The sequence below is a fragment of the Phyllostomus hastatus genome, unplaced genomic scaffold, assembly GCF_019186645.2.
Source record: "Phyllostomus hastatus isolate PE091 unplaced genomic scaffold, TTU_PhHast_1.1 phas_contig_58, whole genome shotgun sequence".
Classification (NCBI taxonomy): domain Eukaryota; kingdom Metazoa; phylum Chordata; class Mammalia; order Chiroptera; family Phyllostomidae; genus Phyllostomus; species Phyllostomus hastatus.
In genome coordinates, this window is record NW_025333916.1 from 51,235,703 (window position 1) to 51,379,881 (window position 144,179).

The following is a 144,179-nucleotide window of genomic DNA, read 5'->3' on the forward strand; positions in this document are numbered from 1 at the left end:
ATAAATTCCTATACCACATAGTTTTAGAAAATACAACATTTGGGGGATTGTGGACAATATTATATTCATCTCCTAAACTCAAAGACACATACAAGATTGACGAGTAGACTATTTGCTTATTTTTTATTAAAATAAAAATAGCTTTCTTCAGTTAATAATATTTCCTGTGAAAAATTAATTTTTTGACTGGTGCTGGTGGACAATTTCTAATGTGATGTGTGCATCTGGAGAGATTCTATAATACATGTGTGAATGGTAATAATCTATTATAGGTGGTTTCCAAATGATCAGAAAAACAGTAAAATTATAATTTAATTCCAAAATATCATTTGTTTTGGTACATTTAAATTGCATAATCTATGCTTCATTTTATGCAATGCCAACAGCAGCTTCCACTAAACTATGTAATCATTTTCTCTGAGATATTCACCTTTTGAACTACTAAATTTTATAGGGGGACATTTGAGGAATGTTGGGAGATATGTTAGGAAAAAGGTTAGGAAGATATTAAAACATAACTCTTATATTTATATAGCTATGAATTGATATTCAAAGATCATAGTACCAGGTTTATTATCTTTGAAACACAAATTCATCATTTGTAACATTAGAAAAATATGTAACATAGAAGTCATTGGAATACAAAGCTGAAACTATTCTTGCTGGCGGATTTCTAGTTTCATTAAATCATAGAAAATGAGTTTTATGAACAATCCTCCAGATGGGCAAATGTTCACATGCCACACAACATTTCACAGATTTATGTGAAAAGCAATCTGTAACCAGATGCATACCAGGGACAAGAAAATGAATCTGCAGATACACACGGATTGCCATTAGGTGTACAGCTGTACGAATTTGATGTCTTCCTTCCAGTGGGTTTACCTGCTGCCTCCTTACATTTTGTCAGCTAGGTGATTAATAGTAATTAACTTTTACAAGAAATTAAACTGCTAAACATAAACAGGTGTTTTTTTAGGGTTTTTTTTTGCATTGTCAATATGTGAGCATAACTTGTGCATTTATAGTTTTACTCAAAGCAAAATATTAATTTTACATTTCCCACAATTCTCACACCCAGAAATATAAGGTATTCCAGACTCACATACAGTTTCATACAGTGTCACATGATTCCTTTACTTATTCTTTTGTACAGCGATGCAAGTGTAATTAATATAAAAATGATTATCAAAAGTATTTTGGTCAAGATTAAAATGTTTTTGTCTCTTACCTAAGCAGAGATAATTTACTATTAATGTGTTTTCAAATATCTATTCCTTAATCTTTTAATGATGCCATACATACATAAATACAACCTAGAATTTCCCCTCTCCCTCACCCCTTTTCCTGTACTGCTCACCTGGGCACACACCCTACCTCCCCTTTCTTTCAGAATTCACTAACCTAATTTCCCCATGCATATGGTTAATTGCTGGAATGCAAAAATGTATAAAAGGTACCACATATTTTTTCTTCTTTCCTTTTAGAATAAAATAAAATTCTGTTAGGATATGTCTACTCTCTATAACAATTTCAAAGGCTTGACCTTAATTTTCTCAAGAGGAGAAAATATCTTGTTTGATCCAGTGTCCACAGGACTTGAGTTCTGCCTGGCATATCATGAACTGTCAAAACCTTCTAAAGTAAAACTGAACCCAGTTGAGTCCGTCTGGGTTCTGTGGCAGATCTTGAGAAAATCAATTACCATTAAAATGTAAAATATATTATTTGCTTGTAAACTGCCTTTCATATTTTCACCATAGAAAATATATTCAATGAAGTGCTATGTTCTACACATGAAATTATATCACAAGAAGTAAAAGTAATAATCTTTTTTTTAGTAAATCTTGCAATGGATAGTCCATCATCCCTTTTAATGCAGTTTACATTTTAAATTCTCAGAATCATTCTGAGCTACCCTTGGATTTTCTGAAATTTATTCTATAAGCACACAGACAATCTATTTTTCCAACAACTTAAGTCATTAATGTATTTTCCCTGCTTAGTAACCCCTTCAACACATTCTTGAACACAATGAAATCACACCAGACTGTTCTCACTGACCTACAAGTTAAATATTGGAAGTTTGAAATTTGGCAGTTGTAACAATGCTATATTCTCAAAAATGGAGGAGGTTTTTTTTGCAATAAATATGCAACTTGTATAATGAATTTGTATAATGAGCTTTTAATTAGGAAATCAAGCAAATTAATGTTGGTAAAAAAGAATGACAGGGTATAAATCATTACAATTATCTGAATGTTCTAACTAAAGACATGCATAACCCAGATAGTTTACTATTAGTGTGAATCTTTGTATGGAATTGCTGTTTCTTCAACAATTGCCGGAGTACAGAATAATGTGACAAATATGTAGTGTAACCACACATTCCTGGCATGCAGTGATATATTTATTAAAAATAAAATAATGACTTAGAAATAGTATTGATTTTAAAGTTGTGGTTCAGTTTTTATGTTCCCCCAGAGCTGAGCTTTATTCCTGAGCTCTTCCCCCACTTTGCCTTGCCCCCCTCCAGAAGTAACTAAAGTTCAATACACACCTGTTGCCTTTCCAAACCCTTAAGTTTTTGTTTCATGCCTGAAATGACTGAACCGGGTAACCATGTCTGGAAACTTGTTCTGCATGCTTACCTGGAGCTAACAATATCACACAATAGAAAATGCATACAACTGGGAACTTATGTATAACCTTCATTTTATATTGTAACTTTAACATTTGCTCTGACAAACTCATTTAATTTGGCCATGCCTCAGTTACTCTGCTGGTGATGAAATATTTTCAGGTTGCTTAAAAAAGTACAGCATTCTTATATAATAGCTAATGCAAACATTTGCTGAAAAATCTTTCTTCTTTGAAACCTATTTAGAAAGATTCCTTTATATCTTCTTATTTTTTCCAACCCTTCTGAAAGAGCATCAGTTCGCTGGCGGGAAGGACCCGCCTGTCTATAATCACACGAGCCATTTAACTCTCAACAGATGACTGTGATAACTGAGGAGAATGTCTACACATTTCTAAATCTAGCCTCAAAATAGAGAAGGAAAACATCTTCTATATTTTATAAGCTATTAAATGCTTTACGACAAATTACAATCACACAACAGCCAACCTCTACCAACTCATTCCAACTGGATTATTCCAGTTTCTGCAGTCTAATTATAAGTACATATCACCATGAATTACTTAATGATTTCTTGCCAATAAGATCTTTAAAAAAGGGCAAATAACGTGTATTAATAAGCCACTTACATGTAATTTGTTGTTTCAAAAAGCAACTTTCCTCTGAAGTAAATTAAACATCCTTCTTATAATTCTGGTTTAAAAAACTAACTTATTTATTTTTCATATTTAGAGTAAAATGAGACTTTAGATTTTTTTCAAATACTAGTTATTTTAAATGAGACTCATCTAGATCAACTATTTTCCATAGTAAATTCAAACATTGCTTATTTACTGTTTCAAAATGTAAAAATAAAACCAACATCCAATATGTTCCTTAACCATCTCAATATGAAAGTAAACTGTGCCAGGTATCATCATATCAAATAATTTTTCACTGCTACTTTTATTAAATTAAACCTACAAATTCTTCTGAGTCCAAGGTTTGTAACTCCTCACCCTCCCCCAAAGGAAGAACAGTCTCAACCCTGCTTCCTTAAGAGTAGGATGTATAAAATATTATTTTTTTTTAATTTGCTAAAGCCATATGATTCTTACAAAGTCACAGGTAGTCAAGGTAGGCAAATTTATCATGCTTATTTTTACATTAAAAAATACATTTGCTCAGAGGGACAGCTGCTTTAGGAGACACATCTGCCCAAAAATTTATTGGCACTTCCCTAAAAAATCTGAAATCTGAGCACCTTTAACAGCTATGATTTGACAAGGCTGTGCTGTTTCATTATCTGTATACACTGCATCTCCACATGCGACTTCAATCTTTATTGACCGAGGGAGGAGGGGATTATTATTATTTACCTTGTGTATTCCTACATCCAGTTTTGAATGTTAGGAAGTGTTTGATATTTAACAAAGCTTTTTTTCTCTACCACTTAGGTTGGATAATTTCTATTGACCTGACTTTAAGATCATCTGTCTTTTTCCTCTCACTTTTTTGGCTGTTGAGGCAAACCAGGGAAAATTTTATTTCTTTGTTCTAAAATTTCAGTTTTTAAATATTTACCACTTCCCTGTTAAGACTTTTTTTAATCTTTCCATTTCTATATTCCACACAGTTCCCCACACGTATATGTTCTATAGAAGCACCTCAATGTTTTGTTTTTGTTTTCTATGACATCGAACCTCATGACCCACACCTATTCTACTTTTTTCCTCTCCAGTAAGAGATTAAATCTTTAGTCACAGAGTTTGTTACATGGATTCCGGCTAAGTCAATTCTATTTGTCATCCCTGCCTACAGCAATTGTTTAGGAAACACCTATACAATCTTAATCCAAATCAATGGGAAACCTTTTTCAGATATTTTGCTCCTACATTTTTTCTGTTTTCTAGGAATGTCATATAAAGAAGTCACCATTATTTTTTCCTTTCTTAACAAAGATTTATTTATTTATTTTTAGAGAGAAGAGAAGGGGGAGATTGAGAGGGAGAGGTTCATCAATGTGTGGTTGCCTCTTGTGGGTGTGCCCCCATCTGGGGACCTGGCCTGCTACCCAGGCATGTGCCCTGACTGGGAATTGAACTGGAGACTCTTCGGTTCACAGGACGGCACTCAGTCCACTGACCCACACAACCCAGGGCTATTTTTTCTTCTTTTTTCATGACACATATCTCTGATTGCACTCATGGTTCCAGCTTTGTGGAAGGAGTTGGCTTGTGAGAATGGAGTAGAAACACAACAATCAGATAGGAGAGTGGAGATCAGAGAAGAGGGATGGTCTCAACTCTATAATTCTGTTTATTTCTTAGGCCAGAAGCATTCCTGCTTTGTCTGCTGACCCTTTACAAAGCTACCGAATTACATATTTTTCTGTCAAAGCTAGTTGGAATTTACTTGCTAACAAGTAAATGCTAGTGCTTTGATGCTTAAGTAAAGAAAATGTTATGACAAATACTAGGGTTATGAACTTTCAGAATTTTAAGGTGCCCCCAAATTTGTACCATTTCATAGGCAAGTTCTGAATCCAATGAAGAAAATACAAAAGCAGCTAGAGAAATAACCACCTTACTGATATTGCTGCTATCAAAAAATATTGGAAATCAACACAGCTTTGATACCACACCCCAGAATCACTATTATTTTCTGGACATGTGGTAAGAAAGGACATACATCAAACCTACTGTAAACCTTAACTCTTCCACTGAATAATAGATTTTTAAAAAAAAACAAATTACACATTCGATTCCCAATCAGGGTACCTGCCTGGGTTGCAGGCCAGGACCCTCAGCAACTGCACATTGATGTTTCTCTCTCTATCTCTCTCTATATCCCTCCTTTCCCTCTCTAGAAATATATAAATAAAATATTTTTAAAAAAACAAATTAAACAATTTATCATAAATAAAAATGATTAAAATATGATTTTAAGGTAAGAGTTTCATGTCATGTGCATTTTAATTACTGTTACCATTTGCAATACCAGGCAACTTAGTCCAATGATATGTATAAATACAGGGAAAAACAGGGCATGGAGTGAACTTAAAAGGCCTACAGACTAACTACAACTCAGAACTAGGCAAAGTTAAGGCAGTCATCATTTCTGTCCTTGTTCATTAATCACTTCGGGCATTCATGTTTTCTGAGAATGTCAGTGTTTTGTCACTCAAAACATTAATATATATTCTCGTTATGACAACTATGGTGAGAAGAAACACTAATTATTTCATATATGATAATAATAATTATAACAATAATATATATGCACATACATATAAGATATATATACACACACATAGATGCACATATGCATATTTCTGTTTCATCACTAAAAGTTCTATACTTTCATTTAGAAACAGTCATTTTATATTTTAGCTAGCACCCTTACTAAAAGTCAGATTAAGTGCTTCCCTGATTTGCTCTTCATTAAGATATAGATTGATTATTAAAACAAGTTAAAAGAATGGTATTTCTCACCAAGCTTTAAAATATTAGTTTCCCCTTTGCCTCAGAATAAGATGTTTTATTCATTGGCAAAATTCCCAGTTCAATAATATAAAGGGAATAAATTTTGTGCATTTGGATGGCACTTTAGTGGATTTTTAATTAAGAAATGGTAACCATCATCTAAGGGGACACATTTTATTTAGCAAGTAAAAGAACAGATCCATTAACCCCCCATAAGTTCAATACTTAGCAGTAGGGATGCATTTAAAATTACTGTTAATTTTTTCTTATGTAAAATAATATGAGCTTAGATTATTGATTAAGAATGAAGAATGAATGAAATTTTCTTGCTATGTAGATATAACAAATATTTTGTATATTTAAATATGAAATGTGAGCATGATCAGTACTTAGCATGTTTTGTGATTAAAGAAATAGTGGATTTGCAGCATTGTAAAGTAACTGAACACACTGTAGTATGTAACAGAAATGGCTAGTGAACACTCAAGAATTTTCTTAAGGACACATGCATCTTTGTAATTTTAAACCAGTTACTTGACTGAGTATTCTCTGATGATAAAGAAGCCCCCTAAAATCATTAGAGTATATTAAACAGTTACCCCAAACATTTTAAATGATACTTATGGTTTTGAACAGAAAGACAGCAAAACCAGAAGATATGTTCCTGAATAGGGAAAGGAGTAAGTACAATGTTTTATATGTTATGTATCAAGATGGAATTAAAACTACGGGAAAATTTGATATTTTACTAAAACAGTCACAAATGAAACGATTTATGTGTGAAACACATATATACAAAAGCTTAAAAGTAATGGTAAGAATATCTGAAACTTTTAGAAAAAATATTTTTACAAGTAATATTTTCAAAATGAAAAGTATCTAAAAGTTCAAGTCAATATTTAAAATACATATTGATTTGTGGAAATTCTTGTATAAGTGATTGTTTGTATTTGTAAGAGTCCATTAGTCTTTCAACATGTTTCCAAAGACGTGATCCTTATTTATTCAATAAATGGATGCTTTTGGGACAAGTGGCATGGCATATTTAATAAACACTGGCCTGTGATCTATAAGTAGAGATGGCCACTTGCTGATGATCTAATAATAGTACTAGCTAACACTATCATGGCAAAAGGTAAGAAAAGGTCAGTAGACTCAACTTCATATATTTCTTTATTAACAATGGATGCATTTACTTACAGAAAAGGAGTAAATGCATTTGGAGGTATGTAAACATATACCTACAAAGGTCTGTCCAGAAAAAGTCGAGCCATTATTAACATAAAGAAAATAGTTTGCATGACATCAGTGTAACCTGGTAGCCAGAGAGTGGACTGGAATGTGTATGCATGAACATTGACAACATCACTGTACTAGTCAGTGGGGGCGGTAGGTGCCACTGAGTGAGCATATGCACTGTGTGACTGTGGCATTCGAAATGCCTGAGCAAGTAGGGAAATGAATCTGCATCAAATTTGGCATTATACTTGAATATTACTCTGCAGAAACTATTCGGATGATTCAGAAGGCTTTTGGGAATGATGCAATGAGTGTGGCACAAATAAGATGTGGCACAAATGCTTCAAAGAAGGTCAAGAATCTGTTGAAAGGGAACCACATTCTGGAAGGCGGGCAACAAACAGAACACCTGAGATGCTGAATGTGTGCGGGCTGCAGTCAACAAAGGCTGGCAACTGACAGCGTGAGAACGGGGAGCTAATCTGGGGATTCCAAGCACTACTGTGTCTGAGATTTTGATGCAGGATCTTGGTATGACATGTGCCATGGCAAAATTCGTTCTGCAGCTTCTGCTGCCAGAGTAGAAGAATCATCTTGCTGTAGTTGCTAATAACTTAATTCAAACTGCTACCAATGAGGTTCCAAGGTGCCCACTTAGAAGGGGACTGAGGTGTCATTGCTCAATGTTCAATGTTTTTTTCTAACCTCTATCTTCAATAAATGCGTTTTTCATATTACATGACTAGATACTTTCTGCACAGAGCTGGTATAGTTGAAAAATATTTAAATTGTATTCAAATAATTTAAATCCTATTTAAACAATTTAGTATATGTGCAAATATATGGCATATGTATTTGGCTAGTGGCAATATTGAGTGAGAAAGGGATTGGTTCCAATTAGGCTGCTCTGTATTTGCCACATGATGATTTCTTTATCTCTCAGAAATCATGTTTACTCAACTAGTACCTTCATATACATTTAAAAATGTCTTCCCAATTACATTAAAAAGAATATTCTCTTCATTATAAGGTTATATTCTAGAAATAATTGAAGTAGTTTTTTTAATAATGTAGAACTTTTGAAGCTATTAGGAGATGCATATCCCTGCTTTCCCTTCTGTAGGGACACCTAAGTCTCTGACTGCAAATACAGAAGGTTCCTCTCTCTCCCTCTCCTTTTTCCTCCCTTTTGACTCCCCGGATACCCCACTTTAGTTGATTTTGTGATTACTTCACACAAATATGAAGACCCAAAATACATCACAGCTCAGATAGTCATGCCTCTGCCACCCCTCACAATGTTGACTTTTGCGTATTGCACATCTACCTGGTTTAGAGGCAGCGTTCACTGTGAGGCTGGGGTACTTCCCCTCCGTCCCCCACTCTATAGTCCTAACAGAAACTATAGTCTCACAGAGGATGCACAGGTAAGACAACCTGGTCTCCTCCCAGATTTTAAAAGTTTAAAATTTAAGGAACATGTATGTATAAAGGACCCACAGACAAAAACACCAGGGGCAGATTGAATGTGGGAGGTGCGGGGTAGGTAGGGCAGGGAAGAGTAATGGGAGGGAATGGGACAACTGTAAAAAAACAATAATAACATTTTTTTAAAAAAAGAAAGGCATGCTGATATATAAATCTGCAGATATAAAGCTCTGTATCTTTACCTAGATAAAGATATAGATTAAATATTAAATTATTGCAAATTTTTTAAAAATTAAAAAGTTCTTTGTTTCTAGCTAGATTAGTGATGCCCCTCAATTATTTTTCAGATATGAAATCCATTGTAATCAGCCTGACAATTTTACTTTGAGTTTATTGCTTTCTAGTTTATAGAGATACTAACCTACTGTTTTTAATTGTCTTGTATAGCATGTAAGTCTTTTGCTGTGTGTTTGAAGTATTATAGAGAGTTTAAAAAAGGATGGCTGGAGTCTTCCATATTGCAAGATCACCTTTTTATAAGTATATTTGTTTGTAATATATTTTGTAAATTATATTTGTTCATGTACTTTTCCACTTAATTGTAGATATTCTACTATTTTTACCTCTATCATTTTATAATCTCTATATTTTTAAGATCTTAAATGTTTCATTTTTGATGTGAATATTTCTATTTTGTTTGGTGCCTCCAATTATTTTAATGTTTACATGGAAAAACGTAGACAAAAAGCATGTCATTACCAACTGCATTTTTACCTGATGCATTTTATTTTTGAATTTTTAAAAGATTTTACTTATTTATTTTTAGACAGAAGGGAAGGGAAAAAGAAAGTAAGAGAAACATCACTGTGTGGTTGCCTCTTGCATACCCCACACTAGGGACCTGCCCTGCAACTTAGGTGTGTGCCCTGACTGGAAATCCTTTGGTTCGAGCAGGCCAGTGCTCAATCCACTCAGCCACTCCAGCCGGAGCCCTGATGCATTTTATGAGAGCTCCACATACCCTTATATTTTCTTTTCTTATTTTCTAAGTGTGAATACAGCCAACATTCCCCATACTGTTTACAATCTGGGAGTTTTGTCATTAAGTCCATAAGGTTGGAAATGAGGGAACTATCAAAACTTTAGAACTGGCACAGGAAGTATGACTCATATAAAAATTACATGATTATTACAATTGTAACCTCCAGATATTTTGGAGTGAAGCAGATCTTATCCTTTACAAACAAAGTTAAAGCAATCGTAGCATTTCCTTAGAGTCGAGGAGTTTGCACCATAGTTAGGAAATTGATCTATGGTTCCTTTGTTTCTCTGAGCCAGGGAGTCACAGAACTTACTCTCGCCTAAGGGATAGATTTGTGCTCTTTTCTCCTTCCTCTTAAAACACTGTGAGTGATAATGACAGACATTGTTCCCATGGCTCCCACTAAAATGTCTTTAAGGTGTATTTCAAGAAAAAATACTTTTTCCCCATCTTGATTTAAACTTCGTGTCACCCAGTGATTTCAAGTCAGTTGGGAAATTTAGGAAGTTTCTTTTTTCTTCAGTTTAAGGTTAAAATTGTAAGAAAATAAAGGTTGTTAAATAAATGAAACAGTAACAACTCTATTCTAACAAAACAATTTTGGCTTTTGTATGTACTCTTCACATATTTGCATCATTGTTAAATGAGTATGAGTGAAAAGATCACTCCCTATCACAAACTCCCTCCACAATATAACTCTCTTAAGTATCATCGATTCTTAATTTCTATCAAGCATGTTTTATGGGATGGAGACGTTCAGACTTCACAGTTCCATAGAAGGTTGCATTTAGCTGTATTTTCATACAAATCACTGATTCTCAATCAATCTTTCACCACTTCGATATACTCCAAAACCTTCCTTTGTTTTTGTGAAAAATTAAAGTCAAATACCTACTGCTGAAATAAGTACAAATTGAAGAATGCTTTTGTTTCTAACTCACACTATTCTTCAAATTCTCCAAAGAGAACAAGTAGTATCAATTTAACTTGTCATACTCAGGAAGCACATATATTTTTCCTACAGAATAAAAGTAAGTATATATTCCAAGTCTCCAAATATGTAGACTTGTAAATAATGTAAAAAATTATATATATAATTTATATATACTAGTTGTCTGAGTTGAATAGGGAAATAGGATTAGTAGTTGATATATCTACTTAATGTTTAGGTAATTTTTATTGATCTAATGTAGTGTTATTTAAAATATTTAGATTATCTGCTTCAAACCACAAAGATTCTTGTTAACCAAATGAAATTTCTTTTTCTAAAGATTTCATTTGTTTATTTTTAGAGGGGGGGGAAGGGAGAAAGAAAGAGAGGGAAAGAAACATCAATGTGAAGAGAAACATTAATTGGTTGCCTCTCCCCCATGCCTGGACTGGGAACCCAGCCCACAATCCAAGCATGTGCCCTGACTGGGAATCGAACTGGTGACCTTTCAATTTGCTAGATGATGCTCGACCCATGGAGCAACACCAGTCAGGGTTATAATCAAATTTCAGTAATTTTAAAAAATCACCCATTATTATATATTCTAATGTGTATAATGAAATGAGGTATTATTTTGGTGATTAGATACATACTATTTACTTGTCTAACAGAAAAACAAACATTGTAGGCATTATGACATTTCTTCCTTTTCTATAGATTAACAATTCCATGAACAACTTGACATTTATTTATTTTGCTGTATTTGGGGATCTGCTGAGAGATTAGAATGAGGAAGAAATTCTCATTCTTTAGGGCTGATGGTCTCTGAAAATCAAAGTACTAGAATAAACCTAAATTGGTAAAAGCTATTTGAAATCTTAAATTACCCTGAGCAAGAGTAAAAGCTCCTCAAATCAAAAGTGGTTTGAGGGCTTTTAATCTAAACATACTTTAAAAAATTCTTAATCTCTATCAAGTGTACTTTATGGAATGGAGACTTTCAGACTTACAGTTCCATAGAAGGTTGCATTTAGCTGTATTTTCACACAAGCCACTGATTCTCAATCAATCTTTTACCACTTCAATATATTCCAAACATTCTTTTGTTTTTGTGAAAAATTAAAGTCAAATACTTATTGCCGAAATAAGTACAAATTGAAGAATGCTTTTGTTTCCAACTCCTGAAATTCTTCAAATTCTCCAAATGGAATAGGGACTAGAGTTCTGCAAATATAGCCTTCTGGTCTACTCTTTGCAGAGAAGAAAACCAGTGGCAGACAAAGTGCATGTGAACACTGGGAGAATCCTTAGGTGCTTTATCCAGTTTCGGTAGAGCTGTCCATCTTACAGATTAGTAAGACAGAATGATTGACAGGGAAAAATTAACTGATGAATTATAAAAGGAAGGTAAAGAGGAAATCATAATTACCAAAGTTTAAAAACAAAGTCCACACACGTACATTTTACTCTTGGGATAATTAAAAAAATTATTACCAGTAAAAATAAGTTACTGGTAAAAATATAAAATGCCATGCTGACATAAACAAATACTTCAGAACTAAATTAGCTCAGGGCAGAAGAAAAACTATTACAGAAACAAGCATGAGTAAGAAAAAATACAGTAGCAGAATTACTTTATATTGGTACACATATCAACAAACTCAAAAACATACTTGGGATAATCACTGAGAAATCAGAGGGAAATTAGATAACATTAGTTTGAAAGAAGTTAATAAATATGAAGTAAATATTGCAAGTCTATGATCTCTCTCAGTATGTGTGAGGGATCGATCCAAGAACCCTCCAGATCCCAAAATCCTGGATGCTCAAGTCCCTTATATAAACTAGTATTGTATTTGCATGTAACTTACACCCACCCTTTCATACACTTTCATTCATTTCTAGATGACTTATAATACCTATATAATGTAAATGCTATGTAAATAGTTGTTATCCTGTATCGTTTAGATACCAACCTTCTGGATTTTCATTTTTTGAATATTTGTGTTCTGCACTTGGTTGGATGTGCATATGTGGAAACTTTGGATAGTAAAAACCATTTGTTAATAATTAATTGATTAAGGTGCAATAAATACTTTATATTATTATATTATGGCTATTTGAAGCACCCACATGTAGTGAGTAAAGTTAAAGAGGTGAAATCAATATGGTTTCAGATTACTTCCCAGGAGCATTCAGTGGCGGAAAGCCCTTATGAATAATTTCTACAGGGCAATGGTGGAAATCTAGCCAAGCTGTCATACAACTATATCAGAATTACAGTAATCAATGTTCTACTTTACCTGAGTTAACTGCTCACATGGTCACACTCCAAAGACTGCCAGCACTATAATGCCTTTTCTCTGAAATGCATATTTTAAGGATCCTGTCACTTGAATATCGTATATCCCTCCTACCCCAGAGCTCACCTATTCTAAGTGCTGCAATGCAAAGGTCATTTATTCAATCAAGAACTCCAATCCGTTGATGCTGCAAGGTTTTCACTATGAGTCAATTATTTGTTTCTTCACTTCCTTTCTTAACAGTACCACTCACTAAGGTTTTATGCTATTCACTCTATCTGTCATATACAACTCGACAAACCTCATCCCTGTTATTGATCTATTCAGGGTTCATACCTAAGTGTCTAAAAATCACTAAAAAATAATAGAACAATTTTATATGGTTCTAACTGTTTTTGTACACATGAATCTCACACAAGCACTCTCCATTTAACTATTAACCACACATTCCTATTCTCTGATGTAAATCTTTACATCCAATATTTCTGTTTAACACTTTATCCTTTCTACCTGTCCCCATTTGCTGAGCAGAAAACTTATTCTAACATTTCCTTTGAAAGACAGCAATAAGGAAAAACAAACCCACCAACTTCAGACTGGTACTCTCTGGTCTAGTAATGGTTCTTTATCCGAATACCTATGTTCTGACTTGGCTCATATTACAGATTTAGAAATGCCCCTACTTCTATTCAAGGTCTTTCTTTCATTTATGATTTGAACGCCATACCCCTCTATCAACTCAAGGATTTCAATAGTATGGTTTTCTTCTCTCACCATTTACATTTTTCTTCTATACCATATAGCTTTATTTATTTTATTTTAGATTTATTTAAAAAATCTAAATATAAAAACTTCCTTGACCCAACATTTCCTTCCAGAAATTTCCTAATCCTTTGCTGCCAGATGCAAAATATAGTAAACTAATATAAGTTCCTTTTTACTTCCTCATACATTCTTTTCAAGTCATTTCATATGCATTTTTATATCCACCTAGTTAAAAATAATTTTAAAAGGACTATACATGGATGAATATTAACATACATTTGCACAACTGATATTTAGGTGGTATATATATATATATATTGCACTATGTTATGAGGGTAATTACAAGTGTTCTACTCTGTTAAAGAATTAGGTTAGATTCTTGATAAAAAATGAGAAAAATAAAATTTGTAATTGAATGTCATTACTTTTTATTTTCATAGATATAAATAGCGAGGAATAACACATTCAAAAAGTGTATTAGTAATCAAGAGCTTATGCATGAGGTTTTCCTACCAGTGCACTTCTGCCTTCCCATTCAAGTATGTAGAATTCTGAGATCTTCTATTTCCAGTCAAACATTAAAAGAGATGAACTAGAGACTTGTATCCAATCTCCAGAGACATACAGCCAATAAGATGTATATACACACATCTAGAAGAGATGTATTATAAAGCATTGACTGACATGGTTATGAAGGTCAAAAAATTGCATAATGCCTCTGCAAGCTGGAGATCAAAGACTGCCAGGGATTGAGTTCTAAGGCTGTAGAACGAGAGATCTGAAAGTATAGATTCTAGTCCCAATCTGAAAGCCTAAGTGAGAACAAGTATCACCAAAGGCAAGAAAAAATCATCACTCCAGGTAAGTTAGGTAGAGATAGAGATTGAGCTACAGATAGAGAGAGGGAGAGATGGGAGAGTGCAATTTCTCCCTCTTCAAATTGTTGTTCTATTCAGGCTCGTAGGGGCTTGGATGATGCCTGCCCACACAGTGGACGCAATCTGCTTAACTCAGTCCACCTATTCACATGCTAATCTTTTTTGGAAACACCTTCAGAGACACACCCATAAATAATGTTTAACCAGATATCTGGGCAACTCATAATTCAGTCAACTTGCAACATAAAATTAATTGTCATAAGGTCTTATGTTCAAAAGGCTGAGAAAGCTAAGAAGATATTAGATAATATCTGAGAAGCCATGCAGGTATCAGGTATCACTTGTTTTGATATAATATATTCGTATATTTATGTGATATACACTGTAGCACATAAAAAGACTATAGTTTAAAACCAGAAACTTCTGATGTCAGCATTTGAAGTTTGACCCTTTTATTCATTAAAAATGAAATGAATGAATAGATCTATTAATTATGGATTAGCACCAGAGTGTTTATCTCCTGATATTTGACCAATAATTGTCCTAAATCTAGAATTTCATATAATCACCACATAGCATACAGCCAAACCCTTTGAAAATAAATTTCACTAAGTTGTACACCTGAAACCAAGTTAATAAAAAAATAAATAAATCTCAAAGCCAATAATAAATATTTTATTTCAATTATACATGTATATATGATGTATAAATATGTATATGTATATGTATATTTGTATGCATATGTGTATATGTATATATACATATAACACCAATGTATAATATTATGTAAGAAGATATACATTAAAAAAACAAAATAGATAATAAATGTAGAATTATACCCCTTATGAAAGAAACCTGGCTCAATAAGGTTCATAGGCATATTTTTCAAATATTTTTAAAGCAGGAATTATTCTCATCTACATTATAGAATAAAACCAAGACAGAGAGAGACAGGGGAAAGTATTTTTTTCTTATTTTTTAAAATAAGGAGAAAGTTTTTAGTTATTCTCTCTTTTTTACCTTGTACTGCTTGGGGGAAAGGAGGCAGCTGGAGAGAAGAAAATTAGGAATCTGAACAGATTGAGGTCTACACGGTAGATTTTATTATTGACACTATTTTTTTTACCCTTACAGATATGCATGCTTCTTCTCATGTAATTTTTTAGACTCTTTCACTAACAGCCCCTATACAAACCTGAACCTTAACTTTGGGCTTGGCCAACTGACCTACATTGAGCAGTCATATATAGATGAAAGTGACAGTGTTCTGATTTTGACCTGAGACCTAAATGCTACCTCATCTATTCCTGTTGCCCTTCGGCAGCTCTCCCATCTCTGTAGGAGTATGTCCCCTCTGGTCTGTGATCCAGCACAAGACAGATCACTTGGCCTCTGGCTGTCTGGTAGATTCATGAGCAGGTCTGCCCAAGATCGACAGACGTTAAGCTTAGCCCAGTGTAGATCAGCTGATACCAAGCTGACCTACAGACGTGCAAGCAATTTTCTGGGCATTTCTGTGAAGGGTTAAAATCTAGGCAGACTTATAATGATTGACTTGAACACCTGCTCCTAGTTTGGGAGATCTAAAGACACAAGAGATCATTACATGACAGTAGAGTACACATCTAGTAAAGGGTAGAAAGGATATTTAACAACAACACGAGAAGATTCATTTTACCAGAGTGTGCCAAAGTTGCATGCATTCCCCTTTGATCTGCACTTGCATCATTCCTGAAAGAATAAAATTAAATATGAAGTTCTTTATCTGCAGAATCTTCTAGCAGAAGACAAACAGTGCTCACATTGTCTGGAAAATATGCTAGAAAATTCACCAAGCTCACTGGCTCAATGTTGATTTTCTTATACATATGTCATACTTGGAACATTACTTTTCTTGTACTTGGAACATTCTCGGAGTGATCATTAAAACAGGTACAGTTAAAAATGTGAGAATCAACATCATGTATTTTCTTACATCAAAGTTACCAGGCTTGATACAGATTTTTCAGTAACAGGTATTTCACCCTTTGCCCAAGGGGTAGAGAAGATACTACTTTATTGACTGACAACTGCACCCTCCAAAATGCTCTGTTCCAAAAACCTAGCTGTTACAATTTTTGTTTCAAAAAATGCATATAGGGTGAATTCAGGATGAAGACTGAAAATTTTGTATTTTCATCATGAGCTTCACCAAAACACAGGTTGAATCCATAAAAGATGCTCTTGTGAGTCTAGAACTATGGATGCTAAAAGTATCAACAAACTATTGCTGGGGAGAACCCTTCAACGTACTAACATTACTAAAAATAATTGGTATGCAGACTGGGATATTATATTAAATAAGCAGTATGTATAGAGATGAGGTGTTTTACAACTCAAACACTTGGCCTTCTGGAGGTTTATATGTCATATACCACTGGATAAAACATTATTCTGTCCTAACCATGTCTTCACTGTCTACCAACAACTATTCAACTTATTCAATTCTGAAATACCACAGTTTTTGCACATCATTCACCCAACTCCTAAATCACTAGGCTGTCATGTTTTCTCTTCTCAGATATGAAAATTAAGCAAATCAAAGTGATATCATGAAATATATTAAACTTATAAAGATTTCTCAGTGTTTTTAGTTACAGTTAAATATGCTTGCATACATTAATGTTTTTTTTCTCATATTTCAACTTCACATAAACTCAAATATTTAATATCCTAACTGTGATCCACATGGGATTAAAAAAAAATCTAACTCTGTGTATTTCACAAGCAATCAACACTTGTAATGCAATGAATGAGGAGAGAAATACATATAAAGACCATTTCCTTTGTTGATCTATTGCCATGTTAACATGCTAGTGGATTTTCATAGCATGTGATCACTTAAAAACTTTCAATCAATTTGTAAAGGAAATAGTCCAATATTTATAAGGTTTTTTTTTCCTGAACAGATTAAATGAGTGCCTTTTAAAACTGTAACCTTCAAGTACATGAAGGAGTGCTATAACTAGCTGCTCCTCATTTTCATGAGGATGAAAAGCATGGAAAAATGTTTAAATTATAGCAGGAGTGATTTAGGTTGGACGACAGGAAGATACACTTGATGGAAAATCATACTAGACCCTAAAAAAGATTACCAAGGGAAATGTGTAAACTTCTCTTCCACACAACACTTTGCAAATAGATTCTACAACTACTGTGATGACCATGAATTCTTGCAAGCAGGTCAAAGAGGTGAACAATGGAATGTTAAAGTAACAAACATTTTTTATCACTCTATACTAAATAGTAGTATAGAAGTTATCTTGTCTTACTCATTGCCTTTCTCACATGACTTCTTTTTTCTTCCCTTACTTAGTGTGAATCGACTGTGTGTAAGTCAGTATAAATGGGCCATATGTCTGTACCCACCTTGGTGCTTTGTTATTAGCAATAAAGACCTCTACAATAAACATATTTGCCAATGATACCTCAGACTAGGTTTTGATCTCCACAATATATAAAGAACTCACACAACTACACTCTAAGAAGACAAACAACCCGATTAAAAAATGGGCAAAGGACTTGAAGAGACACTTCTCCAAGGGGGAAATACAGAGGGTCCAGAGACATATGAAAAGATGCTCAGTATCACTAGCCATCAGAGAGATGAAAATTAAAACCACAATGAGACACCACTTCATACTAGTCAGAGTGACCATCATAACCAAGTTAACAAACAGCAACTGCTGGAGAGGATGTGGAGAAAAGGGAACCCTTAGTGCACTGTTGGTGGCATTGCAGACTGGTGCAGCCACTGTGGAAAACAGTAGTATGGAATTTCCTGAAAAAACTAAAAATGGAACTACCTTTTGACTCAGAAATTCCACTGCTAGGACTATATGCTAAGAACCCTGAAATACCAGTGCAAAAGAACCTATGCACCCCAATGTTCATAGCAGCGCAATTTACAATAGCCAAGTGCTGGAAGCAACCTAAGTGTCCATCAGTAAATGAATGGATCAAAAACTATGATACATTTACACAATGGAATTCTATGCAGCAGAAAGAAAGAAGGAGCTCCTTTCTACCCTTTGCAACAGCATGGATGGAACTGGAGAGCATTATGCTGAGTGAAATAAGCCAGGCAGTGAAAGACAAATATCAAATTATCTCACCTTTAACAGGAACCTAGTTAACAAAACAAACAAGCAAGCAAAATATATCCAAAGATATTAAAATTGAGAACAGGCTGACAGTGACCAGAAGGGAGAGGGGAGGGGTTTGCAGGAACAACTATAAAGGACAGATGGACAATAACAATGGGAGGTGAAAACAGGGGAGGGAGGTAGGGAAGGCTGGGGTAGTGAGGAGGGGTGGGGGGAAAAGGCAGAAAACTGTACTACTTAAACAACAATAAAAAATGTTTAAAAAAAGACTTCTATAATAATAGAAGACACAGAAGTTGCCAAATTGATGTCCCTTTTATTGAATTAATTTATCTCATATTTCTATCTTAACACTAAAAGATACCATATATTTTCTATTGCAAATGTTGTATTTTATTGAAATCATTTATTAATGCCTTAACATTGTGTGGAGGATACTGGCCAGCAGTATCCATCCCTGCTGCGGATGCTCGTTGAAACACAAGAAAAACATACACAGAGACAACCAGGTCCTGTGGGGAAATAGGGACAGAATGGCCACTCTCTCTAGTGGAGAGCATCTTGTCTTCCCACCCAAGCAGGTTTTTATTAAGAATACAGACACAGTTTGTGGATTACAGTCTGTCAGGGAAGATCAAAAGGGATAGGTAATTCTCAAAGGGTCTGACAGAACTCCTGCTGGGATTCTGGGCAGAGTTTGGGGTTTTATCACTACAGGACCTAAAAGGCTAGTGTTGTTTACTGCTCGTGCCTTCATATTCTAATTCAATAGCATCCTCCAGCAAGCAGATCTCACAGGATCTTGCATATTCTATCTCCCAGGCCTGATTACCCCTGGGGTCCGCCATTTCTGGTCTGGGCTGCACTACCCCTGTTATTTCTGCAAGCCTGAGTCAGGCGGAGGAGAAAAAGGCAGCCAGGAGACTTGGATTTCTCACAACTAAGAACAAGGACTTAGGCTTTCACAAAGCCAAGGGGTCAGGATCGATGTCCATCACCCCTTCATTTCCACAGCCCCGAATCTCTTTCCTAAGGCCTCCTCATGATCATGCCTGTCTTAGGCAATTCCCTCTGTGGGAAATCTTACCCGTCATTGGCTAACTGATCAAGCATTGGAGGCCAGGCACAGAACAGGAAGCGTTCATGTCAGGGAAATAAGTTTTGTCTCCTTAGTGGCTCCTGGTCTAGAGGTCTCTCACTCAGCCTTTCACAGAGGGTTACAGCTTCCTGAGACCAGACAGGGTGGGCCGCAACAATATTGCTTTCTATCTCTGCATTTGCACTGAGAAAATAATGGAATCAAAAGACCCTTTGAATTTAGAAAACATTCTCCTCTAATTTTGCAAATATATTTTAACAAGTCAGTAATAAGATGTTAAAAAAGCAAGAACAGTCAAAAGTGCACTCTTTCTTTATTGCTATATTATCTCAGTTATGTTTTCCCACCTCATGTATGCTTAATAGAATAAAATAAAATGTTCTCTCTATAGCTAACTTGGCCATCTATATTCTTTTTGTGTTAGGAACCAGGATTGAATTTTTAAGTTGCCTCAATAATTCCTCCTATCCCTGTGTACCTGTTCTTTAGCAATACTGTGCTCTTCCTCCTATCAAGAAGATCCATTTACTCATCCATTGAATCTGTGCTGGAGATATAACTTCTTGACCAACGGAATGGTCAGAGGTTATTTTGAGAGTATAATCAAATTCTTTTTCTTCTTAAGACATTACCATGAGACCACTACGTAAAGTCATGTCACTGGGAGAGGAGAAACCACATATAGGAGAATTAAGAAACCACACTGCACGCGCAGTGCCCAGTGGCCATATATGTAAGTGAAGACATTGGGGATGATTCAACCTCTGTCAAGTTATTTTGTTTTTGGGGACCACCCTGCCTGGTATCAGAAGCTGTATGTAACCCCTGCCAAGGCTAAGGCTGAGGGAGTGACCTTGGACCATAAGCCAGCAAGGAGACAAAAGCTTATCTCCCTGGCAGGAGCGCTGCTTCTGCTGCTTCATTCATAACTGAGCCCCAAAGCTTGGTCAGTTAGCCAAAGATGGGTAAGATTCCCCAAGGGGGGAACCACCTAAGACAGGCACAATCATGTGGGAGGGCCCCAAGGAAGGACTTTGGGGGCTACAGCAAAAGGGGGTGATGGACCCTCGCTCCTCAGCTTTGACATAGCCTGAGTCCTCATCATCTGGGAGAAAATCTCCTTATCTCTTGGTTGCCTTAGTTCCCTTGTTCCACCTAAGCCTGAAACAATGACAGTGTGGTGCAGCTCTGTTCTGAAAAGGGAGGATTTCCCCGGGTGATCAGGCCTAAGAAAGAATATGTAAAATCCTGTGAAACCTGCTTTGTTTAGAATGCTCTCAGTTGAATGAGAAGGGTCCAAGGAGGAAGTTAGTTTGTTCCTTAAAAGTCTTACAGCTCTTTGATCCTGACTCAAAATAGGCCTTCAGACTTCCTTGTTATCTATTGTTTGATCCTTACTTCCTGGCAATGTTTAATAAGCTTTATCTGAATTCCTATAGAAACAAAACCAATAAAAAGCCTCTCTGGAGGGGGAACAGGGTGCTCTCCCCACCAGAGAGGGTGGCCACTCCATTCCTACTTCTCCATGGGACCTGGTTGTCTCAGTGTATGTTTTTCTCGAGTGTTGACGAGCCATCCACAGTGTTCCATGCTCACTGCAGGCAGATCAGCATGTGTCATTTTGTGACTGCAGCCCCATGAGCACCCTGAGGGCAAATGCTCACAAAACCCCCTCAGTTAAGCCCTGCTTAAGTTTCTGACCTATCCTCTCATGAGCAATGAAAACAGTGTTATCTGAAGTCACTCCGTTTAGGTATGTGTTTTGTTGGGGTGCACCCATTCCATGCTCAATTCATACTTTACAGATGAAATAAATTACAACATGCAACGTGTGACAATAATATTTTATGCTACATACTATATAGTAATAAAACAATTATGGGTCTATGAAAACTATCATAACATGAGATAAAAGAAAAAAGACATATTTAAAGAAAAGAAGATGGAAAAGGAAAACAGAACCATACAATGGATTTGATAAAGATTTCAAAGGGTCATGGAATATTTAATACATGGAATTTGAATGACTAAGGAGATGATGGTTTTCGTTTATTTCTTTAGACACTGTTGACATAAATTCTCTCTTAATCTCTCATTTTAGTTTTCCAATATGACACTCTTGCCATGTCCTCACTGTACTACTTTAATTGTCCTTTCCTCATCTTCCTCATTGGTTCTTATTTATTTTCACATCTTTCTAAAATGAATGTAAATATTATTCAGTGAGATGCAGTGGGGCCAGGCCAGGAAAGCAAACTAACCAAAAATGGGATAGTGGAGCTGCCTGGCAGCCAGAGTCTGCAGTGTGAGCCTGAAGGGTGGTTAACAGCGAGGGCAGCAACGCTGCTTTAAATGACTGTCCCTGTAGAAAGACTCTTTGCCCTGTCATTCTTAATTCTTGTCCAGGTCTCATGCTTCTGCATGTGATGCCTTTGCACTGATTCTACAGATTCTTTGATATACTTGTCTACCCCAAGGAAAAGTGCATTTAATTATTTTAATTAGAGATTAGACATTCAAAATATGGAATCTGCTCTCCGTTCTGTTATAGTTTCTGTGCTATGGTATGTTCATTCTTTCTTTACCTCAACACATTTGAAAATAATTACACATCTAAGTCAAAAAAGTATTTTAGAATCTTTAGTTGTTGGTTTCAAATTTAGGAAACACAAATTAAATTATTCATTGTAAATTCCCAGTTTTATCAGATATAGACAAGAAAGATATTTTCTAATATAAATTCTGCTTTCAGCTACATAAATCTTTGACAGCATGATTGAGTGGTTTTCTTGACGCATCTCCTACCTTGAAAAATAACCTTTATAATCTTGTTGAGTTTTGAGATAACAAGATCTTTCTGCAAAACATATACTGAGGAAATAATCACGGGGCTCACTCTGCCCCTTCTCCCCCCATTTTATCAGCTCTCTGCTCTGGCTGTCCTTGTTGACCTCCAGAGTCAAAGCTGAAGAGCATCTTAAGGCTTTTTTCAGCAATTGATTAAAAAATAAGCAAAAGATTAGCACAAAAATTAAATCCTAAATGCACACTTTCATTTTCATATATATATTTAGAGTATACATATTAATTGAATTTAATAACAAGTATGAATGCAATTATAAGCAATATACTTGACATTTGTGTCCTCACAGCATTTAAACTAAGAAAACAAAAAGTCAACATAAGGAAGGAATGTTATTAAGACATAAGGGTAGCTATGGAGAAGTTCACTCGGTGATTCATAGAATGTATACATTTTTAGCTTAATAGACACTAACAGATGTGGTATTTTAAAAATAACAAGCTTATAACATGTGAGGCCTTATCAATTTTGATCTCAAAATATGCTGTTTATAAATTATTGTTTTAATTCCAAAACTTGATTATTTTATAATCACTTGGTATGCAGGAATAAAGGTAAAAAGGGGGATTGACAAGTCATTTAATCATAAGTCTAAGATTTTAAAATTTACATATAAATTATTTTAACTGATCAATATTTATTTTGATTTATCAATAAGTCCTTTCAAGTGGGTAAGGCAATTATGAGTCTGATAGACACTCAAAGCAGAATCAAATGCAATAATGCACATGAATACACATAAAAGCACACATACATATATAATTATGATTATGAATATTCCTTTAATAACTACTGAAACTGACAAACTGCAAAAAGTCATTTGTAAAATTACTGTTTTATTTTTTTAAATAAATTTAAAATATCTGGCAACATTTTTAAATTAAAATAACTCTTAAGATGTTAATAATGATAACAGAGGAAGGGTATTAAAAAGTTGTAATTCAGAAACAACATCTGATATGGAATTACAAGAATGAAGACAGTAATACATATAAACCTCCTAAGCCAACTCCCTTTCAATCTTCTTTACCTCAATCCAGGTCTATTTCTCTCTTCTAATTGCCTAAGACAAAGCCTATTCAGGCTCATTCTTCTTTGTATCACATCCCTTACCTACATTTTAAGACATCCTACGTGTTATACTTTTGAAATCCAACCCTTAATCTCTAACTCCTGCCGGCGCCATCACCCTGACCCAAGAGTTAATGCAGAGCCAGCTCCGTGGAAGAGCCACCTCAGCAGTCGGTCCATGTAAATGGAAGGGCCCGGCTCCTGGTTTAATGCTCAGTTCTCAGCTTCCTGAAATTCTTAATTATGTTTCAACCGCAGCCCAACTTTTCATTTTTCTCTAGGCCTTCATAATTACGTAGCCAGATTGAATGGTGGACGTTGCCTGACATGGTTTGCTTGTTTCTGCTCCAGACTCGCCAGAATTGCCAAGGTGATATGCCAGAAACTTATGTTAGATCATACAGGATAGGGCAAAAGAAAGTTTATAGTTGTTTTATGGAAAATAATATACTAATTAATAAATAATAAAAGAATAGATTGTGTTATATACTCACAACTGTATACTTATTTTTGCCCCACCCTGTATTACTCCTTTGCTTCCAGTCTTCCATGTCAAAAGTTAAGGTTTTGACTAATTATCGTGTTTGATTTCTCTACACTCTTGTCTCTGTTATTCTCTTGCTGTTTTCTCACTATTTCTTTATGACTAAGGCACTAAACTTTTCACTACTCCCATATATACACTACTTTTATATAAGGACTTTTGAATTTTTGTAGTTGTTGTTTGTAAGTCTAAAAACACAGTCTAACCTGGTTGGTGTTGCCCCAAAGAAAAAAAGATGGATATTTCTTTCTTTTTTTTTACATATTACAAATTAAAATTGGTTCTACTCCTCCAATGTTCAACCCTATTGGTCAAAATCTTATTTTCAGTATTGAATTTCAGGTAAAGGAGAAATCAAGAAAGTCTAAAAAGCCTCCCAAATGGGTAGATAATAATATAAAAACATGTTGAGAAACATCAGTCTAGAATATTCTTCCATGACATATCTTAAGATGTGTTATGTCACTTTTTAGTCAGAATCGCTTCTTTGATGGTGTCTTCACTGACCACTCTAGCTCATTTCAAAACTTGCTCCCCTCTCCCCCTCCCACCTTCCAAAAATTAAATTTTCTTTCCCTAACATACACACACACAAACACACCCATCAAGATGTAGTCTGCTTTATATTTCACTTACAATGTTTTGTGTCGGTTTTGTCTGCTACAATACAAGCTCTATTAGAGGAAATTTTTTGTCCATTTTGGTTACTACTATACTCCAGGGCTTAGAACAGAATGTTTCACACAGTGGAAACTCAGGACATGTCTGTAAATGAATGATTCAAACAACTTTAGGGAAGTAAATAAACTGTGCAATGTATTTGTTGAAAACAGATAAAACACAGTATCAACACATTTTATCTGTCATCCTTTCAGTATCTAAAAATATAAAAAATGTATAATAAACAGAAAAAAGCTTTAGTCTGGTAAAATTCAAGTAGAAGAGCATATTTAGAGTTCAAGCTCTGGATTTCAGATAAATGACAGAGAATAAAAATATTTTTGTAAAGAAACAGAGGAAACATCATTTTGGTAGCACTATCTTTTTTATTAACAATACATGCTATCATCTTGTATCTCAAATTCCAATGCACACTAATAAAATTTTAATGTTTCATTTCACATGAAAGTGATACTGAATGTCTAAGCCTTTCATAATAGACTTGCAGAAACACAATTGGCCCATAGGCATGCTCAGTTTTACTTCTAACATATTTTAAATTTCAGCATATGATATAAAAAATCTATTGAAAAATTAAAATAACAGCAATATAGCTATTACTCGCACACAGCAGCGATAACATGAAGCTGAGTGGCTGCTTTAACATCTAGAAGAATGTACATGTTCCCCACTTTCCCGCAGTGTTGGATGCCCTCTAGAATCTCTCCTGCCTCGGGGCAACTGTTTAAACTCTGTCACTCTCTCTCTGACGTTTTCATCACCAAGTTTAGTTTCCTCCTCTTCTCCCTCACAACCAGACCTCTTCCATCATTCTGTCTTTTTTGTTTTTGTTTTGCTACACAATGAAATGCCTACATTAGACCAGCTTAGAGCCTGAGCTTCCACTCCTGATGGTTCTAAAATGAGCCCTGGCTGGGACTCATCAAAATGTGTCTCAAGCATGGCACTTCCCACCTTTTTAAAAACTTCAGTCAATCATGTTGCATTAACAAAGTCCTATATTAACAAAAATGATGCTGAACCTATTGGCTCAGTCCCTCAATAGCAACATTTATTATTAAAATTTGGAAGTTTCATCACCTAGTCAAGAGCAAAAACAAATTTAAAGATATGTTGGAGCTTCAGATTTCATGTTGACCTTGACTTTCCAATTATTTAGATAAATTCAAAACCTTATATTGATAAAATAAAATAAATGTATTTATATTTATAACATACAAAAAATAAGCAGCCAGTCCCTTAAGGACCCATTTACAACATAAAATCTATGAGCTGCTGATATGATTATTCATATTTCACTGGGAATAACAGTTTTCTGTTGCATAAAATAGATTATACATGTGGGCGCATAAAGCCAGTAAGACTTGCTTTAAGTTTTTTGAGTTTTGGCTCACTTAGAATTATCTAGAGTTCACTGAAGCATCTGCTGCTTTCAGCAGATCTGGTAAGACCACACATCCCAGGCTTCAAAACTCATAAAATCTGATTTAGTTAGTGGTCACTTCATCCTTGGATATTTTTTGTGTGATACTATGTGGTAACTCATGAATTCTGTAGGTGCACCTGTGGAGATGCTGATGAGGCCCTACCAGCATATGGAGGCAGAACTATACTCCTTCCCAAAGATGCTGTGTCCTAATCCTCAAAACATATAAATATTTCTTACATTGGCAAACAGAACTTGGCTGCTGTGATTCAGGACTTGAGATGGAGATATTATCCCAGGTTAATTGATTTCTCTTTTTAAAAGTATATGTTATTGATTATGCTATTATAGTTGCCCCATTTTTCTCTCCCTTTTATTCCTCTCTGCCCTGCATGCCCCTCACCAGCATTCCCCATCTTAGTTCATGTCCATGGGTTGTACATATAAGTTCTTTGGCTTCACCATTTCCTATATTATTCTTAACCTTCCCCTTTCTGTTTTGTACCTACCATTTTTGGTCCTTATTCCCTATACTTTTTTCCACCTTCTCCCTCCTCCCCCTCCCTGCTGATAACCCTCCATGTGATCTTCATTTCTGTGAATCTGTTCTTATTCTAATTGTTTGCTTAGTTCACTTTTCTTTTTGTTGTTGTTTTAGGTTCAGTTGTTGATAGTTGTGAGTTTGTTGTCATTTTACTATTAATGGTTTGATCTTCTTCTTTTTCTTAGATAAATCCCTTTAACATTTTATATAATAAGGGCTTGGTGATGGTGAATGCTTTTAACTTGCCCTTATTTGGGAAGTACTTTATCTGCCCTCCCATTCTAAATGACCGCTTTGCTGGCTAGAGTAATCTTGGATGTAGGTCCTTGCCCTTCTTGACTTGGAATACTGCTTTCCAGCCCCTTCTTGCCTGCAAGCTTTCTTTTCAGAAATCAGTGATAATCTTACGGGCATTCCTTTGTAGATAACTGCCTCTTTCTATCTTGCTGATTTTAAGATGCTCTCCTTATCTCTAATCTTGAGTAATGTAATTATGATGCACCTTGGTACGTGTTTCCTTAGGTCCAACTTCTTAAAAATGGAAAATCTTTCCTGACTTGGTCAGAGAGATAAGACAGAAATAGAAGGAATAGACATTCAAAGCTCAATAAGGACTTGACCTATGGTTGTTGGCTCTGAAGAGAGAGAGTACATGTAGGAATGCAATTGGTCACATGTGGAGGATACCGGCCAGCAGTATCCATCTCGACTGCGGATGTTCGTCGAAACATGCTAAAAACATACACAGAAACAACCAGGTCCTGTGGGGGAATAGGAACAGCAGGGCCACTCCTCATGTGGGGAACGCCTTGGCCACCCTCTCTCCTGGACTGTGCCATGGCCACTCCTCTCATGGGGAGCATCTCGTTCCCCCTCCGGAGAGGCTTTTTATTGGTTTCGTTTGCATAAGAATTCAGGTAAAAGCTCATTACTCATTGCGAGGAAGTAAGGATCAAACAATGGATAACAAGGAAGTCTGAGGGCCTATTTTGAGTCAGGGTCAAAGAGCTGTAAGGCTTTTAAGGAACAAACTAACTTCCTCCTTGGACCCTTCTCATTCAACTGAGAGCATTCTAAACAAAGCAGGTTTCACAAGAATTTACATGTTCTTTCTTAGGCCTGATCACCCGGGGAATCCGCCCTTTTCAGCACAGGGCTGCACCACCCTGTCATTGTTTCAGGTTTAGGTGGAGCGAGGGAACTGAGGCAACCAGGAAATAAGGAGGTTTTCTCCAGATGTTGAAGACTCAGGCTGTGTCAAAGCCGAGGAGTGAGGGTCCATCACCCCTTTTGCTGTAGACCCCAAAGTCCTTCTTTTGGGGGCATCCCATGTGATCGTGCCTGTCTTAGGTCGTTCCCACCTTGGGGAATCTTAAAGGTCTTTGGCTAACTGACCAAGCTTTGGGGTTCAGTTATGAATGAAGCAGCAGAAGCAGTGCTCCTGCCAGGGAGATAAGCTTTTGTCTCCTTGCTGGCTTATGGTCCAAGGTCACTCCCTCAGCCTTAGCCTTGGCAGGGGTTACATACAGCTTCTGATACCAGGCAGGGCAGTTCCCAACAGTCACAGCCAGCAAGGAAACAGAGATGTGGACCCGACAGGCACAAAGAACAGGATTCTGCCAGCAACCTGAATAACCAAAGAACTAGACCCTTCTCTAGAGGCCACAGGAAGGCACGCAGCCCTGCCACACCTTGATTTTAACCTAGTACAGACTAAACTACTGCATCATACCTGAGCTACGGAACTTTATGATGATAAACTGTGCTCTTTTAAACCAGTAGTTTGTTGACAAATTGTTAAAGCAGTACTAAAAAACTAATCCAAGGAGGAAAGGCAAACCATACACAGATTATGCATTGTTTCTCAGAAAGATCAAGTTATTTCTGTCTCTGGGATAATGGAGGCTGCCAGGCACAGTGATGATCTCCCTGAGAAATGCTGTCCTACTGAGTGTTCAACATCGGTCCATGTCCTTGGAAGCTGGATGGTTGAGCAATGGTAGCAAACTGATTAGAATTGGAGAGGGCAATTTGTGCCTTCCCACTGACACCGCCACTCTGTTTACGGAATCATTGGGAAAGCAAACATTGCTATGGCCTTGAGGAAGCCTCACTGACATTCATAAAACAGTATGATGTTTTGAGAGCCTTTTTTAAATTGGATGTAATAGAGTGAAAAAAAGATAGCACATCTGGTACTCACAATTTTAGCCATTTTCATTTATGTCTTCGTTATGTTGACAAATAAAGTGAACGTTAAACAGCAAAGACCTACATCAGATCTTCATGAATTTGTCAATGACTTTTTTAGTGAACTGGATAATTTTTGAATTTTTGAGGTATATTTCCTTAGTTGTTTTTGTGCTGTTTACAATGTAACAGATATAGACACTTTTCTAATCTCTATTATTAATATTCTCTTCACCACTTATATCTAGAAATTTGGCAATAATAACAAAGCCATCCATTATCTCTGCCATTTGCCAATTTCCCCTGTGGTATCCTCCCATCCGGGCTGATTTTGAGCTACCAAGGTCATATCACTGGTGATGCACTGGGGCTGGGGTTGGGGTAAGGTGAGACTCCCTTACACAGTCCAGGGCTTACATTATTTGAATTTTTCTCCAGTGCAAAAGAAGTGAGCACCCAGATAGTTTTTGTTTTTGTGTGTGTGTTTTAATCAGCTTACCCAGATGTGTGGCAAAGAAAGGTGGCTGGTGAGGCTAAAAGCTGTCAGAAGTGAAATATCAAAATAATGTCAGACTCTTGACAGTCAGCTTTCACGGGCCATTATGAGCCCGGTCTGGCACACCAGTGCTTGCATATGAATGGGCAAGGTTATGCAGATGATCCCAGATCAAATGTGGGCTTTGCAAATGTTCAAATATCTTTAAAGCCTTAGTCCCACAGGCTGAATTTCATACTACTTTTTCCACTACATAAAATTCACTTAATTACTTAGTTTCTTTTTGCAACCAAAATGTCCTCAACATGTGAGGCTAGGGCCAGAAGACAGCTGTCTGTGAATGAGGGAGCAAGACCTCACCAGACACTGAGTCTGCTGGTGCTTCCATGTGGGGGTGCGTGTCAAGCTCAGACGTCGTGAGAAATACGTGGTGTTGTTTCAGCCACCCGGTCCATTCCGTTTTTATTATAGTAGCCCACACATACCAAGACAATGTGTTTGTTAGCCTTATAAATGGCTTTGAGTTTTATTTTATTTAAGTATTTTCCTAGTTGGCGTAGCTCAGTGGGTTGAATGCGGACTGTGAACCAAAGCATCGCAGGTTTGATTCCCAGTCAGGGCACTTGCCTGGGTTGCAGGCCACGGCACCCAGCAACTGCACATTGATGTTTATCTTTCTCTCTCTTTCTCCCTCCCTTCCCTCTCTAAAAATAAATAAATAAAATCTTTTTAAAAAAGTATTTTAAGCATGCTGCTTAGTTTATGTATAGTAATCATAAAATATAAATTAAACTTGAATCTGAAAATGAAAATTTTGATGTAAGTGATATTTGAATTATGTGTTCTCAATCAATTTTAAAATGACCTAAAAATTATTACAGTATATTTTCCAGAAGGTATTGATTATGTCCAACCTATCTTAACCTGATCTTTATGACACATTTGGTTAACTGAACTGTTTTTCAGAACACAGATCAGGTAAACAACATTTCTAAAGAGCAATATATAATATTAAATACAATTTGGATTATGGTAATTAAAATTTAAAAACTAAGCTGATCATAATCAATGTCATTTATTATAAAAATAAAGTAGTGAAAATATGACAAGCAGGAAGAATTACACTAAAATTGTTTACTGAATAAGTTGTTTATAAATAAGACATTGTTTATTGCAACCCTGAAGAAATATAAAGAATAGAGTTTAGAGCACTTAACAACATGATGATTTTTTTCTAGAGACAAATGTTTTGTCACAAAATTTTTAATATCTATCAAAGTTTTTAATATATATCTTTGAAAAGTACCAGTTAGTAAAAGAATTTTCTTTTAAAACATTACTCATAAAAAAAAATTAGAATCATATGGGAGGTAAAACATTTGGGGGCAAGGGTTAGAATAAAAAGCTTTCCCAACATTTAATTTAGAAAAAGCTCTACCCCCCCCCCGCCAGAATCTATGCCTATTTCACAGTTAGCAGTATTTCCAAAAATGGTAGTATATTCATTGTTTTCTACTAATAATTTATCTTAAACACACCTTTAAGATAATACCTAAGATCTTAGTCAATTTTCGGTCTTTGGGATATTTTTAACAACTATTTAAAAATCACTTGTTAATAACAACTGTTTTTCTATTCCCTTTTAAATCACATTTAGATGCTTATATTACTTTTCCCTATCATTATTATTTGTGAATCAATAATATCCTGAAAGTTAATTAAAGTCATATTATTGCCTGGATGTCAGCACAGGCCATGCGTTCTCCAGAAACGTAATATGTGCATTGCTTTAAAAACTGTAATGGCGTATTATCTTAGTTCACATTATTGGCAAAAGCAAATATGTAGGACATATCTGCTGATCTTTAATAAACAGTTGAATTTATGGTCATAAAAATCTAATAATCTAATTTTTTTATTTTCAGAATAATACTGGTAAAAGTCACACAATATTACCCAGATAATATATAAATATGTCTTGTTTCCCATAAATTCTATACACCCAGAATATAATTAGGATTTAAGCCCTATCATGTTTGGTCGCTAGAATATGTTTGATTTGTTTTTTATTTGCAATTGGACATTAGGGTACTTGAATACTATTGTCTCATTAAAATACATGGCAAATATAAAAATATTACTTTGGTGAGTAGGCCCATGAACTGTAATAAATACAACAACTCATGTAACCTAACCAGGTATCTATAAACCAAAAATATTCACTTTGAAGTTATTGGAAATTGGAGCAATTTGAAAAAAAAAGTCTATAAGCAAAAAGAAAAAAGCCTTTACTTTTGTGGAAAATCATCTTTTTTGCTGCCAATTAAAATTACCAAGTGCGAAGAGTAACAATATTACATTTTAATATGCCAAAAATATTCTAATAGACAAAATAAAATTATATGATTTTTATATATGTGTAAATTATTGTTAAGATTCAATATATAAATACAGTTTCACTGAGAAACATTTCTCCTGTGAGAAAAAAAGAAGTTACTTCTTTGAGTAGTTGTTTCATTTCACTTCTGTGCTAGTTTCCTCTTACCTGAGGTTTTGCTTTCTGTGCTTTCAGTTACCTGCGGCCAACCATGGTCTAAAAAGATTACACAGAAAATTCCAGAAGTAAACAAGTTACAAGTTTTAAGTAGTGCACAGCATGATGAAATCTCGCGAGTTCCGTGGTGAATCCTCCCTTTGTCCAGCATCTCCACGCTATCTGCACTCCCACCCGTGGGTCGCTTGGTAACCATCTAAGCTATCAGACGGACTGCGGTGGCATCACAGAGTGGGTGTTCAAGTAATCCTTTCCTTACGGCCCCAAAGTGCAAGGACAGTAATGCTGGTGATTCGGATTTGCCAAAGGAAGCCATAAATTGCTTCCTTTAAGTGAAAGTTCTTGACATAATAAAGCATTTTGTCTTACATCATCACTAAAAGAAGGGTGAGTACACTATAAGATACTTTGAAAGAGAGAAACCACATTCGCCTAGCTTCAGGAACCAACAGAAGTAAGGTTTGCCTGAGTGTAGCTGGAAGGGTAATAATATGGGTGTAATAATTTATAGTTTTAATTTGAATATCTTCCCTAAGATGTCATACGGTGTGCTTGAATGTGATATTGTTATGTTCCAGAATTACATGCCTATGATTTTGTAAGAAAATAGTTTGCAATAAAAATGGCATTATTTGCGCCGGACCCTCTCATTGTTCTATTTTACTCTTGTTATTGTTTATCTCTCACTGTGACAATTCAATATTAAACTTTATCATATGTATGTATGTATAATAAAAATGTAGCGTACCCAGGATTCGGCAGTATCTGCAGTTTGAAGTTTCCGCTGGGCATATTGGAACATACTCCCCATGGATGAGGGGAGGGGGAAAATTGCCTTAGATTAAAGGACAGTTTCAAACCAAACATGTATAAATGTGTAACCAAATCTCTTTTAACTCCCCATGGGCCATGGAATTCCAAGTGATTTAATCAGGAATTGGCTAAGTGACAGATGTTAGCATCAGTGTTAACACCATATGGTGTTTTTTAGCATCTACAAAGAGACAATAGAATAATAAAATCCTATACTGAATGCCAATCCTTCAAATGCTACATTTATAATCATTGGCTATCAAAGTAAAATCTTATTTTAAAACTCACTTTACAAAAAAAAGCTCCCTATATAAAAAGTGTGTTTTTATATAGCATGCTTATTTTAAAACTGGCATTATTAGCAGTCATGATATAAAGTGTGGAGATTTAATCCCAAGAGGATATAATCATATCAGTTATATAAAATTTAATCCAATAATTTAAAACCATACACAGACACACACACGCATATAAAATACCTTGGTGTTTCCTTAATGCACTTAAAAAAGACCTTTAATACAATCAGCTATATTTAGAACTATAATTGGGACATACAACACGTGATATTAGCATCAGTACCTTGGTGTGGAGAACAGCAACCCTAAGGATATTATCAGGGCATAAAGATACATCAGTAGTTTATTCTCTCACTTATCATTCCTGCTGCAACAGTAATCACTGTGCTCCAAATAGGAAAATATTTTTGGAGAAGATTTCCTCATGTACATGACCTAATTTATAAGTACGAATGGTTCAATAAACGACAGTATGTAATTTATTTTTTCCCTCAAGCAAAATGTCCCTTAAATTTTTTATAGATTTTAAACTTCCACAAATATAAGCCTATGTCTTAGAGCACAATCAGCCTCCTAAACATTGCCACAAATCAAATTTAATAAATCATATTTTCTTTTCCCACCAAATTGAAAGAAATTGGAGACATGAATAACTTGATTTTCTTTCTAGTGATCTTTAAAAGTAAAGTGAGGTAAACAAAATGTTCTTTGCTCTTTTTCCGGAACTGAAATTTTTTCTATGTGAAGGTTATACTCCATCTCTCCATATGAGTTTTAGTAACCATCCAAATCCTTTGTTTGAAAGGTGCTTTACAATAACTGTTCATTTCTGGCTCTGATACATTGTAATACTTCTTGGGTATTTAAAGATCTGTGGGGGTTATTGAAGAAAGTAATCAGCAACCAAAAATAGATAAAACTTTCAACTGAGGAAATAGCAAGAAGCATGACCGAAATCGACATTCTAAACTCATGAGCAAGAATGAAATGGGGTCAAAGCAGTGGGATTAAATTAAAATCTATATGTACACCAACGGTAATCATTGTCCCAAATATCCTTCCTCAACCATCCCTTTCATTGTTACTTAAATTAAGAAATACAACTCTTATTCTATCAATTAAAGAATAAAATTAAACAGAAGCTATTTAAAGTAAATAAAATAAAATAAAATAATAAAATGAAGTACTGTTAGAAACTTAGGGACTTTAGTGTGAATTTTTTTTGTAACAGTGCGTTCTTTCTTTCCTGTAACTTCAAAGAAAGGGGTTTATTTTCAATGGCCATTCTTGAAGATTATAAATTCTTTCAAAATACATATTTATAATTCAAAATATTTTTTCAAGCTCTAAATATCATCTTCTATCATTCCTTAAATCCAGCTCCTGTTCATTTTTCTAACATATATACAGTCATACCTCAGAGATATTGCTGGGGTAAGTTCAAGACTACCACAGTAAAATGAACATTGCAATAAAGCAAATCACAAAGTTTTGATTTCCCAGGACATATGAAAGTAATATTTACAATATACTGTAGTCTATTAAGTATGCAATAGCATTTTGTCTAAAAATTAAGACACATGTCTTAATTAAAAGTTCTTTATTGCTAAATATGCTAAGCATCATTTGAGCCGTTAGCAAATAATAATTTATTTTGCTAAAATAAATTATCTTATTTATGTACGGTGCTGCTTTGATATCACTGGCCATGGACTCATCAGGGTGGTTGTAAAGGTTGTAGTAGCTGTGTCAGCTTCTTATAATAAGAAAGCAGTGAAGTTTACTGCACTGGTCGACTCTTCCTTTCACGAATGATTTCTCTGTAGCATGTAATGTTGTTTGACAGCATTTTGCTCACAGCAGAACTTCATTCAGAATTGGAGTTGTTCCTCTCAAACCTGATTGCTGTTTTATCAATTAAGTTTATCTAGTATTCTAAATATTCTCTTGTCATTTCAACAATCTGCACAGAGCCTTCACTAGGAGTAAATCCCAGCTAGAGAAACCATTTTCCTTGCTCATGCATAAGAAGCAATTCCTCATCCTTTAAAGTTTTATCATGAGATTATAACAACTCAGCCACACCTTCAAGCTCCGCTTTTAATTCTAGTTATCTCGCTGTTTCCACCACATCTGCAGCTACTTCATCCATGGAAGTCTTGAACCTCTTAAAGTCATCCTTGAGGGTTGGAATCAACTTCTTCCAAACTCCTGTTCATGTTGGTATTTTGACCTTTTTCCATGAATCACAAATGCTCATCTTTTCCAGAAGGTTTTCAATTTTCTTTGCCCAAATCCTTCTAAGGAATCTCTATTTATGGCAGCCACAGACACACAAAATGTATTTCTGAAATAACAAGACTTGAAAGTCAAAACTACTTCTTGGCTGCGGAATAGCAGCCAAGGAATGTTGTGTTAGCTGGTATGAAACAACATTAATCTTGTACATCTCCAACAGAGCTGTTGGGTGACCAGGTGCGTTGTTGTTGAGCAATAAAACTTTGAAAGGGATATTTTTTTTTCCCTGAGCAGTAGGTCTCAACGGTATGCTTAAGGCATTCAGTAAATCATGTTTTAAACAGATGTGCCATCACCCAGGCCTTGTTGTTCCTATAGGACAGAAGCAGAGTGGATTTAGCAGAAGTCTTAAGGCCTCTAGGGTTTTCAGAACGAGCATTGGATCCAACCTGAAGTCACCAGCTATATTAGCCATAACAAGAGGGTCAGCCTGTCCAGTTGTAAAGCTTGGAAGCAAGGCATTCAATTCTTCTATTAAAGTCCTAGGTGGGATCTTTTGCCAATATAAGGCTTTTTCATCTACACTGAAAAATTGTGGTTTAATATAGTTACCTGCATTAATTATCTTAGCTAGATCTTCTGAATAACTTACTGCCATTTCTACCTCAGCACTTGCTGTTTTACCTGGCACTTGTATGCTACTAAGACAACTTTTGTTAAGCCCCCTGAACCACCCTCGTCTAGCTTCAAAGTTTTCTTCTGCAGTTTCCTCACCTCTCTCAGACTCCATATAATTGAAAAGAGTTAGGGCCTTGCTCTGGACTAGTCTTTGGTTTAAAGAAATGTTGTGGCTGTTTGATCTTCTATCCAGGCTACTAAAACCTTCTCCTTATAAGCAATAAGGCTGTATTGCTTTCTTATCATGTGTGTGTTCACTGGAGTAGCACTTTTAATTTCCTCCAGGAACTTTCCCTTTGCATTCACAACCTGACTATCTGTTTGGCTCTTGGCCTATCTTGTTTTTCAATGTGCCTTCCTCACTGAGCTTAATCATTTCTCGTTTTTGCTTAAAGTGAAAGATGTGCAATTCTTCCTTTCACTTGATACCTAGAGGCTGCTGTAGGGATATTAATAGGCCTAATTTAAATATTGTTGTTTCTCCGGGAATAGGAAGGCATCCTCCTGAGGAGGAGGAGAGAGATGGGAAACAGCCAGTCTATGGAGCAGTCAGAACACATTCATTTATTAAATTCGATGTCTTATGAGGGTGCAGTTCATGGCGCCCCAGCACAATTGCAATAGTAATGTCAAAGGTTACTGATCACAGACCACCATCATATAACGTCATTATATTAACAAATATAATAATGATAAGAAAAAGTTTGAAATATTCTGAAAATTACCAAAATGTAACACAGGGACATGAAGTGAACAAATGCTGCTGGAAAAATGGCACCAACAGATTTGCTTGTCACAGGGACCCATAGACCTTCAAGTTATAAAAAAGGCCGTTCCTGCAAAGCCCAATGAAGCAAAGGGTAATACAACAAGGTATGCCTATATTAAGGACACATTATTGTGTGGCATCTATATTATATACTCTGGTTTATGTCTATTTATTTTCTCAAATCTAAGATGGCTTCTCATATTTGCCATGTACATTAGTGCATTTTTTGTATTATATTTAAATTATCTTCTATATTGTTTACAGTATTATTTTATTTTTGCCCTTTTTATGTAATGCTTTTCAAACTACTCATCTCTAATGAATTTTGTTGTTCTTGTTGTTGTTTTCATTTCATTTATTTTGTGTTCACTAATTTTTACTCATGTATCACAGAAGCCTTCCTTACAAAATTTTTTCCTTAGATTATATAGTGCACATTTTGGGGGCTAAGGTCTTCTGAATCTTCAGGTTGTTACTTTATTTGTACTTATGTGCAATATTTTTTTATGTTCCTTCCTCTCTCTGCATCCTTCCAACCACTCCTTCCTTCCTTCCTTCCTCTTTCCTTCCTTCCTTCATTTTTCCTTGTATCTTTCCTTCTTTCCCTTCTTCATTCCAAAATTTGTCTGAATCAGTGTATTAATGGTCATTGGCATTCAAGTTATTCTTGGTCCTTAGGAATAAGTCAATTGTTTCCTCAATACCTGTTGCTAGAGGGCAGTGTGAATATAGTACTTTTCGAGCAATTTTGGTGCATAACACTGTTTCATCCACTGAGCCTCAAAGGACATGAAATAAAATTACATTCTGTTCAGGTGCAACACTTGAATACTGGTCCCACAATGCCCTCTGCTAGTGGGAATGTTAAGTCTCTGCTTTAGAGCCTGTGGGCCTTATACATCTTCAAGTGCAGACTCAATAGTAAAAAAAAATATTTTTGCCCCTTGATTTTCAGGAAACTTCAACGATAGCATTAGTTTTCTAGCTGGTGAAAATTCTTGTGGAATTAGAAAACAGTCAATCACGATGAAAGACAAGTAGGCTTTTTCTCCCTAGGCAGATGACCAAGAACAGGCCTGGGAGTTTATCAATTCAATTTTATCAGCTCGTGTAGGTCTTGAATCATCTTAGTTTCACTATTTGCTGGGTGAATGTTTTGAAAGTTAACATAAGTATTTTCATATAATATGTATAAACTAGCCTATGCAAGAAGTCATTTTCAAATGTCATAAAACAGAATATTTGAATACTGATTTAGTAATATAATTTAGGAATGAATCTGCCAAAATATTTAAATTAATTGGTTAACACATGATTTTCCCAGGGTAATATGCATTGGAATCTAAGTAAAGATCAGATAATTAGTCATGAGAAATATAGAATTCTTGGTACATTAGAGTCTATTCAAACCCCTGCACTAAGACTTGACTAAACTTCAGCACGGCTTCCACCCTTTTAAAGCCATATCTTCAAATAATGTAGTCTTGATAAAATGTTTACCTGAGAAACACCAGGGGAATTGCCTTCTCAGCCAAATCATGGTGGTAACAGATAGGCCCCTTAATTCCTTCTGAGAGCAGTTACTTTAGATAGTTTGCAATTACAAATAATTTTGTTACTATATATAGTTAACTAATTTTAATTAGGAAGGAAGCAAAGGGAATAAGACATTGCTGAGCATAATCAACCAGGGAACATAAGCCTATTTGTTTCACCAGGAAGCTAGAACTTCACACACTCCAAGGTGTTACAGCATTGCCCTGCCGAGGATTAAGGCACTTCCTTTCCCTCCTCTGGTACTGGGTTACTGGGGGGAACAGAGGGAGGTAAGCACAGGCACAATAAAACTCAAAACGGTTCCTGGGGTGGTGCTTGACCAGAGAGGCCTGTCAGTCTGACCTGGGAAAGGGATCAATTGGCTAGTTTGTGGGCCCATCAGAAGCCCTCAGAAGCTTGGAAAGTCTACTGGGTATTTTGAAAAGTCCCTGGTCCTTTCCAAGCCGCAAATAATATAATTCCAGGAAACAAAGAAGAGGTTTCTCTCTCTCTCTCTCTCTCTCTCTCTCTCTCTCTCTCTCTCTCTCTCTCTCTCTCTCTTTCTCTCCCTCTCCCTCTCCCTCTCCCCCCCTCTCTCTCTCTCTTTCTTTCTCTCCCTCTCTCTCTCTCTCCCCCTCTTCTCTGAACCACACTTGCCCCATGTGCTTGCATGTTCTCTCTTCACAACCATGTGGCCCTAGCCCATGGTTAGGCCCCGTGGCCCTGCAGACTCCATACACAGACTTCAAGCAGGAGCCTGAATATCACAACACAGCAACAGATTGCAGCTGGGAACAAAAGCTAAGCTAGCTGTATGTCGAGAAAGACTGAACTAGACCAAGCTTTAATGTGAAACAGAACCTCTGGACAGTGGCCTGTGTTCTCACCCTGCAGAAGACATGGTTGTACTTTTTCCATGGCTGGACTGATGCAGATGGACACAGAGGTAACCTTCTGCCTGAATAAATCTTGCCACACGGCAATCTCCCTACGGGGTCAGTGAAATGCTTCTCTCTGGATCCTCTGAAAGAGTCCCTCTTTCATGAGCAACCCTTGGACCTTTGAGATGTAAATCTATCATCCAGAACCATGTCCTCAATGACTTGTGAGCCATCTTTTTAAAATGCAAATATTCAGGTAGGTAATTTTCACTCTGCTGGCCCTGTGGAAGGCTCCAGGCCTAACCTGGGGATGCTGTGCTCCAATGTACACACCCTCAAGGTTATTCCTCCTCCAGATAAGTGCCGATTTGCAAACCCAGATGACCTGGCCGCCTGAACCAAACCCCTGTTTTTACCCTAATGCATTTCTCCCGCACACCCTAACCTTTAGTAGTTTTGCTTGAGGATTTTATTTTTATTTATTTTTATATGTTAATTAAGTTTTTAGGTTGATATACGAGTTTCAAGTGTGCAACTCAACCAAACACCATCTGCACAGGGCACCTGCTCTCACTGCTCCAAACGGTCTCTTTTCATCCCCATTCTGCCCCGCCTGCCTCGCCCCCCTGTCCCTCTGGCTATCACCACACTCGTCCAGGTCTCTGTGTTATGTCCCCTGCCTTCCTTGTTGGTGTAGTTTGCGTTCAGTTCTCTCTGGTCTGCCTTTCCTGTTGCAGTGGTTATTAACTGAATAAAATCTGACCCAATGCTTTAACTATGTTTATTTTTGACAGTGAACATATTTTTAGTTATAGGAACACAAGTGATATTAGTAAAGTTATAGGCATTTATCCAAAAGTAACCATTATAAAGAATGGTCAAGAGATACATTGACTACATGTTTTATCTGCTTCCCTTTTACTAAGAACTACAGTCAACAATTTAGCCACATCTTTTGTTTTCAATGGGTTAATAAGAGTACTGTCACAGTTATAGATATGTTAATAAAATTTTATTTCTATATAGGTTGCATAAACCAAAGATAGCTTGTTCACATGACAGCCATACACTTATAGTTCATTTCTCAGGTTGAAAAATTACAGAGAGACTGATTCACAGTGTTTTGATTTATTTAATCAATCTTAAGAGTTCTAGAGTGACTTGGTATGTTGTTTCAAATCTCCTGTTAATGATTAGAACACCTGAATTATATAAATTGAAATGATAGCTATAATTTGCCTTGTTAATTCCTCATCCTTAATGCAGCCATGTACAGGCTAATATTATGAGGTTGCCCTCATTAAACAAGACCACCCCTGTAAACATGTACAAGAAAGAATAAAATGTGGTGTGTTGGCATAGAGAGACAATGCAATCACATTCTGCTATGATGTACATAGCAATGATGTACACATATACATGTACACAAACATGCCAAGTTTATCAAAATTGCATTATTCCAGATTCATTTCTGTAGATATTATAGTCATTATTTTTAAACATAGTACTTATATTTAAAACACCACACCTAAAGTAACATCTAAATGTGGGGGAAACATTTGCATTCTAGGAAGCCAATCAGAAACTGGAAAAAGTATACCATAACAACATTTGGAAAAAGTAATATATCAATTTTTAGGTGGAGGTACGGGGATAGAAAATGAGAAGACATTATATCTCTTTATATAAAGTTCAATGATCAAAAAAAATTGGAAAGTTGTTACACCAGGAAATGTTAGGTAGCTTAAAATGTATTAAGCAAAGGAATGGACACTTGCTCTTGTTATTCTATATCTTAAATTGTAATAAAGATGCTTTCAAGACTACCTTGCAAGTTAGTTTCAATGCTTACTTAGAACATAGACATAAACATGAAAACTGTCTCTTGTCACAAGTAAATGGCAAACATCATCAATGCATCAATGCTACTTTTAGCAAAGAACTGTTTTAGAATTACATATTAAATATATTTCATCTACTACTAAGAACATGGGAAAAGTATATGGAGAAGAAATTATTACTATAAATTTTTACCAATTAACCTATTTTAAAATTTTTATGAGATGATTTTATAGAAATGTGTTTGGGCATTATCAAACTTCTCCAGTTATTATGGTGATTGAAAGTTCCAATTTGTGGAGTTCCATAACATTATTAAGCACTAAATAAGGAAACCAAATATTATGCTATAATAATAATTCCAATAAGCCACAGCTCCACTTAGAATTTTGTTCCTATTGATATTTTAATTGTTTTACTAACAAGTATTAGGAGCATTTACAAATAGTACTTTTGCTTCTGTCTTATAATTAATGGTAAATAATAGAGAAATTTGTCATCTTTTATGCCTTCACACTTTGGCCAATTTTATTAGCATATTTGATATTTTTGTCATTTCTATGGTGCTATAAACATGTATAGTGGCCTTGCTTGGTGTGGCTCAGTGGACTGAGCATGAACCTGCCAGCCAAAGCGTCACCAGTTCAATTCCCAGTCAGGGCCCATGCCTGGGTTGTGGGTCAGGTTGCTGGTAGGGGACGTATGAGAGGCAACCACACACTGATGTTTCTCTCTGTCTCTCCTTCTTCTTCCTTTGCCCTCTCTCTGAAAATAAATAAATAGAATCTTTTAAAAATGTATCAGTGAATATGCATTAATTGGTATACAGATAAGAAATCTGTATATTAATAACAATGATAAAGATAATACTTCTAAAGCAAAATAGCACATATTTATATTCTCTGAGTCTACTACATCTATGCTAAAATAACCTTATTTCTTTGTCTTTTTTATTACTTCTAAAAAACACCCCAAAAGAGAAACTGAGGACATAATGCTATGTATATTCATCAAGTTTCTCTTCAAAATCACTTTTCAGACTTTCTTTTGCCTACAATGCTTTTCACTCAGCTTAGGTTACCATTCAGCAGATAAAGGCCACTGAGAGAAAGTCGTGGATAGTATGCAATGGTATGGTGCACACAGTTAACTAAATCTGTGTGTATCTTGGTTGCAACCTTTGACTTCTAATAGATACCTTTATTTCTCATTTAGTTGAAACTTCTTTCTGAGTTAACAGGGGAGAGAGAGTAAGACAATGGAAGAAAGATGAACTTAAGGGCAAAAGTTAGAAATAATAACTGTGCACATTAATTTTTTAATGTGCACAGAACAGGTGAGTCTCTGTTCTAGCTCAGTCTGTGGAATAGCAATATAAGAACTCTTGAAATATTGTGTTAGGTCAAGCCATAAAAATTATTTTGCCATAGCTTATACAATTAAGGCTTGGTTTCAATTCATCTCAATGCAGGGAAAGAAAAATATATAGCTGAAGTTGTTTCACCCTCATCTACATCATTCAGAGGAAGCTAACTTTCAAAATGATTGATAGTGACCTAGTTTGAAAGAACAGTGGAAGGCTGAAGATGCTCCTTATGTGAAATTAGCTAGCGAAAGTTCTCCAATGTAACTGCAGTACAGGAAGTGAGGTCATCCTCCAGAGAATGAAGGAGAAAATCGCTGTACTGGCACTTTGAGATCAAAAGAAGCTGCCATCTGCAGAGCCAGGCAGGGGAGTGTAATGACTTTAAAGCTGAGTAACTTGAGAAAACCTTAGATGCCTCAAGGTGTCTCATTCTACTGGCAGAGGCAGCATTGGAGAACATAAATATCACTGAACAAAGCCAGCCCTCCTGGACCCTCTCTTGAGAGCTCAGTATTACTATATTTAGGGCAAAGTCCTTTGGTATCCTCTTGGCTTTTCAGTTTCAGACAGTGAGAGATATGTTAGATGCAGAATTAAATTTAACAAACTTCATATCACTGTCTAATATGGAATTTTCTCCTCCTCAGAGAACACAATTAGTTGTTTCAAAAAAAGGAAGGATGTGGGTGGAATAACATTTGCTCTTTTTCTCCTTCTAATTTCTTTTTCTCTTGATTTTGGAAAATAGTACAGCATTTTTGCTACCTTAATCAAAGCAGTACATCATTTAGGGTGTTGAGAAGAGGACAACAGGTGATTTTCTTTTATGGAAAATAAAGGTAAAAAATGGAGACATGGCTAGATTAGACTGGAACAGGAAAAAGGTGAAGTTATTCGTCCTGCCTGACTCTCAGGTGTAAAATCCAAGAATCAAGGGGAAACGGTGTTAGCCAGGGAAGAGATGCTGACAGGTAAGCTTACAACCTGCTGCTTCTGTGGGGCCAGCTCAGCCCACAACAAAACCTCCAGCTGCAGCTCATCCTTGCTCAGGGCATGTCCCCCTCCATCACCGAAGGACGTGGCTCAGAGCAGATTCCCTGTCTGTGCTTTATAAATAGAGACGACAGACTTTGTTCCAACATTCGCATTGCCCTGTGAGAGCAAATATTGTCTGTAACCTTTTAAGCCTTTGATATTCCTCTCAGAGCCATACATTTGTTTTCTCTGGACTGTAAATTTCTTTGCAGGCATTGCAAAACAACAATACATCAAGACAAAATCTCTCTCTAAAAACAAAACGTCGCAGCACCGAACAAAGGAAAACAAAACAAAATACCCCACAAAATCTACCAGTCTTTTGAAGACGCTTCTGGGGGCCATATGAAGGTGGTCATAATCAAAAGCCGTTTTCCTGCTTAATTGTGTGGGATACCCCATGAACAGTCCAAAGGTGATGCACGTCGCGCACAGGGTCAGGAGGAGGGAGTATGATCCTGCCTCCCTTCTGTCTTGTGCCTCCTACGTATTTCATCATACCTCCTTGCATTTTCCCCACTTCCTCTCTTTTATAAGATAACCCTGAAATAAATGTCGACATATGTAAGCATTTAAAATGCATCTTGAATGTTCCTTTTCTGTTAATCTAAGGATAAAACATTTTAAAAATGGAAATCAATATCAGCTACAGAAATATTTTTCAATAAAGTTCACACACAACTATATAGATGAAAAATTATGAAACTGTCCTCTGGTTGTGAGTACATAGGTCACTAATACTGTAATATTAACTACAAATTTGTGTTAGTGAGCAGTCATGTTATAAAATAGGTACCTCTTAGTTTGAATACATCATCATAAAATTAGTAACCTATGTATTTGCACTTCATAAAAAAACAGAAATGAACCTTATATTTTAGTTAATGTGCTTGAAATTCGATAAGTCATACAGTGAACTATAGATTGTACAGTTGCAATAATAGATATTTCTGAAAGGTCATGGTCTTTCTGTGATAATTTTCTATATTCAGTTTTTAAAAATCACTTGGGTGTCCTTTATGGACAGTACATTTTTTTCTGAGTCGAAGTTGAGGGAGTCTGGGGACAATAGAGAAGAATGTATAATGTAATTTGTATGTAAAGGTAATGGCAGTGGTGGTGTTTCAAAAAGGGAATGCAGAGAAAAGCCCAAGGAGGAGAGTTCAGAGAGGTGACCGCCAGGGGCTCGAGTGTTCAGTGGTGACTCACGGGGCTGTCACACAAGATAAAACTTGCCCTGGTGGCTTCAGCTGGGGGCGGGCGTCTGTTGTCTTCCCCTATAGATGGCAACAATTAGAAAGTTCTCACTCAGTTTGGTGATATGTAACAGCGTCTGCCTAAGGATATAATGAAATGTTTGGATGACACAAAACCATTTGTTAAAGGGCTTCCTAGGTGTCTTTTTCCGTAATGCATGTCAGTTTTTAAGTGAAAACAAAAAGTTCCCCAGAAATTTATAATTAAGACTAAAAAGAAACAAAATATTGCCCCGGAAGCATGTTTCGACACTGGTTTCTGTCAGGTTTTATATTTCCTAAATCTCATTATGGTGATTGCAGTTTGCAGATAACAGCAATAACTGAGCAAGCTTCTGAGTCAGAATCAACTGAAATAAATCAGAGTAATTTGATGACAGTGAGGAGGAAAATGCACTCAGAAGAGATTCAAATGAATGTACGTCAGTGCTTTCACACACACACCTTACAAATAAAATGTCTCTGAAAGTTATTTTTGTGCTCTTATCGGTGGACCTGTACACTTAAACATTTTTAATGCAGGTAGACGTGTGGCAAGTTTTATGTATTGCATAGGAAAGGAAACACAGAGACCTTGGCATTACTTCTTAATTGGACAATAGTAATCAACTTAAGCATTTACTTCATATTATATTACCAAGAGGGGCAATATTGGAAGCAACTAATCTCAGATTTAGATAATGATTTTGCAAAAAATCTTAGAACGTAATATAATATTGTTATATTTTATTGATGTTTTAAATATATCATTACTTTAATAGATTGAGAATTTACCAACCTTTTCCACAAACAAACTGCATTAGTTGTTTGTTTTTAATTGGCATGTTGCTGTCCACTAGTGAGGTGTAACATTATGTGTGTGTGTGTGTGTGTGTGTGTGTGTGTGTGTGTGTGTGTATGAATTATATAATCTTTGGAGGGAGGGCCCCTTGTAGTACAGGTTTCCCACCTAGGTGAGTGTTGTAGGAACCCATCTGTATTGGTGTACCAGATAGCGTTGTTGGGAGAGGCTGTGTTTGGCTTCATTGATTTCTTTTTTGGAAGACTCTTTCGGCGTGTTTGCCCATTTCAAGATGGGCGAGTTACTAACTCCCCTGCCCACACTGCGCCAAGTGTTTGGCAGTTTTGATTAAAAATGGCATGACCCTTGGGCCCCACCTTACCTATTCAGTTGATCTTATTCAAAGCAAATATCTTGTTTTCCCAAGATGAAAAAATTTCTCAAGGGGAAACATTTTACCAATGTGGAAGAGGTGAAACAAAAAACAGCAGAAACACTAAAAGGCATGAAAATTGACCAGGTTAAAAACTGTTTTGAGCAGTGGAAAAAAGTCTTGTTAAGTATATTGCATCAGATCAAGAGTACTTTAAAGATGACTGAAGTTTAAACATGTAACAAAAAATATATACAATTTTTAATAAATAAATTAGTTTTCATGATCCTGCCATATATATACACATATATATATTAGCTATTCAGATTTTTCTTCCCACCAATTGTCAATACATACCTTTTGCTCAAATTTTATTGTATTTATTTTATTTCTTATTGATTTAAAGTTATTAGTACTTATTAGGTAGCATTACCTTGTTGATATTAGATAATGCAAATTGCTTTTCTCAGTCTGTGACCTAATATGCTTATTTTGTCTACAAGTATCAATAGAAAATGAAAAAAGCAATCCTCTTTCACTGATTTATAATAACATTTTAGTGATACAATAATATTAAAATAGTAATAAAACAACAAAATTTAAATTTACAAATTTTTATTGGTAAAATTTTAAAATATACCATAGCCAAGCATGGGTGAGGATGAGTGAAAACAGAAACAAATTTTGTATTTGTTTGGGGACTTTTAACTTGCTAAGACAGTCTAGAAAACACTGTGGTAATTTTTATAGAAATTAAAAATGCAAATGTTCTATAACTAAAAAATGGATAGAGTAGTTATTTTGCATTTATTTGAGTGCTTATTGTCATGCAAGGGTTCAAAAAAGGGACAGGCAATAGATATTTTTACAGGATGTTAGGTGTAGCATGGTAGGTAATTATCAATAAGAAAATGAATGAGTATGACGTGCACATATGATAAGTCACTACAGAGCACTTGGAAGTAATATGCTATATTTAAATATAAGCCATTATGAAAAATATAAATAGTAATTATAGAAATTCTGCAACATGAAGGATCAGATGGAGACAGTGAAATGAAATAAAGAATAGGGGAAATGTGTTTGTTAAGATGATACTAATAATATGCTAAGAATTCTTTGCATCAGAATTTCCCTAAAATACCAATTCAAAAGAACCAATGCACCCCAATGTTCATAGCAGCATTATTTACAATAACCAAGTGCTGGAAACAGCCTAAGTCCCCATCAGTAAATTTGTGGATCAAAAAACTGTGGCATATTTACACAATGGACTATTACAAAACAGAATGAAAGAAGGAACTCCGACCCTTTGTGACAGCATGGATGGAACTGGAGAGCATTATGCCAAGTGAAATAGGCCAGGCACTAAAAGACAAATACCATGTAATCTTACCTATAAGTGGAATCTAATAAACAAAATAAACTAATGAACAAAATAGAACCACAGGCATGGAACCATGGAACAGACTGAGAGTGAGGAGGGAGGCTGGCTGTGGTGGAAAAGAGGGGAAAGGACTAGAGGAAGAACATGTATGAATGACCCATGGACATGGACAACAGTGTGGGAATTGACTGTGGAGTCAGGGTTGCGATGGGAGGAGGAAGGCAAAGGGAAAAAACTGAGACAACTGTAATAAAATAACAATAAAAATGATTTTAAAAAGAAACAATAAAGATCTATTCTCTGTGCAATTTCAAAAAAAATGTAAACTGAACCACTTTTTAGTTTGTCAAGAAAATGTAAATATTTTAAAATGCTCAAAAATACAAAAAGTAAATAAATAAATAAATTAGAAACATATTCATAATCCTATGTAAGAATATAAGTATGTATAGTCCTATTCAAGATTTTAATTCTCTGAAATTTCTTTTCATGATCATCAAAAAACAAAACATTTAAAAAGTTTATCTATGAAGAGCTTTGTACTTTAATTGAGGTATTTTGAGTTAGTAGACTTTAAAAAAATTATTGAATTTATCAGTGTTAAATTGATTAGTAAAATTACATAGATTTCAAGTAAAAAAACAATGAATGGCTTTAAAAATCAGCTTCTGCGCAGACTTGGTCACATTCCTTAAGTAGTGCTTGTAAGAGAAACATAAATATGTTGAAATAACTTTTAATAACTATTTAATAGCTATCAATAACTTTTCATAACTAATAACTATTTAATAACTATTTTGATAAATATGTTGAAATATCTTTTAATAAATTTCTTGAATCATGAGTTGTCACACTGCTTTACACATTGTGCTGCAACAGTTAAGACAAAAACTAAAATTTACACATGCTCATGACTTTGCAGTTTGCATATTTTGTGAGCTCAAACTGCCATTGCAACATGTTTGCAAAGTCAATGAAAGTGGAAAGAAACTTTCTGTATTTTAAGATGCATTTAATTATCAAGTGGGGGAACTTCCATATGACCTTTAATTGTAAGTGATTATTGGCAATGTAATGGCATGATAAAAAGCAAATATTAAGAAAATGATCTAATGTGCTTTTATAAATAGACTGAATTAAAAACACATGCTTGTGGACTGATACTGATAGTTGGCATTACCTATTTCCACAAGAAAAGATTTTCATAGAGCAAATAAATAAATTCTCATCACAGATCAACATTAATAGATGAATACTTGCAAAACATTTTGATGGGATGGTCACAAACTTCAAATCCCAATTAAACAAAAAGAAAGAAAAATGTTAAATATTGTATTATTTCCAACAATAGATATTTATTAGAAAAATTGTACTTAGTAGTTTGTGGGAACTTGTTTTCTCTTTTACATAAAAGTATATGTACATTAAACATAAACTGTTCTCTTTTACATAAAGGTATATGTACATTAAATCTTCACCTTGTCCCTTTGTCTTTACTTTAAAACATCTACTGTCTGGTCATTTGTCAGAAAATGCTGACTTCTCAATTAGAAGACTACATACATTTTCGGAAGATTTTAAACATTACATGTCACAATTATGACAATCCACTTCTTCTGGAAATTAATAAAGCTGTATGGGGTTGGCCAAAAAATCCATATGTGACAAATAAAAGACAAGTGTTTCGTTTTTATCAATAACTTTATTGACTTTGATATTTTGAGTATGTTGGCTATCTCCTGCTATTAGCTTCTAGTAGGCAGAGGGCAGGGGAGCTGCTCAACACCTTCCAGTGCATTAAGACAGCCCCACAGCAAAGGATTATTTGGCCAAATGTCAACAGTATCAAGGAACTTTGAAAACCACTTTTGACCTGCTCCATCACAGCAACTTCTCCATACACTGCACAAGTCTTTTTTTTTGCTTTTCAGCTTTGTTTCTACCTTTCTTGAAATAATAAAGCATAAGATGTTGCATTCTTTCTTCCTTCTTCAATATTAAAATGGCTGCACAAAAATTCATGAATTCTGATGTTTTTTTTAAATGCACACTGATATGACAGCTGACACAATACCATCTATGAAAATTGTTTTGACTGAAGTTAAAGACAACAATTCATTACTAGCACTGGAAAAACTAAACAACTTTTTGGCCAACCCAGTAATTTTTTTACAGTATTCATAAACACTAAAGAAAAACTCTCAGAAACATTTGAAACTGATATAGATATATGAAGATAGAATAATGTTAACATGAAATTATATTTGTTCTCATATCTGTATTAAATTTTAATATATGTGTTAAATTGTATTTACAATATATTCCTATGCACATTCTGTCTTTCTCAATTTTCTGGAGGAGGCTTTTTGATATTGGAATTAGCTATTTCTTGAATATTATGTAAAACTGTCTTGTAAAATTCCCTAAGCATGATCTTATTTCTGTGGTTAAATATATAATAGAAAGTTCTACTAAAGGTTAATGTTCAAGTCAGATATTCTACTTACATTATTAAACATTGCTGATCTTTTGAGAAATGAAAGTTGCACAAAACATAAACATGTACCTCAGCGAATTTGTACATAGTAAACACTCATCTAAGAGCTACACCCAAGTCACAGAACAGCCCCCCGAAAACTCTTTGTACTACTTTCCAGTCATACTACATTTCGTCTTTCCAAAGGTTAGTCCTACATTGACTATTAACATGCAGTTAAGCTTTGCCTATGTCTAAAAATGTATAGACAGTTGAAATAAATCAGTATATATTATTTTGCATCATATTTTTTTACCTAATTTTATACCTATGAGTTTAGGCATACACTGTGTAGATCATACACTGCTTTCATCCAGGTTGCTAAATAGTTGTATTTCATTCGTTTTCTTCACTTTTTGATAGTTTGTTTTGTGACTACAACACAAGTTGTTAACTCACTTGGGTGGTAATAAATGGAAAGTAAGGAGTTAAGCATTAAGTTTGTGATCTGTTGTCTCCCTTTCCTCTGGAAAGGAGACAGGTGTCTCAGCCTAATCTTGTAAATGTAAAAATAGCAGATCTCCTGGGGAAATTTTTTTTTTTTTCTGGCAAGAGAGTTCTTATCTGTGAAATAGTTTTAACAGATTGCCTGCTTATCTACGATTTCTTACTGTTAACACACATGGGGTCTATGGATTTATAGGGCATGGCTTCCTTTCGCAATGTCACATAAGCTGCGTAACTATGTGAGTATAAAATGTCAATGTTTTAGACCCTAAATGGCTACATTTGTGTGAGTTTACCTCTTATTTTATTTAGACACTTCATCTGCTTTCAAAAGCCTGAGTATGTTCAATATTGGAAATCAGGACCTAGGAAGTCTTGCAAGAGCCCTTGGATCTCTGCCTTCTTTGCCTGTGCATTTTGTTTATCTGTATTCTTAAAGTAATTATAAACTTGAAAACGGGTAAGGTCTGTAGTTTGTTGGAGTCTAACATGGCAATCTGCTCCTCTGTATTATCAAAATGAACATCCAAGTTGTTTTCAGTTGGCTGCTTAAGTTGAGTGCTATGTTGTGGAAACAGAGCCTGAGCTGAAGATGTGCCTGCAGAAGTTCATTGTGCCCTGGGAGAATGCCTATAAAGAAGCGAGGATGTAGGACTGGGCAGAGATACAATTTTATCTGCAGAGAAATTACATAGGACATCCCAGAGGAAGCTCTGAAGCTGGATGGGCTTTCAGCAGTCACCCTAATTCAGGAAGGAGAGCTGAGAATTTCTACCTCTCATTGACTAGTCCTTGGAGGGGAAATTTTTTTCAGGACAAGGCTTAAACATCTTGCCTTGGCTTCTTCCACCTGACACATTAAGATAGATGACAGCCCACTCCACATCTGCTTTAGCTATGGGCACTGCTTGGTTTCTGTCACCTGGGAAACCTTGAGATAGAACTTCTCATATGAACCCTGCCTATAAATAAACTAAATCCTGGTATATTTATATAAACACATAAATACAACTGTTATTTTAAGATACTGGCCAAGATTTAGAGCTACTGGTTCTTTGAGGAATAATTACAGGAGCAGAATAAGAAAGACGAATAAAGAAAATATCAGAACTCATTCTTCATTTGTACCCCTAAATATAGAGTATACAAATCCTTTATAGATTCTTACTTCTCCCCAAGATAGAGCACAGAGCACCATACATATTCTTAATCTTCAGAATCATTATGATCATCGAGAGGTATGTGTTTATACTTCTCAAAATATGGTCCTGAAACTTATCTTATCTTGAAGAAAAGCCAACATTAAATGTATAATGTGTGAGATATTTTTATTTATGGCATTTTCTATATCACTTTCTATTTATGACAAAGTTATTTTTCAAGTGATGAAATACTTTTTGAAGACATTAACAGTGTAATATAATAACCATACTAGAGTGAAAGTTTTTAAAGCTTTCTTTTTGCTAGCATTACTAGCAACTAGCTAACATATAGATCATTGTTTTTCAAATGTCAATTATTTAGGTCATATACTGCTTTAAGCAATATTTCCAAAAACTCTGCAAACCCAGGATTTCATATGAACAAATAGGGATTGGAGAATAATTGAATTTACTCTGTGAAATAAGCCACATACCCTTTAGTAATTAGCAATTTTAACATAAATTAAACCATTTAAACCATCCAGGCCTAAATAGAAATGTGTTATATTTAACATTTAATTCTGGTTAATAGACCACTGGGGAATCTCCTAGCCATAAATTGTCTTCTTACTTTTTGGTCATCATGGATTTGTGCCTCATAAATAACATTTTATTTACAATTTTAAATGGTTCTCCTGGTCTCATGGTAGTTCATTTGTGGCTATAATAGATTATATATAATGTCTGCATTCGGTTTTAAGTGTCTCTCCCTCACCTTTCTGAAACCCATGAAATGCATCTGCACTACTGTTTGTCTCCTTTCATGTTTACTAATGGACATCCCCTAACAGTGCCAGGAATTGTACATGATAAATGCCTCCAATAGTAATTATTAGCTTTTACTGTTATTATGGTTCTATTCTTCTTTTTACAATATAAATAAAATAACCAATATGCCTATTTTTAAGAGTACTTTGTTTTTTTTTAAGAAAAGAACTAAGCTATTTATAGAGGAAAAAAAGGTCTTATTTTTTTTCTTTGTCTCTTGATATATTGATTTACATGGAATAGTTACTTAAATTTTCCTGAGATTCACTGAGACTTTTTTCTTACTATTAAATATTAACTGCTCATTGTCACTGGCACTGCATTTGGGAATTGTCCACTTGCAAAAAAAAAAAGGCTATCAAATGGGGCACTGTTATTGCTTTAAAAATGTATTAATTTATAAAATGACAGAAACTGGGTTCCTGATTTATGAATAACCCCCCAACACACACCATAACTCACACAGGTTTAGGTCTGTGTGGCATTTTTTGAGTTTATCTGTTCCATGGATTTGTTCATCTGTCACAATGTACACTAAAACAGAACTACAGTCTCTCTGCAAGGTGTTTCAGCATGCCGGGCAACACAGGAAAAAAGATGCTCTGTTCCTTGAGGGGGCGGAGAGATTTACGCAGGGCTCTTGGCCAGTCTGGGTTATGGCAGATCAGAGGTGGTTTCAGATATCAATACAAGATTAAATGTATGGTATAATGTATCCTGCTGGGGACAAGGAGAAGTCAGCGGCAGATCAAAGTAGGATATGGCCTTTGGGGGGAAAGGTAAGTTACATCCTGGTTCTAAGAGAGAGAGTAAAAAAATACTGGACATGGGGCATTGGCCAGGAGCATGACAATGGTTTAATGATTCATCTTCATTAGTTACTTGCTATGCCACTTATCAACAAATTTGTAACTAAAAATATGTTAACATGAAAACTCAAACAAATTTATTACTACGCTCACATTTCATGAATTCTAGCAATGTAGTCTCACACACAATATGTTTAAATACTACATGTTATTTGTGTAAAAGCAATCAAGTCATTTTTCATCAAGATATACTTTTTTAGTACTTATAATGGGAAACACCATTATCCAATTCACAATTACCATATAGTCTCAATTCAGTTGCATTACAAATGATAAATAATTTCACAAAGAAGATAAAATAATTGTATAAAATACATGTAGTATTATATATGTTTTATTGTCCTTGCTATAAAATTATATCTATTAAAGTAGCTAAATACAAATTAAAAATACAAAACAAAATAAGTATGGTATTTGCTGGTCATGTAACTATGTGGATCATGAAGAACCAGTGTAATTCATTAAAATTAAGAAATGATGTTTGGCCTTTTGCATTTGACTTTCCTGTTGAATGAATTTATACTGGATTAAGGTAGATCCTAAATCCAGTGACTGTTATCCTTTCAAGAAGGCCCAAACCACAATGAGATACCTCCTTACACCTGTTCGAATGGCCTGTATCAACAAGAAATTAGTGTTGGAGAAGTTGTGGAGAAGAAGGAACCCTCATGCACAATTGATAGGAATGTAAACTGGTACAACCACTACATAATACAGTGTGGAGGTGTCTCATAAAATTAATTCTATTAAAAATAGAATTACCATATGACCCGGCAATCCCTCTTCAGGGTATCTGCCTCAAAATTTTGAAAAAATTTATTTGTGTTGTCAACACATCAGGAGTGTATTCTTTTATAATTTTGGAGGCTAGAAGTCTAGTATCAAAGTGTTGGCAGGGACATGCTCCCTCCAAAACCTCTAGGAAAGATCTTTTCCATGCTCACCTCCCAGCACTGGGGGTTACAGCACTCTTTGATGTTCTTTGGGTCATCACTCTAATCTGTGCCTCTAATATTTACCTGGAGTCCTCCCCTCTGTGTCTGTGTCTTCATCTGGTCTTTTCTTTTATGATGTTAGTCATTTATTTTGTTTTAACTAATTAAATTTATTAGGATGACATTGATAAATAAAATTATATATATATATATATATATATATATATATATATATATATATATGCTAAACCTATATAAGGTATAGGTTCCAAGTGTAAAATTCTATAATATATCATCTGAATATTGTATTGTGTGTTCACCACCCAAAGTCAAGTCTCCTCCATTGCTATGTATTTGACCCCTTTTAATACCTCTACCCCAGACCCCCTCCTCTCTGGTAACCACCAAACTCTTTTGTTGACTATAAGTTTTTGTTTGTCTTGTTTGTTTGTTGCTTTCAGTTTTATATCCCACAGATCAGTACAATCATATGGTTCGTGATTCTTTTATTTGACTTGTTTTGCTTAGCATTATACTTTCAAGACCCTTTCATGTTGTCATAAATGACAGTATTTCATCTTTTCATATGGCTGAGTAGTAGTCCGTTGTATGTATGTACCACAGCTTTTTTATCTAATCAATCTAAGGACACTTGAGTTTTTTCCATATCTTGGCCACCATGAATAATTCTACAATGAACATAGGTGTAGTATTTTGTTACCTCTGCCTTCAGAAACGAATATACAAGCATTATACTAATCATCACTGGAAATTCAATAGAAGGCAACTTCTGCATTCTAAATTCTATTGAGAATGATAGGCAATTAAGCAGACGACTATAAGGCATTGTAATATGTGTTATTATAGGATGTTTTGCAGTGCTAAATGGCACAACTATGACTATCAGAAGTCAAATAAGTCTTCTTGAGGTAGTATATGTTTGAATAGAGACCATAATGATGTAAGTAGACTTTAGACGTAAAGGGGATGGGGAGTAATTCCTGCACAGGAGTGTGTGCAAAGACATGGCGATAGCTACAGCAGGAATACTCTTAGATACTTGGAATGTAAGTTAAATAGTAAAGAAAATGGTGTTGGGAGAGCTGGACAGTTACATACAACAAAATGAAACTTGATCATCAACTTACACCATATACAAAAATAAATTCAAGGTAGATAAAAGACTTAGATATAAGTTGTGACACCATAAAAATCCTTCAGGAGAACATAGGCAGGAAAATATCAGATATTCCATGCAGCAACCCTAGAATATGGGACATAAAGAAAAGAATAAACAAATGGGATCTCATCAAAATAAAAAGCATCTGCACAGCTAAAGGAAATAAAATACTTTTTACAAGGGAGAGGGTGTGAAGGAAAAAGAAGCAGGAGAAATAAACAAGTTTTATTAGACATTTAAGACATATACATACATACTAAAATTAGGGGAAAGCTACTGAAAAGCAAACTGAAGAATGTTATCAGATTTACATTAGTGAAATGAAATGGTGTAACTAATTTGCATATTAGTCTAATATGTTTTATTACGGCTGTCCAATGAGTTGATTGTTCACCCATTCTAAGACAGAAAAGACTAGTTTTAAACAATTATCCACTAAGACAGACTTTGCACTAATAGGTTTGTTTGTAAAGTTATTGATGAGATATATTTCCTCTTCTTCCTGATCATGCAGTTAGAATATATTTTTTGCTTCCTTTGCAATTATGCATGATCATATGACTAGGTTTCAAGTGAAATAATGTGAAGAGAAGTGATTTGTAATGCCTGTAGGCCTAGCCCATTAAATATGTCCACATCTAACCCCTCACTCTTGATGCCCTTCTTGGCAAACTTGGGTGCAATGTAATAAAGACAGACAGCCATAAAACATAAAAAGTCTGATTCCTTGATTTATGTACAATTGCCCCAGTGAGGCACAATGGTTTAGATGTATGTGGGATTTTGGTTTTATCTTTTACAGAAAATAGAGTAACTCCAAATAATAATAGTATATGGAGAAACAGAGAGGAAAAACACTCAGAACCATAGGGAAAGTGTTTATGAGAAAGAGAGAGAAAAAGTTGGATTACTTGTTGCCTATAACCATTTTCTATGGAGGTTGGGAAGAAGAAAAAAAAGTATTTCTAAAACTCAAGAGTTTAGAATAGAAGAGAGATATCAGGTAAAAGGGAACATCTATTTTCTTCAAAATTTATTTCTTTTAGTTGAAGACTGTGTGTCTTCCTCCCTACAGAAACAGTGGGATAATGACTAATCCCCCCTTTCTCAAAAATATGACTTAGCATCATACACTATTAATAGTTGTAATAAAAAGTCACTTATATTGGAAAATGGATTTGTTTCTGGTGTCAATGGGGTTCTTGCAGTGTGGCAGGAAAAGCATTCTCAGTGACCCACAAAAAAAATCTCATAGTAAGATTTATTTGGGAAGTAAAATCAAAATTACTCTCAAATGTTGCATCTCTGTCCATCCAGCCATGGACAATGAGGGCCAGAAATAGATCAATGTCCAGAAATCTTTTGCCATGTTAAAGTTTGGTCCAGTCCACCATCCAGCTATTTTAGCTGAAGTTCCCGGGTCCAATTTATCGCTGTGCTAAGGTATTCAGGCTCTTGCCTAGAGCCTGAGTGCAAAGTGCACAGCCATCTACAGTGCATCTGCTAGGGCCACATGGCTATGGAGAGAGGTCAAGAAAGTGTATGAGGGCAGTGCAGGTGATTAGCAAGAGAGAGAGCTATTTGTTCCCCTGGGTTTTAACTAAGAGCATTTTCAAAATAACCAATCAACTTCCCAAGATTTTGTGGACTTCTTGATGAGTCCACCCTCTCGTTATACTGAAAGGCCTCTATGGTCCAGTCCTTCCCTTTGCACCCCCCAACAATCCAACAGAGGAGTGGCAAAGGGGACAGTGGTAATTCCCTTGGTGTAGCAATGGACTGTGAAGCCCTAGCTTCCTGGTGATGCAGAGGCTCAGGCTCCTGATTTTATTAAGTTCAGTATCTAACTCCCTTTGTTCTCTTTCCTTATTAATAATTAGCTACCTACCTATGGTAACATTTCCCTCTGAAAATCTTGATCTTTATAATCTTACAAGGGTAAATGGATGAACATCTTATCTTCTGTATGTGTTCTATAGTGTCAAAGGGGTGCAATCTTGCCAATCCTCAAGCACAGATGATCTTCCAATCTGTGAAAGGAAGAAAGGAGAAAAGGAGGCATGGAGTCTTCATGTAGAGAAGGGATTTTGAAAAGTCCAGATCAGTTGGCTGTCCCTGAGAAGTGGTACACGTGATATTTAGAAGATGGCCTTGTCTAGAGGATGGCGATGTTGGACGAGCTGGCATCCTTGTTGTGTTCTAGAGGTGATAAATCTAACAAAGAGATTTAAAAAGCATAGTCCACAAATAAGGAGAATTATAACAACTAAAGGTCTAGTAAGAGGTCAGAACTAAATGACAGAGGGAGCAGCTAACTCTACAGTGCCTCTACAGTTGGAGGCATGGATTCCCTAGACAAAGATGTGTCACACCTATGTGAAGTTCCATTGTTCACGACACTTAACTGAAATCATGCTAAGGGAAACATTCTAAGATCCTCTCCCTGAAGAACTATGAGCTTCTTCTGTCTAAACCATTTTGACAGGAAAAGGAGAGCAGTTTCAAGCCAAGTCAACAGGTTGCCCCATACATCACTGACTCAAATATCTAATCCTGACAAGCAATCCAGCCAAACCACTGAGTCTCGTTTCAGGAGGTGGTGATCTAGAAGGGTTTTTAAGTGAGGTCTCTTCTCTTCAGAAGCAACCAGGTAAATGAAGTCATAGCCACACCCCCTGTGAAAATAGAAGGAAGTACACAAAGGTTAATTAGCACACCAAATCATAGACCAGTTTGAATTTGAAAGATTGTCAGTTGAGAAAACCTAAAAATATAAAGCTTTTGCCGGAATAAAATTAAACAGTGTCAGTGTGACAGATCCTTCTTGTCTGTCAGGTGAAAATCTTCAGTGATGTCATCAGGTGCTAAGACAAATTCTGTATGGCTTATAATGAAACAGCCTTAGGAAAAAGTTTAGTTCTTAGTAATTCCTAGTCCAGGGACAAAAGAAAATGAAACATTAGCTTAGAAAGTTGAAAAAAGCTAGAAGAATTTACGAACCAGTTCAGCTTATAACTGAAAACAAAACTTCAAAGGCAGTAACTGCACTAGAGTACAACATCTACAATTGGGCATTGTGATTTCCATCGGCACTAAATTTCTCTCCTTAAAATCACCCTCACTGTCCTCAAAAAGACTGCATTAAGTCCAGTTTTAATTTCGACTCATTATTTGCATAAATGCAACATGAATAGCAATTGACCACAGAAGCATTTTAACATTGATCGCACAAATGCCTTTTAAAATCTGCTTTGCATGAGTTTCACAAGGAATCTTCAGATTGGGTTTTAGTCAGCCCCTCAGGGCATAAAGGCCAAGCCACACAGTTGCCATTAGTAAATTCCTCAGGTTCTTGAGGTCCCAAAAATGTCTTGAAGTTTCTTTCTTGCTACCTCTCAGGAACGCAACCTCTGTTTCTTACCTGGAAAGATTGCCGTGAACCACATAACAAAGCAAAGCATGAGGCTATTTCTGCAGTGGACTTTTTGTTAGCTTCAAAACTCAATCTCAGTTCCTTAAGCCTTTCTGGTGACATCCAGAGTCCAGGCATGTCTTCCTTAGACATGACTTTCCAGTCAAAGTCTTGGTTAGTAAAACTATAATTAGAAACTGATCTTACTTGATTTATGCAAAGACATGTATTATCATGATTCATTCATTATAAATTACCAAATTCTTGGTGAATCACTTAAGGAGAAAAATATAAAACAAAAGGAAAAGCATTGTCTCTTCTAGGGGACCAAACTACAGCTCAGCATTAGGAACCAATTAGCATTCTTAGATTAAAAACATATTCCATAGTCTTCAGAGACATAGGCTCCTCTACTAGCAAACACACTTACACATTTGAGAGCCACACTTTCATGAGACAGGACAAGTATTATACAGTAGGACTCACTGATTTAGAAAGTCACAGCTGGATTAAGTCAAACTGACTTGCTCAGCTGGCTAAGGTTTTTCTCTCTTGATAAGATCTGTCTGCCAGAAATTTGCCTTTTAAAATATGGCTCAGATAAGAATTCTTGGAGACCAGGTATCTGAATTTCAAAGGTAGACTTATGCCCTTTTTTGAGAATTCCCAAGTTAAATTTCTGCCTGTTGACAAATATGCACCCTGAAAGGGGACTCTTGAGACACTGGGGATGAAGAATGTATGTCTTCAGGGAGAAAAAAGTGTCATCCTCATAAAAGAGGGAGAAAAACTTTCATCGTTGTAAAAAAGAGAGATGGTGGGTAGTTGAGAGAGGCATGAGCATCCTCCTTGGTCCCTAGCTCTGCTGTCATGTCACCAGAGCCTAGGATCAGTACCTGAGCCTGACTGCTGTCCTCAGTGTCTTGAGGCTTGGTGTCTCACCCCACCCAAGCCAAAGTGTGAGGCCTTCCAAAAATAGAAATAAAATTGTCCAGGTGTGGAGCCTTACCAACAGTCAGTGGCGATGAGGCACTGTGCTTTTGGGGTTTATTTAACTCCACATGGGCAATGCTCATAGCCTCTGGCCTTTAGTAGTGGGGAAGGAACATGTTACCATTCCTTTCATATTCCCAAAAGCCTTGGTCTTTCAAGAAGCCTAGTAAAGTGAGGCAGCCCTCCCCTAGGAAGGGAGAGGGTGTTCCCTATTAACCTCCCCAGGCAGAGATTTAACACCCTGGGCCCTTGGAATAAATCCTATTGGCTTTCTCTAGGGAGAGATTAATCAACATTTAGTCTCCAAGATCAGTGAGCACTTACCTCTGAGGCTTTTCAGTTATTGAATACCCATAGTGAGAGTGGTGAGTCTGCTGCCCTAGATGCATAGACCAGCAGCTGTGATTGCAGGACAAGCTGGGATTTCCCAGGCTCCTGCATGTGTAGCGGGAGCTGTAAAACCCAGGTGGACATTCTGGCTGTGGTTGGGGCTCCCACCTATGCAAAACCAGCCTCTGGACATCACATTATGCCACCACCCATCAAAAGTCGACTGACCCAGTCCTTGCAAAATCACTCTTCCCTGCATGAAAGTCCTATTTCCTTTTTGCTCCTTTTCCCCTTTAGCAGATAGGAGGTCCCTCTGAGCCTGGGGATGCAGGACTGTGTCTTTTGACAGCAAGAAGCAGCTACAGAAGATGAGAACTTCATGCATTTACCCTTGTAAGATGATAAGGTTCAAATTCCTCAGGGGGTAAATTATCATAGTAACTTGTTATTAATAAAGAAAAGAAGAAAAAGGAAATTAGACATTGAGCTTAATAAACTGAGGAGCATAAGCCTGTTTACTTTACCAGGGAGCTACAGCTTCACAATCCAGGGGATCATAGATTGTCTGTCAAGGGGATTAACACTCCTCCTTTCCATACTCCAATACCAGATTGTTGCGGGGCACAGAGAGAGGTGCTTGACTGCAGAGTCCTGTCACTCTAACTGCAGAGTGTGGATCTATCAAGGGCCTGCAAAGGCTTGGGGAGTTGATTGGTTATTTTGAAAAAGCACTCGGTCTTTCCAAACCCAAGCTAATGTAATTTCAGGGTCACAAAAAAGCTGACTAGTTCTCTATTTTTCTCTCTCTCTCTCCTCTCTCTCTCTCCCCCCTTCTATCTATCCCTATCATCTCTCTCTCTGTCTCCGTCTTTATCTATCTCTCTCTTTCCCTCTCTTTCCCTCTCAACGACCTACACTCGTCCTGTTATTTCATGCATTCTCTCTCTCCTGGCAGCATGCAACTATTGAGTCTAACAGCTACCTGGGCTTGAGGCCAACTATGTGAGCTCCCAAAAACTAAGCTTTACTATGAAACCGAAACTCTAAACACTGGCTTCTGTTTTGGCCTTACTGAAGCCATGGTTTGATATCCTCCATAGTGGGATAAAGGGAGATGGGAAATTGAAACCTGGGACAGATTTTCACCTGAATAAATCTCGCTACATTACAATCTCTTGTGTCGGGGTCCTTGGAATGCTTTCCTTGTGATCCCATGGAAGATCCTACTTTCTACTGGTATCAGATTGAAGTTTATGTTACTAAGTACTAGAAAACATTGAAAATGTGATAAGGGTAATTGAAGTCGTGCCTTTGGTGTATTGTAGTGCAGATAGAACATGTGCTAACTCAACATGTACAAAGGCAACATTCAAAGAAATGGTAATCATTTGTAAATATAGGACTGAAAGAGTCATTCACTGATATGTTAAAAGGATGAAAAAAAGATAGGTGGGAGGTTGGTTCTGGACTCTTATAAATAGTATTATCATTCTATAGAATGTTGTGTGCTTTAGATTACCATAGTGCATCAAAAAGAAAATGCCTTAGAGACTGTGTGTGTGTGTGTGTGTGTGTGTGTGTGTGTGTGTGTCTACAGTGGAAGTACTTGTTCAGAGAGAGAGAGAGTAAATACAGTGAGAAGAGAAAAAGTTAAAAATAAAATCCTAGGTAAATGTGAGACAAAGAAGAAGAAAGCCCACTTAAGAAGAAGAGAACTCAAGGCCTCTGTATAGCTGGTCCATCTGACTGTAGTGATTACCTATTTTCCATCATTTCAACGTGACTCAATGCATGTTTCAGAAATCTGCTTAAAAGTTATTTCACAAAGTCTGTTTTCCACCTAAACCCCCTCTGCTTATTCCAGGCTGTATTATTAAACATATAATTGAAGAAGAAAGTCATTTTTAAAAAACCAAGGGCACATGCTAGCATTCTTTATTTGAATTTTAGCTTAGTAGGAAATGTTTCACTTGAGGAAACTGAAACATTACGGTCCTAGATTTGATTTGTTGTGAATATATCTTACCTTTCTTATTAGATTACTAAACACTCTCTACCCTTCTCTATAGAGTTTGCAGGTACTAAGTGTAATCCATCAGGTAAAGTAGCCAATGCCAGAAACAAGATTATATAGAGTCCCTGATAATACTATAGTCACTCCAAATGAAAAACAGTGTACTAATCATAACAATATGGCCTTGAAGTTCAACAATCTGAGAATAATTCACTTCTGTGCCAACAAATTCAATCTGTGATACAGAAATGCCCCAGGTTAGGAAGGAAAGATGTATGTAAACATTGTGGTCTGTAAACATGCATAAATGTCTCGATGTTGGAACCGGTATGAACTTTCCTTTCCAATTTTATTGAAATTGAGTTGATATTAATTGAAAGAAAGGGGAGATCCCCCATTTTATTGTGTGACTTTGCTCTTGTGTGTCACCCTTTACACCAGCATCCTTTAAAGTTTCACCTCGCTACAGAGGTAGTAACATCTAATAAAATAAAGGAGTGAGAGTGATTTGTATTACATGCCACACACAGACCAGCTTAGAGTAACCTGTCTTGTATAAATACTGGCACGAATAGAATATATGTAAGAGCAAAGTTAATAGACTCAGCCTATGTTGCTTTACTTTGTCTTTCAAATTTAGTTAGTATGCTGCATTGTATTTATATGCTTTCAAACTTTTTCTATTATTCTACATGTTATCACATGAGAAACCATAAGCAAGACATTTTCTAGTATACACGTGATGAACTAAACTGAAATGGGCATTTCAAATTACACTGTCTACAGATAAGTGAGAGCCCCTTTCCACGTAGCTCCAATGGTGATTGGATCACTAACCCTTGGGGAAATGCATGTTCTACAATGCCCTCTGGTGTTATTTTCTGTTCCTCATGACTCAGATGCATCTGTGTTTTTAAGAGCCTGTTGAGAGGTCATTAAGTCTTTCTGGGCTGTGTAGAGGCTTTCAGAGCGTTGTCTTCTTTGTGCACGTTATTTACAGTTTATAGGAGTGGTGAACAACCTCAAAAAAACTTTTGCCTGAAGTAAACATATTTTCGGGTGCCCAACTAGTTGTGAAGCAATTCCTTGACCTTTCCTCTCATTCACTGAAGCAAATCAAAGTGTATTTCAAGTAGTGCCGCCTCGAGTCATCCTGAGAGCAAAGTTACAGCATAAAAGTAGTTCACCCCTGAACGTCGTAGGCTAGTGATTCTATTCTTGACTCAAAAGAGCAAATAGGAAAAAAAAATGAAAGAAGTGCTGTGGATGGCAGTATTCTTTAATAACGTCCAAAGGCTTTGCCAAGATAGTTTGTTCCATTTCATGTGTATGAAGTGACAGCTTTTCAAGGGACATGATTGAGACAACAAAATAACTCCAGAACATACCATATACTGAGATGACAAAAACTTCATGTTGTTTTGACTATAGCTCATTAAGAATTGCTTAAGTGAAGGGAGTATCAAATATAAAGAGAATAACATATAAAATAAGTAAGAGAGCATTTTCTGCTCGGACCTATATATAGCTTTATCTCTAACTACACCTAGGACATATCAATATAATTTCCTTTACCATAGACTTTGATTAAATAAGGACCAAAGTTATGCAAATTATACCCAACGAAAATTGTCCAACTACAAAACAAATAATGAAACTGCTTCCTGTTGAATTCCTGAAAGCTGAAAATTATCAATTAAAATCACTGTAAAATTTCAATGACTTAGAGAATCAGCTCTATTTTAGGAGAGATAATTTATTCAACTGGAAGTATATTTTTATTTATTTTTTAAAGATTTTATTTATTTATTTTTAGAAAGGGGAAGAGAGGGAGAAAGAGAGAGAGAGAAACATCAGTGTGTGGTTGCCTCTCACGTGGCCCCCATTGGAGACGTGGCCTGCAACCCAGGCATGTGCCCTGACTGGGAATCGAACCTGCAATGCTTTGGTTCACAGCCCGCGCTCAATCCACTGAGCTACGCCAGCCAGGGCAGAAGTATATTTTTATATAAAAACACAAATGTCTTAATATATCTATGATACAGATTTCCATAGACTAACCCTGTGGGTGGTCACACTATTGGACCTGATTACTCACCCATCAATATACAACTTTTCATTCCTTCCACTAAAGAAGTGTGTATGGGGGGAGTTGAGGGGAGTAAATAATATTTTCCCACTTCTTAAATTTGGGTTGTACTATGTGACTTGCTTTGGCCAATTGAATGAGGCAAAAGTATAAAATACGACTTCTGAACAAAGGCATAACAAGTGACTGAGTTTTCTGTAGGTTTTTTACCTCTACCACTACCATGCAGTGAATGTCTCTAAACTAGCTCACTGATCTGACAGAAAAGATGTGGCGACAAGTGCAGCACAGCCACCCGAGTTCAGCTGATTTAGAGAAGCCACATTCAGCCAATACACAGGAGATAAGCAAGTCCAGTCTCAAGTCCAGTCTGTATGTAGTTTATCTGTAAGATAAATTTCACATAAATTATGTATCATGTCAAAAGTCACAAAGGTGATAACTCTGGATTCAATAATGGATTACATTTTTATTCAATCTTCATTATATTTTGTCATTACCAGTTAGTTCCCTAAACCCACCTCTCTGTTAGCAATCATCACACTATTGTCCATGTCCCTGAGTCCTTTTTCCTTTTTACTCAATCCCTTCCACCCTCCTCACCACTAGCTGTCATCTGCTGTCCATCTATGAGTCCATCTCTGTTTTATGTGTTAGATCAGTTTACCATTAGATTCTACGTGTAAGTGAAATCATACGGCATTTATTTTTCTCTGACTGGCTTATTTCACTTAGCATGCTGTTCTCCAGGTCTATTCACACTGCTGCAAAGGTAAAATTTTCTTTTTTATCCAAGTAGAATCCCATTGTGTGAATGTCCCTTAGATCTTTTATCTACTTATTTATTGATGGGCACTTGGGCTGTTTCCATATCTTGGTGATTGTCAATAATGCTACAATGAACATAGGGTGATTATGTTCTTTCAAATTAGTGTTTTGGGTTCCTTCAGATATTTTCCCAGAAGCGGGACCACTGGGTCAAAAGGCAGATTCATTTTTAATTTTTTGAGTCATCCGCATACTGCTTTCCACAGTGGTTGCACAGGTCTGCATTCCCACCAACAGTGCAAAAGGGTCCCCCTTTCTCCACATCCTCACCAGCACCTCTTTGCTGATTTACTAATGACAGCCATTCTGAAAGGTGGGAGATGTAATCTTATTGTGGTTTTAATTTGCATTTCCCTGGTGATTAGTAATGTTGAGCCTCTTTCCATATGTCTATTGGCCACCTGTATGTTCTCTTTGAAGAAGTATTTATTCAGGCCCTTTACAAACATTTTTTAATTGGTTGTTTGGTTTTGGTTTTGAGTTTTGTAAGTACTTTATCTTTTTAGGATACTAAGCCCTTATCAGATGTACCAGCGAATATGTTCTCCCATTCTGTGGGTTGTCTTTTTATTTTGTTGATGATTTCCTTTACTGTGCAAAAACTTTTTAGTTTGTTGATTACATTTTTTGACCTAAACTCAGTTTATTATAATCTTAACTCATATTCTTTATTTGTTTAGTGAATCTAGTCACAAAATATAACATATTGAAATTAATACCATATTAATAATTATGATATTATTATTGAGATTTTATCATGTTAAGCAATTGCATAAAGTGATTTAAAGTTTCTGCAAATTATATATTTACTCTGGAATTATATTTTCATAGATAAAAGAACCAAGGATGAACATTCTTCAGAAAACCTACAGTTGGTAAGAAGTAGAATTTTCTGAACTCTAAAATAAGTAGTTTTTGTTCTATTTCACATTAATTTTCTAGTGATTATCATAGTATTTTCTTCAGAAAAGAGAAACAGTTTTTTCAGTTTTTCTGAAATAATCAAAATGAGTTTCTATTAACACTGTTTTTCTTTATGTTACTATTTATAATTCAGTGTGCATTCTCCCTATGTAAATTTGCTATCTAGCACAGAAAATCTCTTGTAGGTTTGTGCATTTCTAGTTTCCTTACTCTTTCCAATTGTTTTGTCTTTCCAATTTCTTTTCTGCCCTTTCTGTCTCTCTCAGCCTAATATTCACTGTCCTTCCCCCATCCTTGCTCTCACCTTTGGTCTCCCCTTTATTCTGTCTGTTTTGCCTGGATATATAGGTTAAACATTTATACTTTTACATGAGTATATCCTTTCTAATGTGGGCAAGTTAATTTACTGCAATGCATTACAACAAGCAGTCATGAGACATAGAAACTCGATGTGATCTCGACATTATGGTCTTATTTCTCTTATGTCTCAGCTTTCACATCTGAATGTACATCTAGCAAAGAGTGTTTTTACAATTAGCAGTAATAGTAGCCTTGTAGGTCTCTCACCCTCCAGTCCAAAATCCGGAAAACTTTCAGGGACTAGGAGGCCTGAATGTGAACTGAAATGCAAACGTAAACAGTCTGGAGCAGGGATGAGGAGTTAGAGATCTGGCCAGGAAGGAAAAAGACCTTATTCTGCAAGAACTCTGAGTACTAGTGAATTAATGGACAGTGCAGAGAAAAATTTGTTGCGGGGCAACTAATGTCTGGATCATTTCTATTCTGTAGGCAAATTCCTCAAGGTTTCCTAATACATGACAGCCCACTCTGAATGCTGGACATACGACTCATCGCCATTGATCAAAGCTGACTTTGAGGGTGTCCGTCCTTCGAGTGCCTGGGAGACCGATTTGAAACAAGTGCCACTTCCTGGTTCTCCTAGGCTTCTTATGGCTGCTAGTGCACATCAATAACATGAATTCCATTTTATTTTTTTTTGTAAGGGATCTTATTTATAGGGCAATTTCCAGTGCCGTGTCTTGTCTCTATGAAATGATTGCCAACTCAGGCAGCCATTAAAGTTTACTGCTTAGGCCTTTCTTCAAGGTACAATATGGATATTACTTTCACAAGTAATTTGGAATACGAAGCAAGAAGAGCATGTTAACTCCTTGCAAACATCCAAACTTAGACAAGAAAATCCTTGCCTTCTGAACTGATGTTGTGTGCTCTTCTAAGAGAACATAAAATCCAGCATTAAAACTTACTGTTTTACGGCCTTTATTTATAAATTAAAGATGTCTCCCTTTCAAGAGAGCATTACCTCACAGAATTTTAGTTAATTGAAGGAAATGATCATTTTATTTCATTTTAGCTTTCATGCCAGTACCATAACCCTCCTCACACGCTGAGATAAACTACAAAAGCTGTCACATTTTTATGTGTTCTCTCTTCCTGAGGAAAAGCATATTTCCACTCAGCAGCCTATCTCCACACTCCTACACACAATTAAATAATGGCATTCCCTAGCCACCGCCTAGTTAGGAAATGGTTCTATTCAGAATGTAATCAGATCTTTCAAAGTTCATATCTGCTCATCTAAAGCTTCGGGGAACACATTGCTGTATTGAAATATTCCCTAAACATGATTTTACACTGTAAGTTATATTACTGTCTATTCATGCCTCTTTTTTAAAAATTCCTTTGCAAATATGTGCCAGATGGAAACACGATCTTAGGGTGGCCCAGGAATTCGACTTTGGCTCATTTCTAGATGCAGAAAGGACTTCTCTGACCACTTGGCCTCAGAACGGACGAAACCCCGCTGGGAGGCCAGCTTTGGTGTCGGTGTCGGACAGCACAGCGCTCCAGTGTTCGTTTCATTGGACTGAATCCTCCTTCCTGCCCACTTCACATACTGTGGTGCTTGTTCTGACCTCCTGAGTTGCAGACACATATGAAATTTTCATTTTAAATCATAGCTCTTAAAAAGATGCCTAGAATATCACACCACCTCCTCTTAATTATCTCTGGACCAGGTGAGTCATTTGTTCAAGCATTCCTCGTGTGCATTGGGATTCCTCCCAGTGTGTTTGTCCTCCTCTGGATAGTTTATTTAGTCAAACATTTATTCTAAGATTCTTTGTCCTTGTTGTGGAAAGGTATCCTCAGTGTGGTGAGTTCGTCATTATGTCTGATAATGTTATTGTCAGTAGCTGACACAAAAATTTGTATTAATGGAAAGACTCCATTTCATCTTTAAAATATGTTTCCTCAATTGTATATATTCAGGTTTGCCTTATTATTCCCTTCATCTCCAAGTTTTGCTTTTTTTTAAATTCATCCTTGTTAAATTGAATCCTGTCAGAGTCAAGATAATCTTCCAATTGTATGCCTACTTGATTATTTTTATAATTTATTATGTTTAAATATATTCTAATTAGCTGTCATCTGGATGTTTTGTAACTAAATATTTTTATATGTTTTCAAAGAATGGAAAGTGATTTAGCATATGACAAAAATGATCTTTACATACCTGCTCAGAGTCACTCAGGGTGCTAAGAAAACAAGTGCCCAACTAGCACATTTGTTATCCAGGTCTCATGTTCCCATCTAAAATAAAAGGCTAATATAGTGCATTTAATTCTGATTGTTAGTAGAAAATGTGGAATCAACACAAATGACCTGAGAAACAGAAAGGGTAGTATTGTGAAGAAGCACAATGTTGGTATTAAATCAAGGCAGAGAACATGGTGGGGGCAGATCATACGGGGAATGTGTACAACAGATGCAGTAAGAAGTTAGAAAGTTTTAGTTTGTTTGGGAGGGGGAGTTTTAGATAGGGCAACAACTTGGTGTTTTTGAGCCTGTGAAAGATCACCCTGGCTACTGTGCAGTAGTTCATTTGCGGGGTAGCAAGATGAGAGGCAAGGGAACCTGACAGGATGCTGTGTCTGGAGTCTGCATGTCGGTGGCTTGAAGAAGGTTTATAGTGGTGTAAGTTACCAGGTTTAGATATTTTGAAATAGATTTAGAAGACTTTCTTTTGAACTGGTGTACAGTGTAAGGGCAAGATGTATCACAGATACATCTAACATTTTTCATCTAAGTAACTGTATTATGAGCTGTTTACTGATAAGTAGTTTTAGGAAGGGGTGGAATCTTTAATAATTATATAATGATATTGTTATTATTTTGGCTATAAGGCATCAAAAACCTTGTCATATTTGGGTCTTAAACAATGCAATACATGGTACCCATCATAACGTACACAATGACAATCAATTTCCCTGGCTAACTTGCACCGATTGCATGGGCACAGAAGTAACATTTTGCAACTAGGAACACTCACCCTTAATTTCAGTTTAAGAGATTATGATCAAAAGAATCAACAGCAATGGCAGATTATCCTCTATGGCAGCAGAGGCAGCTGTACTGAGTTTGAGTTTCTTAAGCAACAGTAGAAGCCGTGCTAGCAGCAGCTTTCACAGCAAAGGGCCGACTGCGCTTATATCGCGCTGACCGTGCTGCCTACTGCAATATCCAGACTGCTGACCTGGGGGCCCCAGTTTGCCTGCGAAACCAGTTTTGTAGAGGGATTTTGGGGATAATCCCAGGTTGTTTATCTTCTAAAAATGATTCTTTAGTTATCCCCCAAATTTTGTGATTTACCCAGTATCTTTTTTTTATTGTGCGTCAGTTCAATAGAATTTCAGGGCTTAAAATTAAAAAACAAAAAAAACGTACTAATACAAAAATTGGAATCAGAAGTAGAACATCTTAAGGCAAGTGAAAGGAATCTGCAATTCATCATCTGCTTGTGGTGGCACCGAAGGCAGGGATAGCCAGCTAGTCCAGTAAGGAACTGATCTGCGTAGTACAACACTATTGACCTAAACAGACTCTTTGTGAGGTTGTAAACTGAACTGATGGTGTGATTAATACATTTGCAGAATAAATTTGTTTAGGTTGTTATTAACTTTGTGGAATCAACAGATAGTACACATTTTAGTGAACTCCTAGGAAGCACCCTGTATATGTGTATATGTAGTACATGCACACATATGTATTACATAGAGCATACATACTTATGTTCAGAACGTAAGCACCCAATTGTGGAGGATACTGGGTCAGCAGTAATCCATCGAGGCTGCGAGTGCTTGTCAAAACATGAGAAAAACATACACGGAGACAACCAGGTCCTGTGGGGAAATAGGGACAGAACCGCCACTCTCTCTAGTGGATAAGCGCCTTGGCCACCCTCACTAGGGGAGAGCGCCCCATTCTCCCACCCGGGCAGGCTTTTATTGGGTTTGTTTACACAGGAATTCAGGTAAAGCTCATTAAACATTGCCAGGAAGTAAGGATCAAACAATAGATAACAAGGAACTCTGAGGGCCTATTTTGAGTCAGGGTCAGATAGCTAAAGAGCTGTAAAACTTTGAGGGACAAACTTACTTCTTGCTTGGACCCTTATCATTCAACTGAGAGCATTCTAAACAAAGCAAGTTTCATAGGATTTTACATATTCTTTCTTAGGCCTGATCACCCGGGGAACCCGCCCTTTCCAGCACAGGGCTGTACCACCCTGTCATTGTTTCAGGCTTAGGTGGAGCGAGGGAAGTAAGGCAGCCAAGAGATTAGGAGATTTTCTCGCAGACAATGAGGACTCAGGCTATGTCAAAGCCAAGGGGTGAGCATCCATCACCCCTTTTTGCTATAGCCCCCAAAGTCCTTTCTTGGGGGCCTCCCACGTGATTGTGCCTGTCTTAGGTCGTTCCCTTCTTGGGGAATCTTACCTGTCATTGGCTAACCGACCAAGCATTGGGGGCCAGGCAGGGTAAAGTAAAAGGAGCAGCAAGGGGTGCTCCTGCCAAGGAAATAAGCTTTTGTCCCCTTACTGGCTTTCAGTCCAAGGCCATTCCCTCAGCCTTAGCCTTGGCAGGGGTTACAGCTTCTTATACCAGGTAGGGCAGCTCCCAACACCCAATATCATTAACAACCCAGTTTTTGATTTTTAAAATTAATTATCTATCTTTATCATGCAAATAACCATCTCCTCTCCAAATTATGTTTCACTGGGCATTTTAACATATGAGTTTTGGAGGAACACAATTCAGCCTACAGTAGTATCCTAAAATTGCTTATAGTCATTGATTAAATTTTCTGTAAACTAAGATAAAAAACAGAACTTTATTAAACACAGACTTTTAAGATTCTGAATTCCATTGTGTTCTATTTTTTAAAATGGGTGGTTTGGGCGGTAAAGTAATATTTATAGTTTTGATGTGAGTTTTCTTCATGGAGTTTCTGCTAGAATAAGAACATGTTCTATTATTGTTTCAAAATACACTTGCAGTTCTACTAAGAAACTTTCCTAATATCCATTTCAGCTTATTGGCTTATATTATATTGGTATTTTGAATAGAAGCAATGAAGGAGAAACCATCTAAAGCTATGTCTTTTATAAAATGACAAACCCAATGCAATACTAGATCTAACACATTTAATACATCTAATACATTTTAATGTCAAGAACTTCAAATATGCTGAAGAGAATTCCTTTATTTCCCCTTTTAGTATATTTGCTTGGCCAGAGCAGAAAGCAATAAAATCTTAGATCATGGTAAACTATGGCCTGTAACCAAATTCTGTCATCCAGTTTTTTGTTACTTTTAATAAATTTCTATTGGAACATAGCAAGTGTATGTAGATTACATATTGCCTGTGGCTGGTTTCAGACTACAGTGGCAGAGTTGAGTACTTGTGATAGATTCTCTGTGGCTTGCAAAGCCTAAAATATTTACTATCTGGCCTAATGTAGAAAAGGTTCACCAACCTCTGCCTATGAGTAATCAACTGAAGATTTTAATTTCTGACACATAAATGAACAATTCTTATTAGCATCAGTTCATGGATTGTTAGGGTTATCAGGGCTTACAAGAAATAATTTTGAGTAATTAAGACAAAAAAGTTTTGGGAAAGTGATGTGGCAATTATCCCCTAGACTGGGTCAAAAGCATGAGTCTTCTGAGATATAAGCTTACTAAAAGTTCAGTGGAGCAGGATCCTGGTAATCAAGTAGATTTTGTCACTATCAGATAAGCTCATTTCTATGATTGTCCACTGGTTGTTTCTTTGATTAGGAATGTAGTAGGATCTTCTCCTTATCAAAGCTGACCTAAAGTAAGTATGATCTAACCTTCCAGAAGTAGACTTCTGTTGATTCCATTAAAAAAAAAAAAAAAAACAACCTATGACCATGTATTGGCTATTTTAAATAGATGACATTGGGATTTCAACATGGTTTTGACAACACACATTTTCTTTACAGTTTGTATTTGTTTTCTCTGTAGCCATTGCATCTTTCAGAAAGAACCTTCTTTGTTTGATTATGGAAATTATTCAATCACCAATATTTTATAAAGCGCAATATTGTGTCAGACAAGAGAATTCACTGTGCAACAAAAACAGAAGGCAATGAGCTAAACTTCATGAATTTATTTGCATTACCGAACTAACATTCTTGAAAGTTTAACCTAGGTGTGGCAGGAGGAAAAATACCTCTGAGTTTGAAGTTTCATCCATATCACTCTCTTTATCATTGGTGTAATACATGGTGTGAGAACTGGAGTATGAAAAAGGGGAGGTGGGTGCTGATCATCACATAGAAAGATTTCATTGTATTTTTCTTGGGAATCACACTTCCTGAGGAAAAAAGCTCCCATCTGCAGACTTAGTGTGGGGCCTAGTGAAGGGGAAGCCAAGGCTACCACTTTCAATTTCATCTATTTTCTTTGTGAGTCATTGAGCATGGTCAGTCATTGGCTAAAAAAGAAGAGATAATAGGAGATATCAAATATATTAAGAAAGAAATGTATTTGAAAAACATATTTCTGGCTGAAAAACATTTTAACAGAAAATTAATTTACTAGGAAGTAAAGTAAGACTATTTTACATATTTCTTGTTTTAGTCTAAATGTCCTGTATTCTTTGTGTGTGTGTGTGTGTGTGTGTGTTTTTTTTCCAAATAAAGCACCCACTACTCATGAAAGCATCTTCAATTATCTTGAGGGAACTCCCCTGGAATCGAGGCATTCTTTCTTTTTGACTTAAAAAATGAGCTAATTTATTACCATATGAGTGTTGTATCATCTCCCACTTAATGAAATATTTATTGAACTAGTATGGTACTACTATACAAGGCAACATGCAAGATAATAAAATTTAAAAATCCATATTTATATATAAATATTTGTTTATATATAAATATATAATAAAATGTATATAAATACAAATATATAACACATATATTAGGTGTGCAAAAGAGAACATTCAGAAAAATCATGAGTTTACCCATGTGTTTCTAAAATCTGAACTTTTGAAATAAGAGTATTTTGAATAAAAGGAGCACAGGACAAAAGGAATTGTAAATGGTTGTAGATCTTGAATACCGTATCTTCACTACCTTTTCACACTGCACCTTTTTTGTCAGGTTTTAATACATTTTCACTACCATAATGACAATAACTAGTTATTAAAAAAACAATTTAATAGGATTTATATAGATAACTTTTGACTGTAAATAATAATAAACATATTTATTGATATAGTAAACCAGGAGTTCTTTATGAATAAATATAACTATTTCACCCCCAATGCCAATTACTATATTTAGTCTAAAATTTAACTTTCCCCAACCTTATAATACAGAAATAAAAGTATTCAACACGTTCCTGTTAAATGTCTTGGTTTAACGAATACATTGTTCTCTGGCAATGCATTTTGTGCAGGAATCATTTCCTGATTAGAGTACATCAGAGAACCCTATCTCTGCTCCCCTAATGGTGATGCGAAGAGGGAGAGAGTCCCCTCTTATCCCAACACGCCAGGGCTGTTTGGAGTCGCTTCTGACAGTTTTTCACTGGACAGGGTAAAGCACTTTTATCTTTTTCAAAATCATGCTGCTCCTCACTGAGAAGTGAAATAACATAAAATTGGCTAGTATATTCGCAGCCTACAATTGAGGAGGCACTTGGCTCTTCAGAAGATCTTGTTATCTGCAAATGACTTCTAACAGGGCTCTCCAGATTTTCTTTCAATGGATGAGGACCACAAATTTGGGTACTTTCTGTTGCAAATACATACAATTTTCTCAGAATCAAAATAGGAAAAAAAAAAGATACAAGCCAAAGCAAACTGCAAAAGAACCCTGGTTTAGGGACATTGCAAAAATTTTCAGTTGCATTTATTTTTATTAAATATTGAACAAGATATAGTACCATACAGTAAATATTATGAAGCAAAAGTAAATCCATACTTAACTAATTGAAGAGGACTCGGGGTACTCTCAAAGTCTGAATGATATTGCAAATGCATTTTGAAAAAAAGAAAAAGAAAATGGTAAACCCAGTGACTTTTGGATTAGGGAAACAATCCCAAAAGTAAGCAGTATAGGCTGTGTTAGACTGACATCTATAAAAACGTATGCACTATTCCAAATCAATCAACTTTTAAACCTAAGGTTACATCTACATGACAAAACTTTAAAATCTATTAAGTAATAGGTGAAATTAAGTTAAATTAGTAATTTTATTTATACATATTATATATTCATATTAGATATGAATATATCTTTGTGTATATGTATGTATATATGTAACAGGGTGCAGCCAAGAGGGGAGCCCCAAATAGGGATTTGTAATGGGGTCCAGAAGAGCCTGGAGATAATTGGCTCCACACCACAGGGCCACACCTGCCCAGAATGCTGGCAGCTGCGGCCAATTGTGGAAGGAGCCGGAAATGGGGCAGCAGAGGAAGACTGGCACTGGGATTTAAATGGAGGCACAGCAGCCATTGGGCATCTCTCTTTTTGGGACCACAAATCTGTGTAGGACCATGCGGCTTTGGTGTCTTGGTTGGACCATGAGGCTTGGGTGAGAGTCAGGACCACGAGGCTTTGGAAGTGCTCCCTTTTGCCACGTGGAGGGTGCTGGGAGGAATGTGTGCATTTGTGGGGAACTTTAGTTTGTGTTATTTCAAATGAATAATAAAATCCTTCCCTTTTCACTGATCTCTGGTATTAAGAGACATCTTTCCTCAGGCGGCAGGCAAAACGAACCCAGATAGGTGGGGAGGAACCCCCCTGTAGACTGTAACATATATACGATGTTTAATTCAATGATGTATTTGCTATTATTCAATTTCTTCAAAATTAAATGTGTGGCAGGCATTCTTAATTTAATCTGTTGACAATCTCTGACATACTTTTAAATTTTGGAATTAAAAAATAATTCTTCACATTTCTCAGTGATTTGTTACTCCTTGCAGTCACAGGCAAGCCATTTTGTCTTATCTTACATCCTGAAAAAATAAAAATAAAAACAAAAAGCCATTTTCAACGCACTTTCTTTCCTGTAATATTCCATTCTTTGGCTTCCACTAAAATCCAAACCAAATTGTTTATATTTGCCACCTCTAAATCACTCCTACTTTTCTTTGAACTGCATCATCCTGTCCAAATGCTGCATCGCTGTCATCATCCGTGCCAACCAGGGCACCCAGTACTTTTTACCTCTGCTCTTGGAACTCCATTTCCCCAGATCTCCACACTTCCAGGCTGCCCTAGATCCCACGTCCCTTACTGACTGCTTCACATCGGGTCCCATTGCTGGTTGTTACCAAAAACATGGTGCTTATTATTTTATATTTTTTCATAGTTCGAATATTAAGAGGCTTCTTTCCCCTTTTTTGTTGTTTTACAATTAAAGTTGACCCCATTTCTCCCCCATTACTGTCTCCTGCCCTCCCCAGCCCCACATCCCACATTCAGTTCCCCACTCACCCACTGGTTGTCTTTGTCCTTGGGTTCTGTATATATGGTCCTTGACCACCCGTCCTTTCTATGTGTTACCAACTTTTCTTCTTTCTTTTGTTTCCAAGATACTTCAGTTATCTACTTATCTGAAAAATGTTTTATTTTAAACTTTTACCTACACCACCCCAGCTCTGAGCTGTTATATCTTCATGGACATATTTGAAAATATATTTATTGATGAATTTTGCAGTCTGCTTAAATGATACCATGTTGTTAATATTTTTGTATCTCAGCTTTTGCCCAGTCTTTTCAAGATTTATATATATTTTCATGAAAATATCAAAACAATTTAATATTTTAAAATAACTTAATAACATGCATCCTTCAGAGTAATAAGAACTCATATTTCCCCTTCATATCATGTGGGCAAAGAAAATATAGCTAAACTCACCACTCACCACTGATACTAGAACTGGCATTAGTTTACAGTCTTGAACCTATTTTCAATTACCAAAGGCTTAATATATTTTGTCATGTTTTTCTTAAATTATTATTACCTTTAAGCTGTTATATAGCTTTCTTTTTATACAATGTAATTATAGACTTGAAGAATTTGTTTTATTCTATTTTTAGTCTGTAACAATATGTAAATTGGATGTATATTTTTACTAACATTCATGTGCAAGAAGAGCCTCATCGACATATTTTCAGAATTACATTTAATTAAATATATCTTTAGCGGTTTCTCAGAGATAGCATACCATCAAGGTTAATTCAGTTCCGTTTAGAAAAACCACTCCTTTTCCCTCAAGCCTTTAAAGAAACTTGGTGCCAGGTAATTAAAGATGACCATATTAATAGGACATCTGTATTGTAATTCTATCTGTTCAAAACAAAGCAAAGCAACACAGCGGTAATAACAAAAATATTTTTGAGACATCTATTATTTACAGTCTAAATTACACAATCCACTCCAATGTGTGAAGGCCATGGGCTACTAACCTAAAAAGGTTTTGGCCTCCACACTCTGACAGCTCCAAGCTCGGGGAAACTAATTTTTGACCTGCTGTATATATTCTATTCCAAGTAAGTTAAGTTTCTAAGCAGAACCCTGGGATGAGTCAAACATCCCGGCATTTACTTCCTCATGTAATCAAATTCAAGTGATTCTCTTTCAGTATACGTGCCATAAAAATGGTATATGGGGTCATAAAAGCCTTGCTGCATTGGCCTAAATCTTTTGTTTTGGGCTTTTTTTTTTTTTTAATACTGCCTACCAGGAAATAGTTACTATGCCTCGGTAAAATCAAAATACATGCAGAAGTCAGAAGTAGATTATTTGGTAAATAGCCCAAATGAGTTCCCAGCCAAAAGTCAGCCCCTGTCAGCCATGTGACTTAGCCACCTTGATCCAGCCAGGTGGAGCTTCAGGATGAGTATAGTCCAGCTGCCATTCAAACAAACATGTGAAAAACCTCAGGTGAGAACCATTTAGCTGAGTCTAGTCAAGTAATAATACTCGTTTACTTCCATGTTTTAGCTTCTTCTGAATTATTATAATATATGCCATGATTCATGTTTCTATTTTTTCACCTTGTGTAAATGATCCTTTATTAAAATTTGTACAGCATAAATAGTAATATAAATATTATGAAATAGAGAATAAAGATAATGTATATGACTTATGAATAAGGTATATAACTTAAAAAATAACAGGATGTAATGTGAATATAAATGGTTATATAAAACAAATGCAGAAATTAACCATTTGCAGAAGGATGTTAATAATACAGATGTGATCGTAAGAAGATGCATTTATTATTCTTTTATTGTATTCAAGCTGATTATTATAAAAATTCACATAGATTGCTTTTGGCTTAAAATGCTTTGCATATATACTTTGCAGAGTGAAACATAAAATTTATTATATTAGTACATGATTCTAAATAATGCCCTTAAGATCATCAAGGTAAAAAAAAAAAAAAACCATAAGCAACACAGTAAATAACTGTTAAGGAATGTAGTTAAACAATTTAAGATGAAATAGGTTAATTATAACATGTTAATTTCATTCATTTTAATTTGAAGAAAATATAATCGTGTTTCAGATTAGTTCATCTATTTATTTGTTTTTTTTACTCAGAGGGAACTTATCTGATAATTTAAGACCTTGATCTCTTCTTTATCATGGGTTCGTAACCAGTTCATAAGCATGCAGTACTACAATTGTAATTTACCTGAAAAAGGAACTCTCCATAATTTCAGTTTTTTAAGTACTGAGAGGACATAGCAGAAATAATGTTCCAGTGTTTTCCAGTGTTTGCTAATAGGCATTACTTATCTTTCTAAAGTTTTTCACTCTGTAGTGTGTTGATTTTATATAAGACATTTTATTTTTATTTTGCTTAAGTATGTAGCTGATTTTAATTTAGTTAAAAATAAGAAGGATTAACAAAACACTGACTTTAAAATCTTTGACTTCCTGGAAAAGATATATATGAGGTAGCTTTGATGCATAATATAAAAATGATCTTTGTTTTGTGATTATGAGTAATGTTTCTATGAGCAATTTCATTCCACATTTTCATTTAAAAATAACTGTGCCCTATTAACCTTGAAAAGTGGATTAAATTAAGATGAATATTTCTTAATCACTTTACATTTGACTAAAATTAGATAGGCTCTAGTCAAAATCAATAAATTTTAGATATAAATCTTAAATATTTGGTTAATTTTTGGCTGGCAAATAACTCTATATATGTTAAATATAAAATACATTTATAACTATCAATGTACATATAAAATGATTTCTTAAAAACAGTACTCTTCTATGCAATAGTTTCATTTGTTACTGTATGAGTATTTAAGTATGCTCTTACTACTTCTATTTGATAAGACAAATGATGTTAGTTATATGATAAAGGCATAAACTTTGAAATAAGAATACTGCAATGAAAAATATTCATAATATATGTTATTATAACAAGGTCTATGTAATCATATATCTAGAGATTAAGACATAAAATTTAATATTTAAAAATGATTATTTGTAGATTATGTAGAGTCTTAATAGGAGTACATAAAATTGTATCAGGTAGGAAATATCAAATATCATTTTGAGGTATAATTTAAAGGATAGAAATGAAAGGCCTGGATATTAATACTTTATCCACTTTCAGCATTAGTCTTGCATGAATTATATTTCTTATGATCAAACTGCCAAACATCCTGATAAAATGTGGTCCAATTTAGTTATCATCATGAAAGTTGAAAGGAATTTGATTTAGGTATAAAATTGGAATGGAATACCACCCAATAGTAGAAACAAAATTAAGTTTCTCAGAAACAAGGATATTTAGCAAAAAATATGTAAAGAATAAGCTAAACTTCATAAGATAGAAAGACATTCAAAGGATAAGAAATGTAATGTAAGAAAATATTGGTAATTTCTATTCCAAAAAATCGTCTTAAGTCAATTTAGAAAGTTTATTTCAGGATACTCTTCTTTCACTAGCCAAACTAGAACTTGTTTAATTTTGTCCTGTGCTACATTAGTGCCTATTTCATAGTTTTTAATATGTACTGCTGATAATTCTTTGTCCACAAGCAATTGCTTAAAATTAACACTTTATTATATTTAAAATCAAAGAATGAATTGAGAAATAATTACATAAACATAAAAATAGATATTTTCTCCCTAGCTGGTGTGGCTCAATGAATTGAACACCAGCCTGCAAACCAAATGTTGGTGGTTTGATTCCCAGTGAGAGCACATGACTGGGTTGTGCACCATGTCCCCAGTAGGGGACATATGGGAGACAACCACCACTGATGTTTCTCTCCCTTTTTTCTCCCCTTCTTCCCCTCTATCTAAAAATAAATAAATAAAGTCTTTAAAAATATTTTCTAATATCATTGCATTTCTATTTACATACTTGTTCAATTTTTTAACCATATGAAGTTAAAAAATATTTTTCAAACTATTTCAATCACTGTAATTTTTAGAGTTACATGATTTTTAAATATTTTCACAGTTTTAACAAAATATATTAAAAACATTTATTATGTAAATATTTTATTTTTTAAGGTTTTATTTATTGATTTATTTTTAGAGAGAGGGAAAGGGAGGAAGAAAAAGAGGGAGAGAAACATCAATATGTCGTTGTCTCCTGAGCACCCCTTATTAGGGAACTGGTCCATAACACAAATATGTGTCCTAGACAAAGAATTGAACTAGCAATGCTTTGGTGTAGGCCGACACTCAATTCACTGAGCCATAGCAGTCAAGGCTGAGGTACGTAAACATTTTAACATCATCCAGCTTCAGCAGAGTTCTCAAATTTATGATGTAATGCTTAATACTTAGCAGGATTTTTCCTTTATGTAAATGCATTTAGAACATACCCTTCCAGAATCATTTCTACTGCTTCCTAACATATGCAAATTTTAATTAAGGGGAAATTATTTGTTGTTTTTTTAGTCTCTGGATCATGCACCTTGTATTATACAATACAAAACATCACGTAATGAAAGTAACCTTTGTGTGGCAGATGAATGTAAATGTCAATAAATATATTTTTACAACCTTTAAAATTTAAAATGTAAGTGGCATATGGTTGGAAACATTATGTTAGTGTAAAAGGATGAATTTGTTTTGCTGAGTTTTGATTTGTTGAATCAATCTTAGTTGGCTTCTAAGAAATCATTAATTAACTCTTAATCTTATGAGTCATAAATCCAGTTACTTTTTTTAAAGGGCTGCACATTTGGTTTCTATAGCTCTTGACATTTTGCTAATGCATAAGCACTTGGAAAATCAAGTTATGTCAGTTGTAAAAATTTACCCTTCCACATTTCCACAGTTACCTTTAACATATTTTTAAACTGTATAAATGAGATAATGTATTTATATTACCATTAGTTTAAGTATTAAACCCAAGGTCAACTCCCTAAATTGATTTTTCAAAATCCAACATCTATGTAAGTTCTGAGCCAAAACACATTTTATGGGAAAATTTGACATAAACATGAATAAAAGTGTAATTTTTGTATCACTTGGTATTAATATTTACATATTTCCCTAAGGAAATCTTTAAGCAATTATTTTTAATTGAGTGTGCTTCCACAGGTTCCCAGTGAAGGTTACTTGTTATAAAGTATTCATTATCTTCCAAAACCTAAATCATTCTGAAACCCATAGCATATTCATCTATAAGGATCACAAGATACTGTACACCCATATTAAAATAAAATAGCAAAGGTATATAGTGAATAGACTTTACACATTGCATTAGTTAACATGATGTATACTTCTATAACAAATAACTGTTTAAATTCAGTAGTTTAAAAAGAACTTTATCTCTATCCACATAGCATTGCTAGGCTGTTGTACCTAAGCAAACGCCTTTCTATCATAGCGAGCTTCTGGAGTCCTGGTTGCTTATGATGGATTGGTCAACCCTCCAGGTCTCTTTATTACCAGTTAGTGCAACGGAGCACAGTGTGTGAAATAGGAACACTGATCTCTAAAGGTTAATCCTGGAAGTGATGCTCATCATTTTTTGTTTTCTATGGCTGAAAAATAACTGCCTGACCACCATAAGAAAATGGGAATATATTCTATGATTGGACAACCTCCTTTGAGAAACATGTCTCTCTTATGAAATATTGAACAAAAACCAGACAATTCTATAAAGAGAGAAATTAAGTTAATGTTTGTCAGGGTCTTGAGGAACGGGGGAGGGGAATATAGGAGATAACATACAATGGATAAGACCTTATAATTTGTTATATAAATTTATTGTGATGAGGTAAATATCCTAGAATTACACTAAAAATCACTAAGTAGTTAACTTCAAAATGATGGACTTTATGATCTATGAATTATATTTTAATAAACTGATATTCTTTATAAAAGTACTCTGCAAGTTTATTGAAAAATTATCATATTTATTTCCTATATTACCAATTAGTACATAAAAATTTATTTTGCATATAAAAATGATAATCATTTAAAAATGAGTGAATAAAATATGTCCAAAAAAGAAAATTTGTTTATATTTTTACATGACTTTTGTAAATATTTTTCAGTGTATGTTAGAATTCTTATGCCTGTGTATATCCCTGAATATTTCTTTTTACTTGTCCTGTATCAATATCATCACTGTGATGATCTTACTACCATAGCTCCAAAGTTTTGAATTTTACAAGGTTTCATAAGTCTACTATACTCTCCATATGAATTACTCAATTCATTCTTGAGAAACTCTTTTGGACATAGATTGCCTTATTATATGAACATTTTAGATCGGAAAACTGTAGCTTTGAGTTTTTAAACAAGTTACCCAAGGTCAGCCAGAGAGTTAATTAAGGAACCATTGCTCAAAAGTCTATTTGATACCAGAACATGTGCTCTGAAAACTCTTCCTCTATTGCCTACATCATAAGTAAAGTAACATAGAACATGTGAAACATATAGTAGACACATGCAGACATCTGTGTAGTCTATGAATTTTGCAACATATAATTCTTTAAATTTTATTTATTCCTTTGTTTATCTTAGAAAGCATTGCTTTATTAATTTCTGCTGATTTGTTGTTACAAAATTTTAATTGTTCAGTTCAAGTTGTCCCATTTTGTCCCCATTGTTCACCCCTACCCCATCCTGCCCACTGCCACAGTCAATTCCCCCACTGTCCACACCCATGAGTCTTCTATTTGTGTTCCTTTATTCACTCCTTCCCCCTTCTTTCCCTTGTTATACCCCTTCCCTCCTCCCTTCTGGTCACTGTCAGTTTGTTCTTTATTTCCAAGTTTCTGGCTCTATTTTGCTTGCTTGCTTGTTTTGTTGATTAGGTTCCACTTACAGGTGAGATCATACAGTATTTGTCTTTCACCATCTGGCTTATTTCACTTAGCATACTGCTCTCCAGTTGCATCCATGCTGTCATGAAGGGTAGCAGTTCCTTTTTCTTTCTGCTGTGTCGTATTCCATTGTGCAAATATATCACAGGTTTTGAACCACTCATTTAGTGATGGGCACTTAGGTTGCTTCCAGCACTTGGCTATTGTAAATACTACTGCTATGAACATTAGGGTGCATAGGTTCTTTTGAATTGGTGACTCAAGATTCTTAGCCTACAATCCCAGCAGTGGAATCTCTGGATCAAAAGGCAGTTCCACCATGCTTGTCTTTTAATTTAAATGCATTTTTTCTTCAGAAACATAATATTAGTTATCTTGCTAGATTATCTTTTGCCCATTCATTAAATATATTTTTAGAAACTGTTATTACTAAAAAAAATAGTTATTTTTACAAATACTAGATTGCTTAAACAGCATGTCCCCAATATTTCAACCAATTTCAAACTATCAGTCCAAAATAAGTTAAAGTCATACACAAGTGTTTCTGAGTTACAGAAATAAATAATGTGTATTCTTTCTGGATTCAATCACCAGTGTCTTTGACAGCATTAAAAGTAAAGCTTCTAATTGAGTCAAAAGTTATCATTAGATACCTTGCAGGGAGCAAAAAGGAGAAAAAGCAATTAAAGATTGCTAAAAACAGTTTTCAGAAGATTTTGCTAATTCACTTCTGTAAGATAAGGGATGCACTTTACACTGGTTTTTTCTTAATGTAGAAACAAATTATTATAGAAAGCATAGTTTTAAGAGAAAAGTCAAGAAGTAAGTGATCTCCCATGAATAACCAGTCAATTTTCCTAAGTTCTTTTGTATTGTTTTTAATTTTATTTTTATTGTTTATGTTGTTACAGTCATTCCCACTTTTTCTCCTTTACCCCACCTCCAACCAGCCCCTAAGTTCTTTTGGAATGTGAAATAATTTTCTCCTCAAATTTAATATCCAGTAAAGAGTTATTTCTAAAATATAGAATACATACACTTGATTCCCAGAACTAGTAAAGTTTGGTGATTTTCTTGGCAGCCAAGGAAGAAAGGCAGTGTTACCTCCTCAATTCAAAAACAAGTTTTGCTCAGATATAGTCACATGACCACAAATCAGGCAACTTGGAAAGCTGCCATGACTCATACTTAAATATAAAACTGGATTTACTCCCTATGGGATCCAAATGCCATAATATCAACTGATTGACTAAGTATTCTTACCTTCATTTTATTTGTTCAATCCTGGTTTTATGTTATTGCAATGCAGTTATTGGTGCATCTGCGCAAACTTGGTCATATACCTTTCTGATTATTCCATAAATCAAACTCCTCAAACAAAGTATAGGATTGTTAGATCAAATAACATGAAATACTTTAAGGCCGTTAAGAAAAATTGTTAAGTTGTTCCAAAAATTTAATGCTATTCTTTATTTTGCTCTTCAGTGTACGAGAATTTCTGTTTTATCACAATATTGCTAAAATTTGTTGTTAAGGTTAGCCACTTTGAAAAGTGCCAGATAATCCTGTATTATTCTTTTCATAGCTATTCATTTGAATTTACAGGACTGTAACCTTTGTTTGTATTTATTAAACATCTATATTTTCTTTTGTGTGAGTTTGTATTGCTTCTACAATTTCATTAATAGGTTGATACGTAAATGTTTCTTTCTTGTTTGTTTATTTGGTGACAGGCTAGAGCAGGAGGCATTGGCTTTGGCAATAGAGAGGTATCAGTTCAGATCCCAATTCAGCTAATTAATAAGTGTCTTTGAACATGAAAACTCATGTCACTGGAACTCCAATAGCATATCAGATACTGGGATGAGTAAGGGGAAAATCAGGATACTAATATAAATAAGAAGTACAAACTTTTATTACAAAATAAATAAATAATCAGGATGAAATGTGCAGCACAGAGAAAACATTCAATAATGTTGGAATAACTTGGTGTGGTGACAGAATGTTACTAGATTTATTTTGGTGATCAACATCATAATGTATATAAATGCTCATTTTGAATTTATTCTTGTTTGTGGTGTAAGAATGTGGTCTGGTTTCACTTTTCTGCATGCATTGTTCCAGTTTTCACAACACTATTTATTGAATAAACTATCTTTAGCCCATTCTATGTGCTTGCTTTCTCTCAAATATTGATTATAAAGGTGTGGGTTTATTTCTGTGTTCTCTATTCTGTTCCACTGATCAAATGTCTGTTTTTCTTCTAGTACCAAGCTGTTTTGATTACTATGACTTTATAGTATAGTTTGATATTAGGTAGTGTGATTCCTCCAACTTTGTTCTTCTTTCCCAGGATCATTGATGGAGGCCTCACTATGCAAGACTTTTTATTATTTCATATACATTTTTATAATATTTGTTCTAGTTCTGTGAAATATGTCACTGGGATCTTGAAAGGAATGGAGTTAAATCTATAAATTGCTTTGGGATGTATGGACATTTTAATGATGTTAATTCTTCCTCTCCGTGAGCACAGTGTATGTTTCCACTTATTTGTATCTTCTATTTCTTTCTTCAGTGTCTTATAATTTTTTCAGCCCAGGTATTTTACATCCTTGGTTAGGTTTATTCTTAGGTATTTTATCTTTTTGAAGCAATTGTGAATGGGATTGTTTTCTTATTTCCCTTTTTCTTAGTTTGTTATTGGCATATAAAAATGCAACTTATTTCTGGATATTAATTTTGTATCCTGCTACTTTGCTGGATTCACTTATCAGTTCTATGTCCCCAGGCAGGAGAAACAATGGAAAAAGTAAACAAATGGAACTACATTAAACTAAAAAGTTTTTGCAGAGCAAGAAAATCATCAACAAAATAAAAAGACAACTTACAGAATGGGAGTACATATTTGCCAATACATCTCATGAGGGGTTAATATCCAAAATTTATGAACAAAATATAAAACTCAATACCCCCAAAAAACCCAAACCACTCAATTAGGAAATGGTCAAAGGACCTGAATGGACACTTCTCCAAAGGGGATGTACAGATGGCCAATAGATATATGAAAAGATGCTCAATGTCACTAATCACCAGCAAAATGCAAATTAAATCACAATGAGATATCACCTCACACCTATCAAAATGTCTAACATCAATAAATCAACAAAAAACATGTTCTGGAAAAGATGTGGAGAAAGGAGAATCCTTTTGCACTGCTGATGAGAATACAGATTGGTGCAGCCACCAATCTGAAAAGTAGAATGCAGATATCTCAAAAAATTAAAAATGGAATTGCCATTTGACCCAGTGATACCACTTTTGGGAATATATCCAAAGAAACCCAAAATACTAATTGAAAAGAACATAAGTACCCCTATGTTCATTACAGCTTTATTTACTATCACGAAGATACGGAAGCAGCCCAAGTGTCCATCAGTAGATCAGTGAATAAAGCAACTATGGGATAGTTTTACAATGGAATACTACTCAGCTGTAAAAAAAAAAAAAAAGAAGAAGAAGAAAGTTTTACCCTTTATGGCTGGATGGATGAACCTAGAGAACATTGTGCTGAGTGAAATAAGGCAGTCAGAGAAAGCCAAATACCATATGATTTTACTCATATGTGGAATCTAATGAACAAACTGAGATAACAAGGAAAACAGAGACAGATTCACAGAGAGCAGGCTGACAGCTCTGGGGGTTGTTTAGGAGCTGGAGGGAATCAAGCAAGAATGAAAAGGACTTAGGGACATGGACAACAGGGTGGTAGTTGGAGGGGCTGTATAAGGATGACAAATGGTAATGGAAAAATACAATTAAAAAAGAATCATTTGCAAACAAAACAAAGTATAAAAATGTTGTCACCTGAAACTAATATAATATTGTATGCAAAGCATACTTTAATGAAAATAATTAAAAAATAACAAAAACATTATATCCAGGTGTTTATAAATGCCTCCTAAATTTTAGAAGCAAACAATTTACATGTTCAAATATGTTTGCCTTAATAAACAAGGACTGTTCTCTACCTCTCTATTTATATTTAGAACTGGGAGATGAGAAGTGCTCTGCAATAGTTCAAGCTAAAAAGAAAATAAGAATGGAGGGTTTTAAATGACTCTTTTTGCCCACACAAATCCTCTTAGACTGATGTGTAGCATCCATAGAGAGATAAATGAGAGTCAGTTATGATGGGACAGTTCCAGAGATTCTCTGTGGGACTGGGCATAAGTTGAATTACTCTGAGGTGTTAGTGATGTGTAGCTAAGAGTGCGAAGCAAAATCTTTTCCATGACTTTGATTGGAACACAGCACTTCTCTGGGCTCAAAGGATATTTGGGACCCATCAGAAATTCTAACCATTGCATAAATATTAAACTCTCATAGTCGGTTGTAGCAATTAAAAAATGTAACATGTAGAAAGTAGATGGGGATAAATAACTATTAAATGATGGCTGTAGTTTACAGCCTTGGCCCATGGAGATTCTCTAAAATAATCATAGAAGAGGACAGAGACCTATTATGAGAGCCAGCAGAAATTCAGGATACAAAGATTTTTAAAAATAAATTCTGTATTCAAAATTACTTACTTTTCCTTTATATACTGTTATACCCTCCACCTTCAAAGCTAAGAGAATTAGTTATATAACTTTCTTTCAATATGTCTGTAGCTTTATTTGTGTATGTTAAATATTTTATTCATCTAGGATTTAATTCATTATAAAAAGTAAACTACAGTTGAAAAAAACAGACGGAAGATGAATTCAAAAAGAACTTTCCAAAACAATCTTTACTTGGTTAGGACATCTAATGTCAGCAGGAAGTGAATTGGTGTAAAAAAGGATGAAGCAGATATGTCAGTGTCCTGGGTGGTTGGTGATACTTTGGAGAAACAGGTGAGGGTCATGTCAAAAGATTATCCACAGTAGCTTCCTGTTCCTGCAAATATTCATTTTAGCCAAGGTGACACTCTCTATTCATCCAGTCACTGAAACGACATCTATAATTAGTGTATCAAACAGAAAAGTTGTTAAGGAAGTAGTTAGTACAAGCTGATATTTCTCTGTCAAGTCGTTTCCTCTCATAGTGCTTCCCATCTCACTTAATGAGCATCTGTGACTCTTTTTTTTTTTCCATTTTCTACATTCAGTTCATCAGCAGATGTTGTTGCTTTTATCTTCAAGCTATGACAAAACTTGACTTCTCACCACTTTGGTAGTACTTTGTTGGAGCTTCTGTAATAACCTTTGATTCTGTCTCTCTCCTAGGCCTTTACCCTCTTCAGTTCTACTCAGCACATGCAAGGAGAGCGAGCCCTCCAGAGTGTGAGCCACACCAGTATCCTCCCTGCTCTAGCCGTCTAATGACTGCCTGTCTCACACAGGCTGAAATCTAAATTCTTGGAACCACCTCAGATTCCTTCTAGGATCTGCCCTGCAGTAGCCTCTGGGTCTCTATCTTTGATTCTTGTACCCAGATGCCGGCCACATTTTATCTTCTCAGTGAACCACCCCATCCCTTTCTATGCTATTTAAAATTAATGCCCTTCTTCAGAGCACAGACTTACCAGTCCTCCCACCTGCCCCCCTTTATTTCACAATGACTCTGTTTAAGTCATTTTTTTCTGAATCATCTAACTGAATAAAAATCCTAAGAATTTTATTCTGTTTCATTCTGTGCTCTATTACCAATGTCTAGAACAATACTTGACATTAAATTGGGTTTATTTGTAGTTATCAAGTGAAAAATATTAATAACAGCTTATACTTTATAGTTCTTATATGTTGTAAACCTTGTGTGAAGTGCGTTATACACATTAGCTCATATAAAATTAATGAATACTTTGAACCAGTGAATCAATGAATAAATATTTTATACACTTCAAGATTTAAGCAAATTGTAAGACCTTAGTATCTAAACTTACATATTATCCTTCATGTTATAAATATAAATAAATAAGACCTCGTTTCATAAATGTACAAACATACCATTTTAATTTTTAGTCCTGGCACAAGTATTTTGTTACAACTATTTACTATGGGAATATGTTTTATTTCAGTATAAAAATTTATTTCAAAAATAAATGAAGGGGATGTATAATATTATAACACATTTCTCTCCACTTTGATAACAAAGATAAATGTTACAGTTCTCATTCTTGTTGTGGTTCAGCATGATCCTTACCAGTGGCACATATAAATGAAGCAGACACTCTCGGTGCCATTAATGGACACCACGGCAGAGAGAAGAGGAAATTAGAGGATATACTTCATCTTAAAGCTTGTGGTAGGACATGTCACAGGCCACTGCTTTCACATGTCATTGCCAAAGCAGTGTGGCCTCATCTGACCCCAGGCAGGCAAAGAAGTAGCATCCTGTCCTGCTCCCAGAGGATGAAGGAGCAGACTATTGTGCTACACTAATGCTTACAACAAAGTATATTTTAAAATCAAGTAGAATACTTTAACTTATATGTGATACCTTAATAAGTTAATTCAGACCATGTCATTTTTACATCAACTTCACTTTCTGATTAGCATCACTTATTATGAAATAAGTTTTTTATCACATATATTACTCGTCTACTTTTTAAAGATTTTATTTATTTATTTTTACAGAGCAGGGAAGGGAGGGAGAGAAAGAGAAGGAGAGAAACATCAGTGTGTGAGAGAAACTGTGATTGGTCGCTTCTCTCACACGACCCAAACAGGGACCATCCACACCCCAGGACCTGCTCGAAATGGGAATGGAACTGGTCACCTTTCATTCTGTGAGACCCAACCAGCTGAGCCACACTCATCAAGGCCATTTTACTACAGCTATTAAATGTATTGGTTGCTTCTAAATGACAGTGGAGAGCAAAAATCCCATCGCATCCATAGTATAACACCTTTTAAAGATTGTGGCTCATTTTTTAAAAGGCAACATATAGTAAGTTCTAGGACTGTAAGGATTTGTTTAAAACAAGGTGTTACATGTTAGCTAGATGGATGATACATATAAAATACTATACACATTATATTAAAGTGTACACACAAAAGATCATCCAAGTTTGTCATATTTATTGAATCTTGGTACCGTATTTTACAATTGACAGAGTTTATAAAGTAACCACTTTTAATAAATACTTTTCAATGAATATTTAAGAATATTATACTTGGTTTAAGTTTTATATAATATCCAAAATAATAATTTTTTAAAGATTTTATTTATTTATTTTTAGAGAGGGAAGGGAGGGATAAAGAGAGAGAGAGAGAGAAACATCAATGTGCGGTTGCTGGGGGCCGTGGCCTGCAACCCAGGCATGTGCCCTGACTGGGAATCAAACCTGCGACACTTTGGTTCTCAATCCACTGAGCTCTGCCAGCCAGGGCCAAAATAATAATTTTTATAGATGGATTTCCTGAGTTACAATTCTATTATTATGAGGAATGAAACAGAAGTGATCATGTTCTTTTCTTAACAGAAAACTTCCTGATAAGTGCAGTTGAAATTGTATTTGAAAAGTTCAGCTTTAGACCTATTTAGATTTAGTATGTCAAAGGTATGGCATTTATTTTTTTCTGATTTTCCATGTATATTACAAATTCTATCATGTTGATTGATAAGCAATCTGAGGAGGCAATATGTGGCATCTGATGAAAGCCTATTTTAACAAAACATTAGTCTAAGACTTTAAATCATACACAGGGGCATTTTTTTTTTTAGTCACACTTTCATTGTTTTAAAGGGACGGGAGAATCTCTTTAGAGAAAGAAAGTTTCAAATCAATCTCTCATTCATGAAAACTAATCCAGGAAGACATGAAATATGTTTGTATGTATTTACCATAATTACTTCTGCTTCTTTTAGATAATCGTTTAAACTGTGTTTTTTAAAAGTATGTTATATTAAGTATTGGTGAATTTCTGATCCAATAACACTTATTGTGTACAAAAGTATTACTCAATAAATGTTCATCCATTCATCATTTTAATGTTTGTTCTTGCAGGCTTTCAATGCAAGGTATAGAAAATGAAACAAATAGGATTTGACTAACAAAGTACCAAGGGTAGTGAATAAAAAAATAAATGGTCGATAATTGACAATATAAACTGTATGTTGTGTTAAAACGAGAAACACAAAGTAAGAATAGGGTGAATGTGAGATATTTGCACAGACCCAGCATCTGACTTAGAACAGTGGGGATGGGGGAATGACAGTGAAGACACTGGTGAAACAAAGAACTTCAGGAAAACATTATAGGAAAAGCGAGTAGTCTGTACAAACTGGTGAAGTCATGAGAAAGCATTGTTGTTTTAATTTCTAATTTAAAGAGCTGAACTATTTTAGAAGAGTTGTTACTATAGATAGTTAGCTAATTATTAACAAGGAAGAAAGCAAAGGGTTTTGGACATTGTTGAGCCTAATGGGCAAGGAAACCTGTTTGCTTAGCCAGGAAGCTACAGTTTCACACACTCCAGGGGATCATAGTATTGCCCTGCTAAGGATTAACACCTTTCTGCACTCCAGTCAGGAGGCTGGGGGGCACTGAGGGAGGTAAGCATATGTACAAAAGAAGTTAAAATGGCACAGAGGGAGGGAGGTGCTTGACCATACAGGCCTGTCAGTCTGACCCGGGAAGGAGGTCAATTGTCTGGGGGGATGGACACATCAGAAGCCTGCAAAAGCTTGGGAAGTTGATTGGTTATTTTGAAAAATGTCCTGGTCCATCCCCAACGCAACTTAAAATAATTCCAGGAGCAAAGATGAGTGCCATCTCTCTCTCTCTCTCTCTCTCTCTCTCTCTCTCTCTCTCTCTCTCTCTCTCTCTCTCTCTGTGTCTGTGTGTGTGTCTGACCCACACTCACCCCATACACTCACATCTTCTCTCTCCATAGCCATGTGGCCCTAGCAGCCACATGGCTGATGGTTGAGCAGACTCCAAATGCAGGCTCCAGGTGGGAACCTGGAAACCACAGGACAGCAGCAGATTGCAACCATGACCACAAGCTAAGCTACCCAGATGGTGAGAAAGGCCAGACTGAGTTAAGTTTTAATATGGCATAGTGACTCTGAACAATGATTTTTGTTTTGGCCTCTCCGAAGACATGTTTAGACTTTTTTTCCCACAGCAAACAGGACAGAGATGGGGTGCACAGTTTGCCTTCCATCTGAATAAATCTTGCCACATCACAATCTTCTGTGCATGTGTTAATGAAATGCTTTTCTCTTGATCCCATGAAAGAGTCCCATTTCCAAACTTCCAATGGCAGAGGCAGAGTGGGAAATCCTTTTGTTACTTGAATGTTGGTTAACTTTGGTGGCAACTGTTCAGCTCAGGATGACTCCAAGGACTATACCTCTGGGGAACACACATATTTCTCCGGTAGCCTGGAGCATACTGTACATCTGTGGTTACTGACTTATATGAGAAAACCAGAGAGAGGTATTTAGTGAACCTAAGCTAAAATGTTCACATTTTCTTTTTACTATAAATTTGAAGTGGAAAAATATAGGCCCATCTCTGAGATTTTTTATTCACATAAATTCAAAAAGAAAAGGAATTTCCATTGTGAAACAAAACAAAAGGGAAAACAAAGAAAGAAAAATAGGAGATGATAGTTCTGAGGACCTAGGCACCACCTTTTCCTGAGGCCCGCTGCATAGCGGATCACTTTACTCAAGATGGTTCATCTAAATGTACCTGTCAAGTAGTAACGGAGCACGTAAAACAAGGAATATTTTCAAAAAAAAAGAAGAAAAAAATTTTAAGACCTGTATTTCAACTAAGGAAAAATCTTACTTTACCCAGAAAATGTATATTCAGGTCTGGAAAAAGCATTATTCATTATTTTCAATTACATCTACAAATTAATACAGAGTTAAACACTCTGTATTCAGCCACCATGAAAGATTTATGATTTTTCCCTAGTTAACTTTATTTAATTCAAAGAACTGACCTCTCTTAATTTATTTCTTGCATTTCATATCTTGAAACATTAATTTAAAAAGTTAAATCACATTTAAACTATTGAGAGATAAAATAAATTACATGTGTAAGAAAGAGTAGAGGAAAAGAAATGTAACAACCAAAAATGTAGATTTTTTCAACAATGCCCAATATCAGAGTTTAGAAAAGAATGTACTAGTTTAAAAAGGTGTACAGAAAAAAAAAAGGATGTATCACATTATGAATTCGTATATCTTCAATATTTTTAAGTTTAACACAACACAGGCAATTATGAAATAGAGAGTAACTATATCTTGTGATGTCTATATTAAATATCTTTAAAGTAAGAAACACCTGCTCTGGATGGTGTGGCTCAGATTGAGTGCAGGACTGCAAACCAAATGGTCACTGGTTCAATTCCCATTCAGGGCACATGCCTAGGTTGCAGGCCAGGTCCCTAGTAGGGGGCGTTTGAGAGGCAACCACACATTGATGTTTCTCTCCCTCTCTTTCTCCTTCCCTTCCCCTCTGCCTAAAAATAAATAAGTAAATATTTTTTTTTAAAGAGGAAGAACTCAGTTCTGAGTTTTCAACTCAGTTCTTTATTATTTTTGTAAATGTGTTCAAGTACAGTTGTCTCCATTTTCTCCGACCACACTCCAACCCACCCATCCCCACCTTCCACCCTCGAACCTACCCCTTTTGGCTTTGTCCATGTGTCCTTTATACATGTTTCCTGATGGCCCTTCCCCTATTTTTCCCCCACTATCCCACTCCCCTCTCCCCTCTGGTTATAGTCAGTTTGTTCTTAATTTCAATGTCTCTGGTTATATTTTTCTTATTTGTTCATTTTCTTGATTATGTTCCACTTACAGGTGAGATATTATGGCGTTTGTCTTTCACTGCCTACTCTCCAGATCCATCCATGCTGTCGTGAAGGGTAGAAGCTCCTTCTTTCTTTCTGCTGTGTAGTGTTCCATTGTGTAATTGTACCACAATTTTTTGATCCACTAATTTATGGATGGGCACTTAGGTTGCTTCTAGCAATAAAAATAAAATCCAAGCAAAATAGAAATAAAAAGGGATATTATCAACCATATACAACAGCTATAAAAAACCTATACTTACACATTACTGATAAGAATGTAAATTGGTAAGACCATATTGGAAAGTAATGTGGCAGTTTCCTAAAAATTTAAAAAGATAATGGGGGAAAAGGGGAAAGGGATTTCAGGAACAATTGGAAAAGACACATGGACAAAATTGACAAAACCAAGTGGGGGGCAGAATCAGGGGAGGGAGGTGGGAATGGCTGGGGTGGGGGTGGGAGTACTGGGGAAAATGCAGACAGCTGTACATGAACAATAATAAAATAAAAACATAAAAAATTAAGTGTATATCTATTATGTGTTCTATACCAGGGACTACTATTAACGATACAAAGTAATAGAGTATTGATATATTCTACAATATGGATTGATTTCAGAGTAGTTGTGTTGAATGATAGAAATTGGGAAAATAATAGTACATGCTGTAAGTTTCTAACTATAAAAAATATAAAAAGTTCTAGGTGTATGGATGGGAAAGATCACAAAACCCATACTAGAAAACAGTTGGGAATGGTAGTTGCGTTTATTTTTATTATTGTATTTTTTATTTTTGTTTAATTTTAGTTGCCTCACCATTTTCCCCATTGCTCTCCCCTACCCTGTCCCCCCCACTCCCAAAGCCAATCCCCACCCTGCATGAGTCCACTCTTTGTGTTCCTTGACTTGTCCCTTCCCCTTCTTCCCTCTGTTATCCTCCTCCCTTCTGGTCATGGTCAGTTTGTCCTTTATTTCCTTGTTCCTGGTTCTATTTTGCTCATTTGTTTGGTTGATTAGATTGCACTTATAGGTGAGATCATATGGTATTTGTCTTTCACCACCTGGCTTATTTCACTTAGCATAACGCTCTCCAGATCCGTCCATGCTGTCGTGAAGGGTGAGAGTGGTTATGCTTATTTTTTATTGTGATTATATTTATTTTTTATTGTGGTTTTAATTTCATAGATACATACCTATATCTGAAGTCATCAAACTGCACACTTAATATATATGCACTTTTTTATGTTAATTATATTTCAATAAATATGATAAATATGTAAATACTAAAAAAGTATTTGTATTGTTGGTATGTAATATTAAACTTTTAAATGTTGATTTTAGAAATAATATCTGATATCTGAAAATTCCACATGTTTTATGATAAAATGTTATTTTGTCAGTTCTTTGTAAGAAATAACATTTTAGTTTTTATTTTCTATTGAAGACCAATGAACCTTCAAAAGTAAAGATCTGCATTTATAAAATGCAGATATATTTCAGAGAGATATATAAAATGTATGGTTCACTTATTCTTTAATAATAAGATTAACAAATATCTCTTTTTTACCAAGCTGAGAAAAAAACAAAAGCTTATTTCAGTTGAATACTATGGCCAATTATGTGGAAAGAACATGGTTTAGAAAGCTATTAAAGCAGAAAGAACAACAGTTTAAAAGGGAAGCAGTAAGAGTTTGATTATAATACTAAGGATGGGTGGAAAATAAGAGCTGAACTCGAAATGCATACACAAGCACAATAATACTCAACCTCATTAAAACAAAAGAAACACAGAATCAGACAGACACACGATGCCTCACCAAAATACAAAAATAAGAAAATAATAGAAAGATGTTTGAGCCCTGCTTTGATGCTCATTAAGATTCTAGAGCTAAATATTTTTAAAGCTGCATTTTGTTATCACAACTGCAGGCATGTGGATTATAACTGTAATTATTTTCCTGGTGAGCCACAAATATTTTCCTTTCCCTCTGTCCACATTGTTCAGCAAACAGCAAGTTTGTGTTTAACTTAAATTTAAGGAGACCTAACATCTAATCACTGGACAGAGGAAATATTATTATATTTTAAACTATTAAAATTGTTTTTTTCTCTGTATAACATTGCTTTTATATTTATTTTCAATTTTAGACAGAAGTAATTTGAAAAATCAGTGCTTGAGCAAGAAAATACGTAAAGTTTACATTGTATATTGCTTTTTTTGAAATATAACTCATAAATGTTCTACTGAAATATAATAGAATTGTAATAATATCTAGAAACCATAACTCTCTTCTGCACCTACAGATTTTCTTGAATTCATTTTGTCTCTCCCTCACTTTCTGGTTGTCAGAATTAATGTACAGATTTTTTCTAGCTTATGTTTATGACACTTCCAATCAGAAATGTTTATCACTTTATATATTTACCAATGTGCATTTTAAATAATGTTTTAAACAGTGAATGGAAAATTTGTGTTAATAACTTAATTAGGACTCTTCTTAAAATACTATATATTGAAGGTTTTCTGTGGAAGCAAGAGCTTGCAACATTGTTTTTGCCTGGCAAGTCCTCTCCCTGTCCTACTCATGTGAAAAGTGTTTCCATTTTAAGTTTAAACCCAGTGTTGGGACTTCCTCTATGCACTATTTTTGCATCAAGCTCAGATTTTTAGAAAACGCTATTACTTTGCATTTTTGTCATTATACCAACTATTCTCATATTACAAATACACATGTCTCTGACCCATTATGTCAAAAGCTCCTCCAGAGAAAGGTCTCTCAACATGGCACTTATGTTGCGTGATCCAGAAAATGTTGAAAGAATCTGTGAATGTATAAATAAATTTTTCTCAAGTCTTTTACACTACAGTATTTTTTTCCCTAAAGGATGTACCAGTGCTGTGCCCTTAAGTTGAATTTTACCTGAAACAGTTTTTATGAATAACTGCAGCAAATATAAAGCATTCAGTTTTACAAACTTAACAGCACAAACAACACTAATGTTTTGCTAAGTATTCTTTTTCCTCAATAAGGTTGAGAGGAGATCATCTAAATTGCTTTAGATATGAGTCTATACTCATATGAGTATATGAGTATACTATCACGTTTATTGAAACGTGATAGTATATAATGTTAAGATTCAGAAATGCTTACTGTGAGTATCCTCAAGAAACTAATGGATAGACATTTGTTTTGTTCCCTATCCCAACTGAAGAATGTACACATATATGCATGCATATGTGTATGCATGTTTGCATATGTATGTGTGTGTCTGCATACACTACTATGTACCCAAACAATAACTTTTATATTGTTATGTAACTTATATATTGTATTCTATTCTAGATGCATTACATTATATATTGAGAAAATATAGCAAGATATAAAAGAAATATATAACACGATATCAGATATTAGATACAATATTAGATATTATGTGCAATATATCATACATTATAAAACCACATATTATTCCGTATGTTAGATTACATTCCAGTGGTGAGAGTGCGCACCCTTGTCTTGTTCCTGATCTTAGAAAAGAAACTGTTAAACTTTCACCATTGAGTATAACGTTAGCTGTGGGCTTTTTATGTAGGATGTTAATCATGTTGAGGTATGTTCCTTCTCTACCCAGTTTGGTGAGAATGGTCATCACGAAAACATTTAAATTCATCAAATGTTTTTCTGTACCTATTGAGATGACTACATGATTTTTGTCTTGCATCCTATTAATGTGCTATATCACATGTATTGACTTGCATGTATTGAACAATCCTTAGGTCCGAGGGTAAATTCCACTTGATCATGGTGTATAATTCCTTGAAAGTTCTGTTGAATGTGGTATGCTGATACTGTGTTGAGAAATTTTTGCATTTATATTCATTAGGGGTATTGGGCTACAATTTTCTTTTCTTGTAGTGTTTTGTCTGACTTTGATATCAGGGTCATTCTGGGCTCATAAAATAAGTCTAGAATTGTCCCTCTTCAAGTTTTTGGAAGAATTTATGCAGGACTGGCATTACTTCTTTAAATGTTTGGGAGAATTAACCACAGAAACCATCTGGTCTTGGGCTTTTCTTTGTTAGGAGAGTTTTAAATACTGGTTCAATCTACTTACTTATTATTAGACTATTCAGATATTCTATTTATTTTTTTATTCCTTAGTATCTTAAAAACATTTAATTAGCTAAAAACTCTGCTATTTTTTTATAGTCCGGGCTTAGTAGACATCAGTGTATTCACTCATATATCTGCAGACATTTAAAAGTCTTACTGATGAGTGGCATCTTTCATGGGTGTGCAACCTTTTGACATCTCTGGGCCACACTAGAAGAGTTGCTTTGGGCCACACATTAAATACACAAACACTAACAAAAACTGATGAACAAAAACCAAAAAGTTTTTAACTAACTTTACAATTTTGTGTTGGGCCAAATTCATAGCGATCCTGGGCTACAAGGAGCCTGTGGGCCATGGGTTGGGCACCCCTGTATCTAGATGATCACTTTCATATGTTGGCCAATGGCAAGGTTTCTACTGAAGTGACAGCGGTGACTGGGATGTTTACCCATTGGGGCTGGGTCACATAGCAATAAAACTGTAAAGCATGAAAGCAAAATCTACAAGACCCCTTGAATTGTATGCTTTCTACTGACACAGCATCCTTTACCCTATTTGCTATTGGTCAGACCAACTACTAGTCAGCCTTGATGCAAAGAGTGGGAAAATGGAGGGTCTACAAAGTCTCCCTTTTTAAAATCTACTACATTTTAATTGCATAGTTTTACAATCCTTATTCCTCCTCATTAACTTTAATATTGGCTTTGGATCCTTTAATGGTCACAAAACATTAGACAACCCCACGACCTATTTGAACTCTAAATCACCTCTAAGCTCAGCACAGAACTCTACTGTAGCTCCTGTCTTTGTTGTTAAGAATCTCCTGCTGACAGCACCCTGGTCCAAAGGAATCCTGCTAGATTTAGCCAGTCATTATATGAAAGAGGAATATTTGACTTAAGTGTAATTTCTCAGGCATTTTTCCTTTCAACATTATGAAGGGGATGCACATTCATATCTTTTGGGAATAACATGGGAACAAACAAGTTTCATGAATTCATTTATTTTTTTATTATTTTTTTTATCCTCACCCAAGAACATTTTTTCCATTGTTTTTAGAGAGGAAAGAAGAGAGGAAAGAAGAGAGGAAAGAAGGAGAGAAAATGATGTGAGAGGGAAGCACCAGTTGATTGGTTCCTGTAGGCACCCAGGCTGAGGATCCCATGCACCCAAAGCGGGCATGGAGCCCATAACCCAGGCTTGCATCCTGGCCAGGAAAAAACCTGCAACCCTCTGGTTACAGGACGACATCCCAACCATCTGAGCCACACTGGCTCAGGCTGAATGTGTTTACTTTTGTCTTCACTTTCATAAGTGCAGATAGAAAATAGACACTCCTCTCCTGCTTCTAGGAAAACCAGATATTAAAATATAAGACCCAAAGCTTATATTCTTATTTAATTCATTGGTAAAAGTACCTCTCTAATAAAGATTAGTAATCTTTCTACATACATGAAGCATGAAATTACCACCAGCTTTCTGTTAAATAAATTTTATTGTACTTTGTTATTGTTGGCTTTTGTTGCTGTTATTATTCTAATTTGTGAGTATCATTAATATGCTTGTGTATTCAGAAGTTAAGATAAAACTATGTTTATCCAAATCAACTGTTAACTCGGGTCATTCCCCAAAGAGCTATCTTCTCAGTTATTATGTTTCTTTAGTAGATGCAAATTAAGTATTTATATAGTTAAGTTTTGACCAGGCATTACTCATTAGAGAAATTGTAGCTTTATAATGCAAAGGAAGCATTTTTTCCACCTTTGGCACTTTAAAATAAACTCATTCTGATCTAAATTAATTGCTGTGGGATTATCCTGGAGTCATTAAAATAGTGCTGTATTGACATTCACTAATGTTTTTAATTAGCAATTTCAAATTCCAGTGTTTGGCATTAAATATAAACAGGTATAATTTATTATATCCCCATAGCTATTTATTCAGTTTTATTTGTTTATTCATTGAGTATATTAAACATTTATTTAGCATGTTATGTGTTATATTTAAGTAGTCAATGTTTATGGTACATTCACTTTGGCCTGTCTGTCTTTTTAAATAAAGACATAGTTGAGATCCTGAACATCTCTGAACTTGGATTTGGTAAAAGATATACATTTATTTTGTTTTATTACTTTTAAAATATTCAGCAAATTATTGAATTTTCACAAATTTAAAAGATATGCTTGCACACAAAACAAGGATGTCTCACTCTTAAGAAATTGGCATTTTTCAAAAGCCAGATAATTTTGTTGGGAGACATGAAAATATTTGAATTTGAAATCTATGTACACATTAAACTTACTCTCAATCAACTGGCTTGGTGCTTTCTCTTTTTGGTACATGTCACAATCATAGTGTTGCTTCTAAAATCCTTAAAGAAAAAGTCTGACAAAAGAAGGAGTCAGTCACAAAAGTAGAAGAGCCAACAATGTGTCATCAGAAACAGACAAGAGGCACCAGTGGGGACTAGGACTCGAGCATCTTTCCCCCACCACAACTTAGTTTTTCTGAGGCTGTAATTTAAGTCAGAGACCACCTGTTTTGGAGTAGTGTTGAATGTGTGTCTGCACATGGTTGCTCATCTAAGCTTTTAATTTGATCACATTCCCTCTGTAAACCAGATTCCTTGGTAAAAACCACAAAACAATTTTAACCATGTAGTTATTGCAAGTGATGGACAAAATAAGGCCCACATGGTGATTAGATGGGCACAGTTGGTGTTCATTGCATGTGGCTTCCTTCTTTTCATTTTGTATATGCTTCCCGGCAAGAGTATCAAAATGTCCTTAACATCTGCAAAATATCAGAACTTCATAAAACAGAAAACGTATACTTTCTTTAAAAAACGGGTGTTGCAAAAAGTCTACAGTATTTTAGTATGTAATTATAGGGATGTTTTACGTGTTATCATTTTATATATAATCTAGCTTCAAGTAAGTTTATTTTGAAAATGTTAAGATGTATTTCTTACTGAATAAATACTACCTGGAAGCCATTACAATTCTAAACCGAAATGGGTAAAAAGTGACAGTGGGGAACTTGAGGTCTTGATAATACCTGATTGCTGGTCCCTTCTGAACGAGGGCCTTTTTCTATTGTGCTCTTTCTGCTTAGAACATTCTTCTTCAGGATTGTCACTGCTCCCTCCTTGTCATCATTTATGGCTTCACTTTCCTGACAACACTATATCTAAAGGTGAAATCCCTCATCAGTCTCTCTTCAGTGTATCACCTCATATTCTTATTCTTAGCACGCATGAGAAAAAGAAAGTATCCTTTATGTCTGTGTGTGGTTGATTCATATCTGTCTCTCTTTTTAAAAATATATAAATCCCATAAGGCAAAAACTCTAATTTTACCTTTCATCCCTATATTTTCTGTGTACAAAATGTTTAACAAACAACATTGACTTAATATGTATAACACATGTTAAGCAATGAACAGTTTTGTAGCCCTTAAATGTTTTACTTTGCTATATTCTCTCTGTCTATGAACTATTCAGAGCTCTAGATGGATGTGTGTACAATTTTGGAATCTGAATAGGCACTTGACTATAGCTTATCTGTGCCCAGTGATAAAAAATACTTCTTACCCTTTGGGGTTTATTGAGAGTACCTAAATGGTATTAAGGAGTACAATTCTAAACGCAGAATAACAGGAAACAGGATCAGATACCAACCATGTCAATTGCAATATATATGTGTATATATGCATATATATACAGGGGCTAGCAGAAGTAATGCCTGCTTAAGTGTAGTTGGTAGGGTAATGATGTGGGTGTAATAATTTACAGTTTTAGTGTGAACACTTTACCTGAAATGTCATATGGTGTGCTTGAGCGTGATATTGTTATGTTACAGAGTTACATGTTTATGATTTTATAATAAAAGATGTTGTAATAAAATAGGGTGTTATTTGTGCCAGACCATTGTATGGCTATGTGTGTGTGTGTGTACATATACATGTATATATACATATATCATAATTTATGTGATATATATGAAACTGAGGATCATACCTTTTAAAAAGTCAACTTCAATGTGCATGATAAAGCCTCTATATTCAAACTTCATTTTATGTCTGTAGCTTTGGATATTAAATGGACTGATACTTATGAAAAGAAACTCCTATAGCTATTTTAGTTCTCTGTCCCATTACACTTCATCTTCTTACTGCTTAGTTTTGAGCTCAAAATTTGATACAGGCTTTTCCTTTATGAATATTAGAGTATCTAATAATTATAGTTTAATAAAATGAAACTCAGGAGTGAGATTCATCAACCAGAAAAATGTAGAGTTTTTTCATACAATTTAATAACATCAAATGGCTTCTATAATCATTTCCACATAAAGCATCAAAAATGGCTCAGCTGGGCTCATGCAGGTAGTTAAAAATGTGCTCAGACAGATCATATGGAAGTATGGTAATTTTACCTAAATTATATTTTATTATTCTTTTTGTATATAGTAAAAATTATATGAGCTATTTGACACTTAGTATTTAACTTTTTCAGGTTGGACATGGAAACATTGAAACAGCTAAAAGGGATAGTTATATGACTTACACACACTAGAATTAGGAATGGCAATACCTAATCTTGTGAAAAATACCTGCTAATATAATAATCAGAGACCCTCAAGATAGACGTGTTAACAATATTCCATAAAATTTCACCAAGGTTAATGTTACTTACACTTGTACATACAAAGTACTATGGAGATAAGTGCTGAGTATACACAAATTTTGAAATGTGAAGAATCAAATGTGTCTGGCTACTCTAGATGTAGCCTTTAGTAAGAAAAATTGACTTTCTATTCACCTGTTTATGCAGGGAATTCTCAATCAATGTTAAAAGGAGATGTACTAAGAGCATGAGAAGAAAAAGGTAGTTCCAATTGAATTTGAAATTAGGTATTGTGATACAGATAGAGAAAAGAAGCCTATCAGAAGTACAGTTACTTAACGGAGTTTCTAGTGTCTGCCCACACAATCTGACTTTGAGAAAGTGAAAGCAATTTCAGAGCTTCATTTCCTGACCTATTTAATAGCTGTTGCACTACTTTCACCTAAATAGTAGGGCAAGGATTAATACTCATAAAATTATAGATAAATGTTCTGAAGTGTCATTCAATATTTAGTTTTCAAGAATTTACAGGAAGTTTTATCTAGTCAAATAAGGCATCAAAAAATAAATAAAATATATAGAGATTGGAAGGAAAATTAAAACTCTCATTGTTTGCAGACAACATAGTTGTATAAACAGAAACTTTACCAATCTATTAGAAACAGTCTATTAGAAACAAATGAATTAAGGTTGATCAATACAAAGTTAATAGACAAAAAAAGCCAGGTCTTTCTAAACATTAGCAAAACCATAGAAGTGATTTTATATATAATTTAGAGGAAGAAAAAAAACCCACAATATAAATGAAGGATGTACAAAATCCCTCCAATAAAATATTAAAAACATTCTTTGAAAAAACAATAAATTGAGATATATGATATTAATTGATTATAGAACTCAGTTCAGTATTATAAAGATGTCAGTTTGTTCCTTATTTCCATGTCTTTGTTTCATTTTGCTCATTTCTTTGTTTAGTTGATTAGGTTCCACTTATAGGTGAGCTCATATGGTATTTGTCTTTCATTGCCTGGCTTATTTCACTTAGCATAATATTCTCCAGTTCCCTTCATGCTGTCACAAAGGGTAGGCATTCTTTCTTTCTGCTACATAGTATTCTATTGTGTAAATGCACCATAGCTTTTTGATCTATTCATTTACTGATAGGCATTCAGGCTGTTTCCATCACTTGGCTATTGTAAATTAGGCTGTTATGAACATTGGGGTGCCTAGATTCTTTTGAATTGGTGTTTCAGGATTCTTAGGGTATAATCCCAGCAGTGGATCACTGGATCAAAAAAACAGTTCCATGTATATTGACATATTTCACGAATATAGAACAAATATTTCAAAAATGTATGTGAAACCATAAACAACCCCGAATAGCCTGAGCAATTTTGAGAGAGAAGAACAAAGTAGGAGGGATCACAGTACCTAATATCAAATGATATTACAATGCCACTGTATTCAGAACAGTCTGGTACTGGCATAAGAACAGACACATGGATCAATGGAACAGTATAGAGAGTCCAGAAATAAACCCATGCCTCTATAGTCAATATTCAACAAAGGGGGCAGGTGCATAAAATGGAGTAAAAATAGCCTCTTCAATAAATGATGCTTATAGAGCTGGACAGGTATATGTAAAAACATGAAACTAGACCACTAATATATACTGTGCACAAAAATAAACTCATGGTGGATACAAGACTTAAATATACATCGTGACACCATAAAAGTCCTAGAGGAGAACATTGGCAGGAAATCTCAGATATTCCATGCAGCAATATTTTCACTGACATGTTCACTAGAGCAAGGTATATAAAGGAAAGAATTAACAAATGGGACTACATCAAATTAAAAAGCTTCTGCATAGCCAAAGAAAACATTAGCAAAATGAAAAGGGAATCAACCATATAGGAAAACATATTTGCCAATGATACCTCAGACAAGGGTTTGATCTCCAAAATATATAAAAGAACTCATACAACTCAACACCAGGGAGACAACAGTCCAGTTAAAAAATGGGCAAAGGACCTGAACAGACACTTCTCTAAGGAGGACATACAGGAGGACTATAGACAAATCAGAGAACACTCAACATCACTAGCTATCAGAGAGATGCAAATTAAAACCACAATGAGATACCACTTCACACTGGTCAGAATGGTCATCATAAACAAATCAACAAACAAGTGCTGGCGAGGTTGTAGAGAAAAGGGAACCATAGTGGACTGTTGGTGGGAATGCAGACTGGTGCAGCCACTGTGGAAAACAATATGGAAACATTAGATATTCTTGTAGCATACTATCTGGAAATTTTGCCAAAGAATTTTATTAAGTAATCTGAAAAATGTGAAAATTCACAAAATGCATGTTGAGCTAACATAATGAATTGGATTGTGAAAACTCTTGTGAATTAAGGGTCTTATCCTAATTACTAATAATTTTAAGATTATAAGATATAAAATATAACTATAAATCAGCCTTAGATATCCCTGGCCCTCTCTTTTATCATTGCACATGGACTCTCTTGCCTATAGTGAATGAGAACTCTAATGAGGTACATGAGCTACCATATATAATGCGAAGCATCTATGTTATAAAATATCTCTATTTAATACCCTCAGAACATTCTGTAGCATACTTCACATTCATGAAGATGTATTCCTTATAAATGTATAAATTGATATTTTGCTTACCATCAGCCATCATAAAGCAGGGTATGATGCTACAAGAATTTTCTAGATATGGACTATCCTCCTAGCAATGGGCACTACCCTTTTTACCAGTAGATCAACGGTCAACATGCTTATGTGGATATTGATCAGGTTCCCTGCCTTCTTTCTTTTCCCAGGAGCACACTCCATAATGAGTCAGAAATGGAGCACGAGTCAATTGTTTTCATTTCTTCATACATACATACAAATATATTGTGCACAGAATTTTTCTGGAAGGGCTTATGAAAAATAAAAATTGTGGTAGCTTCCACAGAGAGAAATTTGTGAATTGGCTGTTGACAAATGAAGTTCCTTTATAGTATATCTTATTTCTTACCTCGCGGCTTTTGTGCCATATGCATTCATTGATATTTAGAAAATAACTTTGTCTCCAGATTTTGAAAAGTGTTCTCCTTAAAAATGAAATTAAAAAAAAAATAGCAGCAAAGTTTACAATAACTGAATGGATTGTGTATTATGGTAACCATAATGGTACAATGCTCACATCTCCCTTTAAGAAATAATTTGTTCAGCTGCAAGGAATGATAATAGTGGTTTATCTTCAGCTGCAGTAATTTCAAGATCTGCCTCAGTTTCCAAGATAACTGTCAGCTGATGATTGACTGGTGCAAGGGTTTCAGTGCTTGGCTATTTCAGATCAATGCAAGACTCCTCAACAGCCATCTTTATTTCAGAATTGTCTGCGGGTGTCCTGAGGAGTTTGTTAAATCTGTGTCACTGTCAGCGGGTCTCTTGATAGATACCATGTGTGCCCCACTTTCTTTTCAGGTTTCAGATTTGTAGTCTAAAAGCTTTTTTGTGCATAATTATTCCTCCTCTCCCTTTTATTTTTCATAGTAAAATGTCAACATTCTCAATTCTCTCTCATTTTCTGCTTCTCAGAGAGCCAAACTAGTATAGCTGGTAAGAGGCTTGGTTCAAAGATGAAAATGTTTGTAGTTGGTAAGACGAAAATTTAGGACTGGAGCTCTCACTGCCTGGATGACAATGAAGACCTGATCTTATCAGGTGTGTGGAGTGTGGCTAGTCTCTGGTATAAGATCGCGATCCAATTTTTGAAACTTTTGTCTGGGTTTATTTGATTATGTTTCTGTGGAGAGAAAGGTCCAGGTTGTGACAATGATTCAGTCATTGGAAGAGTACAGGGTGGAGAATAATATATACAAGAGCAACGGGATTGGTTAGTTGTTATTAACTTTCATTGATGCACTACAGGATTAGTAAAAGCATTGACATAATGCATTGATATGATGCATTTTACTAGTAAAAGCATATATTATTCTGTGGAGAATCATATATACAGAAGCAATGGTATTCTTTAGGTGTTACTAACTTTCATTTATGCACTGTAGAATTAGTAAAAGCATTGATATAATGCACTAGTGCATTATAAAATTAGTTGGGACTGTTACCCTACTCCCTCATTGACAACTAAATGTGATTGAAAATTGTCTCCCTGGTAGCTTGCAGAAAGCTCTTACCTTTTGAAATGGGAGGGAAAAAAAATCTAAAAACCAAACCCAGGGTTTGCTAGTTGGAGTTCTTGAGTTTTTTAGACTATTGACTCCAGCTTATACAGGTCTGCAATGCCAATCTCTGCACCCCGTTGGAGACCTGGAAGCCTCACGCATCCACCAGGGACATGTTAGCAGATAGCCATGGGGACCTCAAGTATTAATGCTGTGATCTTTCTTCAGATGTCTCTCCCTGTTCAAAAGAGACCATACAAAGAACAGGTAATAAAAAGAGTCTTAGCTAAAGTCATTTTTAGATGGCATCTTCCAAGTTTTCAAAGGTATAATTGAGTGACAATTGGCAATTTTAGGACTTCTCACATTTGTCCTTAGATTGTGGAATAAAAGTTGTTACAGAAGAAAAGAAGAAGTTAAAATCTCTGAATCCAACCAACCAATATAGCAAATTACAAATAATATCCTGGGTGGAGTAGAGAAGACGTGCTAGTCTCAGAGATCTTAACAATTCAGGAACAGTAATACCTATTATACCCCCATGTTATTCACCATCTGGCTAATGAAGAAAAGTATCCTGAAAAATGAATTAAAGGATACCCCAAGATCAGCTGAGTAGTATCCCTGATAGCAGCTGCTGTGTATGAGATGCCATAATTTCTAGATCAGATTAACATGATTTTAAGGTATAAAATCATTTAACTTCCCTCCACTCCTGTCTTTCAGAGGCTTCCCTCTAATATACTGCTCTAATATACTACTAATATGCCCTCTAATCTAATAATATACTGCATTTCAGCATCCTCTTACTGAAGGGCTCACAAACACAACTGTCAAACGTGACAACGGTCAAAGAATGACTAACACAGGCCTTGGGCTTGAGAGTGTTGATCCGTGTGACCTGCTGTAGCTCAACATGATGAGAATAGGAAAAGGGTTCTTATCAGGGTAAGTGAACATCTCCAACTAGAAAGCTTTGCAATCAAATAAGTGAGATTAGTTTTCCAGGGCATGTGTACTCAAGAATATGCTTCTCCCGAGGCTGAGGTTGGGTGTGAGCACCTTTGTTCCCTGTGCTTGATAATTACAGATCTTGACTTACTGTGTCGCTGATTCCTGGGACCAGAATATAAGATTCATAGGTAAAGAGGCTGTGAATCACTGTCAGGTGTGATCTGAGGTTGTTTCAAGCTGCTGTATTTGTGCTAATTTGTTAAGAAGCAGTGGAAAACTAGTGCACTCCAGGAAGACAAAATAATTAATAGTGTCTTATACGTGCTTATCTTAATGCTCATCCATTTACCTTTCTGTATGTGATGACGAAAATGGTTCAGTGTTTAATATTCCTGTTCACTTAACTGAGTTTAGGTATCTAGCTCTACTGAAAAAAAAATATGTTTGCACATTGGTTAATATTTTGTTTACTTAATTTTTTCCTTGCTATACCGCTTTTCTTTATTGCAAATCTAATTATACAAGCCATTTTAATATGGTTTTTGCTTATTTATTTTCACCCATTGGCCTCTTCTATTTAATATAGTCTAACAATATTATAGAAGCTTCTTTAGTTATAAGAATTCAGAGCATTCAATATTTCAGCAGAGGACATTTAATATCATTAAATGTGCTACCATCCTGTATCCTCATTATTTCCTCTGAAGATACATTTTTTGGAGGAAACATTATTTCTAAATTTTTGAAAGTAATTTTTTCCACAAATTGTATAAAATTTTCTTAGAATCGTGAGGCTGTTAGAATTCTCTAGAGAAATAATAGCTTTATTTTTAACTATTCCTAAGTAATACTGTCAAGATTAAATATAACCTATTTTCTTAATTAACATTTTAGTTGGCTATTAAATGCAAATTCAGGAATGGTTAAAATATGCTGAAAAGACTGTTTGGTCTATTTCACATCCCTGTAGAAATTTGCCGATGACTAGAAAGCAGGGTGGGGAGGTAAAACAGGGATGTTTACAAACACAGGACAGGCTCTCTGAGAATGAGAGGTGCCAACTACAAAGAAGAGTAACTGTAAATTGCCCAACACTAGGATCTTTGATTTGAAGTAAGCTAGCTATCATTAAAGAGACCTTAGAATACACTGTACCACACTAGGTAATATGCAATTAGCATATCTTATGACTCATATAATTTATAACAACTTATAACTCTTATAACACATAATGCAAGGTTGGTCTGCCCTGAAGAATAAAACCTGACTCAGAGACTATCCAGTGGTTAGATATTAAAAGATGGTTCTATGAATCTGCCCTTTACAACTAAGAAAACTAAGTAGTGGAGATTAGTGGTAGAGGCACTCATATGAAACCAATTCTAAGAGCTTTCCCTTTACACGTAGGTATGTTTAACCATTTGCATTTTTAACTCTGGAACAATAGAATATGAATGTAAACTCTCCATAACTAGTTAAACATGGGGGAAATAAAGCATTTTTTTTTCTGCAAAGCACACTGCCAGAGTCGGCCTTAGGTACTCCATGTAACAGATTTTTACTTTTTAAAATGACTTGACAAAGAATCGGTAGTTTTACTTGTAGCCCAAATTATCTCCTCCATAAACTGCCTTGACAACTGCCAGTGACATGTGACTTCTGCATAGTTTTCATTGACCAGATGAGCCTGTTGGCTTTGCAAGGGACCTGGGAATTATAGAATGAGAAAATGGAATAGTGCATATGCTTTGTGATTATACCACAAAAAAGCATCCTAAAAACACCACCACTTAATATATATTAGTATTTAAAGATAGTATGTTAATTGAGAGAAAATTTCTTAAAAATGTGTCCTAGAGGACACTTCTTAAACGATAGAGTAAGTGTTACTGTTGGTATTTAACTAATTATTAATAAGAAAAAAGCAAAGGGAACTAGACATTAAATTTAATAAACTGGGGAGCATAAGCCTACTTGCTTCATCAGGAAGAAACAGCTTCATGCTCCAGGGGATTACAGCATTGCTCTGCCAAGGCAATTAACATTCCTCCCTTCCCCCCTCCAGTACTGGATTGTGGGGAGGTACAGGGGGAAGTGCTGGACCAAAGAGGCCTGTCAGCCTACATGGGAGATGTAAATCCCTCCGAAGCTCACAAAAGCTTGGAAAGTTAATATAATCTCAAGGGAAAAAAGAAGTGCTCTCCCTTCTCCTCCCTTCACCTGTCTCTTCCCCCTCCCATTCCTCCCCTCCCCCTCCCCTCCCCCTCCCCTCCCCTCCCCCCTCCCCTCCCCTCCCCTCCCTCCCCTCCCCTCTCCTCTTTTCTCTTCTCTTCCCTTCTCTCTCTCTCTCTCTCTCTCTCTCTCTCTCTCTCTCTCTCTCTCGGTCTCTCTCTCATGGCCTGCACTCACCCAGTGCATCCATGCAACCTCTCTCCATAGCCATGCGGCCTCAGGCTGTGGCAACTCCACCAGCAGGCTCCAGCAGGGAGCCTGAATACTGCAGCACGGCAATGGACTGCAGCTAGAACAAACACTAAGTTAGCCAAATGCTGAACAAAATTGTACTTTATTTTCTAATATGTTTATTGATTATAGAGAAAGAAAAAGCACGGGAAAGAGAGAAAAAGAAACATCAATGAAGGAGAGTAACACTGATCAGTTGCCTTCCATACATGCCCCAACCTGAGATCAAACCTGCAAGCTAGCCCTGGCTGGTGTGGCTCAGTGGATTGAACATGGGCCTGGGAACCAAAGGGTCCCTGGTTCGATTTCCAATCAGGGCACATGCCTGGGTTGTGGGCCAGGTCACCAGTAGGAGGCGTGCAAGAGGCAACCACACACATTGATGTTTCTCTCCCTCTCTTTTTCCCTCCCTTCCCCCTCTCTAAAAATTAATAAATGAAATTAAAAAAAAACCCCTGAAAACTAGGTATGTCCCTGACTAGGAATCAAACTCTCCCACTTTTGGTGTAGGGAACACATTCAGACCAACAGAGTAACACCGGCAAAGGCTTGACTGGACTTCGGTGTGGACCATAAACTCCATAAACAGTTATGGTCTGTGGACCATAACTGTGTAAAGTAGTGGCCTTTACACTGGCCCTACTGAAGCAAGGGTTCACCTATTCCACGGTGGGACAGATGAAGGTGGGGCATTGGGAAGCCATAAGGGGAACCCCCTTGAGTAGACATCATCAATATAGTCTGCCATGTAGACCCATTCTCCTGTGACAGTCTTCGGAAATTCTTTTTCTTGTGATGTTCTAAGAATTCCACTTCTACTGATAACATAAGTGCATTCAAAACTCCACTGCAGCATAAGAACAATGAGAATGCTGGACGGAGAAAATATCTGTCAAAGTCGATGTTGTCAAAACTCAAATAATTAAATAAAACTTTCCAACAATCTAAACGCTGTGTATTTAAGAAAAACTGTTTAATCTTGGTAAGAACAGCAAACTTTGTGGCACTTTTTAACCTGCCATAATTCCATGCTCTTGTCATCCAGATTCATAGTAGCCTTGAAAAGCAACACCCTCATAACTATAAAAGCTGTAAGACACACACACACACACACAAAGGGAAAAAAAAACACAGCAAACTTACAGCCTGTGGAGGGTCACAGAAGTTTTGGATATCCAAAAGAAAAAGCCCAGAGCTTTTGCCAGTGAATTGTCCTGATTTGACTTGTCTGACAGCCCCCTGAAAGTCTTGATTCTCTGGGCTTTTCTGTATTTGATATGACACAGAGTGGTTCATTACAAATGGCCCTACCCTCGGGCATTTTTCAAAACAAACAGTGGCAATTGTTTAACAATACAGATGCCTGAGGTGGTAATAGCTGTTGAGGGCAATAAGAGTCTGACAAAAAAAAAATTTAAAGGAAAAAATGAGGAATGAGATTGTAACGGGGGATGAATACACCAGAGTTATATAAAGCTAGCCATATTAATCTTAGTAAATATTAAACCCAACTTGCTACTACTGTAACCTGATGTTTTCCCTCAAAAGTAGAGCTTGCATGTTAAAAGTTTCTTTCTTATGTTTACAGCTCAGCATTTACAGTTTCTGTGTGAACCTAAGGAGCAGCCTGACCTCCAGGTCCTGGTGAGGCAGGCGATAGGAGGGAGGAAACTACAGAGGCTCCCCAGGAGTAAGACAAAGGGGATTGATACAGAACAGAAACCCTGTTCTCAGAAACTTTGTCCTAAGACGAGTTATCCCTGCTTTTTGGCAGAACGGTGAATCATGACTAATCACAACTGTACCTGCGCAGAAGGTGCTATGTGACTCCTGCTTTATTATAATAACCTTATAACAAATTAGCATTGTGGGACACCCTTCCCTGGTGGTCATTCAAGGAAATCCATGGCATGCACAGTAGCTAAAAAGTACTATGACTACTTGTACATGCACAATGAAATCTCACCAAAACTAGCCAGGAAATATCCTCCTAGTAAGAATAGAATACCTCCAGCCAATGACGGTTAACCTCTGCTTAGTTTGCTCCCATATTTGGTGGAGTGTGCTATCATTTAATAAATCTGCTATTTCTCTCTTTCTGCTATAAACTCTGTGTGTTCAGTTCAACCCACTATTCATGATCATTAAGAATCTGGTTACCTGTGCCCACCTGTGACACCAGCTCGGAAATTCAACTGACAAAAGACCAACTCAAGGACAAGGACCATGAATGTCTCTATCAGGACCAACAAGGGCACTTCCTGAATGCCCACCGCCCCTCCTCTTACTCACACTTTCTTCTCTCACCAGCACCTGCACGTCCACACTCTCCCTCATGAGTTTCCCACTCCTGAATTCCCACCAACTTCCTGTAAGAATTGCTGGCCAGACCAGAGATAGAAAGGTGGGCTTTGGGACAAGAGTTTCCCATCTTCCAGACTGCCAGCATCTGAAATGAACCACTCTTCTTTTCATGAGCACCTGTCTCAGAAGTTTGGCTTTCATTGCAGCGAGCAGTCGGAGCTGTGTTCAGTCACAAGGTATTCATGGAGAACTTTGAAAACTTCTGACTTACCATGTGATTCTGGAAAACCACACACACACACACACACACATATATATATACACACACATACATATACATATTCATACATGTGTACATACCCATGACATTGCACACATCCAGGAAAAACCTAAGAAAGCTCTGAACTTTGACTGACCTTAAGACTGTATGTGAACAGAAAGTGAGACCTAAGGCATACGTGAAAACTGCGTGGCAGAACATTAAAAACATGCACTCAATCAAACAGACTCCAGTGGCAAAAGCTAGAAGACTTATTGGTTGAAAGAATGTAAGAAAATTCCTCAAGCGACCATTAAGTGAATGGAGCAGAGTTCAGTGGCTTTAGAGCACAGACTTCGCATGACAGATAAATAGACTATACATAATTAGTCCAGAAAAGACACTAAATGAGCAACTACCAATAAAGATAACAAATAACAGCATGAAACCCTGATGGTGAAGGTGGGGGAGAGGTGACTTCAAAGTTGCCACCTTTACAATGTTGTCGATGTAAGAATTTTCAAACCGGTAGATAATGTTTAAAAGATCTATTTGAGCCAAACAGAGGATATACCTGGGAGCAAGATCTCAATAGACTGAGAGGAATGCTTCCCAGAATGGCAGTTTGCAGTTTCTTTTATGCGTTTGGAATTAAGAAAGGAACATAAGGAAGATTACTCAAAGGTGGAAAACCAGGTGGGCGCTGGATTACAGGATAGGTAACAAGGCTGTGTGCTTTCTTGAGAGTAATTATGCTTATTTCAAACGTGTGTTTTCCTATGAGCAAAAAAATCCCAAGAAAACAAACAAACAAAAAATTAAACAAACAAAAACAAACAATGAGCAAGGAGTACAAAGGCAAAGATAAACCTTTTATATGCCTGAAGTGAGACAACCCACCACTGTCTGCCCAGGCAGTAATTTGTGGTCAGGTCACCCTGAGAAGTTACTTTCTTTAAAACCCCGTTTCACCCCCCATCCCCCGCCCCCCACAGTGTTAACTAGATATGGAAAGAGACAAAACAAAAAAAGCCTGAGGAGAGTGAGAAAAAAATAATCTCATTTCCGGAGCTGCAATGTTTTATTACATTCTTTGAATATTTAGTAGAATTCACCCAGGAAGCCATGTAATCTTAGGCTTTTCTTTTGGGAAGGTTTTTGATTACTGATTCAATCTCATTATTTTTTATTGGCATGTTCAGCTTTTCCATTACTTCTTGATTCAGTTTTGGTAAGTTGTATATTTCCAGGACTTTATTTATTTCTTTTAGGTTGTTCAATTTGTTGGCATATAATTATACAAGTTCTTTATGGTCCTTTTTATTTCTAAAGCATTGGTTCTAATGTGTCCTCATTCATTTCTCATTTTAGTTGAGTCTTCTATTTTTTTTTCTTAGTTAATATAGTTAAGGGTTTGTTGAATTTATCTTTTCAAAAACCAACTGTTGGTCTGGTTGTTTTTTTTCCTATAGCTTTTTTTTTCTCTGCATGTATTTATTTATTTATGTAATTATTTATTTATGTAAATATTTATTTATTTACTGACTTTAGGCTTCCTTTTCTAGTTCCTTGAGCTGTAAAATGAGGTTATTTATTTGAGATCTTTGTTTTATTTTGATGTAGACCTTTGTTTCTATAAACTTTGCTCTTAGTACTGCTTTTGCTACATTGTATGAATTTTTAGTGTGCAGAGTTTTCATTTTCATTTGCCTTATGAGACTTTAAATTACCTTGTGATTTCTTTGACTTATCAGTTGATCAAAGGTGTGTTTAATTTTAATATATCTGTGAATTTTACCATTTTCTTCATGGTATTGATTTCTAGTTTTATTTTAGTGTGATCAGAAAAGATACATAGAATAGTTTTGATCTTCTAAACTTTGTTATGCCATGTTTTGTGATCTAAAATATGATCTATGCCAGACAATGTTTCATGCACCCTCACGAAAAATGTCTATTCTGCTGTCGGTTGGATAGTTCTGAATGTGTCTGTTAGGTCAATTTGGTCTCCAGTGTTTTTCATGTCAGCTGTTTATTGATTTTCTGTCTGGATGTTCTGTCTGTAATGGATGTCAATCCATTATTAAAAGTGTTCTATCCTTTATTGAAGTCTCCTGCTAGTGTTGTATTGCTGTCAAATTATCCCTTCAGATTTGTCAATTTTTGTTCAATATATTTAGGTTTTCAGATGTTAGATGCATATATACTTAAAATTGATACAGCTGCCTATTGAATTGAACATTTTGTTGTTATAATAATTTTCTTTATCTTTACAAAAACTTTTGACCTGAAATCTGTTGTGTGTGATATACGTATAGCCACCCCTACTTTCTCTTGTTATCAGTTGCATGGAATATTTTTTTTTTCAATTTTCACTTTCAGCCTTTGTATGTATTTAAATTGAAAATCAATCTTTTGTGGGCAGCATATAATGGGGGCTTGGAAATTTTTTTTAATTCATTCAGGTATTCTATGCCTTTTAGTATGGACTTTAATTCATATAAATTTAAGGTAATTTTTTACAGGCTAGAATTTCCTATTAACATTTTGTTGATTGTTTTGTATGCTTTACAATTGTTTCATTCCTTTATTCGCCTCTTGCTGTCTTTGTTATTTGACAAAATTTTCAGAGTGATTTACTTTGTTCCTTTTCTCTTTATCTTTTGTGTATCCATTATAAATTTGTGGTTACCTCCGTTCTTGCATAAAATTATCTTATACTTACAATATCTGTAAGTTGGAAACTTAAATTGAATTACACACAGAACTTGACACTTTCACTCCTTATCTCTAGCACTTTGTGTTCTTTTATTCAGAAGTTGATTTTTTATTATGTAAATATCAACACTTTTTAAACTTTTATATTAATGTTAAATAATTTATGCATCAACATTACAGTGTTGCATTGTTCTTTATTTGTCTATATATTTGCCTTTATCTGTAAAATTTATGCTTTCATGTTTTTGTTTTGTATGTTTTTATTCGATTGCCATAAGCATTTCTTATAAGGCAAGTTAGTTTTTGTTTTTTTTTCATTCATTTTTAAAGAATCATTTCACTGGTGTCATATTCTTGGTTGGCAATACTTTCACACCCCATCCCCACTTGTAACACATCATTCCACTCTATCCTGGCCTGTGAGGTTTCTGCTGAATCCACTGTTCTCTGACGGTGGTGCACAGCAGTGGCTCCTGTTCCTCAGGTCACAACGGTAACTCCAGTTTTAAGTTGGCACAGCAGTGGCTCAGGCTTCCGTGGGCTCATCCACATGGACTGCAGGCAGCTCAGAGCACTTGTGACATTATCACCAACGTCTATGGGTGTCCTTGATGGTAAAAACTGTGGGTGTCCTTTTGCTCTTTTTTTCCCCCACACTGGAAACCACGGCCAAGTGGTTCTATCCTGGTGCCAAGCTGTCTCAGCCTGAGGGATCAGGTGACTCAGCTTAAATTGTTCCTGCACCTCTCTCTGCAGCCTTTCTCATTTATTGTGCTCCACTGGGTTGCTGAGGCTTCTTAATTGAACAACAGAGCTCTCCAAGAACTCTGTCTATTCTTTCATGCGCAGTTGTTAAATCATTATGTTCATGGGGTGGGTGAGGGCTAGGGCCTTTTATTCTAACACCTTGCTTCAACTTCTCCAAAAGTGTGGTACTTTAATAAGCATATTGTTATATATCAATTGAGTACAATTGGGAGTCCAAATATAAGTCATTATATTTGTGGTCAATTCACTTTTGACAATGGCAATATGGCAATTCAATGAGGAGAAGAAATGCCATTTTAACAATGGTGTTGGTACCACTATTTTCCACATCAAAAGGATGAAGATCCATCATCTCACCTTATCACAAAATTAATTCAAAATCATCATATAAGCCCTGGCTGGCATAGCTCAGTGGATTGAGCGCGGGCTTGCGAACCAAAGTGTCGTAGGTTCGATTCCCAGCCAAGGTACATTCCTGGGTTGCAGGCCATAACCCCCAGCAACCGCACATTGATGTTTCTCTCTCTCTCTCTATCTCCCTCCCTTCCCTCTCCAAACATAAATAAATAAAATTTTAAAAAAGCATCATATATTCCTGGCTGGGGTAGCTCAGTGGATTGAGGGCACGCTGTGAACCAAAGTGTCGCAGGTTTGATTCCCAGTCAGGGTACATGCCAGGGTTGCAGGCCATAACCCCCAGCAACCACACATTGATGTTTCTCTCTCTCTCTTTCTTCCTCCCTTCCCTCTCTAAAAAAAAAATAAATAAAATCTTTAAAAAATCTTCTAATTTCTAAAAAAAGCATCATATATTGAATACATAAATATAGGAATTAAATTATGCAACCCTTAGAATAAAATATAAATTTTCATGATATTGAATTAAACAATGATTTTTAGATATGATATCCAAAGCACAGATGACAGAAGAAAATATTTAGGCCTAGTCAAATGTAAAGGAAAAAATTTGTTTTTCTTTAAAAACACCATCAGGAAATTAAAAAGACAATTCAAAGAACTGATGTGAATACAATGTATTTCCAAATTGTATATACAAGGTCTGTCTGGAAAATATCTAACCATTGTTAATATAATGAGAATGGTTTGTGGAACATTGATGCAAACTGGCAGCCAAGGAGAGTGGACTGGAATGTGCATGTGTGAACAATGACGACCTCACTGTACTAGTCAGAGATGGCAGTAGACAATATTGAGTGAGCATGTGTGCTGTGTAGCCATCACAATCAAAACGACTGAGCAAGTAGAGCCACGAATCTGCATCAAATTTTGTGTCAAGCTTGAACATTCCTCTTTGGAAACTGTTTGGATGATTCAGAAGGCTGCACCTCTAGGCAATTGGTGATTGGCAGCTTCATCACTACAATGGCTCTACTCACAATGGCTCTGCTCACATCTCCTCACATCACATCTCCTGCAGAAATTTTTGGCAAAACCTCAAATCACCCCGGTGACTCAGCCCCCTCTACAGCCCAGATTTGGCAGTCTTTGACTTCTGGCTTTTCCCAAAACTAAAATCACCTTTGAAAGGGAAGAGGTTTCAGGCTCTCTATGACATTCAGGAAAATATGATGGGGCAGCTGATGGTGATTGGTACAACTGGGTGAAGTCCCAAGGTGCCTGCTTTGAAGGGGATTGAAGTATCATTGTCTTATGTACAATATTTCTTGTATCTTGTATCTTCAAGTAATGGCTCTATTTTTCATAATGCATGGCTGGATACTATATGGACAGACCTCATATGACGAGACTTGTGTTGAGCATATGAAAGGAACTGTTATGATTTAAATATAAAGAGTCCCATTTCAAGAAAAAAAATTGACAAAGAATGTGAACATAGGTCTTTGTAAATAAAGATATAAACATAGACAATAAACATATGAAAAGGCATTCTGCATCATTGTTTAGGGAAGTGCAAATGAATCCACAATGAAATATTACTTCACAATTGCCAGGGTGGGTAGAACCAAAAAGGAAGAATGAGTTTGGGCAAGGGTATATTTCCCTGAAACAGTGTGTGGTGAGAATATAAAATGTTTCAGTCACTTTGGAAAATGTAAGAGACCGTTCTGTGTGGCGTGGGCCCAGCTCCCACTCGGAGATGCACAGGACCCACACCCATGGATAGGTTCTCCCATGGGGAATCAGGCCTGCAATGTGCCCAGGCCACTTTGAGTCTTGCTCTTGCTGAAAAACTCCCTCACCCTGAACTGAGGACATTTATTGCAAAGTAACTTCCTAAAATCCATGCTAAACCTTCTAAGGATGAGTGTAACTGGTTTAACCACTTTTGCCTTTTCATTTGCAAATATCCCTCTTCTGTGGTGTGATTAGCGGCATTGACTCCTCCATTTTCTGTAAAAGGTAACCACCTCAAGCGAGCTTGTGCATGGTTAATGAGGACCTTCTTGTAATTTGCCCAGTAAGACAATAAAAGCTCATTGCAAGAAAGACTGAGGCTTTTACTCCCCTTGAAAGAAAAGCCATGCTGTCCCTTTTCCTCCACCAGAGTTGGTAGTCCGTGTGAATGTCTCATTTCATCCATAATGACGTGGATGCTGCGGGCTGGTGTCTGCATCAGGAAAACAATATTCCTGTACATCAAAAAATTAAACATGTTTCTACAGTATGATCCAGAAATTCTACTCCTGGTTATATTCCCCGGAGAACTGAAAACATACATTCACACAGAAAGTTCATACAAATGTCAATACCAGCATTATTAATAGTAGTGCCATGTGTAAACAACCCAATTATCTAACACCCATTAAAATGGTTATAAAAATGTGGTATTATCAATGTAATAAAATACAATTCAGCAATAGAAAGTACGGCCCATATAAACTGTGACAAAATTATGTTAAATGATAGAGACAAAAAAGCCACATAATTTATGAATCCATTTACACAGAATATCAAAGTAGGGGAGACAGAAACATGTTATTGTCCTCCTGGGTGTAGCGGAGGGCCTGGGACTTCTCATGTGATGAGAATATTCTGGAATTAGATGGTGGTGCTGGTCACACAGTACCATGAATATCCTAATCAGACCACTGATTAGGATATTTTTAAAAAGATGATTTTGAGGGTTTGTTGATTGTATCTCAATAAGCTTTTATAAAGCTAAAATGGAACCCAGAATTGGAACTATGCCTGGATAGACAAAAATCTGAACTGGAGTTTGAAAGAGCAATTTCTGAGACAAATTCCTCATTCACAACATACATTGAATTTAGGTCTATCCCTAACCTGGAGGAAACTTTTCTCTGTTCGTAGCACATTTTGTAAATATGGGCCCTTTCAAGGCACTGTCTCGAGAGCAGCCGTACATCCCTGCCTCTAACAGGAATACACTTCTTCCGATGCATCACCATCTGATAATGTTACCCCTCTGCGATAATGTTTCTGTGGTAAATGTTTAAACTAAAAACCTTGATTTCAATCTTCAAGATGAAATACTTATTTTCTGTGAGGCAGCATATGCATGTGTTCCGAAAGCAGAATAAGATGATTGTTGAAATAAGTCTAGCTGTTGAATCTATAAAACTGAAAGTCAGGGAACATTTTCTCCACATCAAACATTTTCATTTGGTCATGAAATGGATGATTTCTCACTCGCTTCAACTTTCTCCTTATATAAGAAGAGTAAAGAGGCATCTCTAGGTTAGCAATATTGTGTAGTTTTAAACTTAGTTATGTTATATGAACTATTTTGTGCTTATTGTTCAGCAAATAATTGTTGTTGTATTTTCCAGACTTACAGTCTCTCCAAGTTTTACTTGTATATTCCTTGACGTAAGGAAAGTGTAATGTCTGACTATACTGAAGGTAAAAATCACCAGCATTCCAGTATAGCAAAATAACTGCACATACCTTATTTAGAGCTAGAGCATAGTCAGAAGTACTTTTCTTGAATGAAAGGTTTACTAATTATTTATTTTATATAAAAAAACAAGTTTATTTTGCAAAAGACAAGTTTCAATTTACATCCTAGTAAGTTTTAATTTACCATAGTTTTCAGACTATAAGACATATTCCCTGCCCCCAATTTGGGAGGAATAATGGTTGTTAATGCTGCTGTTGAGTTCTGTTTACATTTACATTGATGAAATATTGTTATTTATGTTATTAAATATTTTACCACATTCTTTCCTTCATTTTTTTTTCCTATTTTCCTCCTGTAAATCCTAGGTGGGTCTTATGGTCTGAAAATATGGTATTTCATTTAGATTAAACATATACATATATATATTTTTTAAATCATTATAAAGCCACTATTATACTATAAAGCCACTATACTGACTATAGTCAGTATAACTATTTTTCTTGTTATTTTTATTCACTGTATTTTGGAAGAATACATTCCAATGAGAGAACCCAACCCTCTTCTCCTATATTACCAATAGTTACTCATATTGCTTCACATATTTACTTACTTAGGGTTTCAGGAAGAATATTAATTTAGAAAGAAGAGTGCGCTATTTGTGATTGCTAAGATTTTTTTTTAAGTGATGGTTACATTTGTCTATGACTATTGTCTTCCACTCATTTGTTCAGGAGGTAATTCCATTTTCCAATTTTCAGTTTTCATAAGGACAGATTATTTGTTTACGTCTGCCTTCTGCCTGTAACTTTTACTTCTCTCCACTCTTGTTAGGTGGATTTACTGCTCGGGGAGTGGCTGATGATGTTATCAGTTCTACACTGGAAAGTCTTGAGATACCTCCACTCCTTCACTCCTTTCTCCTGCACTAATCCAATCAGAGGGGGTGACCAAGGCTTTGTATTCTTTTAAGTTCACATTTATCTCAGGTAAGCTGCTATAAGACCTGGACTTTGGGGAAGTTAGTTATGGAGTGAGTAGACCTGGTCAGCTGTCACACCAGCTGAGATGTTGCACCTGATTTTTGTAGTAATTATGTCTGTGTGTGTGTGTGTGTGTGTGTGTGTGTGTGTTTCACCTTTTTACCCTGCTATTGTTTCTTAATTTGATCAGCAAACTTAACAGGGAAAACTTGGTTCACTTGGGCTCCTTCAAAATGGGCAAGTTCCCTTAATTATTTCAGTTTCTTTTATGATCATTCACATAACTGCTAACATATATGTGTGTGTATATATGTACATACATTTGAACAGGAGATCTACCAAACTACAAATTCACCATGAACTTCTGAAATACTAATACTGTCTAAGGTTTTCTGCTAACTTGCTCTGTTTAATTTGTTGCAGTGGGTCGCTAATTCCGTATTAACAAAAGAGAAAGGAGTCAGACATCTAATTAAGCCAGATTAACTAGGAGGCGGCTTCACAGACACCCCAGGAGACAGCTGCATCCTCTGCCAAAGGGACCTTAATCCATCCCCCACCCCCAGCAGACAGGAAAGACTGACTTTCCAGTCTCCCAGGGGAAAACCAGCCCTTTAGCCCACATTACCAGGGAGGTGGGTGGAGTGCAGGGGCATTAAACAAAAAGGGAAAATTCTTTTGCTGGGCACATGCACAGCAGAAGACAAGGTGGCAGAGGGTATGTCCTTCTACTAAGCCCATGAGCAATAGAAGCCAGAGGACAAAGCAGACCTTTGAGGCATGGGCAGTAGGAGCCAAAATGGCAACCATAAAGGGGAGGAGTCTAACCTGGGAAAATTTGGGAAAAGGATCTGATAGGACACAGGCCCAGCCCCCTGGAAGAGTTAGAAAAGGGAATAGATGGGGGAGGGCCCAGCACAAGTTCACAATGAACTAGGAAGAAAACTGGTTAGTTTGAAAGAAAGTTTACCCTTACCCAAATCCAAGGAGATATAATCAAACTTAACAAAGGTTGCAAGCATGCTCAAAATCAAGTTTGCAGTTGGTTCATGTGGTACTAGAAGAAACATGTAGCTTTAAAAAGGTTTGAAAGCTAGTGGAAGCTGTGGTGTATCGGGACATCTTTTGGACCTTTTAAGTTAAAAATCTTTGCTGCTGCTTTGTTTTTCCAAGTCATTAATTCGTGCCATCATCTCATTGTGTGTCTCTGCAGTGTTTGTGTGCTCAGCACGTGCATGTGCGTGTGAGTATCTATGCTTTTTTTGTAGTTGGAACTATGAAATGAGACTGAGATTGCTATTATTTGGGAAGGACTCCACCCAGGCAATTCTCAGAAGGCAACTTGGGCAACTTCTATTAAACATTTTCCTTTTTTAGTACTGTTCTTCGCACTTGTTCTTCAATGTACTTATTGTTTTTGTAAGAAGATACAGGGGAGCAAGCAAAGTCAGGCCCTGACCTAGAGCATGGGGCAAGGAAAACACTTTTCCTGCTTTTCTCTAGTCCACTTAATTTTGTATCTTGCAGATACGAGAGTTGAATGCTCACGTGTGACCCAGCCTAATTCATCGAAGCCGGGATTACACATTAGAGTACAAGAATAAAAACTTACTAATAGTAAAATATTGGCATTCTATTAGGATACCTAGCAGCTGTGAACTTCAAAGGAAGGACACAAGTTTAGAATACTAGGGTCAAGATTTCTACATTTGGTATTTGAAAGATGTCACTGATCAGAAAATAAATCACTGTTATTAGCCTCCTTAACTTTGCATGATCTTTTTTTTTGCATAATCTTTAATACATTGATTTGTCTAGTAAATTTCAGGATCTCTAAAGTCTTTGAGATCATACTCCTCAGTTCTCATAATGCACCAGTGTTTGCACATTAATAGCAAGTTTATTTATTTTTATTTATTTACTGTCCTAAATGAAAGTAATTTCCATTCCAGTAGCTCTGAAGTTAGTTTTCTGCTCCAAAATACATGAGCTATAACAACACCAGTCATTAGTAACTTTGCCTCAGCAGGAAAACGATCCGTATAGAGAGGGGAGACAAGTGAGTGAAGGCGCCCATTGTTTTCAGCAAGTATGTGCTGCTTGAAAAACACTGCAAGGGTTTAATTTCTCATCAATTCAAAACTGAATATTAATATGCTGCCTAGAGTGTGGAGGTGGGGAGAATACAGGTAACATAGTCAGCATTCAGAACAAAACTGTGAGAAAAACTTTAGAGAATGACATGGTTAGAGACTGGAGTAGAGGAAAAATTAAGCCCCAAAGACCTACTTGAGGTTAGAAACATATGTGGTTCAAGCAAAGTAGACACTACTAGGTCCATAATTTGTGTCAGATTTTTCTATATGGGACACTAACAAAGTGATCACCTAATGTATGTAAGTGAATGATTTGTAAAGATACGGTATTTTATATTTATTACATGTACTTCTCCCTTAATTGTATAAGCTTCTTGTTTCTAGATGTATTTATTTTATGCACCTCTCCCTTAATTGTATAAGTCTCAGGTTCATAGATGCATCTCCCTACCCTGTGTTAATGCTCAGGAAGATCTTAGTGGGAGAAAATCCTCCTTCACTGATATACAGGGTCCAGCAGAAGTAATGCCTGCTTGAGTGTGGTTGGTAGGGGAATAATATGGGCATAATAAAATTTACAGGTTTAATTTAAACACTTCACCTAAAATGTCATATGGTGTTCTTGAGTGTGATATTGTTATGTTACAGAATTACATACTTATGATTTTGTAATAAAAGATTTTGTAATAAAAAGGAGGCACTACTTGTGCCAGACCCTGTATATCTAATATACCATTGAAAAAATAGTAAAGTAGAAAGAATATGGAAGAAATAAATAATGAACTGAAGGGTTAAATAGAAAAATCATCTAGAAGGTATTGGGAAAGTACACCCATCAATAATATCATAGAAAGTATGAAGATATAGAGAATGTTGAAAAACTCATCTTTTAGAAGTCTCAGACTTAAAAATTGAAAAAATAATATCCTAATCAAACTAAAATGTAAGTTGACATGCTGAAAAGTCACAATGGATTGCAACAAAATAACAGAATCAGTAACAAAATACTTCTGCATTTTAGTATTAAAATTAAAAATATGAAAAACAAAAGGGTAAGTTTTCAGAAAAAAACAAAAACAGATCTACAGAGGATTCAGATTGAGATTAATATGCAAAGTGCAAGAAATCTATGTAATATACCATTAGATATAGTATTTAACATTTTGACAATCTATTATGTATCACACAGCATATAAATGTCTTGGATATAGAATGCAATAAATGTATTTATGATTTCCATACCAGTTAACCATATGAAATATGAGAGTAAGTGTCATTCTCTATTTTCAGATATGTAATAACTCTAAAATTACTCTTGGAATAAGTTTTCAGACAAAAAAAAATCCAAAAGGAATCAGTGAAATATACTGTACCAATTAACTGTGGCTGAATAACAAACCACACCAAAACTTAGCAGCTTTAAACAATTATTTACTGTTTCTCGTGATGCCATTGGTTACCTTGATAGTTCGGCTGATAAGAGCTGATCTAGACTTGTATAGTGAAGATCTTATTGAGAATCATCTGTGTTCTCAGTGATCCTCGAGGGCTCTAACCTTGGGTTATGAGAGGGACAAGGATCAAGCAGGAATGTCTGGAAAAAATCTACAAAGCTGTTTGAAGCCTAAGCTGTTTGATTCTGAGGTCAGTCCAGCATGTAAAAGGAGAGAAAAAAAAAGACTTTTTGCTTGTGTGGAGGAAGTGAAAAGTCACCTTGCAAAGAGAATGAATGAGTGTTTGAGGGAAGGAAGCTTGCTGCCATTTTTGTAATCAGTTGGCAACATATGGTAAGCAAGAAAGTAAATGAAAACTGTCTTATAATTGTCACACTCTGATTCTAGGTCTCCCTTCTGGACCGACACAGAAAGCATTTCTGTGGAATGGTTTTTAAACGTTTAATAGCTCCTATTTTCTACCACACTTTCTCTCATCCATACTAAGCCAAGAATCCTCAAATGTTTACAGAACCTTTGCAATATTGATTTTAGAATGTTCACACTCAGAAGTGGTTGTATACATGCCTCTGGGGAACTCTGAAATGCACTGATACTCTAGAGGTGAAAACTTGCATGGATTTAAATATAAAACCTTATATAAATTTGAGGATCTATTAGTAATTAGTGAATTTCTGCATTTACAAATTCTGCCAACAATCGATTCCTGATTTTTTTTTAAAACATGTATTGAGATACCATTTATATATGATAAGATTACTCCTTTAAAGTGCACAATTCAGTGGTTTTGAGACTAAGTGCAGAGGTATGCAACCATCATAAATACCTAATTTAATAAAATTTCATCACTACATAAAGAAATTAGCACTCATTCATTATCCCCCCATCCCCCCATCTTCTGGAAAGTGTTGATACACTGTTTCTCTTTGTGGATGCCTGTATTCTGAGCCTTTCACATAAATGGAGTCACATAATATGTGGTTTATTGTGTCTTGCTTCTTTCACTTAGCATGGTTTCTAAGTCCATCCATACTGGAACATGGATCAATACTTAATTCGTTTTACTGCTAAGTAATATTCAATAGCATGACTATAACTACCTCAGTGTTCAGTTTTATATATTGGGCATGTGCTTACACCTTTGAAACTATTATCCTAATCAAGAAGGTGAGTACAGCTAGCCCACACCCACAGTTCCCTTAATGCTCTCTGTAGTCCCTCCTGCCATCCTTTCCCAGTGCCCTGCACCATTAGCCCTGGCGATCACAGGCTTGCTTTCTACCGCTACAGGTCATTTTTTTATTTTCTAGAATTTTATCTAAATAAAATCATCTAGAATGTACTGTTTTTGTGTGCATATTTTTAGCTTGACATAATCATCATGAGCCTCATCCATGTTGTTGCATTAATATTTTATTCATTTTTGTTGCTAACTAGTGTTCTGACTGATGTACGTACAACAGTTTGTTCTTCTATTCACCTAGTTACAAACCTTTGGGTAATTTGTGGTTTTGAGATGGTATTATAAAAATATTCACGTGCAATATATCATATGATACATGTGTTATTTTCTCTGATGTAAATAACGAGGTGTAGGATAGATCAATCACATAATGTTTATATCTTCTTTTAGACAATCTTTTAATTTTGCGTAAATTGCAGAATCAAATGTAGCTTGTTGGGAACCGCCCTGACTGGTATCAGAAGCTAAAACCCCCGCCTAAGCTAAGGCTAAGGGAACGCCCTTGGAACCGTAAGCTGGCAAGGAGATAAAAGCTTATCTCCCTGGCAGGAATGCTGCTTCTGCTGCTGAACCCCAAAAAGCTTGGTCGGTTAGCCAAAGACGGGTAAGATTCCCCACGGGGGGAACAACCCAAGCCAGGCACGATCACTTTGTGAGGCCCCCCAAAGAAGGACTTGGGGGGGCTGCAGCAAAAGGGGGTGATGGACCCTCACTCCTCGGCTTTGACAAAGTCTGAGTTCTCAGCATCCGGAAGAAAATCTCCTTATCTCTCGGTGGCCTTAGTTCCCGCGCTCCACCTAAGCCTGAAACAATGACAGGGTAGTACAGCTCGGTACTGGGAAGTGCGGATTTCCCGGGGTGATCAGGCCTAAGAAAGAACATGTAAATTACTGTGAAACCTTCTTTGTTTGGAATGCTCTCAGTTGAATGAGAAGGGTCTTAGGAGGAAGCTAGTTTGTTCCTCAGCCTTACAGCTCTTTGACCCCGAACTCAATAGACGGGCAGAGTTCTTTGTTTTCTATAGTTCCTTACTTCCCCTAATGAGTACTGTACTTTGCCTGAATTATTATGCAAAATGAGCCTAATAAAAGCAGGTATGGATGGTAAATCAGCGCGCTCCCCACTAGGGGGGTGGCCATTCTGTCCCTACTTCCCCACAGAAACTAGTCTGTCTCTGTGCATGTGTTGTTTTTTCTCACGTGTTTTGTCGAGCCATCCACAGCGTTCCGTGGTCACTGCTGGCCGGTGACCCACGCGCAACAGTAGCTGAAATCAATAATGCAGCGAGGTCCTGGATGCTCATTCCCTGGTTCATCCCAGTGGTATCCTCTTGCCAAACTATAGTGCAGTATCGGAACCAGAATACTGACACTAGTGCAGTCCTCATAGAGAACAGTTCTGTCACTGCAAGAATCTCTTGTTTTGTCCTTTTGTAGACACACATACCCCATCCGTGACTCTGGAAACCATCCATCCATAGCCATTGGTATAATTTTAATTTTTAAGACACTGTAAAACTGTTTTACTATGTATTAATGGCAATAAACTTTTTCTGTTTGCACCATTTTACAGTCAGATCAGCAGTGTTCAAAAACTGCAGTTTCTTAGCATTCTTACAAACATTGGCACAGATAGTTTTAAAAAGATAGATATTCTGACACATATGTAATGTTATTATTTCATGGTTTTAACTATAGAATCTGTTGAATGTTTGAGAAGCTTATCAGTAATTATTTTTAAACATTTCCAAATTATTTTGTGTAGTGGCTCTATAAATTTAAATTTTGAGCTTCAGTTTGTAAGAATCCCATCTTCTTCATATCCTTGCTGGTGTTTGTTATTGTTGGCATTGTCTGCCTTTTTAATGTAAATACCCTGTTGGGTATGAAGTAGTACATTGTTGTGGTCTAAACTTGTATTTCTCCAATGAGTGATGGTCTTCAGCAATTTCTATTGTATTTCTATACCATTTTAGTGAAATATGTATTCAAATCTTATACCAATAGTTGAATAGTTTTATTTGCCATTTTCTCCATGAATTATTGAGTTTTTACATATTTCTGGATACAAGTCTTAGATATATGATTTATAAATATTCTCATGGCTTGTCTTTGCATTTGATTAACAATTTTCTTTAAAGCACAAAAATTTTTGATTTTTTTAATATTGATGAAGTTTAAATCATTTTTCCCCTTCATTTTACGGACTGTGTTTTTGGTGTAATACCTAAGAAAATTTTCATAACCAAAGTCATGATTATATTGATGGGTGGAACATTATGTAAATTCACTAAACATTGCATTGTTCAGTCACTTTAGGTAAATTTTATGATACAGAATATACTGAAATGCATTTGTTAAACATTTATCCCTTAGAGATAAGTACTGGTTCCAATTTTCTAAATGATGTGTATCTCTTACAAATAACCAGTCCTACTTATTTGCCATCCTTATTTGTCTCTCTGTAATGAAATACATCTTCATAAAACTCTGATGTTTCAGTTCTAGGTTTAAGAACTTCTTACAGCATGAAAGTGAAACAAATGTCCATCCTTATAAACAGATAAACACTGAGTGGTGTACACACACAGGAAACACTGCTCAACAGTGAGAAAGGTACAGACAGTGAACACAAGTGTCAGCCAGTAGACATCCCATGGACGAGATCCAAAAGTAATTTACTAAGTACAAGAAGCCAGACTTAAAAAGTTACCTATGCTTTAATTCTCTTTATGTGACATTCTTGGAAAAATAAAATTATAGAGAAGTAAAAGAGTGGTTGTCACAGACTGGGGAGAGGGGAAGGGAATTGTGACAAGTGGCAAAAAAAAATCTCTTTTAGCTGGGCTGGAAATATTCTCATCATTGTGGTGGCGGTTTTATGTGTGCACATATGTAAATCTATACACTGTAAAAGGTGAAGTGTACTGTATATAAGTAACACTACAGTAAATGGAGTTAATATTTTGTAATCACATTTAGAAATAGCAAGAATAAACACATAGAAAATAATTTTTAAAAGTTACCACTGCCATAACATCACAAAATATCAAGACCTAAAAGTGAACATAAGCAATTATGTATAAGACCTCTGCAAAGGAAACTAGGAGATATTAGTGACACTTATTAAATATATCATAAAAAATTAAGATGTATGTGATGCTCACTCATGTTCTGAAAAATTCAATATTCTAAATATGTTAGTTATATTAACAGTCAAAATCTCATTAGATATATTTTTCATAATTAGATGAATGAATTATAAAATATATTTCAAAAATAAAAGAATAGCCTACATACTCTATAAAAAGAACAGCATAGAATGACTTATCAACTAATATGATTTACAAATCTATAAAACAAAATAATGCATGATATTAAATAAAGGATAGACAGACCAAAGAAATTAAATGATTGTGATTAAAACAGATTACACATATATGAAAGTATGGTTTATAATAAAGAAAATACTGCAGAGCAGTAGGAAAAGAAGTCTATTTTCCAAATAAATCTGTTCAGACAAGTAAACATACATGTGAATAACAATGAACTATATGTAAATATATACTTTACTGTATAATTTTATCTTTCTTATTTTAATATATAAAAGAAAAAATAGAATGAAAATATAGGAAAATAACATTGCTGTTTGGGTAGTAAAATATTTTTAATAGTAAAAATTACTGCAGTAACTACAAATAACTCCACTGAAGTTGAAGATATGTTTATCAAAAGATATCAATATGAATTAAAAAATAAGCCACAAATTAGAATGTAAAAAAGAAAAACATAAACAAAAAGAGCTCTGGCTGGTGTGGCTTGGTGAATTGAGCAGTGGCCTCTGACCCAAAGGGTCAAGGAGAAAGAGTCAGGGCACATGCCTGGGTGGTAGGCCAGATCCTAGGTAGGGGGCGTGCAAGAGGCAACCACACACTGATGTTTCCTTCTCTTTCTCCTCCTCTCTGTAAAAATAAATATATAAAATACTTAAAAAAAGAAAGAAAAGGGAGGGAGAGAGAAAATCCTACAAATCAGTAAGAAAAATTATTAAAATCAATTAAATAATAGGCAAGAGAGTTGCATATAGGACTCTATAGAAGGAGGAATCTATGTGGCTAATAAGTACGTGAAAAGAGTTCAACTTTATTATTAACTAAGGGAAGGGAAATTTGCATCATAATAAGATTTCCACTTTTCGTTTTGATAGAGTAGCTTGTATTAAATTAACCATCCCACTGAAAATAATTAGGAAAGCTCAATTAAACACAAAAAGAAACAAACAAATAAGAAAGAAGATGAAGCTGTGGGAGAATAACAAAGACAATTAGGCTTTTAAGAAGCAAAAGAGAGAGAAAAACTAGTTTAACTCTATATCAGCAATCACTTCACCACCTAGTATACTTGCCAGTTTCAGTGTTGAGATATATTCATTGAATAAAGAACAGAAGTCCTTCTTCTCTGAATTTGTGTTGCCACAAATTGTTCTGTTGAATCTCTAACCTCCAATCTGGTAGTAGTTGAAGGTGGGACCTTTGAGAGGTACGTATTTCACCGTATACAATGCACACTTTTTTTGTCCACATTTTTTAGGGAAAAATAAGAATTCACATTATACACCGGTAGTACCTGAAATACCTTGCTGCTCTTCCGTTTTGTATTTATTTCTTGCATAAAACATCTGGTATCATGAAATGTTCAAAAATAAATACTAAAATTTCTTTATAATACAAAAAGCAAGTTTCTAAATATAAATAAATAAATAACTGATTTAAAAAATTAAAACAAAAGATTTTTTTCCCTAAGAATTTGGGCCAAAAACATGGATGTGCTCCATATGGCAAAAATGGTAATTAGATTATGTGAGGTGATGAGGATGTGACCCTATGGTAGGATCAGTATTCTCTGTTTCTTTCTCTCTGTGTCTTGGGAGGAAACAGTAAGAAGATAACCATATGTGAGCCAAAACAAAGGCCCTTATCAAGAATCTGATGCTGATACTGGACTTCCCAGAGTCCAGAACTGGGAAAAATAAATGTCTGTTGTCTAACCCATCCAGACTATGGCATTCTGCCATAGCAAGCCAAGCAGATAAAAATGGAAGCTGAGATTTTGTTAGCATGTACTTAGAAGGAAAATGAAAAATTCATTTCAGGAATTGAGGATTACCAAGAAAGTTAGGGCTTGATATGCCCAGTGGAAAAAGCATGAAAGCTGAAGGTATGACACCAGACCGTAGATGTGTGGGCATAAGAAATCTTTGTATCTTAAAATATCACAGAGTATAATATGCTTTGCAAGTAAAATTACCTCAGAATTATTATTGTGGAAAAATATTGAGGGGCATTTAAATTTATTTCATGCCATCTGTCTCTAGTACACAAAAAATAATTTCTAGTCTAGATACAACTTGTAACAAAATAGAATTATGCATACGATAATGCTTGATACACAATAAATATTTCACAGCAGAGTTGAAATGATGGCATTTCCAATAAATGATCATGTTCCTTTTTGATATCCACATAGTGAAATAAATGGATATCATACCCCTGCATATTCAATGTACAGAAATCAGTGCCAGCAGACTCTAGATATGAACCAGACATACCACAAAACCGTGTAGAAGTTCATACTGGAAAATATCTTTAAGAAGTATAAGTATATATATAGAGAGAGATAGATTATATAGAGATACATATAAGTGTGTGTATATATAGATATATAGCATATATATACTTACATCTATATCCTCATAAAGATATAAGCATATATGTACTTATATAGATAAAAGTATAGATACTATATAAGTACATTATCTATATAAGTATCTAGATAAGTACCTATCTATATAAGTGCATTATATACTATACATAATATAGTATATATGTTATATAGTATATATACTATATACTATAAATACTATAGTACATTGTATATAGTATACACACACACACACACTAAATAGTGCAATCCACACATTTTGGACCAGATAAGTCTTTCTCATGGCTGGGTTAACCAAATATTGCAATATGCTTAGTAGCGTCCATGGTCTCTACCCCCTTGGTATAACTAACACCCCACCAGTTACATTAACCAATGGTGACAAAACCATTCCTAGTTGAGAATAATTGAATCAAATTGCATTATAATTAGTCATTAATATTTATTAAATGTTACCATAAAGTTAGTGAACCAACAGTTAATAAGACACAAGCTATTTTAAATTTATATAACTGATATTTTATCTAATATGTATTTAAAAATAAATAGGAAATTGAAAAATACAGTAGCAAAAAGGACTAGAAGAGACGACACAGAAGGTAAATCTAAATGTACAATGAAAATCGAAAGAGCTGTTATCAAATAAAACACCAAAATATCTCAGATGAGCTAGGCTCCCCATATCAAAAGTAGCTGAGAATTGGTGGGAATCTTGTTAGCTACCTGTTATTCTTCACTAACATGAACCATATGCCCTGTACGATTTCATTTATAGGAAGTTAAAGAAAATTAGGTGATACTGAAGTGTTGTGTTTAGGAATACACCTGTGGGTATAAAATTCCAGAAACAGATTACTGTAAATTCAGGTCTGTAGTTAATTCAGGGGCAAAGGGAAGAGGTGGTGAATGGGCAGGGGAGCTTATCAGGGTCTTGTGTGCTAGCCAGCTCTATTTCCTGACCTGAGTACTGGATTTACAGGCATTAGCTTATGATATGTTGCTGTGCTCGACAGTTTTTGTCCAATCTCTGTACATATAGAACATTTTTAATACAAAAGTGGTAAAATAAAGGAAATGTTTTCTCTAGTACAAAGGTTATTACTGTCAACAGGTTCTGAATGACCCTTCCAGACATCCTCCACACATGTCTCCATACATACTTAATGTATTTCTACAACAGCATAACACTGTCTTACATCTTGTGTTTTTTTGCTTAATATAACAGTGATGATTCTTTATTAGCATATACATAACTCTATCGAACTTTTTTAAAAAAGTACATATTCTATTGCATATAAATATAATTCATAAAACAATATATTATAATTGTTTGCAACAACAAAGCATATAATTAAGTTTGGTTTATTCATATGATAATATATATACTACATATAATTTAAAAATCAATATGCTATTTTCTTTTAAAGGCATTATTCATAACCTTGGAATATAAATAATAAAAATTATGAAACAAAAACATATTTTTAAAAAAGTCTTCACTTTCAGACAAACAAGATGCTGATTCTATACTGTCAGCACTGTCGAGATAAAAGGTCAGACATTTTTAATTGATTATAATAAAACAGCTAGTTTGTAACCTTGATGAAGGAGAAACTTTGGTAACTGCTGAAAATTCACCTCTTTCTTTCTGTCCTTCTCTGTATTTTAAAAACAACTAAACAAATAAAAATTTATTTATTAAGGTCACAAAAAAGGAGAAAGTGCACAATTAATATTATTTTAAAAAATAAATTGTTATATCTCTTTTGGAAATTATTATTTTATAAATTTGATTGTACCTACTAGGAATTATACACAATCTTAAAATATTTTGTTTTCTGAAGATTCAATTAAGAAAAATATGCCTTTAGTTTTCTTAAATGGAATGCACTCAAATTTATTTTTGCTGTCTTGAATCTCAAGCGATATAATGTTTATACACCTCCAAATAGCCACTTACAATGGCTCACCGCCTCATTGTAAGTCATATTTATTGTGCCACAGTACCCCAGGGGATGATTGGATAATGATAGCAATCCCAAAATAGTTCTCTTGATAAAGAGTTGAAATTCAGTATTTTGTTTTCTTCTGCTAAGGATATTCACAACAAATTTGAAAAATTTCTTTCTTAATTGCAAAGCTCTAATTACTGATGGTCCACCACCAATATTAATAAAGGTGCTGTTGCTAATGGGGCTGCTACTTCTGTTCCCCAAGGAGCCAGTGAATATTAAACAACACCCAAGGCTGTGTGCAATGTGGATTCCTGATCTCTGCAATGCTAGCATTTTTGCCAAGAAAATGTGCTCCCAGGATTTATCTAATGAAGATACTTTTTAACCAATATAGTTACCTCCCAAGAGGTAGTATCACCACTGTTGATGTTGCCTGCTAATGTAAATTGCAAGGATATGGATGTTTTGGGGGGACCATAGAGAATACAAATTTCCATCAATATCAGTGTTTTTGCAAGCAAGGTAGTTGAGGTTTTTATTACCATTGACATAGTCTGGTTTTCTTTCTTTATATGTATAAATATTTTTTTTATTTTGCTGCAAACCTGTTTTAGTTAGAAATCATTTAGATGCAATAGACAAAAAAGCCATATGCCTAAGCAAAAGAGAATTCATTCGTCATGCACAGGTAGGGCGAATTGCACAGCACAGCCCTGGAGGAGAGCAAGCATGCAATGCAGCAGGTTCTGTCAAGTACAGTAAGAAGCAGAGTCCCGTAGTCATCAGGCCTTTCCTTATGCTTCACGTTTTACATTTTCTGTTGGTTGTGCCTCCTAAGTTTTCAGTGCCGTCATTTTATCTGCATGTAGTGGATTATCTGTGCTGATATTTTCTTAAGTATGTGTGTTCAGGTTCTTTCCATGTCGTAAGTAAAAATTTTAGAAAATGTTCTCATTGGAATACTTGAACCAGCTTCCCATCTCTGCTCTAGTAAATTGGGGCTAAGTTAAATCAAGCACATCAGTGTTCCCTTGCTGAAGAAGCAAATGCTTCTTCCCCATAGTATCTAAGCCTAGGTCACAAGCATGAGCACAGAAGGACAATCTGAATGACAGAAATCATGCTGAACTCTAAATTATTTCATCTCTTGATACTATCATATTCTTTAAACTGAAGTTTACCCTTGTTCTAGACTATTTCGTAGAAGATTCTTTAGTTCCTCAACAAAGAATCTTCACAAGAGCTTGCATATTTGATTTTTAGATATGCACATTCATATACAAATGGTAGGCTGAGTGTGGTTTACAGACATGTGACAGGGAACTTGGATATGCAATATGTCTCCAACAGGAAAGGCATCTGAGTAATGTTGGATTCTTTGCTTAACCTTCTCTGATTGTTTACCTCTCTGTTGCTTCAGGCTTGGCTGACTAATCCAGAAAGCCAGAATAAGGCCCACAAATAAACATCCTGCTCCCAGAAAGGAGATAAATAAGTGTATAGAGTATGAAAACTGCATGACATTAACTTAGGAATGCATTGTTCTTTCCAGTGGTCTATGTGATTACCCAACGTGTGGTTTTACTATCAACTTCCTGTAAAAGGGGATCCTGCCCTGGCCAGCATGGCTTGGTTGGCTGGAGCATTGTTCTGCAGACTGAAAGGTCACAGGTTGGATTCCCAGTCAGGACACATACCTGGGCTGCAGGTTTGATCCTCTTCAGTGTGTGCATGAGAAAGCAACCTACTGATGTTTCCCTCTCACATTGATATTTCTCTCTCTCTCTCTCTCTCTCTCTCTCTCTCTCTCTCTCTCTCTCTCTCTCTCTCTCTCTCAAAGCAATGAAAAAACAATAGCCTTAGGTGAGAAAAAAGAAGGATTCTGTCCTGGGAAGGGGTGGATTTTCCCTGCTGGCTACAACTGGAAGCAGCTGCTTTGCCCATTTATGTAAGTTTCTCCTATTAAAGCTCTTAGGACTTTGAATAAGGCTACATGCCAGCTCCTGAGATTCAACCATGAATTTAGACTTTTGGGGGTTTCCCCCCAACAACCTGCTAAATGTAAAACAACTATATTGATATCTCTAGTTTGCATTTGTTTTATTTTGTCTAACATCTTTACAGGCAATTTTCATATTATTATTCTTTTTTTCTCTTCTTTCATTATACCCATTCTTTCAGCAGAACAGCTTCCATATGAAGAGATTTATTCCTAAAAGCTTATGGCTTAAAAATCTACTTCCAATCTAGACCTACCCTTAATTCATCATTTCCAACTTAGATATACCCCGTTCTTACCTCTGTAAATCTCCAAAACGAATGCTCAACTTAATAAGGTGAAATTAAAATACAGTTCCCTATATACCTATGCCAGTTAGTGGGACATCTATCCAAGGACCAGGTGACCATCGGAATATTGAAAGGTACAACTTAAGAGAAAAAAAAACACAGAAAATCTTTGAGTTATCAGTGTTTTACCTCCTTTTTGGTCTTTGTTTTGTTCCCTGTAGACACAAATGCATTATTTCTTTTCATGATTTTCAAAGAAAAGAAATTATTTGATTAGTTAAAGGAGTTCAAAACCTTGATTTATCTTTTTGAAATCCTAGTACGTATTCCAATTGATTATTCCCAATGAGCTTAGAAAGCAGAGATTTGCTATTTAACTGTCTTTCTTTCCATTGGCCCATAGCTTCCAGTCTCTCTGTATAGGTAAGAGACTGTAACACTGTCTAGAAAGCAGTTTGGACACAACATTTTCTCCTCCTCTCTAAAAAGTCAATTCCAATTCAGATAGTCTTGTGATGATTTTAATTTTGGTCGGTAATTTTAACATTGCTGGACAAAATACAAAATTTCAAAGCCATATAAAAACTGAATAATGAGAAAATGTTTAGAGAGACAGAGAGACTAAGAAGAAATATAATAGCCAAACCTATATTAATTGCTTAATGAAAAGATTTAAGATAAAGCCAAGGAAATCTTAAGGAAAATGGATCTCAAAGATAAAAAATGAGAATAACATTAAGAAATTGAGGTGATTAACATGGGAAGACAAATTACAGCAAAGAAAAAGACTAGGGAGATATCAACAAGAATATGGACAGGGGAAATCATCAAAAGAAAACAATTAAGTAAATATCTCCAGAAATTAAAAGCATACATGTCTAGATTAAAAGGTTGAAACTACTTTCCAAAAGTTTAGCACACTGAAGAAAGACATACCAAAATACAGTAAGGTTTCCAAGAATACAAAGCAGAGAAATCTATACTTAGATATTTATATGTAGCAAAGTGAAGGATAAGTTAGGAAAAAGAGCATAACCCAGGAAATTTGCCTACAATTATTTCTCTTTAAAGAAGTTATTGAAGAGTGCACTTCACTGAAAATTATGTTCTAATTTGGTGGCTCTAAAAATGTTATTCCTTAGACCAGTGTCCTCAGCGTTACATTGGAATTTGTTAAAAATAAAAAATTCATGGGTCAGAGCCTACACACAATAAATCAGAAATGTAGGGGTTTAGGCCCAGCATAATGGCTTTTAAAAAGCCATACACCACTTCTGGTTTCTGGTCTGGCCTGTCATGAGCAAAGAACTTGTCATCCCACACTGACAAAAGAAAAAAGCTGAACAAAATGAAAATCAGCCATTCTTCTTACATCTTTCAAAAATTGAAGTCCTAGTACAAACCGCCGCACCCAATATTGGAGACAAACGTGTAAATGGAGAGAGGATCACAGAAGCTCAGAAGCTGAAATTTCAGCTGGAATTAGTAATGAGGCAGAAAAACTAGCTATGACTGACGACGAGTTGCTGGAGTGTCAGTATGGACTAGCTTGGAAAGGTAAAAGTTCCAAAGAGGACCTACATCAGGGGGTAAAAGTAACCACAGTTTGGGGACTTTTCTCCAGTCTTTATGGTAAGAACCTGGCAGATTGGAGAAAAGTCGCCACATGGTTCCAGCTGGGCATGTGTGTGGAAAGTAGCGATTTTAAAATATGCTAATAACAATCTAGTCTTCTTAAGATTTTTCCCTAAAGAAAGCTATTTTATCAATATTACAACCTAAGCAATGTGGAAGAAGGAAAGTATCCAACTACTGCCCATTCTAGCTTTCCACAGGGGAGAAGGGAAACACCAAACCATAGCTCCGACTTTCCCATCTCACCTAAGGAAGGAAACACTGAGACGCATTTGCACAGGTCATAGCCCAGGGGTGTGACCGTGGACAACTGTGAAGTGGGAAATCGTAACCGACTTCACCACTCTTTTGATGTAGTTTCTGCAAGTGCTGATTCTGACTAATATGTAGCTGGAACAGTATGTTCCTTTGAGAATTCTAAGAGCAAACTTCAAAAGATACAGACCCCCACCTTTCAGCACCCCAGTTCCAGGAGATTTGCTGACCTTCAACAGTGAACCAGCTTCAGGAGGGCACAAAGCCAGGATGACTAAGACAGGAAGTGCACACCTGATCTTCACCTGCCTGATCGGAATGGACCTTGCTTGTCTGCATGTAGAGAACTTTGCAATCCTCCCCCTTGATCTCTTTATCTGTCCTCCTCCCCCTCCTTATAAAAACGTCTGCCTGTACTGGGGGGCAGAGATGGACTTTGTGACCTCAGTGCCCCATCTTCTGGGAGATGGGCTTTGAGATGAGTCACCCATCTTCCAGGTGGCCGACACCTAAAAATAAACCACTTTCCTTTTCATCAGCCCCTGCCTCTGGAGTATTGGCTTTCATAGTAGCAGGCAGTCAGACCTGCTTTCAGCTGCAGGGGCATAAACCCAATGAGGACTTAGACCCCATAAGAGGACTATAGTATGTTCCCCTTCCCCATAGCTCACCACCACATCAATAGGGCTGCTGTGTAACAATGAGGAACACAAGCCCAAAAAATTATATTTTAGGCCAGGGGTGTCCAAATTTTGGCATCTCTGGGCCACATTGAAAGAAGAAGAATTGCCTTGGGCTATGCATTAAATACATTGTGACACATAATCACAAAAAAATCTCATAGTTTTTTAAGTAAATTTATGATTTCGCGTTGGGTTGTATGCATAGCCATCCTGGGACATGTTCAGCCCACAGGCTGAAGTTTGGACACCCCTGTCTTAGATTTATTGTTAAAAAAAAGCCATTAGGCAAATCCAAAGACAAAACAATAGTGGAAACAAAAGAAGGACACGGTGTTACTGAACAGCAAGTGGGGTCCTGCAGCCCACCGCCAGCCCCTAGGCAAAATTCCGCAGGCAAAGTTTCAGTGATAAAAGAAAAGAGTCTTTATTCAAAAGCCACACAATTTTGGAATAACAGTTTTTCACATACATTAATCACTTAAGCCTATCTATTAAAGCTAGAATCTTTAATACCTAAGTTCCCCCATATTCCCCCTGTTAGTTTTTTATTAGCTTGTTTCTGTAGGATTAGTTTACCAACTAAAATGATGTAAGATACAAAAGCTATACCATTTTGGAAGAATGGCAGGCTTCTGCCTCGGAGACCATCCCTTCCTGAACACCCAGAGAAGAATAACCCTGCCACCCCTTGCCAGGCCAGCCCGGTCCTAGGCCGAGCCTTGAGTTTCTTCTTCCAACCAAAATCCATCCAAAATGCCATCCTCTGGGAAACCGAGGCAGTTGCAGCACAATCACGCAGGCGTCCTCAAGGAGGAGAGCCAGTCTCCGCCTTCCTTTTATTTTAAATGTTCTGGCCCATAATTCCATGCACTCTGGACATGTTCAGCTTCTCAAGCAATCCCATGCTAGACAGTTTACCATTGCCTCAAGCAACTGCTTCCTAAGGCCCCTCCCTAGACCTCCCAGTGATCTGATTACATGTCTCTGTGTTACTACCTGTAACTAAAATATCCAGCAAGCAGAAAATCAGCCAAGTAATAGTTGAAGGACACTTTCAATGAACTGGATTAATTAGCATTTATAGAATACTTCATCCAACAAAACGGAATGCACATTATTTTCAAGCTCAAATGGAAAATTGACTGAGACAGACCACATTCTTGGCATCGAAATACACTTTAACAAATTTAAAAGAATAGATATCATAAAAAGTTTTTTCTCAGAGCACAAAGGAATTAAAATAAAAACCAATAACAGAAAATACCTGAAAACCTCCAAAATATTTGCAGGTTAAGCTACAAATTTCTAAATAATACTCGGACCAAAGGAAAATCACAAGATAAATTTAAAAATACTTTAAACTAAATGTACCTTCCAGATTTGTGGGATGCAGTGAAAGAGCTGCTTAGAGGGAAATTTATAGTATTGAATGAGTTAATATATTGTAAAGATGAAAGATATAAAATGAATAACCTAAATTTCTACATTCTAGAAAAAGAAAAAATGAAAATCAACTAAGCAGAAGTGAAGAAATAAAAATCTATGAAACCCGAACCTGGTTCTTGCACATGGTGAAAACTAGTAAGTCCACAGCCAGATAAATTAAGACAGAAGACACAAATAACTAACTAATATCAGAAATGAAAAAAGGGTCCATTTCTACTGATACCATAGACATTAAAAAGATAATAAGAGAATGTAGTGAACGATACCGTTACTTCAAGTTTGATAACTTGGATAAAATGGAGCGCTTCTTTGAAAAACACTATCAGCCAAAACTCACCCCAGGAGAAATAGATGGATTGAATAGTCTTTGGTACATTAAATAATTTGAATCAATAATTAATAACCTTCCAAAGCTAAAAACACCAGTTCCAAAAGGATCCACTATATGTATGTATGTATGTATGTATGTATGTGTGTATGTATGTGTGTATGTGAGTATATATTTAAAGTGCTTTGTAAAAAGTAATAGTGTTTTTGTTTTCATTATTATTTGAGGACAACATAGTGTGCTGGGAGAAAATAGAGTCTTCGGAGTCAAGGCCAGGTCTCCCATCCTGACTTTAGCACTCTCAGTTTGTGACCCTAAGGGACTTAAATTGCAGGAGCTCTTATCATCCTGCATTAGATCAAAGTAATAAGAGTTCTCCACCAGCTAGGTTCTTTCTGGATTCATCTTTGACCTACCATCCCATCTGTTTTGGAACCTGGTAGTCTCCAACGTGATGGGTCAAATTTTGTCCTCAAGTTCTCACCCATCGCCCATTGAAGGGCTGACAGGATTGACACTATTCCTGTGTTGTTAGAATGTTGGTGAGAACTAATGGGCATTCCCAAGTGAGTCCCCCAAATTCTGCTTCTTTAGAACACTTATCTGGAGGCAATAATTTTGGCTTAGTGAGGTAGTAAACCTTTTTCTATTCTCAGGGATGTCATTTCAGAAATGGAGAAATTTGAATAAAAACAAAACAAATCACAGGTTCACAAGTCAACATCATCATGAGATAAAGCAGTAGAAAACATAGGTAGGTGGAGATAGTTCTTTCCAACCCAGTAATCTAATTAACCACAGCATAGGTGGTATTTTAGAAATAAAATTCAGTCTACATGTATGTAAGCAACACTGTGATTGAAAACCACTGAACGCTTCTCTGAACCACGAGGCATATCACATTCCTGTGGCTCTCACTGCACTTCCACCTGGGACTCTGTCCTCCTCGCCAATATTACTACCTGTTAATACACCACGGCTTTGCTGTCACTCTTGTTTAATGCTTGATTTTCATCATGTCTTTACTATGCGCAGCTATTATAAACTAGCCACCTCTTTTGTATCAAATTACTTTCCTGTTATCAATCTCATCAAATTTTCCATTTTGAATAGCTGTCTTGCCTGTTTCCTCAGTTCTTAGAACATGGCCTACCAGAAACATAGTAAAAGTTAAATTAATCATTTTGTGCTGAATAAATTTTTTACATCCTGCTTTGGTCTCTAAATCATTTTTTAAAACTTCATCTCATTCACTCCAGCACTCTTGTTTTCAACACTCTTTCTAGTGGTTTTTACTTAAAACAAAAACACCAAAAACCCCACAATATTTGTACTTCAACTGGAATGTTCCATTTTGTTCTAAGACCAGATTGTCTTGGAGATAAAGAAGCTTTAACATTTTATATGGCATTTCTTTGAGAAAGCCTCGGATTTGTTCAAAAATGATGTATTTCAATTTTTGCGCATATAATTTTATCATTACTTGGAGCCTACAGTTACTGAAGTTCTCAGTTATTTCACTCGGGTCTAATTCCATTACATTCTTGGCCTGTGTCAATTAATTTTCTTTTCTCAGATAATAAATTTACACTTCTATTCCTCTTCTGAGCAGTTAGACATTTTCAGCATGGAACATTCCATTAAAATGAAGTGACAAATTCTCCAGTAGCACACAAATTTTCAGACACTGTTTGGTCTGATAATCTAGTTCTCAGCAGCTTCTTTCCAAAGTAATACATGTACACAACAGACATTTCTGCATTTACAAACTACACATAATTTAAAAATGATGTCATTGTTCCACAAATATATCTAGGTTTCAGAATGATTGATTAAATTCTGTTTAAAATTTTTCACCGAAGTATGGGATGAAGCACATTTTTTATTCCTCTGTGCAGGATCTAGTTTTCTAAATCACACTCCATTGTCACGAGGATGTTCATCTTCCATACAGAACACACTGGCTGAAAATAAGATCAAGTCTGCACATTTTGGGATATAAATTTTTGAAATTACTACAGTTGGAACTATATATCTCTCTTGTACTAGAGCCTCTAAATCTTGCTCTTTTTATCACTTTTGTGCTTCTCTTTCATGCTACTCTATAGTTTGTTTATATTCAGCACCTAAGTATTATGTGCTTTGTTATCATGACTTATCCTATAATTGATTCTATAGCATCAATAAGGTTTTAAGTATAATTGTAGTATAAGTTTGTTTAGTAATAAACCAGAATGAGAAAAATCAGTTAGCAGTGTACACATACACCCATTCTGCAAACATAGTCAGGCAGCATGGTGTAGTAGTGATTGACTTTCCTAACTTTGACTCGAAATTTGGAAATCAAATTCGATGCTAATTCTCACCAGAATGCTTACAAATTATGTAATTACAAGTATGTTTATGCTCATTACAAGTGATTGAACCATTCACTGTGCTAGATTGCTTCTACTTTCTAATTGTCACAGTAGAACTATCTGGCTTTTCTCCTCTACAGAGTGATTATTATAATTAAAAGTATGTAAAGGTTGTTAGTACATTTTGAAGGCTTCTAATATTTTATTATTACATTCCTAAAACAAACTCTACATTAAGTATGACTTTTACAGAAAATTGTTTAATATGAAAGAACACAAATAATAGAACTCTTGATATCCATTTTTTATATAACAGCTAAAAACCATAGGCACAAAATATAACTCACTGCAACATATGTGAGTTGTCTCTAATGGAACTGTGAACAGTAACTCATTGTGTGATTCAGTAAGTTTTTTTGTTTCTTGATTTGTAAATTGGAGCTATTGATCTACAGGATTTCTAGGGTTTCTTTGAGCTTTTATTTTCATATTAAATTTAGTTAAGAAATATGTGGAGTTAAGGAGACCACAAAAAGGATTCAAGCTTGAGACTGAAATTGAGGTAATCTTTTTAAATGAAGGAAATAAAAATTGGGAGAAATTGTATAAAGTAGGATAGTGTCTGACAAAAAAAGCTGACTAATATTTGGAAAAAGAGCTGTGAACAGTATTTGTACAATGATTAAGGATTTCAGTGAAGAGATAACCAAACAACACAGAGCACAGAATGTCTGCAGAAGTTATAAATATCAAAGTTGTCATTCTCCAGTTGTGCAAAGTGAAAAGCATAGCAAGGTAAGGAATCAGCCACATGGTTAAGTTCCTATCTGAATTTATGATCATCAAATTTTACTTTGCACCAATGAAAATCTTTTTGTTAATTTTTCCTTCTAAAAACCAAAAAGTTTAATATCTTATAGCAAATGAAAAAATAATTAGCCTAATTATTATTATTTATTTATATAATCACAAGAGTCAATTGTTTAAATTGCATTTTAGTTATGAAATATTTAAATGTAAGCCCTGGCTGGTATAGCTCAGTAGATTGTGGGTGGGCTGTGAACCAAAGCATCCACAGGTTCAATTCCCAGTAAGGGCACCTGCCTGGGTTGCAGACTACGGCCCCCAGCAACTGCACATTGATCTCTCTCTCTCTCTCTCTCTCTCTCTCTCTCTCTTTCTCCCTCTCTTCCCTCTCTAAAAATAAATAAATAAAATCTTTAAAAAAGTTAAAAAAAGAAATATTTAAGTGTAGATTTATGAATATTTATTGATATTTCTAAAATTCTAGCCAGAACAAAAATATAAAACTATTACATTCACTGCCATGATATTTGATAAATCTAGTTGGCAGTACTGAAAAATTTTCCTAAACTAAATTCAGGAGTCTCTATTAGGTCAATAAAACCATAATTTGAAAAACTCTTCAAAGATCTAGTGCAATATTTTTAACAAGTAATATAACATCTATTAATTCACAAGTCATGTTTTGAAGACCTCACAGTCTGATTCTGAATGTCAAGAAGGTAGTCTCTTGATTCAAGGCATATTATTGATTCAGTAATGTTACCCTGAATGAGCAAAGGTAAAGAATGAATGAATCACTTCAACCATCTATGGTGAAAAGACAACACTGAGTTTACATTAGAATTAATATTTCTCAAAATCCAAATGTTGAATAATGAAAACAAACATGGATAAAATCCAAAAGGATCTGTGCTCCACAGTTCATAAAAAAGTGAAAAACACAAGAAAATGATTTATGTTGGATAACACCTATAAACTCAATAAATAAATGTACCCAATTCTTCATCCTGTGCAAGCATTGTTTGCGATCTTTCTATCTGTCGCCATTTCATCTCATCAAGACTGAGTAAGACAAATGGATAATGTGAACATCAGGACACACATTCGTTCCCC

The 144,179-nt window shown here is 35.6% G+C and overlaps 1 pseudogene; it reads right to left on the bottom strand.

Annotated features, from left to right (window-relative positions):
- Positions 1–35,130: 35,130 nt before the first annotated feature.
- On the bottom strand, positions 35,131–75,747 carry LOC123824571 (annotated as a pseudogene).
- Positions 75,748–144,179: the final 68,432 nt, after the last annotated feature.